Raw genomic sequence first — 117,639 nt, forward strand, 5'->3', positions numbered from 1 at the left:
TCATCCAGGCGCACACACACATACACACATGCACACAGGCTCCCATCCATTTCATACCAGAAATACTGTATCTCCGCAGACAGTATTTTACACCCGCTCTACAGATCCCCTCTTCCCAGTGGCTGTGCTGAGAAGGCCGGCCCAGAAGCTGCGCCTCTCCTCTCTGAGCCAAACTGAAGCCCCGGCCTGAGCCAAGAACAACTGACCTATCGAATCACACTGTCATCTAGAGAAAGAAGACAGTGCAGGGACTACAGGGATAGTAGCCTATCCATCCAAATTTAATTTGAAAAACTGTTAGTGGCGAAAGTTATTCAACAACTTTGTCTTTCTTTGGCTCCTAGACTAGTGTCTTGATTTTCCGCTAATTGAATCCTAATGCTCTTTCTTTTTTAACCATGCTTTGGTAAGTCAAGCTACTGTATTTAATAACTTACACTATATATACAAAAGTATGTGGACACCCCTTCAAATTAGCGGATTCAGCTATTTCAGCCACACCCGTTGCTGACAGGTGTATAAAGTCGAGCACACAGCCATGCAATCTCTATAGACAAACATTGGGCAGTACAATGGCCTTACTGAAGAGCTCAGGGACTTTCATTGTCATAGGATGCCACCTTTCCAACAAGTCAGTTCTTCAAATTTCTGCCCTGCTAGAGGAACCCGGTCAACTGTAAGTGCAGTTATTGTGAAGCGGAAAAGTCTAGGAGCAACAACAGCTCAGCCGTGAAGTGGTAGGCCACTCAAGCTCACAGAACGGTACCGCAGAGTGCTGAAGCATGTAAAAATTGACTGTCCTCGGTTGAAACACTCACTACCGAGTTCCAAACTGCCTCTGGAAGCAGTCAGCACAAGACCCGTTTGTCGGGAGCTTCATGAAATACATTTCCTGACATTTAATCCTAGTAAAAATTCCATGTCTTTGGTCAGTTAGGATCACCACTTTATTTTAAGAATGTGAAATGTCAGAATAATAGTAGAGAGAGTGATTTATTTCAGCTTTGATTTCTTTCATCACTTTCCCAGTGGGTCAGAAGTTTACATACACTCAATTAGTATTTGGTAGCATTGCCTTTAAATTGTTTAACTTGGGTCAAATGTGTCGGGTAGGCTTCCACTAGCTTCCCACAATAAGTTGGGTGCATTTTGGCCCATTCCTCCTGACAGTGCTGGTGTAACTGAGTCAGGTTTGTAGGCCTCCTTGCTCGCACATGCTTTTTCAGTTCTGACCACAAATGTTCTATAGGATTGAGGTCAGGGCTTTGTGATGGCCACTCCAATACCTTGACTTTGTTGTCCTTAAGCCATTTCGCCACAACTTTGGAAGTATGCTTGGGGTCATTGTCCATTTGGAAGACCCATTTGCGACCAAGCTTTAACTTTCTGACTGATGTCTTGAGATGTTGCTTCAATATATGCACTTACTTTACCTTCCTCGTGAAGCCATCTATTTTGTGAAGTGCACCAGACCTCCTGCAGCAAAGCACCTCCACAACATGATGCTGCCACCCCCATGCTTCATCGTTGGGATGGTGGTCTTCGGCTTGCAAGCCTCCCCCTTTTTCCTCCAAACATAACATTGGTCATTATGGCCAAACGGTTGTATTTTTGTTTCATCAGACCAGAGGACATTTTTCCAAAAACTACGATCTTTATCCCCATGTGCAGTTGCAAACCGTAGTCTGGCTTTTTTAAGGCGGTTTTGGAGCAGTGGCTTCTTTCTTGCTGAGCGGCCTTTCAGGTTATGTCGATATAGGACTTGTTTTACTGTGGATATATACACTTTTGTACCTGTTACCTCCAGCATCTTCACAAGGTCCTTTGCTGTTCTAGGATTGATTTGCACTTTTCGCACCAAGGTACGTTCATCTCTAGGAGACAGGACGCTTCTCCTTCCTGAACAGTATGATGGCTGTGTGGTCCCATGGTGTTCATACTTGCGTACTATTGTTTGTACAGATGAACGTGGTACCTTCAGGGATGAACCCGACTTGTGGAGGTCTACAACTTTTTTTTCTGAGGTCTTGGCTGATTTCTTTTGATTTTCCCATGATGTCAAGGAAAGCGGCACTGAGTTTGAAAGTAGGCCTTGAAATACATCCACAGGTACACCTCCAATTGACTCAAATGATGTCAACTAGCCTTCCCTGTAGCTCAGTTGGTAGAGCATGGTGTTTGCAACGCCAGGGTTGTGGGTTCGATTCCCACGGGGGGCCAGCACAGAAAAAATATGTATGAAATGTATGCATTCACTACTGTAAGTCGCTCTGGATAAGAGCGTCTGCTAAATGACTAAAATGTACATATACATACATACATACATACATACATACATACATACATACATACATACAATTAGCCTATCAGAAGCTTCTAAAGCCATGACATTTTCTGGAATTTTCCAAGCTGTTTAAAGGCACAGTCAACTTAGTGTATGTAAACCTCTGACCCACTGGAATTGTGATACAGTGAATTATAAGTGAAATAATCTGTAAACAATTGTTGGAAAAATTACTTGTCATGCACAAAGTAGATGTACTAAGAGACTTGCCAAAACTATAGTTTGGAAACAAGAAATTTGTGAGTGGTTGAAAAACGAGTTTTAATGACTCCAACCTAAGTGTATGTAAACTTCCGACTTCAACTGTAGGTTTCCATGGCCCAGCAGCTGCACACAAGACTAAGATCACCGTGCGCAATGCCAGGCATTGGCTGGAGTGGTGTGAAGCTTGCCGCCATTGGACTCTGGTTCAGTGGAAACGCGTTCTCTGGAGTGATGAATCACATTTCACCATCTGGCAGTCAAACGGACAAATCTGGGTTGGCGGATGCCAGGAGAACACTATCTTCCCAATGCGTAGTGCCAACTGTAAAGTTTGGTGGAGCAGGAATAATGGTCTGGGGCTGTTTTTCATGGTTCGGGTTAGGCCCCATAGTTCCAGTGAAGGGAAATCTTAACACTGCAGCATACAATGACATTCTAGACGATTCTGTGCTTTTAACTTTGTGGCAACAGTTTGGGGAAGGACCTTTCCTGTTTCAGCATGACAATGCCCCATGCACAAAGCGAGGTCCACACAGAAATGGTTTGTTGAGATTGGTGTGGAAGAACTTGACTGGCATGAAGAGAGCCCTGACCTCAACCCCATCAAACACCTTTGGGATGAATTGGAACGCCGACTGTGAGCCAGGCCTAATCGCCCAACATCAGTGGCCAACCTCACTAATGCTCTTGTGGCTTAATGGAAGCAACTCCCCACAGCAATGTTCCAACATCTAGTGGAAAGCCTTCCCAGAAGAGGGGACCAACTCCATATTAATGCCCATGATTTTGGAATGAGATGTTCAACGAGCAGGTGTCCACACGCTTTTGGTCATGTAGTGAGGCTTAGTGATCCCCCAACCTCCTCACTCCCACTCCATTAAAAAGTTCCCACCTGTCCAACATCTGGGAACCAAAATCAGATTTTCTCCCCCTCACTCACCATGCCCAAGTCAACGATGGAGCACCCAGCTAGCTCCTTCCTCACCTCTCTCTCTCTCTCTCATATCTCCCCGTTCTATCTTCATCATCAACACCTCACCCCTCAACCTCCCCTGTTTTCTGAGGAAAAGCCGGAACACATGTTAACAGTGAGCATCTGGACTGACCTCTCTGACAGATACACTGGAAAATGTTCTCCGGCATGTCCTTCCACTATTCCTCTCTCTCTCTACTGTGTACCTCCATAAATGTCCTTAACTGATTGCTACCCACTGTCACATACATAGCATATATAATATGCATGTAAAATGCGAACAAATTATCCCACTACAAACTTTATTTATCCATCTGTCTGTCTTGCTCTCTTTTGAATTGTTTGTCCTCTCACTCTCTTTCTCTGCCTCTCTCCAAGTGTAGCCTACTGTATCATTGTTGCTTGGCTGGCCTTTCTGTAAACTCCAAGCCCAGGAGCTCTGCTTACTCTCACCCCCAGCTTCCCTGTGTCTTGAAGGCTCCAGGAAGTTCTACTCACTTATAATGCTTATAATCAGGATCTCGTTAGTGTGCTTATGGACTTCTGACAAATTCCTTCCTCCTCGCTCACTCTCTTGTGTTGTAGACTTAACATGCCAGCATTCTACTGAATCTCTCTTTCCAGAGAAAGCAAGGGCTCTGCGATGAAGTAGTGTGGGCCCTGAGCTGAGGCTACCACGTGGTCTATGTGGTGGAGTAGTGAGAGCCCTGAGCTGGGGCTACCACATGGTCTATGTGGTGGAGTAGTGAGAGCCCTGTGGTGGGGCTGTGTGGTGGAGTTGCCCAGATTTGTGGATGATTGGCTGTGTGAACACTTAAACAACACAAACGTCAGTCTACAAACTCAAAATATTAATGGGAACCGTAAGATGAAGCCAGGAGCGCTCGTTTCCTGCATTCACTACAGGCAGACAGGGATGGCAGGTAGTGTCTTAATGAGACTAAGGAGAGAAAGTCTCCCTGTGGTTTCCTTTCCCACTGCCTGTTCCCAGAAGGATGAATCAGAGAGGGAAACCACAGAGTGGCCACGAGCCTTTCCATCCTCTGTTCTCAAGCCCAGAACAGCGAGGGGGGTCAGGGCCTAACCACAGCATCTCTCCTCCTCTCCCCAACCAACCTCCCAGGGGAGTCATGTGACTTACACTGCTGTCACTACAGGACTGGTCACTATTTCAACAGTTTTCATGGGAGTTTAAGGTTACTTCTGTCAACTGTGTTGGTTTGAGTATGACATGTAACCCCTTAAGGGGTCCACCAGTAAATAAGGACGTAAAAACACCTTCATAAGCAAAGCAGAATACGCCCTAACCCTAACCACTTAAACATCCACAAGGACGTCATGACTCACGCCTCATGTCAATTTGGCTTGTCGACGTAAGCTTATTAGGCTCTATGCTTTTTTTGTGAAGCACTAAATAAGCTGTTATAAAGCGCTAATAAATGTGTTGCACTGTTGTTATTTAGGACTGCAATGTTCATGTTGCCCAATCATTTATCACACAGGGAGTTGGGCTTATATGCTTTACATGCAGCCGTGCTGAGGGAAATGGAATTCTAGGAATAGAGCCAGAAGTTGAGGAATTACTGCCCCCTCAGACTTTCTTTGCCACTCTAGACCTCTGATGCATGCTCTGTCTGTACAGATCTCTCTGTTCCCGGAACTGTGAAAGAAGAGATAGAAGAGACAGAAAGAAGAGACACATTCCTTGTGCTTCTTCTCACTCAAGTCAGACATGGCTACACCAAACGAACCGATGAAGGGTCATTGCAAATGGAATGGAATGTGATAGGTGGTGTCTTGCTGGTATTTTCCTGGTGAAAATATGAATTTTTGGTAATGAAGGATCAAAGATTATATTCTCCGGGCCCAGAGGACATGTTTGCTGGCAAAGAATAATGTTTGGTTTCGATAATGGTGTTGGCGTCAAAGCCTCAGCTCAGAGGCTTTGTGATACTTGTGGGCTGAACCAAGTGTGCAGGGTCTGAACCGCCAACAGGAAATGACAGAAGTCTGTGCAGAAGCTAAAAATAATGCTTGTTGTTAAGGGAGAATAGGGGCGTGTTCAAGTGGATCACTTTTGTGAAGTTGATGGTCACCGCCTTTCATTATGTTTCATTATGGTTATAAAAATCATCCAACTTGCGACTTAATGAATTTGACAAAAATCATGTGATCAAAGTTAGTCGCCTCCAAGTCACTGCAGTTGCTTCTCACTAACTGCACCAAGCAGCCGTCACCTGCATTGTGTTTTTTCTTACCCATGCGAATGTGGCCAAAGACGTGACTGAAACAGGAAACAACTTTTCTCTGATTTTATAGCTACGGGGGATATAAATGAAAGTGATATTTGAGAACTCTCTCTAACCAATTATTTTCAGTTTGTGAGTGCGTAATATGGGGGTATAGAAAAGTTTATTTTGACATTTTTAAAGAAAGACATTTATAAACAATAGCAGCTGTGTTGATCTGAGCCTTGCTATTGGAAATAGGTGGCCCGCGGGCCGGGTGATTTTTACGTTTTCTGAGCAAAAAAATATTTATATATTTTTGTAATGTAGTTTTCGTTGCCATACGACTAAAATCACCAGAAAATCAGTTCAAAGTAATTTTTATTTAGGAAATCTGTTCCAAGTATTCCAATTCACAAAGAGCGAGGCACATGTGATCATATCCCAATGTAACCAAGGTTTGAAATGATTATTTTTGTCAAATACAATATCTGTTTGGCATTCATGAGGTCAATTTGCAATGATTTATAACTATGTTCCTGGCCACTCCCGTGACCATACGTTCAAGGAAAAATCGGTCCACGGCTGAATGTAATTGGGGACACCTGAAACAGTGTCCGACTTTCGGCTGTTGCAGATGCACCTCCCCCGACTTCACTCGCTGACTACATCTTAAGTCGGCTTCGTTAGGGTTACCGCTCGAACAGGACTGGGGAGGCTGCGAGTACAGCAAATTATTGCAATTAAACCACAGGCCTTATTTCAGAAATAAGCCTGTCTGGAAGGTTGGTGAAAAGGAAAAGAGCAGAGATAACAAGATACGAGATAGCTAGCAACAATGACAAGAAGCTTTCTGGCCATCCAGAATCACAACAACACAGGGACTTCTGCCCCATTGAAGCATGCAAATAGTTTTTTGTTATGTTGTCAGCTAACCCAGAACTAAAATCTCATGTAATTGCGTCAGATGCTCGATTAAGGTCTGGGTGGGAGACATGTTAAAAAATATGATTTGTCCAAATGATCAGTGACGAAAAATTTGCACACTGGAACAAGTTCCTTGTTAGTCACGGCATCCCAGTCTTTGATACCAGTTATGTTACATGTGTCTGTCCACGAGAGATTACCAAGAATCAAACAAAGAAAATGCTATCCGTCTTCTATCTTTGTTATTGTGACTGGCAATGTTTGTTTTGTTTAGCTCAATGGTTCAGCAGGCGTTCTCTCTGACTTCAGCATTGTTGGGAAAGAAAGAAAAATCCTCCCGAACTGTAATGTTGGCACCAATTTGTCACCACTGCCCCCCCCCCTCCCTCCACCCCCTTCTCTCCTGGCAAGCGAAGGCACCCTGGCACTCGACAGCATGGAGCTAAGAATGGCGTGCTCCTCCGGCTCACGCAATGTGGTGTACTAAAATTTCCTGCAATAAAAACTTGATTGGGAAGATCCCATTAAAAAGTGAAGAAAGAGCTGTGAGCATGCCAGCCAACTGCTCTCATAGGAGAGGGAGAGAAGGAGATGAAGGGTGGTTGATGAAGGAAGAATGGAGAAATTTTTTTTTAAAAGAGGAAGGAAATAGAGTGATACTCTCCCCGTTGACCAATGGTTACCCTGCCACTGCTCTTTAAAAAAAAAATCTAGTCCCCACAAGGACCTTTTCTCTGTGTTTTTTTTCTAATCCTGTTTTCATTTAGCATAGGGCAAAGCTCTCTCTTGCAGAGTTTCCCAAACCAAAAACTATTTCCTGAATCACTCCCTCTCTCATATACACTGAACAAAAATATAAACACAACATGCAACAAATTCAAAGATTTTACTGAGTTACAGTTCATAAGGAGATCAGTCAATTGAAATACATTAACTAGGCCCTAATCTACGGATTTCACATGACTGGGAATACAGATATGCATCTGTTAGTCACAGATACCTTAAAAAAAGTAGGGGCATGGATCAGAAAACCAGTCAGTATTTGGTGTGACCACCATTAGCACAACACATCTCCTTTGCATAGAGTTGATTGTGGCCTGTGAAATGCTGTCCCACTCCTCTTCAATGGCTGTGCAAAGTTTCTGGATATTGGTGGGAACTGGAACACGCTGTTGTACACGTCGATCCAGATCATCCCAAACGTGCTCAATGGGTGACATGTCTGATGAGTATACAGGCCATGGAAGGACTGGGACATTTTCAGCTTCCAGGAATTGTGTACAGATCCTTGCAACGTGGCCCGTGCATTATCATGCTGAGACATGAGGTGATGGGGCTGGAACATTGGGCCAGTAACCGAAAGATTGTTGGTTCGAATCCCCAAGCCGACTAGGTGAGAAAAAAAAAGTTATCTGATGACGGCGTATGAATGGCAAAAAAATGGTCCTCAGGACCTCGTCATGGTATCTCTGTAAATTCAAATTGCCATCGATAAAATGTAATTGTGTTCGTTGTCCGTAGCTTATGCCTGCCCATACCATAACCCAACCGCCACCAGGGGGCTCTCTGTTCACAACGTTGACATCAGCAAACCGCTCGGTCACACGACGCCATACACGCTGTCTGCCATCTGCCTGGCACAGTTGAAATCCATAGATTAGGGTCTAATGAATTTATTTCAATTGACAGATTTCCTTATATAACTCAGTAAAATCTTTGAAGTTGCTGCATTTATAGTTTCATTCAGAATACGTAGAAACTCTTTCCATGTTATTTTCTCTTCCCCGAAATGTCCTCTCTTCACACAATGAGAACAAGAGGGATAGTAATAGTGAAAAATGGGCTGAAATTAGAAAAAGAGGGCGAATTAAAAAAAGGGACAAAAATGAAAGGTGAGAGTGGCGTGTGGCGGCCTGCCGGTGCTGGGGTTTTGAGGCTCAGCTGTTAGCAGGACAGGGTTACAGGGCTGTTGTCTGGATGTCTCTCATGTCCAGACTCCCCTGGTGGTGTCCTCTTTCCTGCAGTCTGGTTTATTGGCTCCCAGGGCCACCTGCGTTCCTCCAAGTCACTCACTGAAAGCACTCTGATACCCCTCACTGAGGGAGACACCGGCCCCAGCCAGAAACAACCCTTAGCCCCTACACCCTTAAGCACTTGCGTAGATCTGAAAGGATTGGATACGAATAAGCAATGTGGTTGTAGGTTCACCTTACCTGGCTTCTGATAGGTTAGTTGGAATTGTTTCCATATTGCATATACCAATAATTTAAATGCCTAGGTGGTAGGGGATATGGGAGGTTTCTGGACCAGGCCATAGTGTAGGTCTGCATGTCTGCCTGCCTGCATGTCTACCTGTCTGTCCACATGGCCCCCGACTGAAAGTTATGTGGGAGTAATACGCCAGTACACCAGACAGCCCAATAATAGCAATATGTTCTGCACTGGGGGGGGCATTTTCACTGGGCAATGCGTATCACACTGCCACACAGTATATCAAATGTTCATGCAAACTTGACAGAAAGAGCACTATTTGTTGGAGTTCATAACCATGGTGTCTGCTGGTTAGGCCTAGTTTGTGTAAAGTAAACCACCCCTGGGGATCTGGGTTAAGAATGTCCCCTCAACAAAGTGACTTTGTGACCTGTGACCCACCAGAGAGCCCCAGCAGACTTTGAGTCCCCATTGACACCATGGGAGAGAAAAGAGAAAGAGGGCTTTATAAACAATTGAATGAATGTTCAAAACAGCACGAGTGACTGTTAAAACATGAATATCCATAACACTGTAGTGGAGTGTCCTCTCTCTTCCTTACTTCCTCACTCTTCTTCCTCACAAATACACACACACATACACACACACGTACAGGCAGGGTAGGGGGGAGTTGGGTCACATTCCTTCCATCGGGGCTGCAATTCTGCCTGCCAGGTCACTCCCAGTTCAGTCCAGGGAAACTGGGAGGGAAGAATTTCCTCTGTGAGTCCATACTGAACAGAGTATTACTGAATACTAAATCCATACTGAACAGAACTGCAACCGCAGAACAGCCTGGTTATGTATACTTGTGCATGTATGTGTGTGTGTCTGTAGTTCGAACAACTGTACCAGTGTAGATTTGTTTCAGCATGTGCACCAGCATGTGTATTCCTATCCCACTGGGCACATTGTCTTTGCAAAATGGATAATTGAGTAATATTTGGTTGAGACGTTGATCAATGAGATTACAACCTATATTCATCCACTCAGACAGCCCTGTTAGTTGAATTGGTAACACTGACACCTAGCGTCATAACATGATATGACACGTACATTAGCATGTCATAAATGTCTTTACAGCTGGCATAACCTTTCATAACATTGTCATGACATATTTAGACTGTTGTGACATATTGCAATATTTTATGGCTGGTTATGACACCTACATAAGAGGGTCAAAGCCCATAAATTCGACCACACAGGCAAACCATTCCATTATACTTGTAAATAGTATGGTATATAACATTTCCTAAAATTGGCAATTTTATTATCAATCAATCAAATGTATTTATAAAGCCCTTTTTACATCAGCCGATGTCACAAAGTGCTGTACAGAAACCCAGCCTAAAACACCAAACAGCAAGCAATGCAGATGTAGAAGCACAGTGGCTAGGAAAAACTCCCTAGAAAGGCAGGAACCTACAGAGAAACCTAGAGAGGAACCAGGCTCTGAAGGCTATGAGGGGTGGCCAGTCCTCTTGTGGCTGTGCTGGATGTAGATTATAACAGAACATGGCCAAGATGTTCAAAAGTTCATAGACCACCAGCAGGGTCAGATAATAATAATCACAGTGGTTGTAGAGGGTGCAACAGGTCAGCACCTCGAGTAAATGTCAGGTGGCTTTTCATAGCCGATCATTCAGAGTTAGAGACAGCAGGTGCGGTAGAGAGAGAGTCCAAAACAGCAGGTCCGGGACAAGGTAGCACGTCCAGTGAACATGTCAAGGTTCCATAGCCGCAGGCAGAACAGTTGAAACTGGAGCAGCAGCATGACCAGGTGGACTGGGGACAGCAGAGAGAGAATTAGAGGGAGTATACTTAAATTCACGCGGACACCGAATAAGACATGAGAAATACTCCAGATATAACAGCCCCCTAGTCCCATGACACATAAACTATTGCAGCATAAATACACACATTGATGTCAAACGTGCCTAGCCCAATGCTCTGTCGCTGATGACTGGGACAAATGCAGGAGCAGGACAAAACAGCCTCTTTTATGACTGACATACGGTCATGTACGTGGTAGGCCTATCTGGCTTATATTATTACAACAACAAAAAATGTCCTGTGATAAATTTCTTTAAATGTCCATATTTTGGAATTAAAGTTTGTTGTCACAACACTATTATTGTAGTCCTTCATGGTTTTGCTTTAATATTTTTGTATTTATTTTACCTTTATTTAACTAGGCAAGTCGGTTAAGAACAAATTCTTATTTTCAATGACGGCCTTGGAACAGTGGGTTAACTACCTTGTTCAGGGGCAGAACGACAGATTTTCACCTTGTCAGCTCGGAGATTCGATTGGTTAGTAGTCCAACGCTACCACTACATGGAGACATTCAAACCGTTAGCTGCAGGCGCACACCTCATATGTTAGAAGAAGAGAAGCAGGAAGAGAAGTCCAGAGGAAACATGTAAATTGTCCATGTCTCCTTATTCATTCTGTTTTCAGGTTTGTAACATTTATAATAATGGTTTCGTTTTTTGAAATCTAGAGATAACATGTTTATCTAAACTGTGATGAGTTCTCGTCATTTTTACGTGTAATTTAAGTGTTTTGACCGAGTGAAAAAACAAGTGAGATTTTCCCCTTCATTTGAGTGTAGCCAAACTAACGAATGCTAGCTAAATCAATGAGACAAGATAGCATCTAGGATTAAATGAATTTTCATTAAACATTTTGGCTCTTAAATGTTTTTATTTTATTTCTATTTGATTTTTTACAATCGATGAGTACATATGAACCATGCTAATGATATGTATTTTAGAAGGTAAGTTTTTTTATATAGGTGTATCCAACGGTCGCATGCTAACCAATAACATTAGCTAACTCAGCGCTAAGCGCTAGCTAGCCTACCATAGCTAGCTAGTTGTTATTAGCTGTCACTGGGTTTTTGTTACATTTAATACACAGGCCTCTTCAAATAATTTGTTTGTACAATTACCACTGTATACAATATAGTGAATAAAATGCACTGTTGTTGGGTGTGTTTCAGAGCTGCCAACTCTAACGCATTGGTCTTGAGATACGCGTTTGATCCTCTTCGCACACGCTTTACCTCATATCTCATGCATTGAAAAATACTACTTTTATTTTAAGTCCATTGTATAGTGCGTTAATGCTCCACATCTTTTGAAATCGGAACATTTGCGACTGCAATTTAACATCACACGTGGAACTTTTATCATTGGCCTGTCTGGCCACAGCACTGTGAACCGCGGCACATTGAATCATATGATTGGTGTAGTTACAGTATGTAAGGGATCAATGGATTCAGATGCACGTTTTAAAGAACAATGGATTCGGATGCACGTTTTAAAGAAATGCACCTCAAGATTAGAGTGGAGCTGAATGGAGAGAGAGAACGTTCTCCGCTGAGTTTATAAACCTGTAAAAAGAGCAGCGCAGTACAATGTTGTCAACAAAATGAGGTTGCTGTTACTCCCGTCCCTATCGCAGAATGCAGCCTTGTGACAGCATGTACTAAAATCTATTTAGTCCCCTCGTTTGGTAATTGGCATTTAGGCAGTGATAACAAAAAGGCAGCAGACAGACCCACGTCTGTTTTAGCAGGGAAGTTTGGTAGGGTGACCTGATTTGTAACTAAGAATAATTTTGTCAGACAGATTGTGAACCCAAAAGTGTAAGTTTGATTCTAGAGGGGGGACAATAAATTAACAATTATTTGGTTAGGGTGTAGGGGCAGATTTATTGAATCTTGTCTTCGGGAGATGTTATTATCAATTTCCTTTATTTAGTCTGATCAGTTGAACAATTCTCATTCTTAAAGGGCTTTTCAAACACCATTTTCAAACAACCAGCACTTGGGAAACATAGATCAGGTGTGACCAACCTTCCTGGAGAGCCAGCAGGATTTTCTTTAGCCCTATTTTAAAGAGAGCGTTCACCAAAATTGCAAAATATTTGTGTCCTTACCTTGAAAGCAGTCTATGGACAAGGAGACTGCAATCTATGGTTTGGTTACCCACTGCCATCAACCATTAATATTAGTATTTACTGTGCAGAGCATTCACACTGACCTTCCCACTTTCTCATATTTGCCTGTCTCCCCTTTTTAATTTCATTACTGTCTGAATAAAGTGTCAAAACACCTCAAGTATATGTTACATTTTTTGTCGTTGCATACTTTAATTTTCATCCCCACAAAATCTCAAAGTAACAAAGTCGTCAAATTTTGAGTGTTCATTTAATGTTCAAAGCATTCTGAATACACCTGACCTGTTTTTTCCCCCCACCCTGGTAATAGGCCTAAGCCACGTAAAAATATAGGAAGTGATCTTTAAAACAGTACAATTTCCCCAGATTCACATCTAGGCAAAATCTCACTCCAACCTTTCTTCAAAAGTTGGCCATCCTGGTATTTAGTTGTTTTGCATATCACCATATTCAGTGATAGTGTTTGTTTAGCTACCCTAACTATATGGTAGCTAGCAACATGAATAGTTGATAGCTAGCTTTAGCTACGTTATGAAAACATTGAGAAAATGCTTGTATTTGGGAATGTGTGATAGTGTTTTGCTATTGCCATAATATATTTTGTATATTTCTTTAGCGGTGTCACTGCATTGTAGCGTACTCTATTCTGATTTCTGTTCCTTACGTATATATTTCTCAGAGAAAGTAAAGCATCTGCTGACTGCTGCATCCAAGCGTGGAGGTGATGATATTGAGGGAGACTGCAGCTTTCAAATGAAAGGAAAGTTATTGCCAGGGAAAAAACACATTTGAATAAATAATACGATTTAAAGTGAAATCCTTTGTTGTTGTTGTAATTCATTCTTTACAGTCATGTTTTTTTTCATCGTATGTGGAATACATTTAAAAAATTTACTTTGACACTCATGAAGCATCATGACCATCCAGTCAATTTACTTGGACTAAGAAAATACATTATGACCATCATAAGAAGCATTATGACCATCATAATCATATAAGCCAGATAGGCCTATTACGTTTATTATGCCCTTATGTCAGTCATCACTCATCAGTCACAAAGAGGGCGTCTTGTCTTGCTCCTGAAATCTGCTCCTGCAGTCATCCCAGTCTGGTAGGTTTTGTGGGTTTTGACACTCTTATGCAGGTGTCATAACCAGCCATAAAATAATGTGATATATGTCACAATAGGTCTTAATATATGTGACAGTGTTATGACCAGTTATGAAAGGGGATACCTAACCAGTTGCCGCAACTGAATGGATTTAACCCATTCCCCTCTGAATCAAAGATGTGCGAGGGGCTGCCTTGATCGACATCCACGTCATCGACGCATGGGGAACAGTTATTATTGGGTGTTAACTGCCTTGCTCAAGGGCAGAACAACAGATTTGTACCTTGTAGGTTCAGGGATTCGATCCGGCAACCTTCCAGCTACTGGCCCAGCACTCCTACCCGCCAGGCAAGTTATGTCAGCTGTTATGACATATTATGATAGGGTTATGACCATGTCATAACATGTTGCTGTGGAAATTCTTAGACGAGAAACTCAAAGTCAATCTTAATATGTTTGTCAGCACGCTGGAGAGGTTCCAACCAACTCAATGCACCATAGTAAACACCACAGTAAACATGTCAATCAGGAGCTCTCCTTGGGCAGTCCCAGCATTTGTCTTAAATACACAGACAAGTCATATTTGCATGATTTAGCATAATTAATTAATCATTACCGTTTCATTCATGTGACCTACCAATACTGGTTCATAACATGTGACATACCAATACCTCAAGAGGCTTCTTCTCTCTAAGCTGACACATCTTTCATTCTCAAAACAAGGTCTGGGTGTACTGCCAAATTGCAGCAACTGATAAGTGAGGATTCTTTAAATCAGTCACTTGCATGAACACAGAAATTGGTTATTAGAACAGCACATGAATAGAACACATGAGTTACAAGAAAAGCACAAACATTTTTATTTTACTAGGCAAGTCGGTTAAGGACAAATTCTTAAACCCGGACGATGCTGGGCCAATTGTGCACCGCCCTATGGGACTCCCAATAACGGCCAAATGTGATTCAGCCTCGATTCGAACCAGAAACTGTAGTGATGCCTCTTGCAGTGCCTTAGACCACTGCGCCACTCAGGAGCCCAAACATTAAGATTCCCATTACGGTGTTATGACACTAGGTGTCAAATAAAGAGTTACCGTTGAATTTCCAATGTGTTATGATGACTATGCTTTCAACCATCTAAAAGCACAACCAAATTCCAATGGAAAAACAATGTCTGATTTTTGGTTTAGTTGTCATCCAAATGTCTATCACCGGGCTTTCAATCATTTAAAAGCACAGCAAAGTTCAAATGGGAATACAACGTGAGATATTTCGTTTATTTATACAACAGATTGTGGTATCACTGTGCTTCATCTAATAGCAGAACCAACCCACTGGGCACAAACTGGTTGAACAAGGTTTGGAACAGGTTCAGGGAACAGAACTAAAAACTGGAAAGATTTTTTTTCTTCTTCGAGGAACAGAACCAGAACTGAGAATGAAAGTGATCTGTACTGATCAGGAACAGAATCATTATTTTAATTAAAAGCATGGGAACCGCTTAATAACGTTCTTTTACGTTCTGGGCATTTTCTTCCAGTCCCACAAAAAAACGCAACAAAGCTCCTATGCAAAGCCCTCACTGTCACTCAGAAATGTATTCTAGTGCCTGCCTGCCAGCATGTGTGTAAGCTGCCTGCCCCTCTCCCGCCGTCCGAAGCGTGCAGTTTACTGTAGCTACTGATGTTACAGGCGTAATTCAGAATTAGAGAGAGATTTTTCATTAGAAAACAGTGGATTCACTTTTTCAATGCTAGTTAAGGATACATAGTTGTCACGTTTCACACTGAATTTATTAACTACAAAAAGGTAAGACGTGTATTTATTTTCAAATCTGGTGCTGCTCTGCACACACAAGCTTGTTAGCTAGTTCTGGTCTAGCTCTCAAACTTTAGGTGGCAAATTTGTGTAATGTAATGGAACAGAGTCATGATAAAGGGATAGCTCCGGTCCCAACATTAGTTAAGCCAACTCTCTGAACTTCAAAGACATTCAAAGGTTCCGTCATAGAAGCCGCTCTTCCGTACGTAGAATTCTGTGGGACTAATTCAGATAACGCATGTCATACGATGCCTAGCGCCTCAGGCCCAGTGTTCTCCTCACCCGCAAAATTTCAGTAGCATGTCGCACCCTACACTACACTTGTCTGTCCAATGCATGTACATTGCTGGCCCACTGCTCTACCCACTGGTGAAGTAATTTAATGTCGAGCTACATTTTGTATGCCGTTTTTTTGTATGTGTGTGTTTCACTCCAGCAGGTAGAGGTCTTATGGTTTGGCCCAGAGCTTCATCTCTTCGTCCCAGTGGTATCTGGGTCCAACTCAGGTTTACACAACTTATTGGAAATTCCCAGATTGCCTTGGGGTATTGGCCACTTTTCGCTGTGGGTGAACAACAGTTCAGCTGCCTAGACCCCGAGAGGCACCACGAGTAATCACATCACATCAGCTGATCTGTGCACCCAGTCACAACCAATGTCGTGAATATTTAGCACAACCCCCTCACAAACGTTAAATAGGCATCGCAAAGACAGAAAACAGAGTTACAATAATACTAGTACTTGCCTATAAAAGTTGTTTTGACGATATCTGTTTGACAGAAAGACACCACACACCTACTTTTCTATTCACTAATGGTTTTGCTCCTTTGCCCAACAGTGGAAGTGCAGGAAACGTGATTAAAAACCATGCCCAACATGGGGAAAACATACTGTATGTACAACAACAATCTCCACCAGTCTCTCCCCTCTCCTTTCTCTAATTCCCCCTTTATGTTACCTTCAGTGTGTTTAGTTTATCCACTGAGTCCTTCTCTAGCTGTAGGAGTCCAGATAGATCCAGCAGCTCTTTGGCGTGTTTGTCTCTCTGGGGACTCTACATCACCCAGCCTGGTTAGGTGAAGGACTCCCTGTCATCATGCCAATACAGAGAAAACTTTCCATCCACTGCCGCTATACTATTCTTAATGCTATATAGACAGACAGATGGATGGATGGACTGACAGCAGGTGGGAAAGCATTCGGTTAGCCTTTTAGCCATTACAAATATAGAAAAGCCCATAAATAAATTTGGCATTGGCCAAATGTCTGGCAGAAGAAAAATCCCATTGCGTAGTAATGCTTTTTACCCTATTCATTGATGGAAATACCAGTTGATGTAAATACATTTGACTGGTCATGCTAATCGGTCTATGGGTTCATTTGCATAGGTGTGTATATTCGTTATGTATCTTATTAATCACAACTGAACATCATACATATACAGCCTTTGAGCGGAAAATCTGTCAGACTGTGTTTTGATAAGCCCAATCATTGTGCATCAATTCTAAATACAATTGTCTGTTTAAAAATAGTTTTTGATTAAAGATTAAAAAGAGCTACTAGTTTTATTAACTGGTCATTTAAGCACACGTCCCATTTGCTATTCAAATGCATAGGCAACGGAAGGCAGGCTTCATCAGCCTGTCACACAACACTTTGCAATGAGCTGGAGGCAGTATGCATTTGGAAACATACACTGAACAAAAATATAAACGCAACATGCAACAATTTTAAAGATTTTAGTTAAATTGAAATCAATGAATTAGGCCCTAATCTATGGATTTCACATGACTGGGAATACAGTTATGCATCTGTTGGTCACAAATACCTTCTAGAAAAAGGATCAGAAAACCAGTCAGTATCTGGTGTGACCACCATTTGTCTCGTGCAGTGCGACACATCACCTTCGCATAGTGTAGATCAGGCTGTGGATTGTGGCCTGTGAAATGTTGTCCCACTCCTCTACAATGGCTGTGCGAAGTTGATGGATATTGGCGGGAACTGGAACACAGCGACGTACACGCTGATCCAGAGCATCCCAAACGTGCTCAGTGGGTGACGTCAGGTGAGTATGCAGGCCATGGAAGAACTGGGACATTTTCAACTTCCAGGAATTGTGTCCAGATCCATGCGACATGGGGCCGTGCATTATCATGCTGAAACATGAGGTGATGACGGCGGATGAATGGCACAACATCTCTGTGCATTCAAATTGCCATTGATAAAATGCAACCGTGTTGGTGGTCCGTAGCTTATGCCTTTCCATACCATAACCCCACCGCCACCACGGGGCACTCTGTTCACAACATTGACATCAGCTAACCGCTCATCCATACCACGCCATACACTCCGTCTGCCATCTGTCCAGTAGAGTTGAAACCATGATTCATCCTGGAAGAGCACACTTCTCCAGCATGCCAGTGGCCATCGAAGGTGAACATTTGTCCACTGAAGTCGGTTACAAACTACAGTCAGGTCAAGACCCTGGTAAGGACGACGAGCACACAGATGATCTTTCCTGAGTCGGTTTCTGACAGTGTGCAGAAATGTTTTGGTTGTGCAAACCCACAGTTTCATCAGCTGTCCGGGTGGCTGGTCTCAGATGTTCCTGCAGGTGAAAAAGCCGGATGTGGAGGTCCTGGGCTGGCGTGGTTACACGTGGTCTGCGGTTGTGAGGTTGGTTGGACGAACTGCCAAATTCTGCCAACAGCTCTGATAGGCATTCCTGTAGTCAGCATGCCAATTGCACAATCCCTCAACTTGAGACATATGTGGCACTGTTGTGTGACGAAACTGCACATTTTAGAGTGGCCTTTTATTGTCCCCAGCACAAGGTGCACCTGTGTAATGATCATGCTGTTTAATCATGATGGATGAATTATCTTGGCAAAAGAGAAATGCTCACTAAAAGGGATGTAAAAAAAATGTGCACACAATTTGAGAGAAAACAGCTTTATGGAAAATTTCTGGGATATTTTATTTCAGCTCATGAAACATGGGAATAACACTTTACATATTGCGTGTATATTTTTGTTCAGTGTAGCTACTTAATTGTTTGAAACCTGATCGTTTTACTACATATTATGAGACCATGTTTTACCTTGCTTCAAAGTAGCCTTGGCAAAAAGGCTATTTTTTTATAAAGACTTCCAAATGCCATTGAAACCACTAGCCTATTTCTCTCATGTTCTGTTGGTTTTCAACTTTCTTTCATTGTCTGGTAGCCAATGTTGTAGTACTCGAGACGACCGGTCTCGAGTACTGTCTCGAGACCACATACTGAGTGTCTTGACTGGGTGTGGGATATATTTATACTCGATCTCGGACAATGACGACCTGTCATTTCTTCAGGAGACCAGCAGAGTAAAAAACTCATAATTATCAGCTTCCATTCAGTCAGTGCATAAAACCGCTTCGCCAGAGCAAATATATACATATCTTAACAGGCTAATCTATTACAGACATGTTTCCGCAGTGGTGAACCTTCAGTGTGTGACAGGTTTGTGTTTCTGAAAGGACAGCAACCGTAATACTATCGCACTCATGTAGGAGAGTGCACTTTTTGTAAAACACAAAAGGTAAGTGGAGGGTATATGCAGGTATAAACCATATACCCACTTATGTTTCAGTGGGCATTGCGTATACTCACTTCTTACTCCCTTCTGATTCCTATTAAAGTAGTGTAGTGGAGGTATACGATTGATCAATTATGTAGTACAATAGAGAAATCATGCACGAAGTAGCCTACACAATCGCAAAGCACGTGACATATATTCACATGCGCGCTGCACACACAGCCTAGTTTCTGCAGAATATAATCTGCAGGCAGCAAGAGTGTGCAGCTCTCAACTGGTTTTGGCATGGAGCAGCTCACAGAAGAATGACATCGGTAGCCGGTAGGAAAGACGTTTCAACATATGAAATCTACCAGTAAATACTAAGGCAACAATGGGTATGCAAACCAGGTGTTGAAAAAGTTTAGTTCTAAGTGTTGGTTAGTAGGCTATTTGTGATGCCCAATTGTCATCATGTGCTGTTTGCATCAGGGGCGTAGACATGGATTAAAGGGGGGGGGGGGGGGGCTGTAGAGCACGAGTGGTTCTTACTAAACAACACTAAGTGTACTCCCGTCTCCTGCCTGGTCATTTTCTCCACAACACAAATATTACAAGAGACACATCCCCTACTTTATAAAATCCTCCTATGGAATTGATACATAGATGATGTCTTTGTGCTCTGGGAAGGAAGTCAACAGGAACTAAATGAATTCCAAACTCTACTAAACGAGAGCTCTGAATACCTCATCAAAGAGAACGATGCATTACACACAGACTTATACACAAAGCCCACAGACCGCAATACCCTGCTATGTGCGGATAGTATGCATCCCCTTCCCCTCAAGAATGGTCTACCATATAGCCAGTTATGCAGGGTTAAACAAATCTGTGGCAGACAGATTTTGACAGCAATGCTAAAAAAATGACAGATACATTTAAAATGAGAGGCTACAAGGACAAAACTCTTGATGCTTCTATGATGAAAATATCTCAAAAATCAAGAGAGGAATTGCAAAAAATTTTACCAAATAATAAAAACAACGAAATCGTCTTTTGCATTAAGTACACCAAGTGTTCGGAGAAAATGAAAGTCATCCTGAAAAAGCACTGGCATATTCTGCAATCAGACAAAAAAATAATAAATCGCACACCTCTTCAAGGAACCCCCACTGGTGGTCTATAAGCGTGGTCACAATAATGGAGATAGCTTGGTGAGATTTGACCTGCCTCCTGAGCCCACTCAGACACTCTTGACACCCATTCCAAATGGGAACTACAAATGTGGCTCATGCGCACATTGCAATAGCACTATAAAAACATCCTTCTTCAGACACCCACATACAGGACGAAAAATCCCTGTTAGGGGTATCATCTCATGCAAGACCAAGGGAGTAATCTATCTCATCACCTCTTCATGTGGGAAAGAGGTAGGACAAATGTAGGACAAACGAAAGAGCTGAACACTGCAGCTCAATCAGGTGTAAGAACATTGACTATCCAATACCAGGTCACTTTGTTGAAGCTTACCATCATATCTCCTCCCTCAAATACACAGGCATTGAGCATGTTGCTCTACCAAGGAGAGGAGGTAACATTGAAATTGTACTACTACAAAGGGAGGCTTACTGGATATCCTATCGAAAAACATTGACCCCTAGTGGTCTGAATATTGACTTTGACCTCAGGCCCTTATGAACAATTCTCTCTTTTATTAACAAGTCATATAAATTGGTATATTCTTTCTACAGCTTATCAGAGTACACCCAGTATGTTCCCCCTGTTGATGATGCTTATTATGCATTATGGTTGAACCAAAAGATTACATGTAACACATTTTTTGAATGAAATTGGAAACAATTAAATATATATGTGAAATTGAATTAAAAAAGAATGTTTTTAAATTTTTTATAATATGTTTATTATTTTCCAATAAAAAATACATTTACAAAAGACAGCGATACAAACATTGACATTCATTGTACTGTTGAATGGGATGGCCAATTTAGAGGACAAAACAAAACTTAACTCGCACATACACAAAATAAAACTAAATCCTATTAGGTGGTCATTGTATAAGAAGACAGCATATAGTCATTACAAGCAGTGTCATTAAGCCCAAAATAAATATTGAGTGGAGTAGAGCACAGAGTCGCAGCAGATCATCAACCCAGTTATGAAGTGAGACGAGACCCTTTATCCAGTATCGGCTGCCATATTTTGCAAAACATTGGACTTCTATTGGAGTTATTGTATCGAATCTTTTCCATATGTATTACATTCCCTAAATCCCGTAACCACATTTCAAAGGTAGGTTCAGACTGTAATTTCTAAAATTGCAATATGAGCCTTTTGGCTAATAGAGTACAAAGAGAGACAGCCTTCCCCTCCTGGTTATTCCCATCGACTGTACCAAACAGAGCGATCAATGGGTCTGGGGCTATAAACAATAATGTTGATGCTAATAGTATGTACAATATTCAATAGTTATTATTATTTTTTTTATTTTTTTTAATAGTGTTTCCATATGATAACAGCCTAATATATTCAATATGTCATAAACTTGTCACACCCTGATCTGTTTCACCTGTCTTTGTGCTTCTCTCCACCCCCCTTCAGGTGTCGCCCATCTTCCCCATTATCCCCTGGGCATTTATACTTGTGTTCTCAGTTTGTCTGTTGCCAGTTCATCTTGTCTCGTCAAGCCTATCAGCGTGTTTTTCTTACTCCTGTTTATTTGAGTCCGTTTTCTAGTATTCATATTTTTTTATCATTCTGCCTGCCCTGACCCTGCCTGCTGTTTTGTACCTTTGCCACTGCCCTGGATTACTGACCTCTGCCTGCCCCCGACCCTACCGGCCGGTCCGTACTTTACGGACTCTGCCCTGGACTACCGACCCCTGCCTGCCCTTGACCTGTCCTTTTCCTGCCCCGTTTATATAATAAACGTCCGTTATTGGAACTGTCTGCATCTTGGGTCTTTTGCATCGGAGCCGTGATAAAACTATTGTTTTAACAGTTTCACTCAATTCATTCTAATTAACTTAATAATTATGACACACCCTTCACTATTGTCATTGGTTGCACTAATTGTACTGTTTGTCTAAATAACCTGGTTCAAGCATTCATGAAATTACCCCGAAGAAGGCACAGTGGGAGTTATATATATATATATATATATATATATATATATGAGTGTGTGACTCTTTCTTTTTTATAGCTTAAAGTTTAATCGCCTAAGGCAGCATCTCCACATACAATAATTTTCTCTGAGTATGTGCCAGCTCATGTTTTTTTTATCCCACCCATGAAGTCAAAATGTAATTGGTTGATTCCACTGTCACTCCAAAATGTTGCCTTAATTCAGTTGAATGGCAGATGCCTTTATCTAGCTTCTGATGGCCTAGCCAATGGCTGATTTAGCAAGCTAGATTTATCTCCCCAGAGACCAGCAAAGAAAAATCCTGATTGGATATTGTTTTCTCTTCAGTGTAAACCCTTTCCTTTCCAACAAAAACTGAGGAGATTAAATCAGAACATCATTGAAAATAATATAATTATTTTATAAATAGCCTCTGAAGGCGTAGAAGGCCCATTGTTCCCAACTGTGTTTCGGTTAGTAATCATTTGTTGAGTGGCTCTATTTTACCTCAGCATGTTAATTGAAATTCACCACATACTTGTGAAAATAGTACCAAAGCGATTAAAACAAAATGTAAATCAAGACGAAAGAGGACATGATAGTGTGCTGGGGAGGGACTACTCTGTAAGGAGCACAGTCTCCCCAGCACACTATCATGGACAGACACTGTAGGTTGTGTCACCTCTTAGTGGACATAGGCACAATTGCAATTTCACTCAGCAAATGTTACTCAGTTTGTTTTATATGTTCTATTTGCACTATTTGTAACATTGTAAAGAAATTAATGCACACACCCTTTTTATATATATATGGACCTTGGATTTCAAAAAGGGTGGTATTAATAATATTGGTATTAATAAAGTTCTGTATTATCTGTAGTTTGATTTCATATGAAGAATGAACATGATAAATTATGATACAGGATAGACATTTTCCATTAATTTTTCATTAACAGTTTTCAATGACTTCAATTCCATAAATGAGCTTAATGCTTATGGTATTAATACAATCCTCTATTATCTGTAGTTGGATTTCATATCGAGAATAAATATGATAAATTAGGATACCGGATAGACATTTTCAATGAAGAGTTTTCAAAGGCTTCAATTCCATAGACGAGCTTAATGCTTGAATTCTTGTGATTCAGTGAGCATTTAGCCACTTTCCATCTGTGTTGAGTAAATTCTGTAGCCCTTCTGTGACCTTACGTAACCGGAAAGATACTTCAGTAAAGCCAGGTAAATGTAGAGGTGGGTGGGAATGGCATGTGATGACAGCTAGACTCGGTGGGGAAAAGCAACAGGTAGCTAGCTCAATGTATGCCTAACGCTCCTGACTGTAGCATCACAGACCACACCGGTGAAGATGGCCCTGGGAAAGTCACCCGCGGATGGTGTCGGGAGTAAGCAGGAGTGTGCAGAGATATCCTCTGATTTTACCGTTGTCAGCTCTAGCACAGGTCAGTCCAAAACAAATTAGCTGTCAAAATTGCATTGTATCAGTCAAAGTTGTATGATGATATTATAATATTAATAACAAACTATACATTGTCGTAGGCCTTTCATTTATATCTGCCTGAATTACATTTTAATATTATGAATTGATGCTGTAGTATTAGTTAATAAAATGTAGGTAGTTCATATTAAATTCCATTACATTTCTGGACTTTCATGAAAAAGATTGAGAAAGAACACCAACAAAAATGTTGCAAATAAAATACTATAAAATACTATTTTGTCCAGTTCCCTGTTAATTCTGTCTGTTCACCATTCAGTGTAACGTGAACAGCCAGTCAACTATGTCAAACAATTTGACAAATTAGTCACTGTCAACTTTTGTTAACTTAATCTTGTTCAAATTCCCACATCTCTGGTATCTCTTTCTCACAAGATTGAATTTGGTCAGCAAAGCCTTGTGGCTATTAGGTTGCCCGAGGTTGATGGGAAAGATAAGGTCAAGTAATCCCTCTTTTTTGAAGAACAGTCCTCAGTGAAATGTGTCCTTACAAATTTTGCCGACTTCCTATATGGTGAAAGTGAAACACAAGAAGGCCTATAGGCCTGGCCAGCCTACATCATGAAACCTGAACTAGAGAGTATAATAAAGAAACTCAGCCAGAATGTACAGTTTAATTAAAGTCAGACTGAATGACTTTGCAGCATCCATTCAAAGTCCTCACACATTCAACCTATCCTCATCCCGACTACAGATGTGGGCAGCCCAGTCAGAAAAGTCCCATTTGACAGTATGGCCCTAGGCCTCAGCAGGCGTGGGAGAGCCTACCCATCCCCAGCGTGCAGGAGCTATCGCACCACCTTCAGTCACAAGCAGCTGGACCAGCTGGAGATGGTGTTTGGACAGAACCACTACCCCGGCATCTACAGCCGTGAGGAACTAGCGTGGCTCACCAAACTCAATGAAGCACGCATACAGTTCATTGGGCCTAGGCCTATTTATCAGTCCACATGGATTGTATTAGTTTTTTATCCTGTGTGGGGGGGGTTGATAATACTTGCAATTACTAACTCAAACAGTTTTAATTTACAAAAGGTTTTAATTTACAAAAGACTGTGACATACTTATTATCAATTATCCTATAAAATTGTCAAATCTCAAATTCAACCTACTTAAGACTTATTTCTTACTGTATTTGACAGGTATGGTTCCAAAATCGGCGAACCAAATACCGCAGGCAGGAGCGTGCGTCTCAAAAGGTCTTGCCAATGGACATGATGACAGGGCACAATGCACTATTGGGCTGCATGTGTGTTCAGTCCACAGGGATGACCTGTGTGGTGGCTAATTTCCGCATTACCAAATGAGGAGTTACAAACACACACAGTCCGAGTTAAAGTACATCTTTAATACTTAAGATACTTTTGCAAAAGTACTTGATCTTCAATAATGCACTCTCGAATGAACCATTGAACAAGGTGATTACAGAATGGCTACAGGGATCTTTTATAGCAACGATACACCCCCTTCAACGTACATTGACAAACCACAGATACTTAGTAACAGTTCACAAAGGTTAAGTTTTGTATGACAGATATCAATAAAACACATCAGACAGTAACTGCTATGTCAACAGGGTTCATTGTATAGCCCAGTATCTGGTCTCCTTAGAACCGTCCCTCCCTGGTACGGTATTGAACATAACTATTTCATTCAATGGCATATATCAATTGTCAACTCTAGATACTCCCATCTCAAGCAAACCCCCTCTTGACCCCACTCCTGGACAGGCTCACTGGGGAGTGAGCCTCTAGGCCATATATTATCACAGGATAAGTGCGAGATCTAAGAGAGGACATACAAGGGTCCATTTACTGCCATAATCCTCCTCACAATAAAGAAAAGGAGGGAGTGACTTGCTCACAGACATTGTGGAGACAAGTCATTGGTTCCCCATTATTCACGCCATCCCTTCACATGGTTTAAGAAATAGGTAAAGACACATTCCCATGACGACAAGTCTGACCTCTCCCCTCTCTGGGCCCCAAGTGTCTGAGCCCCAGCTAAGGTAGACGTGCAACGGAAAAGACACAAGAGTCCAATGGACACTTTCTAATGACCTCAAATAAGCATATTATATTAATAAAACATCTTAATTATCTATGTTACCCAACTAATTCTGATTCGTCCACGACACCTGTCAGTACTAACCCTCACTCCCTGGCTCACCATATCCCCCGGTTCCCGTCTATGCTGCCCCCAGGTGGTTACTCCCACTCCCACCACACAGGCTCAACCAGACAGTGTCACTGTTCTACAGTCCCACTACAGCCACAGCCACAACCCCCCCCCCCCCCCCCCCCGCCAGCATGAGGAGTGGTACAACCCGCTAAGGAACATTGGAGCCCCACCCAGCAACCTGGCCACGCCTGTGTTCTCCCTGACCTCCATGACTGCTCTAGATCCTGCCTCTCACTGGAACTAACGAAAGGGCAACTTCTACATCAGGAGGTAGATAGGCTGTGTTTTAAGAAGAATTAACAGTTATTCATTGCACTGTAGATCTGATTTTTAAAAATACATATTTTTTTGTGTCTGTGCAGTGATAGGAACTAAGGAACATGAAGAATGTAGAGAATAGTGAAAATGACAACTCTTTCACCCCTTGAATACCTTCCATTGCATGTTACATGTTCTGTAACTTGCAGGTTGAAAGTTCAAGGTTGCCTAACAGAGAGACATTTGTCGGTAATTTAAATAGCATATATTTCAGGCAATCTATGCTCTTTCTCCTAACAATGTATTTTGTATTCTCACAGTAAATAAAGTGTGTATTGGGAGTGATTTGTTTGTTTATGTTAAAAGTGATGCTAGAAAAGGTTTTGTAGAATTTCAGCCAGTAGTTTTGAAAGTAGCGTTCATGAGTCAAAACTGGTCCCCGAAAATTGTGCAGAATTGTGTACAACGTCATCCATTTCGTATGATGTTACTTCCTGAAATAAAAAATAATTAGTTTTTCTGCAATTGGTTTGACATGTTATCAAGTTCAAATTAGTACAATATGTTACGAATGTATAAGTGCTTAAGATCCTGTTCAAACATAACCTACACCTCAGAGTGAACTGCACTAGCATACTCCAAAAGGCCACAGTGTGTGAATGCCACTTTGAAACATACTCAACATCAGAGAAAACTTTCATATGTTTATTAAAAGCATATTCCACAGACAACACAGTTGCATCTGTCTACTAATCTTTTAACATTTTATAGTGTTCAATTACACATTTGTATTCAAATAAACTGAATTCACTGAACAACCAACACCGAATGATGAAAATAGAACTCTTCTGTAACAAATACTTTTTCAGTATTGGAAATGTTATACATGGGTTGAATATAGATCTGGGCCTTATAACACAAAGACCTTGTAACCTTCTAATGATCTGTAGCTGTTTGAAAGCAATGCATCTCATGAGGGGAAAAAAAAAAATCAGGTGTGGTGTACCTACGCATAACATTGTCACTTCAATAGGCAGCTAACATTTATAGCAACACAACCATGCATTCTACTTATAGCACATCTGTCAAATTAAGTTATCCCTTCAGTAATGGCATCGCCCAGAGATCTCACAGTGCTGCAAGTCAAGTGAATCCAGTGACGAAGAAATCACAATGCGCAGTACAACACAGCTCCGGTATTACATTCAGATTCTGCTAATCTCAAGTATCAGCCCTGCTGTAAACTGTGGTTGAGCGTTCAGGTAGGTGGGTAACAGACCACGTTAGGGACGCATGTAGTGATCAGCAGAAAAAGTACTAATTTGTTATTGCCTGCGTTTGACCAGAACCAGGCCTGTACCGTGCGTGGCTTTTATTTTACCTGGGTCGCGTTCTGTACGAACAAATGGGAGAAAGTGTTTTGAAAACAAGAATTAGCATACTTATAGGACTAGCCGAGGTATTACTTCCTGTTTCGAAACACTGTCTTCCGTTTTGTTCCAACTGTACGCAACACTGTTCATAGCTTGTTTCTGTGATCAGACAAATCCTGCAAACCTGCTTTGCCATTCCCACACTCTCATATTTATTCTGTGGTACATTATGCTGCTTCTGAGCCGTATAATTGCCACTATGAGTAATAGTAAAGGCCACACTTAAAGTTAAGGACCACAGGCAGTTGTTGTTAATGGCCTAACTTAGATATTTTGGTCCATAATCTTACAGCAAAGCATCACTTAGGTAAATATTAAATTCCAACATGACTGAACTCATTTAGCTGCTACCATACAGCAGACAAATTTGGCAGTTTCTGTAATAATATAAATATATATATATATATATATATATATACAGTTGAAGTTGGACGTTTACATACACTTAGGTTGGAGTCATTAAAACTTGTTTTTCGACGACTCCACAAATGTCTTGTTAAACTATAGTTTTGGCAAGTCGGTTAGGACATCTACTTTGTGCATGACACAAGTAATTTTTCCAACAATTGTTTACAGACAGATTATTTCACTATATCACAATTCCAGTGGGTCAGAAGTTTACATACACTAAGTTGACTGTGCCTTTAAACAGCTTGGAAAATTCCAGAAAATTATGTCATGGCTTTAGAAGCTTCTGATAGGCTAATTGACATCATTTGAGTCAATTGGAGGTGTACCTGTGGATGCATTTCAAGGCCTACCGTCAAACTCAGTGCCTCTTTGCTTGACATCATGGGAAAATCTAAAGAAATCAGCCAAGACCTCCGAAAACAATTGTAGACCTCCACAAGCCTGGTTCATCCTTGGGAGCAATTTCCAAATGCCTGAAGGTACCACGTTCATCTGTACAAACAATAGTACCCAAGTATAAACACCATGGGACCATGCAGCCGTCATACCGCTCAGGAAGGAGACGCGTTCTGTCTCATAGAGATGAACGTACTTTGGTGCAAAAAGTGCAAATCAATCCCAGAACAACAGCAAAGGACCTTGTGAAGATGCTGGATGAAACAGGTACAAAAGTATGTATATCCACAGTTAAACGACTCCTATAGCGACAAACTGAAAGGCCGCTCAGCAAGGAAGAACCTACTGTTCCAAAACCGCCATAGAAAAGCCAGACTACGGTTTGCAACTGCACATGGGATAAAGATCGTTATTTTTGGAGAAATGTCCTCTGGTCTGATGAAACAAAAATAGAACTGTTTGGCCATAATAATCATCCTTATGTTTGGAGGAAAAAGGGGGAGGCTTGCAAGCAGAAGAACACCATCCCAACCGTGAAGCATGGGGGTGGCAGCATCATGTTATGGGGGTGCTTTGCTGCAGGAGGGACTGGTGCACTTCACAAAATAGATGGCAACATGAGGCAGGAAAATTATGTGGATATACTGAAGCAACATCTCAAGACATCAGTCAGAAAGTTAAAGCTTGGTCGCAAATGTGTCTTCCAAATGGACAATGACCCCAAGCATACTTCCAAAGTTGTGGCAAAATGGCTTAAGGACAACAAAGTCAAGGTATTGGAGTGGCCATCACAAAGTCCTGATCTCAATTCCATAGAAAATTTGTGGGCAGAACTGAAAGTGTGTGCAAGCAAGGAGGCCTATAAACCTGACTCAGTTACACCAGCTCTGTCAGGAGGAATGGGCCAAAATTCACCCAACTTATTGTAGGAAGCTTGTGGAAGGCTACCCGAAACGTTTGACCCAAGTTAAACAATTTAAAGGCAATGCTACCAAATACTAATTGAGTGTATGTAAACTTCTGACCCACTGGGAATGTGATGAAAGAAATAAAAGCTGAAATAAATCAATCATTCTCTCTACTATTATTCTGACATTTCGCATTCTTAAAATAAAGTGGTGATCATAACTGACATAAGACAGAGAATTTCTACTAGGATTAAATGTCAGGAATTGTGAAAAACTTAGTTTAAATGTATTTGGCTAAAGTGTATGTAAACTTCCGACTTCAACTATATCTATCTCAGGGGTGATCTCAAGGGGGGGTATTTTGGGTTAAAATTAGATAGAAATTATAGTGGTCCTATATATTTTCAAATTACTGCCCTTTTGCTGGCCCGAAAATAGACTTTGACAAACCAATCGGTCAAATAAAAGAGCTGTGCAGCCCTCCCTTGAATTTTAAACTCCCGATGTGGCCCTCGAGCCAAAAATGTTGTCCACCCCTGGTATGCTGTCTGGATGGATAAAGGATAGTGATAGCACCACAGAGAGCGTGAGACATGTACACTGGCTCAGGTAAATTAAACAAGAGAGTTTGCTTTGAGATGGAAAGTGGCGTGGTTATGTGCAGTGCACTGAGAGAGAGATCTCAGCAGTTAGGCAGCGTCTCTCCTCTACTCCAGGGACTTGGCAAACTCGGCGTAGTCTATGTATCCATCGTTGTTTTTGTCATCGTCCCTTAGAACGTCATCTATAAGGCTTATGAGGTCTTCCTCTTTCATAGGCTGGCTTTCCTCTCCTCTTTCCTGCAGAAAGGTGGAAAACGCATATCCTGTACATGAGTGTGTGTGTGTGTGTGTGTGTGTACACATAGGTGAATAAAATGCATTACAGTATGTGGCATCATTGGCTGTTGATATCATTTGTAATTACACATACCTCTTTGTGTACATGACTGATGGCTGTGGCTAACTCCAGCCCATCCAGTAAGTTGTTGCCATCATAGTCATGCATCTTAAAGTAGTGCAACTGCAGCTCCTGCGGCAACATATCCGACTCAGGCTTGTCAATCACACCTTCCAGATGCTCCATGATGTGTCTGTTCACAGACAGGACATAGAAGAGACACTGGTCAGTGCATTAACCAAGCATATACTGTCAGCCAAATGGTAGGTAAAGGTTTAATTCAAGCATCTGGGAGACTTAGGCTGAGAGACTGTTTGAGCTCAGGGGTTCGGTGCCGTAGTGAGATGTTTGGACAATATACACCAATTATGTGGACACCTGTTCGTCAAACATCACATTTCAAAATCATGGGCATTAATATGAAGTTGGTCCACCTGTTGCTGCTGCAACAGCCTCCACTTTTCTAGAAAGGCTTTCCGCTAGATGTTGGAACCTTACTGCGGGGATTTGCTTCCATTCAGCCACAAGAGCATTAGTGAAGTCGTGCACTGGATGTTGGGCGATTAGGCCTGGCTCACAGTTGGCGTTCCAATTCATCCCAAAGGTGTTCGATGGGGTTGAGGTCAGGGCTCTGTGGGGGCCAGTCAAGTTCTTCCACACTGATCTCGACAAACCGTTTCTGTATGGACCTTGCTTTGTGCACAGGGGCATTGTCATGCTGAAACAGGAAACACCAAACTGTTGCCACAAAGTTGGAAGCACAGAATCATGTAGAATGTCATTGTATGCTTGGCATTGTGATCTTGGGCTTCTGTGCAGCTGCTTGGCCATGGAAACCCATTTCATGAAGCTCCCAATGATTGTGCGGACGTTGCTTCCAGAGGAAGTTTGGAACTCGGTAGAGTTTTGCAACCGAGGACAGAGGATTTTTACGTGCTACGCGCTTCAGCACTCGGTGATCCCGTTCTGTGAGCTTGTGTGGCCTACCACTCGCCACTGAGCTGTTGTTGTTCCTAGACGTTTCTACTTCAGAATAACAGCACTTACAGTTGACCGGGGCAGCTCTAGCAGGGCAGAAATTTGACGAACTGACTTGTTGGAAAGGTGGCATTCTATGACGGTGCCACGTTGAAAGTCACTGAGCTCTTCAGTACGGGCCATTCTACTGTCAATGTTTGTCAATGGAGATTTCATGGCTGTGTGCTCGATTTTATACGCCTGTCAGGAATGGGTGTGACTGAAAAAGCCGAATCCACTAATTTGAAGGGTTGTCCAAAAACGTTTGGATAGATATAGATATAGATATATATATATATATATATATATACACATACATAATAAACGCAACTTGTAAAGTGTTGGTCACATGTTTCATGAGCTGAAATAAAAGATCCCAGAAATGTTCCATACGCACACAAAAAAACATTTCTCAAAAATGTTGGGCACAAATTTGTTTACATCCCTGTTAGTGAGTATTTCTCCTTTGCCAAGATAATCCATCCACCTGACCAGTGGAAGCTGATTAAACAGCATGATCATTACACAGATGCAACAATAAAAAGCCACTCTAAAAATGTGCAGTTTTGTCACACAACACAATGCACAGATGTCTCATGTTTTGAGGGAGCATGTAATTGGCTTTGTGACTGCAGGAATGTCCACTAAAGCTTTTGCCAGATAATTGTATGTTAATTTCTCTAGCATAAGCCGCCTCCAAAGTTGTTTTAGAGATTTTGGCAGTAACTCCAACCGGCCTCACAACCGCAGACCACGTGTATGGCTTCGTGTGGGCGAACGGTTTGATGATGTCAACATTGTGAACAGAGTGCACCATTGTGGCGGTGGGGTATTATATAATATATATATATATATATATATATATACACATACACACACAAACACACACACACACACATATATACACATATATACACTGCTCCAAAAAATAAAGGGAACACTAAAATAACACATCCTAGATCTGAATGAATGAAATAATCTTATTAAATAATTTTTTCTTTACATAGTTGAATGTGCTGACAACAAAATCACACAAAAATAATCAATGGAAATCCAATTTATCAACCCATGGAGGTCTGGATTTGGAGTCACACTCAAAATTAAAGTGGAAAACCACACTACAGGCTGATCCAACTTTGATGTAGTGTCCTTAAAACAAGTCAAAATGAGGCTCAGTAGTGTGTGTGGCCTCCACGTGCCTGTATGACCTCCCTACAACGCCTGGGCATGCTCCTGATGAGGTGGCGGATGGTCTCCTGAGGGATCTCCTCCCAGACCTGGACTAAAGCATCCGCCAACTCCTGGACAGTCTGTGGTGCAACGTGGCATTGGTGGATGGAGCGAGACATGATGTCCCAGATGTGCTTAATTGGATTCAGGTCTGGGGAACGGGCGGGCCAGTCCATAGCATCAATGCCTTCCTCTTGCAGGAACTGCTGACACACTCCAGCCACATGAGGTCTAGCATTGTCTTGCATTAGGAGGAACCCAGGGCCAACCGCACCAGCATATGGTCTCACAAGGGGTCTGAGGATCTCATCTCGGTACCTAATGGCAGTCAGGCTACCTCTGGCGAGCACATGGAGGGCTGTGCGGCCCCCCAAAGAAATGCCACCCCACACCATGACTGACCCACCGCCAAACCGGTCATGCTGGAGGATGTTGCAGGCAGCAGAACGTTCACCACGGCGTCTCCAGACTCTGTCACGTCTGTCACATGTGCTCAGTGTGAACCTGCTTTCATCTGTGAAGAGCACAGGGCACCAGTGGCGAATTTGCCAATCTTGGTGTTCTCTGGCAAATGCCAAACGTCCTGTACGGTGTTGGGCTGTAAGCACAACCCCCACCTGTGGACGTCGGGCCCTCATACCACCCTCATGGAGTCTGTGTCTGACCGTTTGAGCAGACACATGCACATTTGTGGCCTGCTGGAGGTCATTTTGCAGGGCTCTGGCAGTGCTCCTCCTGCTCCTCCTTGCACAAAGGCGGAGGTAGCGGTCCTGCTGCTGGGTTGTTGCCCTCCTACGGCCTCCTCCACGTCTCCTGATGTACTGGCCTGTCTCCTGGTAGCGCCTCCATGCTCTGGACACTACGCTGACAGACACAGCAAACCTTCTTGCCACAGCTCGCATTGATGTGCCATCCTGGATGAGCTGCACTACCTGAGCCACTTGTGTGGGTTGTAGACTCCGTCTCATGCTACCACTAGAGTGAAAGCACCGCCAGCATTCAAAAGTGACCAAAACATCAGCCAGGAAGCATAGGAACTGAGAAGTGGTCTGTGGTCCCCACCTGCAGAACCAGTCCTTTATTGGGGGTGTCTTGCTAATTGCCTATAATTTCCACCTGTTGTCTATTCCATTTGCACAACAGCATGTGACATTTATTGTCAATCAGTGTTGCTTCGTAAGTGGACAGTTTGATTTCACAGAAGTGTGATTGACTTGGAGTTACATTGTGTTGTTTAAGTGTTCCCTTTATTTTTTTGAGCAGTGTATATATACACATACATACACACACAGCACACAGAGTGAACAAAACATTAGAAACACCTTCCTAATATAGAGTTGCACACCCTTTTGCTCTCAGAATAGCCTCAATTCGTCAGGGCATGGAGTACAAAGTGTCGAAAGTGTTCCACAGGGACACTGGATGCTTAGTTGTGTCAAGTTTGGAAAGGGGATACATAGTCAGTTGTACAACTGAATGCATTCAACTGAAATGTGTCTTCCACATTTAACCCAACCCCTCTGAATCAAAGAGGTGCAAGGGCTGCCTTATTCGACATCGTCTGTGCCCGGTTAACTGCCTTGCTCAAGGGCAGATCGACAGTTTTTACCTCGTCAGCTCGGGGATTCAATCCAGCAACCTTTCGGTTACTGGCCCAACGCTCCTACCCACCAGGCTACCTGCCGCTGGATGTCCTTTGGGTGGTGGACCATTCTTGACACACACGGTAAACTGTTGAGTGTTAACCTGTCTCCTCCCCTTCATCTACACTGATTGAAGTGGATTTAACAAGTGACATCAATACGTGAGCAATCATAGACTGACTAGGTGAAAGCTATGTCATGGAAAGAGCAGGTGATCCTAATGTTTTGTTAACAGAATTTGGCTCCTAACGTTCTTTTGGCAGGCAATAGTAATGCACATTTTTCTACCCATTCATAATTATGTGGCCTGTTCTTTAGACACAGAATGGAAGAAAATGCTCAGAAACAGAGAGAAAAAGGAAGGTACTATCTGTCCAATAAGAAATGTTTGCTTTTGTTCTGTTGCAAAGCATTTTGGATCGGTGTACCCTAATGAACACGACCCAGTACTCACTCTCTGTCATGGACCATGTTCTTGTCCAGGTGCATGTTTGGATGGTGAATCTCCGGTGGGTGTTCTTGGGCTGCCTGCTCATGTGAACAGACAGACAGCAGAAAGCAGGAGACCAGGAGTAGCCAGCCCCACACAACGCTCCTCCTGACACTTACTCTTAACACCATTCTGGGCTGTACAGTAACTACACAGACAGCCAGAAAGAGCAGCTAGCTGAGAGAGAAAGAGAGCTCCATCTATGAACCCATATGTACATTTTTGGAAACACATAGATAGCAGAAGAATGAGAAGATTAATAAAATGGAATTGCATTATTTGCAGGCAATAGGCCTAATTGTTTTCAGTGATATGTTATTATATGTACTTATTATATGTACAGTTCGGGATGCAAACTAACTGGATGTTGTAGACACAGACACATTGCTGGCTACCGTTAATTATACTAGCAGAGTGCACCTTTAGACAAATCTATTAGGTTTTCAAGACCATCCGTTAGTTTAGCAAGATAATCAATACGGCGATAACAAGCCCACCATAATGAACTGGATCTTCAGCGATATTGATAATCAAAATGCATACTCACCAGCTGAAAAACTGACTTGGAACCGTTGGCTTTAGCTATTTGTATTTGAACTCTCTTCACCCTTTTTGGGCATTGCTGTGAGCCGTAGTCACCTTTCAACCCATGGACACGACAGCTAAATTCTGATTGGATGTCGGCATTTTGCGTCAGAGATTTGAAGGCGTGCAATAGTCTAACCAGACACCTGTCAGTGTCCAAAACACGAACACGAATGTAGTTGTTTCGTTGAATTTGAGAAATAAACACGTCTGACAAGCAAATGTCAACCTTTCATAGGGAAAATGAAGCCGCCAAATTTATTTTCCGAAGATTTGAGGTTGGATTAGATCTAGAAAACTGTCCTGTGATAGCTTGTAGTCGTAGGTAATGCACTTGACCTAAACATTAGTTTGCTGTGTTAGCTAGTCAAGTGCCTCGAGCTGTCGTTTTGTAATGTTTTTGTGAAAGACTATTTAGCAGCCGTCCTGTGAAACTATGGTTGCTAAAATGTGTTCTGCCACCATGTCAAGGTATATGAATTTATGTATTCTATTCTTGACAAATGGTCGATAAGATAATCATTCCCATATAGTGTATACATATATATTTGTCATTTTTTATTTTTATTCACAAATAGTGTATGTTGTAACATTCAATGAACTTTACTGTACGACCACCATTGGAATGCTTCATGTGTTCGTCCCGTCCCGTACTCACAAATAAGGCATGCGCCAATTAAATGTATACTTTTTTTTGGATCCAGTTTGTAAAGTGTTACATTCTTGCAGATGGATTTGCAACAGGTGTACGCCTTGATCACACCTACAGTGTCATTGGGCAAAATGGCACGCAGCATCATCTGGATATGTGTGCAACAAAGGTTCACCTTCTGCTATAATTTCTGTCAAGCCGTCTACGGATACAATTTGATGCATATATTCGATAGATCCAATGTATGTACCACTCAGAACGCACTGCAACTGGCTCTGCAACGCAATGCTTCAAAGCAAACGCAGCGTTCCACTGGAAATGAGCCACGCGCTACCGTGCAGTGCTGAATTGCCTGAGCAGACCATATGGCAGATGTACATTTACCTATAGTCCCAAATCCTGAAGTCGGTCAATGAAAATAGTTGATAACTGACATTTTAAATACAGTAGCCTACTTGGGATTTATTGAGGGATTGCACATACACTGCGGTAAAATCATGAATAATAATTTGCCACCTGTGTGTCTCAGATCCACAGTTTGAATGTTACTGTTTTATCTATACACTCTGAACTCTTGTAGGCTATTAGCGTTAATCCCAGTAGGCTAATTGATCTAGTTAGGGAAAGCTTTTGAAGGAAAATCTAGGACGGGTTATCTAGGACAAAATGCACTTCAATACAAACGCCTTACAGTGGCATATATGATAGCAAATGGTTTGTAGCGTAAATAGGCTAAAGAAAATAATAATAAAAAAAACAGAATACTTCGACAAGCATTATTGTTTCCTAAAATCTTTGCGCTGTGTTTGCCTATTGTATGCTAAATAAATACAAGCATAATAGGGTAGAGTCGACTACAAGGATTTATAATATATCGACTGGCTATATAATAAGCTAATTCATTGAATAGATAGTTATTATGAAATATAAACAAATCTGAGTCTACGAAAGTTTTGTAAAAAATCACACAATGGGTATACACACATCTTCCTATCACATCCTCAAACTGAAACACCTGTACAATATGTATCTTGAGTTTGTTTAAAACTCATTTTCTTTGTGTGTGCTATTTAAGAATACATTGTGGTTAAATATTATTTTGACATGTCCACCAATAATGTGTATAAGGGAAGGTAGGGCAGCAGCACATGCTCATAGATTACGTTACACTTTTTTCATGTTCTGTTTATCAGTCCGCAGTTACTCCCCGGGTATCAGGGGAGTACGGTCACCGAGACAGATCGGGATCTAGAGCGGGCATGGCAACCAGCAGAGTCTCCTTCTCGCAGTACCGCCTGGAAGCGGAGATCGACCGCTACAGAGCTGAGTGCCAGTGGGACAAGATACCCCCTATCGTAGAGCAACTCGTGGCCGCACGATTTCACGAAGACGGTGAGTGCTGGTGACTACCTGTTGGATTTTTGTATAGGTTTGTTTTTTCTCAGTAAGTTTTTGTCACATGTCCGGACAGGGATGGCAATAGTTCCGCATGTGTTGGAGTAAGCTCAATGTCATTCCCCTACTCTGCAAACAATGAACAACTTTACTGCAGTTTGGGCATATCTAAAGCTGTTCGTTGTCTACATCAATACCATACACTTCTCAATGGACAATGTTCAAAACACAGAACATATTGTAATGAACATGTATTAACTGATTGTCACTATCACTGTAATTCTTTGTCCTTTTTATTATTTTCAATGTATGTAAGCCTATATATTCAAACACACCACTCAAACACTCAGTAGGTAGGCTAATGTAGCTACTTACCTCACCTGGCTAAAGTAAACATGGGGTAAGGTGACATGGCTCATGACCTTGCTGCGTGCCACTGTTATTGTGTCAATAACCAAATATATTATTGGCTGGATGGAGTGCCCACTGCCCACCTGAAACTGTTTTCAACATGCTTGCAAGTGTACAGAACTCTTATTGTGTTATTCTAGACTAAAGTGTGTAGAATTCAAGTCATCCCAAGCTGGTCTGCTGTTAAGGTCTGTCTTGACAGTGACAGTTTGCCCACTGTCTTGACACTGTCCCTAGTTGTTGCAATTCAAGACAATGGTGAAATCACAATCAGTCTCTGACCAGGAAGTTTTGAGATTACAACAGTGTGTTGAAAATAATGTCACTTTATCCAAATGCCATGTAGAGGATTTGTTCCACTCCTGAATAATTCATAGAAGTTATGCACCACGTTAACACACCCCGTGAAAATGATTTGTAACACATTGCTGTTATACTGTAGTTAATGTTTTATAAAGCAGAATGATTTGTTTTATGTGTTTAGACACCATACTGTATGTCACATTATACATTCTGCAGCCCCGATCCTCCCTTTCAGTGATTAACCTTGACTGGGACAGTCTGATAAACATGATGGGCTACAGTATGTCAGAGATGCCAGAACATAAACACCAGTCACAGACTTGGCGTCAGAACACACCACCAGAGACGGGAGAGGAGTGAGAGAAGTGAGAGCTGGACCAAACAGGAAGCCCTAATCCAGAATGTGTATACAAGTGACTTTTATTGCCATCCAGTGACTATAGTTTTAGACACCACTGGTGCTTTTTCTCCCTTCTTTCTGGGGCTTGTGGGAAATTATGCTATGATGGACTGGGCTGGATTTATTTGTGGCTTCCAAAGTTGCTGACCCCTGACCTTGAACTTCCACTCTGCACTCAGTCCACTTAACCTTCCACTACTCTGAATTCTGTCCCAATTCCCTCTGCCCTTCTCCAGATGACTACGGCACGCTGCTGTTGGCCGAGGCCCTTCTGGAGGAGTGTCTACAGGACAACCTGAGTCTTTTACGCAACGCCACTCCTTTGACGGACATCAACCAGCCCAAACTGTCCCGGTCCAAGGGCTACCTCAACTCCATCCTGAGCAGGGGACGGCTGGTGGTCAGTCTAAGCATCTCCCCTCTGTGTCACCTCCTTCTACACCTCACTTCCTTCGAGCTATCTCGTTAACTTATCTCACCAAGTTTCCAATTAGTCTATTATTTTCACATTTACCTGTTATCTCTGTCACTCTTCACTTAGTCTCTTGAAACAGTCTTAACAATAAAATGAGGGTTCTGGCTGCCTTCCCTTGGTTTACTTACCTGTTTGTCATTGTTATGTCAAAAACTCACAGCCCTTGTGTCGTGTCTCTCTGTCTGTCTGTCCCCACACAGCCCAGGCACCTGAACGAGGCTCTTCTCCTGATGGCCAAAATACACTATGTCCAGGGCTGTTACCATGACGCCCAGGGCATGTGTGCAAGGGTGGGTATAGACGAGCTGACGGGGGATGAGCAGCCCCTCTACCACCTGCGTCTGCTCGCAGAGGCCTTTGTCATCAAAGGTACCAGTCCTTTCATAAGCAGATACTGGGTGATATGGAATATGGAAAACACGTGATGTTTGACCTGTCTGGTATTTGTTTAGTAGACAGACTAAACATTCTGTGTGACCTGAGATTTTTTACTTGATTATGGCCTATGCTAAATGGACATTCAATGCACAAAGTAAACACATGACCAGGGCCCGTTTTCATCAAGCATCTATTCATTATAATCCAAACATCGAAACTGATCCTAGATCAACACTCCTACTCTGAGACGCTATTTGAATACGAGCCCAGAGCTACAAATGATGATTTCTATCAGGTATCCTCTGGTTTTAGTCTCCATCTGTACAGTGTTATGATTACATAGAGCTCAGATATGATTTGCATACTGGCATTACTCCCTCTCCGATGAACTAGACAAAGACACAGCCAAAGCCTGTAGACTGGCACGTTTCCCTGAAAAATACTCAAGTTGAACAGCACTGTGCATAAATGTACTAATGATCTAGTTCCTAATCTCCCATGGCAGGAGTTATTATAGGCCTGTGAAGACTATAACCTTGTATGGGTTTAGAAATGGCCCGTTCTAGGCTGTATGAATACAATCATTAGAATGAAATGCGACTGGGAAACGTCTGCTTGATTGGAGAGATCAGTGTCTCCATACCCCAGGTATGTTTATATGAATATAGATCAGTATCTCCATACCCCAGGTATATTTATATGACTATAGATCAGTGTCTCCTTACCCCAGGTATGTTTATATGGATATAGATCAGTATCTCCATACCCCAGGTATGTTTATATGACTATAGATCAGTGTCTCCATAACCCAGGTATGTTTATATGAATATAGATCAGTGTCTCTATACCCCAGGTATGTTTATATGACTATGGATCAGTGTCTCCATACCCCAGGTATGTTTATATGAATATAGATCAGTATCTCCATACCCCAGGTATGTTTATATGAATATAGATCAGTATCTCCATACCCCAGGTATGTTTATATGACTATAGATCAGTGTCTCCATACCCCAGGTATGTTTATATGAATATAGATCAGTGTTTCCATACCCCAGGTATGTTTATATGAATGTAGATCAGTGTCTCCATACCCCAGGTATGTTTATATGAATATAGATCAGTGTCTCCATACCCCAGGAATGTTTATATGAATATAGATCAGTGTTTCCATACCCCAGGTATGTTTATATGAATGTAGATCAGTGTCTCCATACCCCAGGTATGTTTATATGAATATAGATCAGTGTCTCCATACCCCAGGTATGCTTATATGAATATAGATCAGTGTCTCCATACCCCAGGTATGTTTATATGAATGTAGATCAGTATCTCCATACCCCAGGTATGTTTATATGAATATAGATCAGTGTCTCCATACCCCAGGTATGTTTATATGAATGTAGATCAGTGTCTCCATACCCCAGGTATGTTTATATGACTATAGATCAGTGTCTCCATACCCCAGGTATGTTTATATGAATATAGATCAGTATCTCCATACCCCAGGTATGTTTATATGACTATAGATCAGTGTCTCCATACCCCAGGTATGTTTATATGAATATAGATCAGTGTCTCCATACCCCCGGTATGTTTATATGAATATAGATCAGTGTCTCCATACCCCAGGTATGTTTATATGAATATAGATCAGTGTCTCCATACCCCAGGTATGTTTATATGAATATAGATCAGTATCTCCATACCCCAGGTATGCTTATATGAATATAGATCAGTATCTCCATACCCCAGGTATGTTTATATGAATGTAGATCAGATCAGTCTTTACTCTAAAGGCACGAACAGACCGGTAGGATTGTCGAGTGTCTGCCTGCCGAGAGAAACTTAGCACCTCTGAGCAGAGTGCCGGCTGTAATTTGCGAACCGATTCTACATGTAGAATCGATGAAAATGATGGCCATCAGTCGCCCAACAGCGGTGGTCCCTATAACATACCACACCGTCGGCAAACGAACAGCCCCCTACTGTACAGACCGACAATCCGTCTGGTGAGATTTCTCCTTTAGGCTGTGAATGAAAGGAAAGGGGGACACCTAGTCAGTTGTACAACTGAATGCCTTCAACTGAAATGTGTCTTCCGCATTTAACCCAACCCCTCTGAATCAGAGAGGTGCGGGGGGCTGCATTAATCGACATCCACGTCTTCGGCGCCCGGGGAACAGTGGGTTAACTGCCTTGGAATATAACATAATGAGTAACAATAACTTGGCTATTTACATGGGGTACCAGTACCGAGTCGATGTGAAGGTATACGAGAAAATTGAGGCAAATATTTACAATACATATAGTTAGGGGTAAAGTGACTAGGCAACAGGATAAATGATGTTATGTGTGTGTCTTTGTGTCTGTTTGTTCCACAACCCAAATCAGTTCCTGGTTTCAGCAGTGGTTACAAATATAATGGGAGCCTATTCAGAATTTAGTCTAAGTAATTCAATAAAGCTGTCTCTAGGGCAGTGTTTACCATCTCCAGTCCTCGGGTACCCCCAACAGTATACTTTTTTTTTTTTGTAGCCCCAGACAAGCACACCAGATTTAACTTGTCAACTAATCATCAAGCCCTTGGCAGTGTTTCCCCAACTCGGTCTTCGCGACCCCAAAGGGTGAACTTTTAGTTTTTTGCCCTAACACTACACAGCTGATTCAAATAATCAAGTAATCGTTCATCTTTAATTAGTAGAATCAGCTGTGCAGTGTTAGTTAGGGAAATAACCAAAACTTGCACCCCTTTGGGTCCTGAGGACCGAATTTGCGAAATACTGTAAGATGAGTTGAATGAGGTGTGTTTGTCCGGGTATACAACAAAAATGTGTATGGTTGGGGGTACTTGAGGACCGGAGTTGGGAAACACTGCTCTAGGGAAACCTTTAAACATAGTTGGACTACTAGAACTAATCAGATTGTGTTCCTAGGGTAGCGAGTGTCTGTCATCAGAATTTGTGGTGAGGATGGTTTCCACATGCACACGCAACACGCACGCACACATTTAAACAGAGGGCATTATCCATTGTCACAGCACACTGCTGGTCCATGTCTGGGTAATTGTGTTTGATAAGCATCACTCATCATCATGAGATTCATTACATTCAAGGAGTCATTGCTTCCTGGCCATTGACACATTGACGTCATCACAGTGTCTGCTGCTTAAATTGAAGGGAAGAATTCATTAAGTAGCCTTGTTGAGGTCTATCATTTAATAAACCATAATGAACTATAAGTAATGTTAGTACAACAATACTAGAGTCAAGTCAATATGTTCAAAGTAGAGAGTGCTTAAGAGAGAGAAGACCTGATGGGAATCACTCAGCTATGTAAAATTGCATAGTTTCTCAGCATCTTTACAAAGTTTCCATGATTTTGTTTAGGGAATGTTATGCGATAGGAATATTTGTTAGATGAGATATTGTCTATTGGCAGCTGCTCCTTATTTGATTAAGGCTGGCGTCTGGTCTTGTCCTCCCTACCGCCCTGCAGTCCTGGAGGTCTCCTCTCACTCTATTTATTTATGCCAATAGCCGTATTCCCCCTCCAGCCGTCTACTGACGGTCTCGAAATGTCACATTATCCATACTAAACAAACTGGCGTCTTCCTACCAGCAACAGTATTATTTGTTTTCAGTGTCAAAAGCATCACCTGACTACAGAAAAAAACTCTGTCTGTCTGTCTCTCTCTCTGACTCTCTCTCTCTCTGACTCTCTCTCGCTCTCTCTCTCTCTCTCTGACTCGCTTTCACTCTCTCTCTATCTCTCCCTCTCTCGCTGTCTCTCTCTTTCTGTCTGACTCTTTCGCTCTATCTCTCCCTATCTCTCAGGTCTGTCCCTGGACCACCAGGCAGTGTCAGCTGCCTCCCGTGTCCGTCTGTCTGAGAGAGAGGAGGAATGTCTTTCCTGCTACCTGAGGGCCTGTGACACCTCTCTCGTTTACCTGCAAGAACTCGATAAGGTGTGTGTGTCTGTGTGTGTTTTTGTTGGGTATTTCTACCCCCATTGCAGATAGTGCATGTTATTTCATGGTGAAAAGCAGCACAAAAGTACTTGGTGTATGTGTTTACCAACTAAAGTTTTTACTGTTGTGTTAGCAGATGGTGGTCACCCTTAGTTCTAAAGCAGCTAAGACCAGTTTGGCCCCTCCACCACTGGACATTGACCTGGGCTTCTTCCAGCAGGCGGCTCTGCAGAGTGCGTACCTGTGCCTGCTGCATAGGGGGTGAGTCAATGGCCCAGTAGAGCAGTCAAAGATGGTGGAGGTTTCGCCTCTTCCGCTCTGGAACAGTGCATTGGGATTTCAGCAACAGCGAGTGGCACTTTTGTTTTTGACCAGTAGGTGTCAGTATTGTACCTCAGATAGGACAGAGTTATTGCTTGTAGTGGCACGATTGAGCTCCACTCATTTATACTTAGATGGAACAGCATGCTGTTCTGCTGGCACTGAATAACAAAGCCCTAAGCTCTGAATACCCCCCCCCCAGGTTTGAGAACAGGTGGACATGTGTGCAAAAACACTATTTATCCCTATCATACAGATTTGAAGGGATGTAGGATCATTAACAATAACAATGTAGGAACAGAATGGGACTGATGCTGTCTTAGATTTACCCATATGATATCTCACTCTCCTCTCATCCTCACCCATATAATACCCACGTGTTTAGTCCATCACTCTCACCTCGCTCACTGGTGTGTCTTTTGGGACTGTGTCATACTCACCTGTTTCTTTTCATGTTATGTTATCTGTGTTGTCCTAATCGTCTACATATTCTGTTAGCATACTGCAAAGTTGCCTAGGAGCTAGGAGCACGGCTACCCTATCTGTCGGCGCCATTTTCTTCAGAGAGAAGAAAAGGGCGTCAATCCGCTGACGTGTCTCAATCCCTGTTCGACATCATTCTCACTTTGCGAGGCCTTTGTCGCTGTCAGCTCAGCTGTTTGACTTGTTTCATTGACGTGGCTGTCTGCCTGTCTGTCCGTCTGTGTGTGTGTCTGTCTATCTGCCTGTCTGTGTTTCTGTCTGTCTGTCTGGCCGCATGTCTGTCCATCTGTCTGTCCATCTGTCCGTCCGTCTCTCCGTTTGTCAGGCACCTGGCCCAGGGAGCCCACCAGCTGCGCAGGGTCCTCAGGGTGGTGGAGTCTCGGGGCTCCCAGAGCTTCAGGAAGGTGAGGATATGTATTTTATGTTTACGACGACGCGACTTGACTAAGTCAGGAAAACGGTCCTGCCTCTAGTTAAATCCTAGTCGCGTTCTTTGGCGTTACGGTACGTTAATCGTGTCTCGTAGGCTGCAGCGCGGAAGCTGGCTGAGGTGTTGCTGAGCTCGGTGAGTGAGGACAGCTACTGGGCGCCCATGTCTCTCCCACCCTCTGCCTGGCTGCAGAGAGAAGGGAACGCCGGCCCAAAGGATGCCATGTACCCCTCTCCCAAACCACCCCAACGCTACAGTACTGACAGGTCGGTACCTCTTTCCTTCCTTCCGTCCCCTCTCTCTCTCTCTCTCTCTCTCTCTCTCTCTCCCTCCCTTTCTCTCCCCTCTCTTTCTTTTCTATTCATGTGGAGTCCCATTAATCCACTGGTATTACTCAATCCCCATTCAACATTAGCACTGGCTTGAGAGATTAGCTCACATTCCCCTACAGTGGGGTTGTGTGTACTCCTACTGAACCGTTGAGCTTAAATAGCCCCAGAGCATCAATAAGGTCTAAGACAGGCCTCCCTAGAGGCCCAGGCGTCCACTGTTCCAGTCATACAAAACCCACACATGGAACATAACTTGTTCTCGCCACTTTCTGACCTCGTATTGGCTAGGAGCTCTGCGGCCAAGGCATTTATACATGCTACTATAGGGCTCGGCGATCAATGGTATACTTCAGCCACCTCTCCTATAGAAGCACACGTACTGTACGTTGCGTTCACACTTCCATTGCCTTTTCCCCCCCCAAGGCTCCAAGATGTCGCACTGAGACCATTTCTATTCGGCTACATCTCCCATGCAAATTGTCGAACTTCAAAGGCTTTGTCAGGGACTTTCCTTTGGCCGTTCCGCCATCTCTACGATAGGATCTTAGGGGTCTGCGCTATCCTCAAGATGATATCAAACCCTACACCCCAGACAACATGCACGAGTGAGAATGCACTCAGGGAAATCAATTGCAGATTCGTTGTAATGGGTTAATTGTTTAGAAGTACCCTGATAGTATCTTGCAATTGTATCTTTAGTTGGTACATCATGGGCTCAGCCAGAGGGCAGTTAAGACGAGCACATGCACAAACGTGTACACGTGTACTATACACGTGCACGTGCGCATGAGAGACACCTGAGAGAGTGGCGTACTGTGATACTGTCAGGCTGGTCGGAGGGTTGTGTTATATCACCAGAGCAGGTGAAGTAGAAACAGGACGCTCCCGGCGATCTAGCCACTGCGCGGGGCAGTTGCGTGACGCGTCACTTCCGTTTCCTGTGTTTCCCCGCAGCGTCTTCTGTCCCCAGGACGTGGTTGAGGAGGCCGTGCTCCTGCTGCTCATCACAGAGTCTACGGTGAGACAGCCCTCCCTCCCTCTCTCGCCCTCTCTGTCTGTCTGTCTGTCTGTCTGTCTGTCTGTCTGTCTGTCTGTCTGTCTGTCTGTCTGTCTGTCTCTCACAAATGTGTGCGCGCACGTACGTACGTGTGTACACGTTTGGTACATGTGTATGTGCCTGCACGTGAGAGATACCTGAGAGAGCCACCTTCCTTGGTCCCTCTCCTTTTTCTCTGGCACTTTTCCCATTCCTCCCACCCATCACTTTGAAGTACAGTATCTCTCCCTCTCTCTCCCTCTCTCTTTCCCCCCTGAGTCTATATCTATTACTGAAATTGCTATGCTTACTTTGACATGTGTTGATTGGACATTCCTGTGGATATTCTTGTGCCCTCCCCTTCATCTACAATGTGCAGTACGTAGAGTCTACGTTGATCTCAAAACGTATTGACAGGAGTTAGGCTGGCTTTTGCTAGTCCTGTCTGTACAGGTGAAGGAAAGGACACCAGCAGATTAAGCCACTTCATAGGCCTTCTACCGCAACAGCCTTGGTATGAATCGGATCCTAGACAGCTATGTGATTCCCCCCCATAGGCCAGCGGAGACGCAGTCATCAGCCGAGCCCCCGACCATAAGGAGGAGCGGGAGACCAGTCTGCAGGACGCCACCTCTATCTACGACCTGCTGAGCATCGGCATGGCCAGGAGGGGGCAGTATGCCATGCTGTCTGAGGTAAACCTGCCTCGAAAACACTGGAGGCCAAAGTACTAAAACCTAACTAGCTACACAGTGTGAAGGGAAAACTTTGCCTCTGACAACTGTTTCATGCCCTTGTTGTGTTGTACACTTTCGAGCAGGGTTAGGGACTCTCTTGCTCTTTCTCTAAGAGAATCTCTGTTTCTCTCACCCTCTTTCTCTATTCCTCTCCTTATTCTCTCTCTCTCTCTCTCTCTCTCTCTCTCTCTCTCTCTCTCTCTCTCTCTCTCTCTCTCTCTCTCTCTCCCTAGCTTACCCAGGCTTCTCTCTCTTTACGTTCAGGTTGGCAGCGTTTTTTTCTCCAGTTGAATGAGAGTGAGCACTGCCTCACTAGGCCAGACAGGTGAACCCTCTCACGTGTTGGGGCCATGCAGGGTACCACTAGTCTTGCTAACAACAAGTCGCTGGTTATGTCTGTCTGCCTCTACTGACATCGTTCCTCTCATAGGTGTCATGGCGTGTCAAATGAACATCTAACCTTCAACCTCACTCTCCTTCAACAATGTGGATTGATATCTCAAGTGTGTGTGTGTGTGTGTGTGTGTGTGTCCAGTGTCTGGAGCGGGCCATGAAGTTCTCATTTAATGAGTTCCACCTCTGGCACCAGTTGGGCTTGTCACTCATGGCGTGTGGGAAGGTGAGCTCATCGTCATATCTTTTCACACACTCACCCCCGCACACACACACACACACACATACACACACTATCCTACTCTAATCTGGCACTACTACCTGCTCGCAAGCATATGTAATCACTCATCCTCTAAATGTTGCTGTGAGGTTGTGTGTGCGTAAGTCAGTAGAATGCATGAACCAGAAGGACTGAGTGATAACGAAAGATGAGCAGTGTGACAGATAGAAAGATCTAGAAGCCTCCCGAGTGAAACAGGAGAATTGATCTCCTCCCTGGCCTGGCTGCCTGCAGGATGAGTTGACACCGCAGATCAATGCAGAACTCTGGAAATAGGCTGCTCCCTATAAGGATGGGGGGGGACTCAGTGTCGTCTGGTCTGCTTCTATTTAGGGCCAGCTGTGGGTGTGAGGGAGCGAGAGAGAGTGTGTGTGTGTGTGTAGTGCATTGATGAATGACCTATATGACTCCCTTTCTGTGTTATTCTATACGGAAAGTAAATATGTGTGTGATCTATGCTCCTGTTATATCAGTAGACTAGTTCGTCTCTGTCACTACTGTAGGAGAGTGTGCGTAAGCATGAGTGTGTGAGTGACGACTTTTCTCGATGTGTCAGTGACCATGTGTGTGTGCCTGTGTTTTACAGGGTGTGGGCGCCGTGTCTGTGATCAAGGAGTGTGCCAGGATGAGACCCGAGGACCCCTCACTGCCCATGTTGGCCGCCAAAGTCTGCATCGGCCAACTACACTGGGTGAATGACACACGCAGTCTCTCTCTATTTCACGATACCTTTACACTTCATGCTATGCATACCATCCGTACGGGCAGTCGGTCACGATTCAGAATCGCTGCAACCATTATTACATAACAGCGCTCCACACGAACACCCACCTCCACCCCACCACTGTGATAATCAGCCTAGCAATGCCGGGCCTGTTGTTGATCCAGGAGGGGGGTAGTGTAGGATTAGGAGACGCATGGTGGCATGGCAACAGAGGGGCTAGAGATCAGAGGTGGCTAGGGAGACTAAGGAGCTTACAGCCTTAATCACAGTAGGATACTATGGGACCAAAGAGCAACAAATTACACACATCTTGACCCTTTCACCGACCTTGGAACTACACATTTGCACTGTATTGTCTGGGAGTCTGGGACTAGAGTCATTCGAGGGTCTTTAACCCCTAGTTGGTAGGAGTGGAGTGACCAATAGTCATTTGTGTCCGACTGGGGAACGTTATTTTTATAGTTGAAAGAAATATATATGATTTTTGTTGCATTATTTTATTGTAAAAATTACATTTAGGGAGTTTAATAAGGGAAAATATTTGTTTTCAGAATTTTCCAAATTCTTTGAATATTATTACGCTGAACAAAAATCTAAACGCAACATGCAACAATTTCTAAGATTTTACTGAGTTACAGTTCATATAAGGAAATCAATCAATTGAAATAAATAAATTAGGCCCTAATTAGGCCCTATTACATGACTGGGAATAGAGTGGCTGTGCGAAGTTGCTGGATATTGGCGGGAACTGGAACAAGTTGTCGTACACGTCAATCCAGAGCATCCCAAACATGCTCAATGCGCGACAAGTCTGGAGAGTATGCAGGCCATAGAAGAACTGGGACATTTTCAGCTTCCAGGAATTGTGTACAGATCCTTGCAACGTTGGGGCTGGACATTATCATGCTGAAGCATGAGGTGATTGCGGCTGATGAATGGCACGACAATGGGCCTCAGGATCTCGTCACGGTATCCCTGTGCATTCAAATTGCCATCGATAAAATGCAATTGTGTTCGTTGTACCATTACCCCACTGCCACCATGGGGTACTCCATTCACAACATTGACATCAGAAAACCACTCGCTCACACGATGCCATACACGCTGTCTGCCATCTGCCCGGTACAGTTGAAACTGAGATGTATCCGTGAAGAGCACACTTCTCCAGTGTGCCAGTGGCCATCGGTGAGCATTTTGCCCACTGAAGTCGGTTACGATGCCAAACTGCAGTCAGCTCAAGACCCTGTTGATGACAACGAGCACGCAGATGAGCTTCCTGAGACGGTTTCTGACAGTTTGTGCAGAAATTCCTCATTGTGCAAACCCACAGTTTCATCAAATCAAGTCAAATCAAGTGTATTTATGAAGCCCTTCTTACATCAGCTGATGTCACAAAGGGCTGTACAGAAACCCAGCCTAAAACCCTAAACAGCAAGCAATGCAGGTGTAGAAGCAAGCTGTGCAGGTGACTGGTCTCAGATGATACCGCAGGTGAAGAAGCCGCATGTGGAGGTCCTGGGTTGGCATGGTTACACGTGGTCTGCGGTTGTGAGGCCAGTTGGACGTACTGCCAAATTCTCTAAAACGATGTTGAAGGCGACTTATGGTAGAGAAATGAACATTAAGTTCATAGACACTCCGTGCTAAAAGTTCTATGAGAATAGATGTGTTTTTATTGGGGATGTTCAAATGAATCGTTTTCCATATCTTACAAATGTTTGTATTGAACTTTATTTTTAGAGGCAAAAATATGTCTGTTTTGAGTATCTGCTGTCAACTCTGTCATTGGCTTGTCAATTCCGTCACTGATGGCTAACCAACTTAAGGTATTTTTTTTTTGTAAATATTCAGAAAGAAAATGTATCACTGTTCTACAACATACAGTATGCTTAAACTTTTGAAGTATTTGCTTTGCTAGACCTAAAGCATGTTTGCATTTTAAATGTTGTTTTATGTTATAAATCTATAAAAACATGCTAACGAAATTACCCCTGGAGCATTTAATAATGCATATTTGAATAATCTTATTTTAGAATTAAACAATAAAAAAAAAAAATCTGGACTGGAAAATATAAACAGACTGTTGAGATTGACAGCACTTAAAAGCTTACTAGCAGGGTTGTCAAACTATTTTAAAATGTCTTGAAAAAAAAGTTAAAAAAACCAACAACATTTATGTCATTAAACGTTATCTAGAAACGTAGCTTAGATCCTAATTTTACATCATCTGAGTTGGGTCATTTGTGTTGTGCCCGCCATCGGTAGAGACACAACATGCTCTTGAATAAAGGAGCACCTTTATCTCCTAAATGTTTAGCCATTTCCAATGGCAAATATGTTTTGTTTAACTCAAAATGGACACTGTCAAAAAGGAACTCAATTCAAATGGATATATCCCATAATAACATAATGGCTCTCTTTCTTTCTGTTGTATGGAACTTTGTTGATAGTGTCCATATTCTGAGAAAGAGAGGGATAGAGGAGGAGGATGATGAGGGAGGGGAGAGATAGAAAGAGAGAGTAAAGGGCTTATGGTACAGGAGTAAGGCAGGGGAGGGGGGATAGCCAGGGAGAGTCTAAGCAGCTGTCCTGCTGGCACCGTGTCAATGGCAATTCACCGACCCCTCCCCATACCTCACACTGAGTGACACACTGTTACCTCGTCCCAGCTCAGCCACACTGACTGCAGTCTGGCACTGTTTGCCGGGGGACTCTAGTGCGCTGTTCTTCACCTGAATCTACAGTGTCCTTAAACTAACCACACACTGCCCACAATACAGCAGTTCAGACTATACAAACGCTCTATACTATACAAACACAAAAGCTCACTAAACAAGACAATCCGAAACCAACTGAACATGCCTTTAAACACTTGAGCTCACAGTTGATCTCACAAGGTTACATAGTAAGTACTTCAGCAGACTAGACACTGTACTTCTAGGGACCCATAGCACATCGGACTGTTATCTTTGCGTGTATCTGTGTGTGATAGCTGGAGGAGGCTGAGGCCCTGTCTCAGAGTGTGGTGTCCATGGGAGAGGAGGCTGCGGAGTTCCTGTCCCGTGCGTACCTGACCGTGGGGTTGTGCTGCAGTCTGCAGGCCTCTGACGGTAAGAGACACCACTATGAGCTGCTCTACGAGGCAGGATTGGTTTCCTCTAACAAACGGTGGCCTTTGTCCCGATTCACCGGGAATCCACCACTGAGAGAACCCACTGAACTCACTTGTCCTGATAATCCATACTTTCTTAATTGGCCTTCCCCCGTCACCTGTGCGGTATTTCATTCAGAGGTGAATTGTGTAGGAATGAATATGAGTTGGTACTCACAAAGGGCGAGTAATATTTTCAGGATTCAGAACTGTGCGATAAATACCGTAAACCTCATTATAATCCACCATGAAAATGTCCCTCAAAATGCCTTGTTTTCCACTGATGGATTTGTCCATCTCTACCTAATCTCTCTCCAGCCACTCTGAAAGCTGATCGGGATGGGTTCAACAGACGAGCACTGCAAAATCTGCATAAGTACGTACCAACATCTCTCTGTCAGCCTAAGTAAGTAGCCTTTGCCACAAGGCTTGGCTTGTGCAATTCAGAACGGCTCATAGGAGCAGGAGCCTATCTCCTGTTTCTGTAGCGTGAGGCAGCTTTATGTACAAGTACACCTCCTGGACAGGACGCTAGTCTATCGCAGGGCCTTACCCCGAATCTATCTCCTTAATGCTGAGTGCCAAGCAGAGACGCATCAGGTCCCATTTTTACAGTCTTTTGTATGACTCAGCCGGGGATCAAACTCCCAACCTTCCAATCTCAGGGCAGACAATCTAACCACAAGGCCACTCTGTCAATCTAGGTTGGTCTTAACCTGTGTGTTTGTTTTTATAGTTAGCGTACACTACAGTCTGTGTGTTATTCTGCATTGTCATTGAGTGTGACCTCTCTCCTCTGAAGAGCCCATGCACTGGATCCCCATGATGCTAAGATTGCTCTCTACCTGTCTCTCCAGCTGGCTCTTGTACGCCAGGTCAGTCAGCACTGCCACACACACATATACTGTAGTACACACACCATTACAGCTCCTCATAGTGGTTCTCCATCTTGGATCTTCTGCGTCTCTTGTCCTTCGGTTTCTCCTCTACCCATTCACTGTGGGTATGTGTGTGTGTGAGCAGGTGGCAGCTGCCATGGATCCCCTGCAGGTGGCTCTGTCTCTGCGTGGGGACGACCTGCACTCCCTCCACCTACTGACCCTTCTGCTTAGTGCCCAGAAACACCACCAGCACGCCCTCGAAACCCTCACACTAGCGCTCAGCCAACACCCTGAGAACTTCAAGTAGGTCGCCACTCTCCTGTATTATGGAACTGTGTGTATGCGTGTGTGTGTGTGTGTGTGAGTGTGAGTGTGAGTCAGTCAGTCAGTCAGTCAGTCAGTCAGTCAGTCAGTCAGTCAGTCAGCCAGCCAGCCAGCCAGCCACCCAGCCGGGTGCTCTGGAGGCCCAGGCCCAGACCTCTGTGTGGGGATAGGGTGTCTGAGCTCCTCACTAAAGCCACACACACTCGCTGAAGGCCTTATTTAGATGTGCCAGACCGGGCATCCGCACTGCGCTGAGGAGTCTACCCTCACACACCCTTACCCTTTTCACACTGCCGCACTAACCCCAACTCTTCCATGTAGGTTGGAGTTGCAGTACTCCCTCTCTCTCTGAGAAGCAGACAACATTATGCAGTAATGAAAAACCACAGACACACATCATTAGTCGACCATGCAATTGGCACGTTCCACAGAGTTGCCTTGCTATAAGAAGAATAAGCATATTTGAAAGCCACGTGCTATTTTGATTATTTCGCAGTGCCACCTCACCCTGGAGTCTGCAATAATGATCTAATACATGTTCTTCACAGCATGACCATTTGGGGTCAGTGTTGGTCTCTATGGTGTCAAGAAGAGAGGGGTACAGTGAAAATAGATAAGCAGTAAATGAATGTGATATAGAGATAAGATAAGTAAAGAGATATGGAGTCAGAGAAGGACAGAGCAAATCAAACATTGTTGCATTTATATCGTATTTGTAGCTATATATATATATATATGTGTGTGTATCTACAGTACCAGTCAAAAGGTTGGACACACCTACTCATTCCAGGGTTTTTCTTTATTTTTACTATTTTCTACATTGTAGAATAATAGTGAAGACATCAAAACTATTAAATAACACATGAAATCATGTAGTAACCAGAAAAGTGTTAAACAAATCAAAATATATTTTATATTTGAGATTCTTCAAAGTAGACACCCTTTGCCTTGATAACAGTTTTACACACTCTTGGCATTCTCTCAACCAGATTCATGAGGTAGTCACCTGGAATGCATTTCAATTAACAGGTGTGCCTTGTTAAAAGTTCATTTGTGGAATTTCTTTCCTTAATGCGTTTGAGCCATTCAGTTGTGTTGTGACAAGGTAGGGTTGGTATACAGAAGAATATTTGGTAAAAGTCCAAGTCCATATTATGGCAAGAACAACTCAAATAAGCAAAGAGAAACGACAGTCCATCATTACTTTAAGACATGAAAGTCAGTTAATCCGGAAAATGTCAAGAACTTTGAAGTTTAAACCATCAAGCACTATGATGAAACTGGCTCTCATGAGGACCGCCACAGAAAAGGAAGACCCCGAGTTACCTCTGCTGCAGAGGATAAGTTCATTAGAGTTACCAGCCTCAGAAATTGCAGCCCAAATAAATGCTTCACAGAGTTCAAGTAACAGACGCATCTCAACATCAACTGTTCAGAGGAGACTGCGCGAGTCAGGCCTTCATGGTCGAATTGCTGCAAAGAAACCACAACTATTTATTTTTTATTTTTTTATTTAACCTTGATTTAACTAGGCAAGTCAGTTAAGAACAAATTCTTATTTACAACGACGGCCTACCAGAAGGCAAAAGGCCTACTAAAGGACACCAATAATAAGAAGAGACTTGCTTGGGCTAAGAAACACGTGCAATGTACATTAGACCGGTGGAAATCTGTCCTTTGGTCTGAGTCCAAATTCGTGATTTTTGGTTCCAACCGCCTTGTCTTTGTGAGATGCAGAGTAGGTGAACGGATGATCTCTGCATGTGTGGTTCCCACCATGAAGCATGGAGGAGGAGGTGTGATGTGTCGGGGTGCTTTGCTGGTGACACTAGCGATACGCCATCTCATCTTGTTTGCGCATAGTGGGACTATTATTTGTTTCCAGCAGGACAATGACGCAAAACACACCTCCAGGCTGTGTAAGGGCTATTTGACCAGGAAGGAGAGTGATGGAGTGCTACATCAGATGACCTGGCCTCCACAATCACCCGAACCTTAACCCAATTGAGATGGTTTGGGATGAGTTGGACCGCAGAGTGAAGGAAAAGCAGCCAACAAGTGCTCAGCATATGTGGGAACTCCTTCAAGACTGTTGGAAAAGCATTCCTCATAAAACTGGTTGAGAGAATTCCAAGAGTGTGCAAAGCTATCATCAAGGCAAAGGGTGGCTACTTTGAAGAATCTAAAATATAAATATATTTTGATTTGTTGAACACTTTTTTGGTTACACCATAATTCCTTATGTGTTAATTCATAGTTTAGATGTCTTCACTATTCTACAATGTAGAAAATAGTAAAAATAAAAACCCTTGAATGAGTAGGTGTGTCCAAACTTTTGACTGGTATTGTAGATATATGTATCATCTAAAGCTCATATTCTAGTGATTTTTCTCCCTCATATGCATGTGCACACATTCCTTCTCCATAGAGACATTTGACTGCTTTGACCCATTTAAGAGCTCTTTGCCAGGCTCAGCCCATCACAGCCCTCCCTGCTCCAGGAATGCCCATCGCCCCGGTAACCATGAGGTCATATCGGCGGAGGGAGCAGTCAACATCAGTTGTTATGGAGAAAGAGGGAATGTGTGAAGAATTTATGCTGAAGAGGATTTGGTTTGAATAGCATACATACACGATGACATGCATGTACAGTATGTGCATGCGTGTGCATGTGTGTGTGTGACGCTAGTCATCGGATCTCTGCACCACAGCAGCACAGACTGTCAATTTGTTGTAGCACACACTGAATCCTTGTGCTTTCTCTCTCACTTTCTGTCTTTCTTGTTCTCCAAATAGAAAGCATTTCCTCTATGATAAAATTACAAGTTATCAAAAAAATACCCGTGTGTATACACGCGTTACTGTAGTGTAAAGACGCAAATCTCAATTCATGTCTCACGTCTCGTACGCCACCTCCATAGATAGCATAGGAGACCCCCCCCCTAAAGACAAACATCTCTTCGAGCCATATGACGCTACAGTAAATATCTTAATAGCAGACAGCATTTGGATGAAACAGTTGAAATGTGTAGACATTGTCCTTATATTTGGGATGTTTTTATTGAGCTTTTACCTTAAAATGCATTAATAGCCTGTTGCATTCTTAAATGGTCGGCGTGGCTTTATAAGTAAACGCTACTTGGAAACGCTACTGTCTTTTTATCTCTCTCTTTTTCCCAAATTTTTATCTCTGTCTGTTTGAAATTGTTATCAGCTAGTAAACAGGCGTGCATTTCCAATTGAAATGCGTTTTTAGCACAAAGCGAAAGAGCTGAGGAGGCTGTGGAAAGGGAGAGGGGAAGGGAGGCGAGAGAGACAGAGAGAGAGAGAGTGTACTCTCGCAGTTTGTTCTAAAGAAAATGATTAATCCCAGGCTTTGATTCTGCATTCATCTTGCGGCATGTCACAAGATGAGTGTGTGTGTGTGCCTGCTTGCATACACACACACACACAGTAGGAAGCCCACTAACACACGGCACACCACTCCTCTACTAAACGCTGCTCTGCACGGTAGCTAATAGGAAACCCTCAGCCCCCACTGGCCCAGCTGACAGGTGTATCCGTAACACCACGTCTGTCAGCAACAGTTTTCATCCTCATGTCAGATGACACTTCGTGCATATCTCTCTCCCCTCCTCTCGCCCCTCCATCCCCCATCCCTCCCTCCATCACCCCAGCCCTTTCACCCACCCGTTAACCGGTAACGAGCCACATTTCACCAGGAGTTTTTCCCCTGCCGCCGGCCGTCTGGCTGTGCTATTGATCACCAGTGCTATCTTTAGGCTTGGGCGATATATCCCGTATACCGGGATATTTAGAAATACTGACGGTATAATTTTGGGTTGGGGGCAACCCCGCCTCGCGGGTGCTGCGGGGGTGCGTGCTACGCCATTGCTTAAAACGAACTATGAGTTAAGTATAACTATAAGAAATCTAAGCTGTGTCAAATAAATGATTTCCAGCTCAGGACTCCAGCGATGCATTTGGTTTGCTAACTTGCTAGCTAAGTGGCTAGATGTCAAGATCAAGCTTCGTGGTTACAGCAGAGACATTCAATCCCTTCCTGAATCAAGACCCCTGTAGCCTAACTTGATTTGCGAGTCAAACAATAGCGCCCCCTGTGTGCACTTCCGGTGATACCGTATACCCTGGTATGGTACAGAAACGGTATGACGGTATGAAAATCTGGATAGTGCCCAACCCAAGCTCTCTGTTAGTAAGAGGTGAGCAGAGAGAGGAATAATTTGAAGAGGCTACAGTTGGGTGAGCAGGGAGACAGGAAGAGACAGACAGACAGCAGGCAGACACAGGCATCCGCTTTGGGGCTTTAAGTCCCTCTTTCTCTCTCTCTCTCTCTCTCTCACGGATGAGTAAGGGCTGACTCTTTCTCTCTCCCTCTTTCTGTCTTTTCCCTTCACATACTGTACCTCTCTCTTCCTTTCCCAGCTCAGCCTCCCACTGTAGCATATTGTAACCCTCCAGACTCACACAGTTCCCATCTGTTGAAAAACAGAACACCAAAGCTCTGTGAACATACAGTGATAAACATGCTTATCCTATATGATGGCAGCATCAGGTCCTGGTTGACGTGCCAACAGTATGTGCTGACCTAGCAAACGCAGCAATGTTGTGTCAACATTGAGCCAATGTTGTGTGTGTGTGTGGGGGGGGGGGGGGGGTTGTGTGTGTGTTTTTCCTGATGTGTCGAGTACATGGTACAGCACACCAATGTGTGTATCGATGTGTAAAGTGCTAATGGTGTACTAATTGATGCATGCTGTGTTGATGTGTTGCTGTCTGTGCTCCTTGTCACTCAGTCTGCTGTTCACTAAGGTGAAGCTGGAGGAGGTTCTGTATGGGCCGGGCGTAGCACTCCAGACCTGCCAAGACATGCTGCAGCTGTGGCAGAACCGCTATGACTTCACACGTACCAGGTGTGTGTATGAGTGTGTCTGTCTGTGTCTATAAGTCCACCTGCCTCTCTGTCTCTCTGTTTATGTGGTTAATGAGTGCGTTAGATGGGGGTGTCTGTCTCTTGTGTCTATAATGTGTTTGTGTTTCATGTGTGGTTGTGTGCTTGTGAGTGTGTTTGTCTACTGCACTGGGTGCGTGGCTATAATGGCTGCTGCTGAGTGGGAGCTGGGAAGGATTCTGCTGTTTATTGATTAGCTGCCATGTGGCGTTGCAGTGAGGGGGATGACAGCAGCAGTATCAACCCACCAGAGCCACTTCCACTCAACCGCAAACCCAGCGGCCTCCACCTCACCCTGCCAGATTTCCAGGACAGTGAGACTGGTTTGTACTGTCCACAGCCTCTTGGGTGTATTGATGTCCATGTAACCTTTGTTTAGACAGGTTTGTCTCATTGAGATAATACACAAATCTATTTAGCAAGAGAGACCAGTATTTGGATAGTGTATCTTTACAAAATATGATCTGCTGTTTGTAAATGAGGGGTTTTCGTGTATGTGTATTGATTCAGAATGAACTGTTCCAGGACCAGGGTCTGTATCCACAAAGCGTCTCAGAAAAAGAACCTAAGAATTTTGTTAAAACCTGGGGCCATATCCACAAAGCGTCTCCGAGTAGAAAATTGTAAGTGCTGAGAATAGAGACATTTTACTCCTACTCTTATGGGTAAAAATAAAAGCTATGCATGAAGCCTCTTTAGTCATGAGTCCACTATAGTCGACAGATTTTCTGGACACCACATGCAATGTCCTAGCCAGTTAAGAGTTACCAGCAGGGGTTCCTATGCCTTTTGCTGTGATCAAACCATAAATAATCTACACCCAATAATACACCCAATAATCTACATTCAACCATAAGCCTTATATCTTGCACTATTGACAGTTATTTCACAAGGGCTATTTCACATGACATGCCTAAATACTTATAACCACTAGGATAATAAATAAACACGGTCTTCTATCGACTATGTAATTACCAACATGATTTCAATGTATTACATTTACATTTACGTCATTTAGCAGACGCTCTTATCCAGAGCGACTTACAAATTGATGCATTCACCTTATGATATCCAGTGGAACAACCACTTTACAATAGTACATCTATATGTTTTTTTTGGGGGGGGGGGTTAGAGGGATTACTTAATCCTATCCCAGGTATTCCTTAAAGAGGTGGGGTTTCAGGTGTCTCCGGAAGGTGGTGATTGACTCCGCTGTCCTGGCGTTGCGAGGGAGCTTGTTCCACCATTGGGGTGCCAGAGCAGCGAACAATTTTGACTGGGCTGAGCGGGAACTGTGCTTCCGCAGAGGTAGGGAGGCGAGCAGGCCAGAGGTGGATGAACGCAGTGCCCTTCTTTGGGTGTAGGGACTGATCAGAGCCTGAAGGTACGGAGGTGCCGTTCCCCTCACAGCTCCGTAGGCAAACACCATGGTCTTGTAGCAGATGCGAGCTTCAACTGGAAGCCAGTGGAGTGTGCGGAGGAGCGGGGTGACGTGAGAGAACTTGGGAAGGTTGAACACCAGACGGGCTGCGGCGTTCTGGATGAGTTGTAGGGGTTTGATGGCACAGGCAGGGAGCCCCACCAACAGCGAGTTGCAGTAATCAAGACGGGAGATGACAAGTGCCTGGATTAGGACCTGCGCCGCTTCCTGTGTGAGGCAGGGTCGTACTCTGCGAATGTTGTAGAGCGTGAACCTACAGGATCAGGTCACCGCCTTGATGTTAGCAGAGAACGACAGGGTGTTGTCCAGGGTCACGCCAAGGCTCTTAGCACTCTGCGAGGAGGACACAATGGAGTTGTCAACCGTGATGGTGAGATCATGGAACGGGCAGTCCTTCCCCGGAAGGAAGAGCAGCTCCGTCTTGCCGAGGTTCAGCTTGAGGTGGTGATCCGTCATCCACACTGATATGTCTGCCAGACATGCAGAGATGCGATTCGCCACCTGGTTATCAGAAGGGGGAAAGGAGAAGATTAATTGTGTGTCGTCTGCGTAGCAATGATAGGAGAGACCATGTGAGGATATGACAGAGCCAAGTGACTTGGTGTATAGCGAGAATAGGAGAGGGCCTAGAACTGAGCCCTGGGGGACACCAGTGGTGAGAGCACGTGGTGCGGAGACGGATTCTCGCCATGCCACCTGGTAGGAGCGACCTGTCAGGTAGGACGCAATCCAAGAGTGAGTCGCGCCGGAGATGCCCAACTCGGAGAGGGTGGAGAGGAGGAGCTGATGGTTCACAGTATCAAAGGCAGCAGATAGGTCTAGAAGGATGAGAGCGCAACATCACGTTGTTTAAAAAAAGATGCCCGCATTGGGCATGACAATAAATTGGGCAATTGAAAGCATCTTGGGTTTATGTTAACTTTGATTGTGTTCAATGAAAATTATAGGCCTTTCAAACGTTGTATACAACTTTGTATGCAACGTCATTGTCAAGTGACTTGATTGATGAATACTGTGCCAATGCGATTTCGATATGTTGAATGGGGGTGTGACGAGTGTTTTGATATAATGGCAATGTTGTCAAAATTCGGCTTTCAACGACTATCAGAATTGGTAAAAAAAAACGGTTATGCATGCCAACATATTAGCACAGTGTTTTGTACAGTCTTTGATATTAGGCAATAATTAAGAGTAGGCAAAGTGACCGCGTCATGCGAAAATGATATCAAAACGTTTTATCATTGCAACATTTGATGTAGGCTACAGTCACTGTGGTTGTATGAAGCGTACTATCGAAGTGACAGCTGGCGATAGGTTATTCCCCATCATTACAACAAAGGCAATGAGTGTCATCACCATCTTTCCTTTGCGGTACCTCAGACTGTTTTAAGGAAAGATAGTGATGACACACATTAACGTTGACATTGTTGCAAATTATGGGGAATAACCAATCGCAACGACGCATCTCCAGCTGTGAACTCTGTCACGTTTCAGACAACCACAGTGACTGTACATAAAATGTTGCAGTGGTAAAATATTTGATATCATTTTTGCCTGACACGATCACTTTACCTACTCTTAATTATTGCCTAATATGTTGGCATGCATAATTTTTTATTTTATTTTTATTTTTAACCAATTCTGATGGTTGTTAAAAGCGTAATTTTGACAATATTACCGTTATATTGTAACAACTTCCGCCGAAGTCGGTCCCTCTACTTGTTCGGGCGGCGTTCGGCGGTCGACGTCACCAGTCTTCTAGCCATCACCGATCCACCTTTCATTTTCCATTTGTTTTGTCTTGTCTTCCCACACACCTGGTTTCAATTCCATCATTACATGGCGCCGGTAGTGTGGGAGCTGGACGCGGACATTGAGCAGGCATTACGTGCAGAGCCCGCTCCCGTTCAGTGTCCCACTGGGCGTCTGTACGTCCCGTCTGCTGTTCGTGACCGGTTGATCTATTGGGTCCACTCGTCACCCTCCTCTGGTCATCCTGGGATCGGTCGGACAGTGCGCTGTTTGAGCGGGAGGTACTGGTGGCCTACCTTGGCTAAGGACGTGAGGGTTTATGTTTCCTCCTGCTCGGTGTGCGCCCAGTGGAAGGCTCCTAGGCACCTGCCCAGAGGGAAGCTACACCCCTTACCCGTTCCCCAACGGCCTTGGTCGCACCTGTCGGTGGATTTTCTTACCGATCTTCCCCCCTCGCAGGTTAACACCGCGATCCTGGTCGTGTGGATCGGTTCTCTAAGTCCTGTCGTCTCCTCCCTCTGCCCGGTCTCCCTACGGCCCTACAGACTGCGGAGGCCTTGTTTACGCACGTCTTCCGGCACTACGGGATGCCTGGGGGTATAGTGTCTGATCGAGGTCCCCAGTTCACGTCTAGGGTCTGGAAGGCATTCATGGAACGTCTGGGGGTCTCGATCAGCCTTATTTCAGGGTTTCACCCCGAGAGTAATGGGCAGGTGGAGAGAGTGAACCAGGATGTGGGCAGGTTTCTGTGGTCCTATTTCCAGGACCGGCCGGGGGAGTGGGCGGCGTTCGTGCCCTGGGCTGAGATGGCACAGAACTCGCTTCGCCACTCCTCCACTAACCTCTCTCCCTTCCAGTGCGTACTGGGGTACCAGCCGGTTCTGGCACCTTGGCATCAGAGTCAGACCGAGGCTCCTGCGGTGGACGACAGGTTCAGGCGCGCGGAGGACACATGGGAAGCTGCCCGTGTTCACCTTCAGCGGGCCGTTTCTGCGCCAAAAAGAGAACGCAGACCGTCACTGCAGTGAGGCCCCGGTGTTTGCACCGGGGGACCGGGTCTGGCTCTCGACGCAAAACCTGCCCCTCCGCCTGCCCTGTCAGAAGCTGGGTCCGCGGTTTGTGGGGCCATTTAAAGTCCTGAGGAGAGTGAACGAGGTTTGTTATAGGTTACAGCTTCCCCCCGATTACCGTATTAACCCCTCGGTCCAAGTGTCTCTCCTCAGGCCGGTGGTGGCTGGCCCGCTATATATTTATATATGGATGCCAACATATTACTTATGAGTGGCAAGTAATAGTTTCAGGCAAAAATTATATCAAACATTTTACCTTTGAAATATTTGATGTACAGTCACATTCACGGTGGTTTTTTGAAACATGCAATTGAGTTCACAGCTGGCGATGTCTCATCGTGATTGGTTATTCCCCATTTGCAACAACGTCAATGACGGTAATTACTATATTTCCTTTGCAGTACCTCAAACTGTCATGATAACCAGCCGAGATAAAGTTTTATGAGTTGATTTTACTCTTGGCTCAGAGTTTGTGTAGGCAGTGTCTTAACATCATCCTCAAATCTACTCTGAGCGGGGAGTTGTTTTTGTCTTAAAACAGGTTTTAACAGGACTCCTAAGATCTTTTTTTGAGGTCTTGTCTAGACTTGACAGTTCATGCAGCTTTAGTATTCTGATCATAGAGTTATGTTGATGGAATTCCGTCCTACATTTAAATGTGTCCACAGTGTGTCTGGATTCCCTTTTCCCACACTATATTCAAATGCCGGTATGCGTTCTACAAACGGTGGAATAGGCAAAAAATATTATGATAATACACACAACAACCTTAATCGTCTCCGTGTAGGAGATTTGATTGACCGCTCTAACTTTTGCCACTTCAATCTCCTTCACCCTTAAAGGGCACTCCAGGAAGTTGGGGTCATGATCCCAGCACAATTACAGCACCATCGTCCTTCTACACACTGTTCTTCAATTATACTCTGTCTGTCCACACACACTTGAAATGTAGCCAAATCCTTTACAATTCTTACACTGCAATGGCTTGCGGACGAAAGCTCTTACAGCATATCTTACAAAACAAAGCTTCACATGCGTAGGTATTTGCTCTTTTATAAGAAAACAACAGGACAGACAGACTTTCTTATTTTTCTCCATTCACCCAGCGGGTCAGATGCCAGGCCCCATCCACACCAGGAATTCTCTTCAGGTATTCAACCTGAACGTCTGTCGTCACCCCTGAGATGACTCCTTTGACGGGTGCTCTACTCCAAAGTTCAAAACACAAAACTTCTGTTGTTTGGATTCTTTTGAGGCTCCTGGTCACTCTGACAGACTCCACTTTTCCCAGCGCATACTTCACCATTTTCAACACCTCAAACGGGTTTCCCACTTTTGCATCCTTACTAAAAAACAAACGCATCCCAACAACAAGCGATTAATTATCGTTCATACACGTATCCTCCACTCCAATTTTAGGCCATTTTCTTTTTGTTCCAGTTTTCGCTACTACTGTTGTCCATTCAAAACATTCGTCTTCACCAACTTTGCTAGACTCGCTGCTTGATTCAAACTCAGCATCCACTTCCGCCATCTTCTCTTTGTCCTCACTCTTCAGACTCTGACTCGACTTTTTATTTTGTGACTTCCTCTGCTTTTTTCTTCCTTTCTAGCTAGCTAGCCTGCGTTTATGAGGTCGGCAAACACGTTCCTCACACACTAGGTTCCTCGGTCCCAAGATACACGTTTTCTGGAGACTTGTGGGAGGCGGGCTGATGACGTTGACCACTGTATGCGCTTTCAGTAGCCTGATTGCGTCCAGACTGAGGAGATATCCGATATATTCTGACAGCAGAAGTCGCATGTAAGTGTCAAGTGTAGACTGAGATGCTTTGTGGATAGGGGCCTAGGCTCTGTGTGTATGTGTACTGACTAAGTATCAACTGTTCCTAGATCACGCTCTGTGTGTGTGATAGTGTATAATGCTGTATGTGTGCTGACTATGAACTGTCCCTGGGTCAGGTTCTCAGAGCGGTCCGTCCATTGCTCTATCTCGCCTGGAGCAGGCCATGTCAGAGGTGTCAGCCGTCAGCTCCGCCCACAAACAGGGCCCCACCTACATCTGGAACACCCTGGAGCGCATCTGGCTGCAAGCAGGTACAGGAGGGAGGGAGTGTACATAACTATCTAGTGTACACTGGAGTCAGCTAGACAAGCTTCTTACCCACTGAGGTTAGCTACAGGAGGGAGTGTAGACTCTACCACCGGAGTGTACACTACTGCTGCCAGCTATAGGAAGGGAGGGAGAGTTCATTCCACTGGAGCTAGAGGGCAGGGGTGTACATGCTACCCTATAATTGTGAACTGAGCAGAGAGAAAGGCCATCACTGTACCGATGGATGAGTTAGGGTCGAGGTCCCTGTGTTGGATTTTAAGCAAAGGTAGTTTTGGCTATTTGGCATTTGTCTTCTATTTGATCCTTGAGAGTAGTAATTTCACTGCAAAACCCACTGAACTTTACATCACATGTACAGTAGATACACATATACTGTACCTCAGTCAGTCGTTACAGGCATCTGTTATATCTCCCCCCCAGCACAGACCGAGCCAGTGTAGTGAATGTACCTGTGTGTGACCCGGGGTGTGTTCCCCTCTCCCAGACAGGCAGGGATGTGTGGCTGGGCAGTCAGTCTCTCTCCTCCCTTTCCAGTCACATTCCTCTGTCATGTGGGTCATCATTTCCTGCCTCAAATCTCACATCTTGATCGGCCCAATAGGCAGGCAGCACGAACACACACAGCACTTCTCCTCTCCTCAGGGCAGGACACAACCACCCAGCATGACCTGGCTCCACACACACACACACACACACACACACACACACACACACACACACACACTATGCATGATCTCACACACACTCACATGTAGGCACAGAGAAGGGACTATTGTAGGTGAATTTGTTAATATTATTCGTGTTCTCCATTATGATGTCAAGCCCAGGTGAGGAATATGAACAATTGTTTATAGAAAATGGGATCCGGAATAGTGGTTTTATATTTTTTCTGAGTAGCGTTATTTGAGGGCATAATAGCGTGCACAAATAGCTCCCATCTGTGACCACTTTGAAAAACAGATAAACAAACATTCACACACACTTTACTTGGCTACCGCATAAAGGCATATATGGTGTTGGCAAACACACACACACACACACACACACACACACACACACACACACACACACACACACACACACACACACACACACACACACACACACACACACACACACACACACGCGCAGGCTAAGTGAATGTGTTTTAGGCAAGCCTCCCCTCAAGAGTTTCTAATGGTTAAGCTGTCAGTCACTCTGGTGTCCACTCTCCCCCAGAGACAGCTCTATCCCAATGTCCTGCCCTCCATTGGTCAGTGGTGGCCTGAGGGAGGGGCCTGTGGACGGCCCACTATCCGGCCCACTATCCAGCCTGTAATTGGCCAGTGTGGTGCTTGCGGGTGTGTCTGTGCTGAGGGCAGTCTGGGGTTTGTCTTGAGCCACAGCAGCAGCATGCAATGCCCTTATTTAGGCATGAGCCTCATTACTTCCCAGGCACTGCATTCTGGTCTTGTTTGTGTGTCTGTCAGGGTAAATATGCGTCTGTATCTCTGTGCCTATGACTGAATCTTCTTTCAGTCCATTATGTGGGTATGTGTCCAATGTCATGTTGGTACAGTATGTGTCATTTCCTCTGTTGCGACATATTCCCCAAGTCAACCTTGTGAATGAGAATGAGTCCTGAATCAACATACCTGGTAAAACAAAGAGAAATGAAACAAGAATCATTGATGTCGAACGATGGTGGCCGTGCAGTTGGTGATGTGACGTTTTAGCCTGGCTCTATCAGCACATACTGTTGTCAGCTGTCTCAACCGATGCTCAAGCTCTCTCCCCCCCCCCTCTCTCTCTCTCTCTCGCCTCCCGCCATCTCTCTCCCATAGGAGAGTTGTTCATGGCAGAGGGGCGTGTGAAGGAGGCCCAGTTCTGTGTGCAGGAGGCAGCTGTGCTCTTCCCCAACTCCCACTCCGTGCTGCTGCTAAGGGGCCGTCTGGCCGAGTTCAAAGGGAACCAGGACGAGGCCAAGGGTTTGTACGATGAAGCCCTGGCCATCCACCCCAACGGACACCGCATACTGCTGCACCTGGTAAGAGAGAGAGAGAGACACACATACGGGTAACACAGTTTTGGTGAGACACATACATGCACACACACAGTCCTGGTAAGAGTCACACACACAAAGACCTGGGGCACATCAACAGGCCTATTATCCTCAGTAATGACAGATAACCATCTTGAAAATATTTCCTGTGAGCCACAGCACTCTGTAATAAATGGTCCAATCATAAAGAGTCCCAGATCTCCCTCTCCCCCCTCATCTCCTGGAGTGGTGTGTGTGTGTGTGTGTGTGTGTGTGTGTGTGTGTGTGTGTGTGTGTGGGGGGGGGTTGCTCGTGGCTTCCATATTTGGCCAGTGGGAGTACCAATCCCTGGGGTGAGGAGCTGAAACACAGCCAGCTGGCACTGGCCCACTGTCTCCTATGACAGATGTGTGTCTGTATCACTGTGAGTGCGTGTCACTGTGTGCGAGTGTGCGCCTGCATGTGTGTTTCTGTGCGTATGTGTACAGAACAGCATGTTATGTGGAGTATGGCCAATCCTGATCGCTCCAATCCAAGTATTACAATTCAGAACCACTACTGCAGTTTCTCCTCTGAGAGACAGTATCTCCAGTTAGGATGGGACCTTTTTAAATGTGTGTGGGTGCGGTAGGTTCCCCACAATGCCCATTCAATTCGCTGTCTCTGCCTGTCTCTCTGCCTGTACTAGTTTGCTGGATAAGAGCGTCTGCTAAATGACGTAAATGTAATGTAAATGTTTTGGTGTTCATCCTATCCCTTAACCTTGGCGGCCATTTTGACATGGTCCTGTTCTCGTTTTATGAGCTTTGTTTACAAGCAAGCTAATAATAACTTGGTTTAACGAGCTACGGTAATTAGAAATGCAGCTAGCTCAACACCGTTTAACGGATGTTCTCCAGACTTGCTCGCTCTTCCGCTCGCTGCCTAGCAACAGCTCGTTCCCTCCATCTTTCTGGGCGTTACCCCAAAATATCCTCCCCCAACTCCCCAACAAAACAGTGTTATACGGTGATGATGTAGTCTATATTCAACATAACCAGCGGGTTACACCAAGGGAGAGGCTTAACCAGACAATGCTATTTTTAGGTTCATTACAGTATTATTAGATTCACTCTGCCTTTACAGTATTATTAGATTCACTCTGCCTTTACAGTATTATTAGATTCACTCTGCCTTTACAGTATTATTAGATTCACTCTGCCTTTACAGTATTATTAGATTCACTCTGCCTTTACAGTATTATTAGATTCACTCTGCCTTTACAGTATTATTAGATTCACTCTGCCTTTACAGTATTATTAGATTCACTCGGCCTATACAGTAGTATTAGATTCACTAGGTCTTTATACTGTTTGTCAGTCCTATACTCTGTTCTCACACCACCAGCCACAGGAACATGAGGTGTTGGTGTGGGTGTGTGACTGACGTGTAAAGTATGTGTCTGTGTGTGTGTGGGTGTGACTGATGTGTAAAGTGTGTGTGACTGACTGATGTGTAAAGTATGTACAGTTGAAGTCAGAAGTTTACATACACCTTAGCCAAATACATTTAAACACAGTTTTTCACAATTCCTGACATTTAATCCAAGTAAAAATTCCTTGTCTTAGGTCAGTTAGGATCACCACTTTATTTTAAGAATATGAAATGTCAGAATAATATTAGAGAGAATGATTTATTTCAGCTTTTATTTCTTTCATCACATTCCCAGTGGGTCAAAAGTTTACATACACTCAATTAGTATTTGGTAGCATTGCCTTTAAATTGTTTAATTTGGGTCAAATGTTTCAGGGAGCCTTCCACAAGCTTCCCACAATAAGTTGGGTGAATTTTGGCCCATTCCTCCTGACAGAGCTGGTGTAACTGAGTCAGGTTTGTAGGCCTCCTTGCTCGCATATGCTTTTTCAGTTCTGCCGACACATTTTCTATAGGATGGAGGTCAGGGCTTTGTGATGGCCACTCTAATACCTTGACTTTGTTGTCCTTAAGCCATTTTGCCACAACTTTGGAAGTATGCTTGGGGTCATTGTCCATTTGGAAAACCCGTTTGCGACCAAGCTTTACTTCCTGACTGGTGTCTTGAGATGTTACTTCAATATATCCACATAATTTTCCTTCCTCATCATGCCATCTATTTTGTGAAGTGCACCAGTCCATCCTGCAGCAAAGCACCTCCACAACATGATGCTGCCACCCCCGTGCTTCATGGTTGGGATGGTGTTCTTCGGCTTGCAAGCCTCCCCCTTTTTCCTAAAACATAACAATGGTCATTATGGCCAAACAGTTCTATTTTTGTTTCATCAGACCAGAGGACATCTTTGTCCCCATGTCTTTGTCCCCATGTGCAGTTGCAAACCGTAGTCTGGCTTTTTTATGGCGGTTTTGGAGTAGTGGCTTCTTCCTTGCTGAGCGGCCTTTCAGGTTATGTCAATATAGGACTCGTTTTACTGTGGATATCGATACTTTTGTACCTGTTTCCTCCAGCATCTTCACAAGGTCCTTTGCTGTTGTTATGGACTTGATTTGGACTTTTCGCACCAAAGTACATTCATCTCTAGGAGACAAAACGCATCTCCTTCCTGAGTGGTATGACGGCTGCGTGGTCCCATGGTGTTTATACTTGCGTACTATTGTTTGTACAGATGAACGTGGTACCTTCAGGTGTTTGGAAATTGCTCCCAAGGATGAACCAGACTTGTGAAGGTCTACAATTTATTTTCTGAGGTCTTGGCTGATTTCTTTTGATTTTCCCATGATGTCAAGCAAAGAGGCACTGAGTTTGAAGGTAGGCCTTGAAATACATCCACAGGTACACCTCCAATTGACTCAAATTATGCCAATTAGCCTAACAGGAGCTTCTAAAGCCATGACATAATTTTCTGGAATTTTCCAAGCTGTTTAAAGGCACAGTCAACTTAGTGTATGTAAACTTCTGACCCACTGGAATTGTGATACAGTGAATTATAAGTGAAATAATCTGTCTATAAACAATTGTTGGAAAAATTACTTGTGTCATGCACAAAGTAGATGTCCTAACCGACTTGCCAAAACTATAGTTTGTTAACAAGAAATGTGTGGATTGGTTGAAGTTTTAATGACGCCAACATAAGTGTATGTAAACTTCCGAATTCAACTGTATGTGTGTGATACATTATGAAAGCCACTGTAGGTAGTGTGACTCATCCCCAGGGCCAATTGGTTGGGTGTATTTTAGGATGGGTAGTGATGCCTGGGTTGGGAAGCCAGTGGAGCTGATCTTCCCTGCCCTGCCTTCTTCCTGACTCTGCTGTTTAAATGATTCTCACCACAACTCTCAACGTCCTCCACATCCCAGCACCTCTGCTCCTCTCTCCTCTGTTCTGCTGGCTGCTTATCTGTGTGTCAGTTAGCTACACGCAGGCCTCTTCTCACTGAACCAGCTGCTCTCTTCATCTCTGTCTCTTTCTCCTTTCTTCTACTCACACAGACACACATATATTTTCACAGAAGGATGCAGACACACACACTGACGCATACAGATATACGGTCAAGGACAATCACTTCATCTCATAGAATGAATTGGGTTTTCAGTGATCCAATGCCCCCCCACCCCCCACTCTCTCTTTCTCTCGGTCTCTCTTCTCTCTGGATGGGGGTGGCTGGCAGCTCATTTGATAATGCAAATACATTATTTATAACACTTCGCTCCTTCTCGGGCTCTTTATGGGATTGCCTAGCAACCAGGGAAATATATTCTATTGAGCAATACCTCTGATGACCAGCTAGAGAGAAAGATAGGAGGAGGGGAGCTGGCTTGTGCCTGTTCGCCTATGTGGTGCATGTGTTCACCTCTTTTTCTCCGTCTGTCTTTTTCCCTCTCTCTCTCTCTCTCTCTCTCTCTGCGTTCTCCCTCCCTCTCGTTCTCTTTCTTTGTTTCGTTTTCTTTCATTCTTTCGCTTCTCTCTCCCCTCCCCCATCTCTCTCCCTCTTTCTCTCGTTAGCTGAATGGGCGTATACTTTAGTGATTGGATTAGCTGGTTCAGCTTGTGTAGTGTTGACATAAGGTGTCTCATATCGGTTGGCTCCCCTGGGTGTATGAGTCAGGTCAGGTCACGAGCAGGTTAGTCCTTTTCCGGAGCGCCCTGAATCTGGCAAGACTAGGGTCAAGCGGGCAGGCGGAGAGACAGGGAGGGGGAGATAAAGAGCGGTGACAGAGACAGAGCTACCAAAGGGCTACTAGCGATAACTAAGGCTTCCAGCGATATGGCTTTTTGGGAATAGGGCATTGCAAGGCCAGGGCCCAAGTAATCGTAGCTCACTCTCAGCCCAGCTCCGCCAGCTCAACCAGGCAGGCAGGGATTACATCGCCGCCACATCTCTGATAGGATTAGTGGGTTCAGGTGTGGGGCGCCACGCTGGGTCACGGCCCGGGCCATCAGGGCACCAAGGGGATGAGCCTCATATACATACTACTGGCACAGGGCCCTCTCTGCCTGTCTTTTACTCTCTCGCTCTGTCTAGTTGTCCCTCAATTTCTCTACTGCTGTCTCTTCCTCTCTCCTCTTTCTCAATCTTTCTCTGTTTCCCTCTCTCTCTACTGCTCTCTCCCCTCCTCTCTCTAAACACAGGGTTTGTTTTCCTCTGCCTTGTTTACGGCTCAGTATAGGGTGTTTATTTCATTGAACCATTGACCTAAGAGGATTAGACTTAGCAGCATCATGTAAACCCCGAGGAGAGGAAATACAGTGGTGAACCCTCACTGCCTCACTGTGTGTGCGTGCGTGCGCCAGAAACTTCAAAGAATGGAAGAATTGAAACTTGAGAACCGACTCTTAGGTGGTTATTTCCCATAAGTCCCAGAGTGTAAGTCCTGGTGACAGTAGGGTAGTGGAATGGCAACGATTTGATCAAAGACCCGCTGGCAGTGTGAGATGAGAACGCCAGTGCCTTAACAATGGCAACACACCCACCGTGTGATTATACTGCATCTTCCACTGTGTCTCTGCACCCCACCTAAGATCTCCTTCTTTCTTTTCTCCAGTTCTGGTCAGTAGCATTGAGAGAATACAGTAACAACTGTAGGAAAAGGAGTGAGAGAGTATGGAGTTACAGCAAAGAGGAACTTGAGAGACAGAGGGAGCAGAGCATCCTCATTGGAGGTTGCGTCAGAGCCCCTAGACAGCTCTCTGAGTTTCAGCCCAATTAATCTGGGGCTTGTGAGCAGAGCCTGCATAACAAGACTCGTCTGTTTGACCTCAGGCAAGCCCTGCACTGGAGGCTGTGTGTGTGTGTGTGTGTGTGTGTGTGTGTGTGTGTGTGTGTGTGTGTGTGTGTGTGTGTGTGTGTGTGTGTGTGTGTGTGTGTGTGTGTTCATGCCGTTGGTCGGTTGCGTGATACCCTGTTATGCTGCTGGGCTCCGGAGACACACAGAGAGAAGTTCTAAAGAGACATGTCACGCTGGGCTGACCACTACTGCCCTCTCACACAGCCACAAACACACACACCGACACAAAGACACACATAGGGAGTAGTCATCCTCATCACACGCACACCCCATCCTTTCTGGAAATGCCTCTGGCTGCAATCACCCGACACGCCAGTGCAAATGAAGAGTTGGGACAAACAGGAGCTTTAACTAGCAACATCTGATCCTTTTAGGCAGCTGGACATGGCTTCCCCTCCCCTGTTTTTGTGTGTCCCATTAAGACCCAAATGTCCCATAGTGCCCCTCTGACGCTGTCTAGTGTCAGAGGGTTCTCATGAGCTGTGTTCGAATACTCATACCTCCCACACTAACCGTACTATTTGCGACGTGAATTGAGTATATAGTATGCTTATTAGTCATAGTATGGATATAGTTAGTATGCCAAAATTTCCGGACACTATTTCCGTACTTTAGGGCCCATAATGCAGTTCTTCGGGAAATGGGCGTGGCTTCACATCGTTTTCAAATTTGAAGAAAATGGTGGAAAATATGCAGCTGAAGTCCAACGACAGCGAATACAAATTAATTGCTTTAACTAATTATGACAAATGTTAACAAAATGTTGAGCAATGTAATAAAGTAATTACTTTTCAAATAAGTTACCTTACACGTTACTGTGGCTGATAATTTGTTGTGCTACGATGTCCTTACGAATCACATAGCATATCGTTACAGCAGTATGTACCACTATATTAACTATAGGCTAACTAACTACCCAGCGTTTATTGACTTGATTATTCCCGTCATTCTTAGCTTAGCTAAATGGTAAAGTCGTTGTGCGTTCTCAATGATATTCGGGTGCTTTCGTAAATTCGCTCTGGCTATCTACTCCGATTTCAGAGCACTCTCGTCGGAGTGTACTAGAGGCAGAGCGCAGAATAATGAATTTACGAGCGCTCAACATAGGTTGAATATGGCCGGTGTCAGTTAACGTCGGCAAGAAAAGCGTAATTAAAACAGTTTTTGTGGATAAGATGAAAACTGCATAACCAGCTCTGCTAGGGCGAGTAAAATGGTCAGAGTGGTCACTCTCATTTGTGTCTGTAAGTAACTAGCAAGCTAACCAACGTTAGCTTGAGTGCTTGACTGCCGTTGTAAGGTCAGAACGCGTCCCACCTAGTCAACAGCCAGTGGAATCGCGTGGCGCGAAATACAAATACCTCATAAATGCAATAACTTCAATTTCTCAAACATATGACTATTTTACACCATTTTAAAGACAAGACTCTCGTTAATCTAACCACATTGTCCGATTTCAAAAAGGCTTTACAGCGAAAGCAAAACATTAGATTATGTCAGGAGAGTACCCTGCCAAAAATAATCACACAGCCATTTTCAAAGCAAGCATATAAAAGCCAAGACCACAGCTAAATGCAGCACTAACCTTTGATGATCTTCATCAGATGACACTCCTAGGACATTATGTTATACAATACATGCATGTTTTGCTCAATCAAGTTCATATTTATATCAAAAACCAGCTTTTTACATTAGCATGTGATGTTCAGAACTAGCATACCCACCGCAAACTTCCGGTGAATTTACTAAATTACTCACGATTAACGTTCACAAAATACATAACAATTATTTTAAGAATTATAGATACAGAACTCCTTTATGCAATCGCGGTGTCAGATTTTAAAATAGCTTTTCGGCGAAAGCACATTTTGCAATATTCTGAGTAGATAGCCCGGCCATCACGGCTAGCTAATTTGACACCCACCAAGTTTGGCCCTCACCAAACTCCGATTTACTATAAGAAAAATTGGATTACCTTTGCTGTTCTTCGTCAGAATGCACTCACTCCCAGGACTTCTACTTCAACAACAAATGTTGTTTTGGTTCCAAATAATCCATAGTTATATTGAAATGGCTCCGTTTTGTTCGTGCGTTCAGGTCACAATCCGAAGGGTGACGCGCGAGCGCATTTCGTGACAAAAAAATGCAAAATATTCCATTACCGTACTTCGAAGCATGTCAAACGCTGTTTAAAATCAATTTTTATGTGATTTTTCTCGTAAAATAGTGATAATATTCCAACCGGGCGGCGTTGTATTCATTCAAAGACTGAAAGAAAAACATGGAGTCGTCTCGTGGATGCGCATCTCCAGTGTCATTGTTCCCTGCCTGACCACTCACAAAAACTCCTGCTGTTTTTCAGAGACGTCATTCCACTTTTTGGCGCCTTCTGAGAGCCAATGGAAGCCTTAGAAAATGTCAATTTACAGCAGAGATGCTGTATTTTTGATAGAGATGCCACAGAAGGAGAACAAATTGTCAGACAGGGCACTTCCTGTATGGAATCTTCTCAGGTTTTGGCCTGCCATATGAGTTCTGTTATACTCACAGACACCATTCAAACAGTTTTAGAAACGTTAGAGTGTTTTCTATCCAAATCTACTAATTATATGCATATTCTCGTTTCTAGGCAAGAGTAGTAACCAGTTTAAATCGGGTACGTTTTTTATCCGGCCCTGCAAATACTGCCCCCTAGCCCCAACAGGTTAAATCAACCCTACTCTTCGGCCAGAGCGCTCTGAGAGCGAAACGTTCTGAATTTACAAACTGAAAATCTGACAACACTCGGAATTTACCAGTGCACTCTGGCACTCCAGATTGAATTTAAGAACACACCCGAAGTCCTAAAATGTCTAACTAGTAATTTGTTACGCTAACTAACTAGCAAGAGGTTGCATAGCAACAGCATCAACATCCGGTAGACCGGCGAAGTGCTAGTACGCTCAACTGAAAGGATACTGTTCCATTTACAGTACTAAAATGAACTAATAGTATGTAGTATATACTCATTAAGTATGTAGTATACAGTATGTTAGTATGGTATTCGAACACAGCTATGGTTTAGATATGGCCAAAGCTTGATCCAAAGTTACAGATGTAGGATCTTAATTTAAACCAGTTTGCTACTGCAGGAAAATAATCCTGCAGCAACAGGAAATGTGAATTATTATTATGTGGATTATAACTAATGGACATTTTTAGTAGGAGTTGATACATTTTTCATAAGAGCAAATCAAGTCTGACATTTTTAAAGTGGAAATTACACATTTTACAAACCTTTTTAAATCTTGACTACACCACAAGTTTGCATTTCCTGCAACAAAAGAGTGATCAAATTAAGATCTTACATCTGTAAATCTGTCTCTCTCTGTAATCTCTCAATTACTTATCCCCCATTCAAACTCACCTTTCATCACTTCACCTCCTCCTGTTTCCTGCCTTCCCCTCCTCAGGGCCAGTTGTTGGTGCGGTGTGGGCGTGTGGGTCTGGGGGAGAAGGTGCTGCGGGATGCGGTGCAGGCCCAGAGCACGTCCCACGAGGCGTGGAGCGGCCTGGGGGAGGCCCTGCAGTCACAGGGCAGCAGCCAGGCTCCAGACTGCTTCCTCACAGCCCTGGAGCTGGAGTCCTCCTGCCCCATCAGGCCCTTCACCATCATACCCCGCGAGCTGTGAGGAGCAGACAGAGGGTACTACTGTATTACACACTCACATACACATGCGTATGATCATTTACACGTGCAAATTGGTGCAATATATCTTCTTTTGCCCTTTTTCACTCGTTTTGCTCTCTCTCTCTCTCGCTCTCTCTCTCTCCCCCTCTCTCCTCCCTTCCCCATCTCCCTTTTATCTACTCTCCTCATCTTTATCTATGTCTATGCACTCATAATAATCGCTCACATGCATTCATAGGCAAGTCAAGTGTATGGTGACACTGTTATACAGACCGTATACATCCACTACACTGTTATACAGACCGTATACACCCACTACACTGTCATACAGACCGTATACACCCACTACACTGTCATACAGACCGTATACACCCACTACACTGTTATACAGACCGTATACACCCACTACACTGTTATACTGACCGTATACACCCACTACACTGTCATATAGACCGTATACACCCACTACACTGTTATACTGACCGTATACACCCACTACACTGTTATACAGACCGTATACACCCACTACACTGTCATACAGACCGTATACATCCACTACACTGTTATACAGACCGTATACACCCACTACACTGTCATACAGACCGTATACACCCACTACACTGTCATACAGACCGTATACACCCACTACACTGTCATACAGACCGTATACACCCACTACACTGTCATACAGAGCGTATACATCCACTACACTGTTATACAGACCGTATACACCCACTACACTGTCATACAGACCGTATACATCCACTACACTGTCATACAGACCGTATACACCCACTACACTGTCATACAGACCGTATACACCCACTACACTGTTATACAGACCGTATACACCCACTACACTGTTATACAGACCGTATACACCCACTACACTGTCATACAGACCGTATACATCCACTACAACACTGTCATACAGACCGTATACATCCACTACACTGTCATACTGACCGTATACACCCACTACACTGTTATACAGACCGTATACATCCACTCTCAGGGATCATTCCTATAGTATCATTCCATGTTCTTCTCATTGACTCAGACCCTTCAGCCTGTGTATGTAACTGACATAATCCATTATGTTCAAATCACTGGTTGTTTGTATTGTATATTTCTGTATTATTAATATTATGATTCATTGTGTGTGTGTGTGTTTTAAATTCATTTGTCCATCTTTGTCCTCATAAACAATGACTTAAATCACTGGGATTGTGCATCTTCATCTGTCTTGTCACTTGTGACTAATCTTCATCACTTCCCAGTGCCTAACCACATTAATATGGGCAGTGGGACTCGAGCTGCTATCTTATGTAATACTGCCAGCGCAGTTTCTGCCATGAAACTCACAACCCCCTCTCTTTCTGCTCTCTCACTACCCCCTCTCTCCTCTATCCTCTTTCTCTCTCTGTATCCTCTCTCTCCTTTCTCTCTGCTCTCCCTCGCCATTGCTGTGTCTCTCTCTATCTCTCACTCCCTACCCCTCCCTCTCTCTACTCTCTCTCCTCTTTCTCCGCCTGATGTGATGTGGCCTGGTTGCCTAGCAGCCATCCCGTGTTTGAGTAACGGGGGAAGCGGAGAGATATCTAGTCTGTTTGGCAACATAGGCTGCTGTAATCAATGGCTCTGTGTTCTACATTGATTTCTGTTTCAAGAAGAAGAATCCCAGTCCCCTCTCTGCAAGCACAATGTATTAACCCTTTCACACCCCACAATAGAGTTATGACTAAAACGTATCAAAGTCTTTCTGTTTCATATAGGCCTACTTTGCTCACACATGATCAAAAGCCACATGCAGGTCCGTATTTTATGTTGATGATAGATCACCCACCGTCACTATTTTCTTCCAATCCCTGTCTCTACTACTTCCATCACCCTCCACCACTCACTCCCCCTGTCCTTCCACTCATTAGCCCGTGTGTGACACCTGCGCCGGGCTGGTTTATGGGAGATGAATGGCCTAATCCAGGGGTTTTCAAATCTCTCCTCGGGGACCACCAGACATTTCACTATTTTGTAGCCCTGATCTAGTTCACCTGATTCACCAGTCAAGGGCTTGATAATTAGTTGACAAGTTTAATCATGTGCGCTAGCTTGAATAGATCAAATACATGGAATGGCTGGCGGACCCCAAGGAGAGGTATAAAAAGCACTGGCCTAATCCGAGCGGATGTGAAGTGATCTATAATGTAGCTCGGTCAGGACAAGGCTGGTAAAAGAAGACAGATTAAAGAATGGGCCAGCCTGCCGCAAAGCCTCTCAGGATGACATCAGCTGATGAAGGGCTCAGGGCAGTTCTGCTCATCACCCGGCCAGTCCAGACTGAATAATTAGCCTACGTGACATCTAAAACACTTTACAGTGCCTTCAGAAAGTATTCACTTTTTCCACGTGTTGTTGTGTTACAGCCTGGATGGATTCAATTGTCACTGACCTAGACACAATACCCCATAATGTCAAAGTGTAATTATGTTTTTTGAAATTTTACAAATTTTACAAATTAATAAAAAATGAAAAGCTGAAACGACTAGAGTCAATAAGTATTGGCAAGCCTAAATGCAAGCCTTCAGAAAGTATTCAGACCCCTTCACTTTTCCACATTTTGTTAGGTTACAGCCTTATTCTAAAATGTATTAAAAAAATATAAATCCCCTCATCAATCTACACACAATACCCCATAATGACAAAGAAAAACAGGTTTTTAGAAGTTTTTGCAAATGTATTAAAACAAAAAAACAGATCACATTTACATAAGTATTCAGACCCTTGACTCAGCGCTTTGTTGAAGCACCTTTGGCAATGATTACAGCCTCGAGTCTTCTTGGGTATGACGCTACAAGCTTGGCACACCTGTATTTGGGGAGGTTCTCTCATTCTTCTCTGCAGATCCTCTCAAGCACTGTCAGGTTGGATGGGGAGTGTTGCTGCACAGCTATTTTCAGGTCTCTCCAGAGATGTTCGATCAGGTTCAAGTCCGGGCTATGGCTAGGCCACTTAAGGACATTCAGAGACTCCTGCTTTGTCTTGGCTGTGTGCTTAGGGTCGTTGTCCTGTTGGAAGGTGAACCTTCGCCCCAGTCTAAGGCTGGTACCAGGTTTGTGGTATGAGGTTTCCTCCAGACGTGACGCTTGGCATTCAGGCCAAAGAGTTTGATCTTGGTTTCATCAGACCAGAGAATCTTGTTTCTCATGGTCTGAGAGTTTTTAGGTGCCTTTTTGGCAAACTCCAAGCGGGCTGTCATGTGCCTTTTACTGAGGAGTGGCTTCCGTCTGGCCACCCTAGCATAAAGGCCAGATTGGTGGAGTGCTGCAGAGATGGAAGGTTCTCCCATCTCCACAGAGGAACTCTAGAGGTATGTCAGAGTGACCATCGTGTTCTTGGTCACCTCCCTGACCTGGGCCCTTCTCCCCCGATTGCTCAGTTTGGCCAGGTGGCCAGTTCTAGGAGTCTTGGTGTGGTTCCAAACTTCTTCCGTTTAAGAATGATGGAGGCCACTGTGTTCTTGGGGACCTTCAATGCTGCAGAAATGTTTTGGTACCCTTCCCCAGATCTGTGCCTCGACACAATCCTGTCTTTGAGCTCTACGGACATTTTCTTCCACCTCATGGCTTGATTTTTGCTCTGACATGCACTGTCAACTGTGGGACCTTATATAGACAGGTGTGTGCCTTTCCAAATCATTTCCAATCAATTTAATTTACCACAGGTGGACTCCAATCAAGTTGTAGAAACATCTCAAGGATGACCAATGGAAGCAGGATGCACCTGAGCTCAATTTCGAGTCTCATAGCAAAGGGTCTGAATACTTATGTAAATAAGGTATTTCAGTTTTATATTTTTAATACATTTTTTATTTATTCTAAAAACCTGTTTTCACTTTGTCGTTAGGTGGCATTGTGTGTAGATTGCTGAGTATTTGTATTTATTTAATTGATTTTAGATTAGGGCTGTAAAATGTGGAAAAAGTAAAAAGGTCTGAATACTTTCCGAAGGCACTGTATGTTCAGGAGTAAAACTGTGCACAACAAATCACATAATAAGTTGCATGGACTCACTCTGTGTGCAATAATAGTGTTTAACATGATTTTTGAATGAGTACTGCATCTCTGAACCTCACACATACAATTATTTGTAAGGTCCCTCAGTCGAGCAGTGAATTTCATAGACAGATTCAACCACAAAGACCAGGGAGGTTTTCAAAGCCTTGCAAAGAAGGGTACCTATTGGTAGATGGGTAAAAATTAAAAAGTAGACATTGAATATCCCTTTGAACATGGTGACGTTATTAATTACACTTTGGATGGTGTATCAATACACCCAGTCACTACAAAGATACAGGCAACCTTCCTAACTCAGTTGCCGGAGAGGAAGGAAACAGCTCAGGCATTTCACCATGAGGCCAATGGTGACTTTAAAACAATTACAGAGTTTAATGGCTGTGATAGGAGAAAACTGAGGATGGATCAACAACATTATAGTTACTCCACAATACTGTACAGAACAAAAAATATTCAAAAACATGCATCCTGTTTGCAACAAGGCACTAAAGTAAAACAAATCAATTAACTTTTTGTCTTGAATGCAAAGTGTTATGTTTGGGGCAAATCTAATACAACACATTACTGAGTACCACTCTCCATATTTTCAAGCATAGTGGTGGCTGCATCATGTTATGGATATGCTTGTAATCTTTTAAGGACTGGTGAGTTTTTCAGGATAAAAAAATAAACAAAATGAAGCTGAGACCAGGCAAAATCCTAGAGGAAAACCTGTTCAGTCTGCTTTCCACCAGATGCTTCTACAAAGTATTGACTCAGGAGTGTGAATCACTTTGTAAATCATATATTTCTGCATTTCTTTTGAATAAATTTGCTAACATTTCAAAAAATATGTTTTCACATTGTCATTATGGGGTATTGTGTGTAGATGGGTGAGAAAAAATCTATTTAATCAATTTTGAATTCAACAAAATGTGGAATAAGTCAAGGGGCATGAATACTTTCTGAAGGCACTGTACACACGGCCAGTATATCCCTGTATAGTAGGCTATTCTGCGTTCTCCAGTTCAATATGATCAGGCACTTGTATTGGTGCTTCAGAGGTGGCTAAGGCTCAATTTATACTCAACTAGAAGTACTCCGTAACCGCTTTGTGATTTCACCACACAGAGGGCTCTGTTCAGAGATGTTGTGAATGCTGTAGGCTGTAACTTTATGCACGCTCCAGTAACGTTTTGCTATGGAGACCGTTTGGAGTATAATACCAGCCTTAGATCTGATTCCACGTGTGTTTTGTGTGTGATGTACCCATGTGTGTTGTAGACTTGTGCCCTATAATTCCCAGGAGAGACTTAATTGTCTCTTAATAGTTCTGATTGTCCCTAGCTCTTTATTCTCCCCTATGTATAGGTGGGTCCTAGTGACCGTGTCTGCTATGTGGCAGCATCATGGTGATGTCAGGTGGCCCTGGCAGGGTTCTCTCGTTACCCTCCGAGGTGGCTGGGCTGCCAGGTCCCAGGTCACTCAACCTGAGCACTTAGGGCTGAGAGGAGGAGGTCAGGTGTCTGGGCCCAGTTACACCCCTATGACAGCCTGCCTGCACCCCCCACATACACACTGACACATAGTGTGATGGATCTGGTTGTTGTCGCTGAGTGGGAAACAACTGGACTGACTGCAGGGGGAAACATAATAGTGCCCAAAGTACTATTGCACGGTATAGCGCTACCACGGTAACAACAAGGTAACAAAACGTTATAATGCTTGTGATACCAACATTTTAGAAAACTGTACTATCGTTTCATATAAAGCTTGACAAGAGTTTGGGCCCCATATAAATGGAATTACTAGAACAGGTAAAGAACCCCAGAACTGCAATTTGACTGTACCCTCAAGGGTACACTCAATGTGGCTGCGGGTCCACCGTTCATGGAAGAAATTGCCAGTTCTAGTCATTCTATTTCTATGATTAGCCCTGTACAGTACTGTATGTGAGGTGGTATTCCGGACAAAAAGGGAGCAACCATATGAGACTGCCAAACTCCAGGGGGTTATTGTAGGGCAGAGAGAAGTTAATATAGTGGACGATAACAACAGGTTGTGTGGCAACCTGAATTTCAGTACAAGGTGATAACTTTAGGCCAGGAGGGCAATAATGGCAGGTCATTGGTGTGGTTTTTCATATAAACCTACATTGTTATATCCCTTTAATGATCAGCAAAGGAACCGGCGACCTAACAATGCATTCTATAACGATGTTGACACACAAAGGCGGCAGCCATTGAAGAGGCAGATTTCCAATTGTAACTCATCCTTCTTGATAATGTTTGAGGTTAGCCAGTTAGCGTAAATGAGGTACAGCAGCAGAGCGATCACCAACCTTGCCCCCAGTTTGTTTTCACCAGTCCGACTCACCTGATCGCCCAGCCGTGGTCCTCGTCCATGTGCCAAACGTCATGCCAGCACCATTACAGGATAAACAATGACCCCTTGTTTCACTAAAACAGCCTATTCAAGCTTATTAAACTTTTATAGGTCATTTAATAGAGCTGTAATGTCGGCCTATCACAGCTGTTAATCATCGCCCGCCTTGGTGTCATGCTGCCTTCTGAATTCTTTAGCCATCTGTCAACACAGAGGTGTCGGGGTGATGGGAGTGGATATGACCCTGCCGGAGAGGACATAAGTGAACAGCAGTCCAAAGTTAAAGTAAAGTTAAACTAAGCAAAATCAACTTGCTTTTCTGTTAAAATCAAAAATTCTAATCAGGTCCCTACACAGGCGCAGAAGGATCCAATGAGGGCGGGACATTTTCTGGTGACCTTGCAGTGCCTCTACCGTTTTAGAGCCCCCAAAACATTTTGTCTGCAGACACAATGATGTCCAGCTTCTGTCCAGCTTATTGTACAGTGATGTCCAGCTTCTTGTACGATTAATAACTGTGGCAATAAATGCTACAAAATCCACATGATTGACGTAAAACATTTGCAGCAACATTTCCTCCACATAGGAGATCTGCTGTACAGCCCTGACCCTTGTCTCCTCAACCTCTTTCACCCTAAAAAAGCAAGTTTAGGTCGGGCGGCCATCTTGGTTCAATGCATTGTCAATAAACAAAGTTTGTTTTTGCTCGTTTGGCGCTATGGGGTCATCAACCTTGAGAGTGAGGTGGATTGGAGTGACTAATGACACTTGTTGTCTCTCCAGATCTGGTATAAGCCAATTCAGGACAAATGTCCTTACAGCAAATATTGGAAAACACAAATAGTCCAAAAATATTTAACCACTAGGTTTGATGCCGGACCACTTCCTGTTCAAAGCTGCCAATGATAAGGATAAGAGGACTTTCAAAACATCCACTATCATGGCTTGGTCCCTGCCAATATTCTCCTGAATTATTTGAGCTATTCCGGAAATCAAAAGGTCCCAGAAATGCAATAGGTAATGTTTGAGTTGCCTGTTCTGCCTAGATGGCCTTTTTGACACCAGATAATTTCTAATGAAAGTGAGTGATTTCATCCCACAATAAACCTGGGCTGCAGCTGACCCATCTGTCACCACCCTGAAGAGGATTTTACATGGAGTTTAGAAGGTGATCAATTAAACAAGCTTATCTCTTTCCCTTTGCTTTTCGATATCACAAAATGTCAAGTAATTAATAGACAATAGAACCACATTTTCTTGTAATAAAATGTAGCCCAGTGCCTTTTCTAAGATTCATTTATTTTGCTTTTTTGGAGAGAAGGTATAACCTGGGTCAATCAGATGTTATCCTTTTCTCACTAGACCCATTTATACCTGGTTCTAGCGTACATCCTTTGTCCTGATCTTGTCCACATTCTGATTGTTCCCACATTTTTAGACAGGTGTAGACAATCAAAAGACACATTGTGATCTGACTGTGATCAGATCTTCCTGATCACTTCAAGAGGTAGTCAGGAACCCATTGTGTCTGGATGTCTTACAAGTGTAGACATTTGTTTTGTACACTGCTGCTACTCACTGTTTATTATCTATGCATAGTCACTTCACCCCATGTGACAAATAAAGTTTGATTTGATTTTCATTTTAGCTGGACAGTGAAATAATTTAAATCGTCATTATATTGCCTTCTAAAATCATTAACGTGTGACATCATTGACTTGTGGCATCAATGTTTTTTAAAATAAATAATTAAATACTATTTTAAACGAATATCTGTCAAATAATGTGCAGGGGGGGACTAGGAATTCTGGTCACAATGCAGACACAGTGGACAGATAGGAGACACATTTTAACACCATTGTAGGGCATCCCAGCTCCCAAACTGTCTCTTCTTATCAACTGTATGCAAGAAGTTCCTCCGTGTTGTCTTAGGAAGTTGTTTCATTTCGTGATATTACGATCTTGTCTCATTGCTGCAAAACCCCGACGGGCTTTGAAACATGACCCGCCAAACCGCGCTTCCTAACACCCGCACCAATGTGTTGGAGGAAACACCGTTCAACTGATGACCGGAGTCAGCCTGCAGGTGCCTGGCCCGCCATAAGGAGTCGCTAGAGCGCGATGAGCCAAGTAAAGCCCCCCCCCCCCGGCCAAACCCTCCCCTAACCCGGACGACACTGGACCAATTGTGTGCTGCCCTATGGGACTCCCAGTCTCGGCCGGTTGAGACACAGCCTGGGATCGAACCCTAGGCTAAAGTGACGCCGCAACACTGTGATGCAGTGCCTTAGATCGCTGCGCCACTCGGAAGGCCCTGGAAGTGAGCATTCTTATCTCTCCAACCCTCATTGTCTTACTTCTGAGAAGCAGAGGTTACATCATGTAGGTCTGATATCTGATTGGAGGTTAACTTTACAAGAATACTGTTGATCAACAACTCAATTTTGGAATCCAGACAACTCAGATGCTTATAAGAGGGTCTTAGATTCATTGTTCTTTCTCTTATTTGTTTCTGACTTGCTGTGGTGAGATACCTACACTCTTTCTCTCCCTCTCACAGGAGTTATGGTCCATGGCACAAGTCATTGTCTCTTTGTCTCTCTCTCTCTCTCTCTCGCTCGCTCTCTCTCTCTCTCTCTCTCTCTCTCTCTCTCTCTCTCTCTCTCTCTCTCTCTCTCTCTCTCTCTCTCTCTCTCTCTCTCTCTCTCTCTCTCTCTCTCTCTCTCTCAGTAATGCTTTGTAACTTAAGCTTATGCACTGTATAATGTTATCATTCATTTTACAAAGTAATTAAATACACTTGTATTTAGAATTCCATTCTCAGACATTTCTTCATTGCATATTAATGTAACTCAACTATAGTCTCTTGCATATTGCTATTTATCTCACGGAGTCAGATAAACATTTTAATTGGCTAATTGCTTAGTCTTATTACCAGTATCGCATGTGAGGTATTTATAATGTCATATAGATTGTATATATACACATGTCAAATATTACTGCCCGCGCTACACAATGTGCATGTTTGAAAGTGTGGGCACAATCAGAATGTGGACAAGATCAAGGGGTGCATGTTAGAACCAGGTATAATTGGGGGCTAGATAGAAAGAGACAAGGAGCGAGAGGGAGAGAGTGTCAGCCTAGCCCACGTCTTTCACTGATGCAGGACGTGAGAGAAGGGCTGTGCTAAATTGTCACTATGGGGCCATATGTTACAGATCAGTGTTCTTATGGTGACCACTGACCATGAAGGATTATAAGATAAGATCTAGCCTACTTTATTGACAGAGATGGGAATGTGTCTTTATGCTCACACCCCAAGGGACTGGAAGCAATTGGTCAGCAACAGTGCAGCGCCCCTGGAGGAATTGTAGGGGGGTTAGGTGTCTTGCTCAAGGGCACAACAGCAGGCGAAGGTATCTGGGATAACGTCAGGAACCCTCCGGGTTGCTTGCCCGCTTCTCTACCCACTAGGTTACAAGTGGCTATAGTGTCCCCTGACCACAGCCTAGAGCAATGATGCACCCACCACAAATACTCAGATACCACATAGTACTTACGGTACCAGGCTTGTGGCCCATGTTAATAGGAATGTCTTTCTGTCAGCCTCACAGTGTGCTCCTTAGTCCCCTAAATAATGACAACGGAAATAAGAGCCCTGCTCTTGAACCACTTGAGCCACTTGTATGTGTCACTAGTTGGAGACAAGTAAGTGAGGTGTTGGGAGGTTTAAACTGATGTGCTGAGATAACGACATTAGGGATATATTTGCGATTATTGTGAGAATACAGACATTGTGAACTGACATCAATACAAGGAAATGGAACTAGTGAGACGCACAGAGGGCTGTCTCAAAAGATGCCCTCCCTGTTTTTTTCTCTCATAGCTCCACAGAGGAGAGTATTTTCTCTCTGCTTATTCACACAGTCAAGACTATAATGAAAATGTGGTTTCAGCCACTCAGCATCCAGGACCGAAAAAACGATCTGTTGTATAAACCCCCACAACTACTTGGCCTACTCTCCACGGGTCTGATTCTTATCAAGGTCTATGCCAGTGTAACTTGTGTCCACATTATCCCGTGTGTTTGTTTTGCTCATGGACAGTAAGAGTAGCCCTTTTAGTGTGTGACACTGGCTGCTCTTCTAATGTTGAATGTGCAGCAAGCCGCACTAAGCTACTGTATGTGCAGGTGATGGATGACTGAACTGCATTCCCCCCCTCACTCACTCACGAGTGCATAGCAGAGCAGATACTGTGGAAGCAAAACAGCCTGCAGGACAGGCTGCCAGCAGAGAGAGAGTGAGAGAGCGAGTGGGGTATGCAGAAAGACTTAGGGCTGGATTCAATCTGTAGCACTGAAGATCAGCGTTGTAGCGCAGTTGAAATTTGAAGGTGATTTTCGATTGAGCTGACGTACTCTCTGCGAACGCAATCAGGCTGTAACGCTGATCTTCGGCGCTACGGATTGAATCCAGCTGGGGCCGGCATTATGGGTGGGCCTTAAGGGGCCTGCCCGCCCTACCGTACCTCCTTGCCCGTCCAAATAAAATATTTAAATATTGATCATTTATTTGACCGAGACGCGTGCAGACAGAAAGACGCATAAATCTCAGATAAAGCATCTGAGCAAGCGAAACAGCGCCCCTCTGTCTCCGTAAGTGTAGCTCATGTATCTAATGCTGTCTGGCCAAAAAGAGTATGGCATATCATACTCTTTTTTTTGGCAAGACGGCATCAGATAGATGGGCTTCATATACTATGACAGAGGGGCACTGTTTCGCATGCTCAGAAGTTTTCTCGGGTGAGATAGCCTCAGCCACTTGCTAAAGGCGTCCACATACATAGGTTTGGTTTGCTCCTAGCAGAACTCGGCTAGGCAAGGCGAGCGTCTGTGCTTACATACTCTCTAAAGACCTTCACTTGAAACATGAGAAAAAAAAGCGGAAATGCTACTGTTTTGTCCCTCTTGAGCCACCGTAGCAACATCAAAAGCCAGAAACACTTCCTGAAAATCTGTGGTTTTTGCCGAGGTCCTAGTCATGCTAATCTAACTAACATGTTTGGTGCAGTATTTCTCAAGTGAAAAAAATGCGCATGAAACTAGTCGTCTCGTTGAATGACAACAAACGCTTAATGTTCCCACTCCTCCTTGGAGTACTACTGTAGATCAATCACCAAAGAAGGGGTGTAGACATCGGCTACCGAACTTCATATATGTTAAACTTTAGTGAATGAAAGTTGGTGGGTGTTCGGCTGCTGGGGTTATTTTGGACAAACGTTTGAAGGTAGCCTACTTTTTTAAGTGATTTGTTTGACTGTCAGATGAAAACACCATGACTCGTTGTATTCATGCCACATTAAAAGGTAATACATTTTTACAATTACATTTTACAATTAAATGAATGTCTTTACTATAAAACCCATAAAAAAATGTCAGAGGTCCCGTGAAAAAAAGATGGAAATCAAACGCCCATCCAACTGATTCGTTTTTGGGTTGGCCATGAATCCAGCCCTTAGTCAACCAGCATTGCAATGTAGATGAATATCCATTGGTTTCCCTGGTTAGTGTCTCTAAAATGTATTTAGGCAAAACAAAAGTATTTGATAATGGTATGGGGTGACCCGTCTGCCAGGAAGGCTCATAGGTCCCTGGTCCTGCGGTCCTCTGTCAAACAAGACACACACTCACTAGAACACAGCTAGCTAGATCGTCACTGATCATGACTGTGGGAGAGAGAATAGCTCACAACATAACAGCTGCAAAAATGAGGATTTCTGTTTAGATTTTTACAAGGGGCTCAATTAACCATCCGAAATAACATGATGTTTAGGAGTGTGTGTATGTGTGTGTATGTGTGCGTGCGTGTTTGTGTGTCCAGGATCAGGGCCTTCTCTCTGAACACAAACAGGAACCATTTGATTCATTACTTATAGTAGGCTAACTCACACACAAAGGCAAATAAACCTGCTCAGAGGGACTAAAGTTAAATGGTTGTCTTGAAGATTATTTACTGGCACGAATCAGGTTTATAATAAGCATTCAATGCCAAAACACGGTGAAGTTGGATCATTGAGGCAGTTCCAATTGTATGAGTATTTATACTTGAACCACTGCATATACAGTATATTAATTACACGAGGTTCAAAACATTTATTTTAATGGCTTCCAGCTATCCTTTTCCCCCGCTGCCCACACATACTGTTGACCATAAGCAGAAAATAGCACACAGCCTCTCCTACCCTTCCCGTTACTGGACATTTATATGTCTCTGACCAAGCTGAGCCAGTAATCCATCCATCCCTAGCCCTCCTGATAGGGTGATTCATAGCACAAGGAACGAGAGAAGAAAAGAAAAGGAGCTCCTAGGAGGAGCCTTTCTCTGTCCCTGAGCTGGGAGGCTCAGACTAGCTAGCTATAGCTATCATTACATGCCATTGGATTCACGCTGGGCAAATTCACTTGATATCCACCACCTGCCCATCAGCTCGCAGGGGAGCTGATCCGCGGTGGAGGTGTTAATGCAGGTGTATTTCACAGGAGATTTTAGAAAGGACACGGGGGACCGAAGCACTCTCGCCTTCCCGTGACGAGCTGTCCTGATGATCTGTCCTGATGATCTGCCTCTGTGTAAGGCGCCTGGCCTACTTTTCACTGCTGCTAGAGCGAGTGCCACATTCTCCCGGCATTGGCACAGATAACTGGCCCATGCCGCAAATGTCTGCTGAACCTTTGACCTTTGGTTAATCACGGGTGTGCTGCAGCGAAGGTCCTCGACCACCTCTATTTCCATGGATACACCGCGTGTACGTAGTGCAGATCCTCCAAGCTATTATCCTCAACCACAAAACTTCAGAGGCCATGGCCAAACAATAATGATTTGATTTGGATAATCCCAGATAGGCTATTGAGTCAATGTCGTGGAAATACAATAGAGTGGAAATAAAGGCTCCAAAAATGGTTTGTTCTGAGTTCGCAAATCTGGGGCACATTTTGGTCAGAGTACGAATAAATTAAGTAAAATCAGAATTTAAAAAAAACAATCGCCCTCTTTGTTGGATTTGCAACACTTTAAGCCCTGGGGATATTTCTCTGGGAATATGTGAAAATCTATTTCCCATTCTTAGCCTGCAAAGAGGAATCCAAGACAAATCCTCTGTTGCCTATTTGACTCTCTGGCTGACTATTCTCAGTGTAAAACATTAAGACTCTGTGACCCTTGACCCACTGATATATGGCGAACCTGCTTCAATTCATCAACTAGGCAGCTGTCTGAATGGCTGTGGCCACAAATACAATCGCCACGGGATTTGTTGAGCTCTTTAACCTTTGACAGTACACTTGGACTAGCCCTGACACGCCACTAACAGTGAAAAAATTCCCTACTACATAGTCATAACACCCTTGAGATTTCTTTACACATTTCCTTCTCTGTCAACACAAGACAGCTGCCAACACTGCTCAAATATCTATCAAGTACGGATGCACTTGCTGCAGCACACACAGTGCAACCGAATTTGAATCATCAATCAACACAGTGCCGTAGTATGAATCAAATGCGATCGGAGAACAGACTCTGTGATGGGTGTCATAACCAAACCAGCTGAAACACGTGAGCCTGCAGTCTTTGTTGGCAATGTAAGGGCCTTAGTCATAGCCAGTGGAGACTAGATATTCACAGGCAGATAATTGGCACTCTGCACTGCCGAACGAAACATCACGTGTCTGCAAGGAGAGGAGTGGTGAGAGAGGAGATGAGGTGCTGTAGAGAAGACGGGCATAGATCAGTAGAGGCTGGTGGGAGAAGCTATAGGAGGAAGGGTTCATTGTAATGGCTCGAATGGAATAAATGGAATGCTATCAAACACATCACACATGGAAACCACATGTTTGACTGTTCCACGTATTCCATTCAAACCATTACAATGAGCCTGTCCTGCTATAGCTCCTCCCACCAGCCTCCACTGGCATAGATAGAGACCAAGGGGCTAGGGTTACGGTCTGGAAGCACGCTTTTGACTGCACATGTAGTATTGTTTCGATACTGCAGTTTAACTAAATCCCAGCTGAGAAAGACAATTCCCATTGTTGGCCCCATAGATAACTCAAATTTGAACATTCCTAATAAAATACTTTATTTATTCACCTTTGTGCACAAAACATCCATTGAATTATTCAAATGAAAAAAATCTTCCATCACTGACAGCCGAAGAATTAACATTTTATATTCATGCTCTGAGGTCATGACCCAGCTAGCCAGGGGAAGTGATGGTTGGCTTGTTTAGCTGTCCAGGTGCTCTGCCAGAGTTCCCGGATCATGTTCACGCAATACTTTTGCCTAGTGCGCACTGAGCACTAACGCGCAGACATAGTAATCCCAGTAAGAAAAACGGCAGCAACCACAAAATGGCGCATGCAAACGTGAGTAGATTACGTTGAAAACAAAGGTTGGCCATCTTGGAGGCAGTCTCTAGTTCTTATTATACCTCAGTGGGCCAGACCTGTTGTGTGCCACTGAAATGGAGAGGTCAGGTTGTTGTTTGTACATGTTTTGAAGAAATGAAAGATCACAGGAAAAAGAAATCTTGGGATGATTCAAATATCAAGGAGATGAATCAGAGGCAGTCTGCTTGCGGTGACTCAGATTTGACAGTGTCAACATTTGAATGATAGATTATGCAAGTGTTTACTTGCAGGGTATCTTGGGCACTGGTTTCTCGGTCACATTGTAGTGGCATGGTGAAAGGCCAATTTCCTCTCAGGTTATAATTTCAAATAAAACTGTGTTATTAGAAGATAAATTACTGCTGATAACACCCCCTTCGCCTCACCTCCCTATCTCCTCTCCCCCCATGCCCCCTCCTTGTGTCCCCCTCCTCTTGACATTCTCTCCCCACCTTGTCGCGGACTGCCCAGGGTGAGTTGTTTGGCCGGGGGCAGTTCTTAAAGGAGTAGGAGGCCTGACGTTGGAGGGCCTCCTGGGTGGATTCAGTGAAGCCTAGTGGTTAGAGTGTTGGACCAGTAACCGAAAGGTTGCAAGTTCAAATCCCTGAGCTGACAAGGTACAAATCTGTTGTTCTGCCCCTGAACAGGCAGTTAACCCACTGTTCTTAGGCTGTCATTGAAAATAAGAATTTGTTCTTAACTGACTTGCCTAGTTAAATAAAGGTAAAATAAAAGCCGTAGGCTCCCAGTAGCAGCAGGTCCCCCTTCTGCATCTACATCTGGGCGACTCTCCTTGTACCCTTAAAGCCATATGTCCAACGGATGTGGTCACTCCCAGGTATGGGCGTTTCCTGGGGGAATGGCGATGAAAGGAAAAGGAGATATACAAATGTTTTAAAATTCTAGAAAGAAATGTTAGAACTCCCGCACACGATTTCCCGCATATACAGGAAACAGAGATTGAAAAGGCATTTTTGGACAGCATCACCTTTAACTGCCCTGGATAGAGAGTTTTATGTCATATCTTAAAGGTACTACTTGTAACAATTCAACAACAAACCGTCTCTTGTTGTCAAATTGACTGGGGCCAGCAAATATCTTGTTTTGTCCGTTGTTGAATTGACAACAAGAGATTTTCTGGCCCCAGACAATTTGACAACAAGAGCTGGTCCGTCTTGTTGACCAATTAGAAGGCTCCACCATTAGAATGCAATTTTGTGTGGGCCTCAATCATTTTTTGGGGGGGAGGGGAATATTGTGAAACACTATCATTCCACTATTACTGTAGATATACAGTATTAAGGACATTTTCTGAAATGACGGTGTGAAGATGTGTTACTGACACCAACTGCCAGTTGTCTTCCCCTCACTGAAAACACCTACTTTCAAGGTACCCATCCACCAGCCGCCCCTGTCACACCTCTCGTTTCTCATTGCCCTTCAGATGGAAGAAAGGACAAACAGAAGAACGGCGTGTTCATGGAGTAGATTTTGATGTCTATGTGACCAAATAATACAGACTTCATTTCATTTCTGCATTTTAGCACTTTAGTGACTGCATTTTAGCTAATGTATTTCTTTACCAAGAGACTGAATCTAACTTCAGTGTATTAACAGCCATAATATCCTATGACTACCAACTCCTCCTGAGGGAAAAGATGATCTCACTTCACAGCATATTTCTGCTCTCAACAAACCATTTTTTTAATCACCCAATACAGTATCTGTACAAAGATGGAAATAACACTGAATAGTCTTACGCTTACCCTCTCATCTGCCCTGCGTGAGGCATCATTGCGGGATATGTCACCAACTTTGTGTTTTCCCCATGCTGTGTGTACGCACTTCACCGTCTGCTGTTTGTCCAACAAAGATCCCGTTACAGCTTCTTCCTCTATCAGACTGACTCCACAAACAATCCCTTTTTCAACAAGCTGACGCTGTGTGACCCAGGTTGAAGTTTAGGATATTGATTATGACACAAATCAAAATTGCCATAGTCACTATGACATTGAATCCTTTGTGACGTCACACAGGCCTACTGCACGACCAGTTAATAATGTGTCATAACTGGTTGTCTAGCGGCATTATAGTGCGACAGTCATCTTTATAGGCTACTTTTTGGTAGGTTAGTTGTAGTCTCATCGGGATCTTTAAATAAGTGTGACTGATTATCCTTGAGAATGAGAATAGCTATTATATAGCTATTACTAGATGCATAACACACTTCTACCCAACACATTTGGGCGGTCACATAGACACGTATGAAAAGCCTTAATAAATCAAGTTAATAGTTATTAGACGTCTTCTCAGAGGGTTATGGCCCTGTTGAATAACTCATGTAAGACCCCTTTATTATAAGCACCTGTCTCTAGTGGCCTAGTCCAAACTCCCTTCTCAGATCACATACAGCTGAGTGATGCAGTGTACGTATGAACCAGAGCTAAAGATCATCGAGACAGCCTGCTAAGATTTCTGTGGGAGCAGGAGCAGAATATTCTACTCCTGCCTCATTGTTAGGCTACATGGAACATATGATTCAAAGGAGCCAGGAATTCATGTTTAAACTACTTGTCAAGGGAGTCTCATGTCATGTGACACTGAGGCTGTGTTTACACAGGCAGCCCAATTCTGATCTTTTCCCACTATTTTGACTAATCAGATCAGCTGTTTTTTTTCAATAACTGGGAAATTATCTGAATTGGGCTGTGTACACGCAGCCTAAGAGACATGCTAAAAAAGGGACCCACACAATCCAATGATTCATCTCAAATCCCAGAATCAAATGTCACGAGAAACAAGTTTAATCATATTCATACCCTAATCCCCCCCCCCCCACCCACACAAATTCTAACTGCATAATGGTAGTTACTTGACACTGAGGAAATAGCTGTGATAATGCCAAAGCTTGTGCTGCGCAGCATACTAGCCTCAAGGTGAAACAGAACTGATGAGTAACTCACAGGCAATGTAGTAGTACACATTGGCCATAAGGCTAAATGTTATTGCAATTCTATTACCCATGGCCTGAACAGTACTTGCAGATTGACTAGTAGCTAGCATGTCACTATGCAGGGTGACGGGGTAGAGAGGCTCAGGAAGCATGGGAGAGTTCCACAATGAGCTTTATTTCATCTTTAAAATAACACTTGGCATATCTGCAAACACAATATTAAACCTAAAAATAACTTTCAGTTCATTTTACTGCCTTGGCGTTTTGACATGAAGCATTATTCAGGCAAACTCGGCCAAATAAGATGAGGCAGTCAGCTTCTGCCTGGTACTGAGCCAACATCACATGATGCAGCTATTTAGCAACGGGTCTGGACATTAGTGTTAACCTAATGGAGTACTATTAAAAATACAAGCTTTTTATCCCATTCAGTCCTTTTATTTAAAGGACAATAGGAATTAGAGCTTAATGTTACAAGGCATTGGCTGATGCTCATTTTCACTGCTCAGGGACATTACATGGGAACATTAGTAAACAGCTTTTATGTCTGTCTCTTTGCAAAAGGAGAATCTTTCATAAACAAATTTATCTTAAACTATTACAGCTGAGAAAAGACAATTTTCAAATCTGGGTAAATTGTAAATTTTATTGGAAAACAAAAATATACAACTTGGAATGAATTAGTTGAAGCATGGCCAAAGGCCATAAAAGAAGAGTAAAACATTAAAAAGCATAGTAAGATTAAAAGTTGTTTTCTGGTATAGAACAGCAGATACAAAAAGAGTTTGTACGAGTATCTAGAAGATACACCAGTCATTTTTTGCAGTAGTGCAATGCTGAGAGATTTCATATACTTTGTCCGTAGTCCATGCAGTGTTGACTCCTCTACACTGTTTCCATTCCAACAGTGTTGCCAAGTGACAACCAGCTGACAGGTCTCCACCGTCACCACATCTGGAGCTGAGCAGACGTGACGGTTCTAAGCTCTGGCCAATCCCTGGGGCTGCGACGGGCATTCCTTATTACAACTGTGCCGTCACTCCAAAACATGATGACAGCAAAATAAAGGGACATGGGGACTCAGAGCCTATGCAGTTTACATGCAGTTCCTTTGGACAGCAGGGAGGGCTATTAAGATTTTACAGATAAATTACAAAGAAAAAAAGGCAAGTTATTTATATAAGAAATATCTGTACAAGGCCTTCACTTCGCCGTCATCATTTGTACGAACTCTGCAAATGATAAAAAGCCAATGTTAGTTTGACACCAGCCAAGAACAAAGAAAATCTAAATTGAGGAAATGTTAAATAATATTTTGTACCAACCTTCATAGTTGACCTGGCCATCACCATCAATGTCTGCTTCTCTAATCATCTCATCAACTTCTTCATCAGTCAGCTTCTCCCCAAGGTTTGTCATCACGTGGCGTAGCTCAGCAGCACTGATGTAACCGTTCCCATCCTAGAGCAGAGCACACGTCTGTTAGAGTACTGCCCCACACCCAAACACCTTGTCAGGATGAATGCAGATGTGTGTTACCTTGTCAAAGACACGGAATGCTTCTCTGATCTCCTCCTCACTGTCGGTGTCCTTCATCTTCCTCGCCATCATGGTTAGGAACTCTGGGAAGTCTATCGTTCCATTACCTGGGAGGGAGAAGAAACATGTCCTAAACATCTCTTCAGTGACTGCACACGTCTAGTCTTGACAGGAAGTTGTGAAAGAGCTAGCTTCTCACCATCAGCATCCACCTCGTTGATCATGTCCTGCAGCTCAGCCTCTGTGGGGTTTTGGCCAAGAGAGCGCATGACAGTGCCCAGCTCTTTGGTGGTGATGGTGCCATCGCCATCCTTGTCAAAGAGCGAGAAAGCCTCTTTGAACTCTGCAGAGAGATAAACAGAAACTGAGGCCTTCCTCTTGAACTGCCAAAAGGGGAAGTGACTCCTCAGATACAGGAAACCCAAAGGCTAGTCCAAAAAAAAGGTGTTGCACAATGAAATAACTATTGCCTGTGAAATTCTCTAGCAATATACCCCACACTAAACTCTAACCTGCTATAAAATTGTGATTTCAAGACATCTGGGAACAAGTCAGAGCTCTAGAAAGAGTTTCCGACTTGGAACAGAATGAATGACAAGCAGTCTACCGTGATAGCCAGGGGTCTTGCTGTGCAAAGTCTGCAATTAGTCATGGCTTGCAACAGCTTGTCAGCATAGTGAAAACCACAATTAGGCCTGCAGTTGAGGATCCTTTGCTATAAAGAGGAACTTCCTTTGTTGCAGGAGTACTGTGTAATAAATAGACCTGCCAGTGTCAGGAAACCCTCACAGGGGTCAAACAAAAATAACCATGACAACGCATCAATTGCCTCCACTTTACCAAAGCCCTAACAGATGGGCCCCCACAAAAAAAAAAAACACTAGTCTACAACTAGTGAAGACGCCCTTTAGAAAAAAATAAAAGGTTCCAGTTTGGAAGAACACTTTCAAATTCCCAGAGGACAGCGTCAGTATTGCAGTTTAACAAGAGTCCAGCCCAGAAAGACAATTCCCATAGAGAAGTCACATTTAAATTCCTAATAAGACACTAATCACCTTCATGCACAAAACTCCCATTGCATTAAATAAAACATCCCTGAGGCAGAGTCCCCCACCCAAGATTTTCCAGAGCATGTTCACAAGATATTGCGGTCTGTCCAGTGCGCAGGCGACCCAGTAAAACCCGAGTCTAGAAAGATGGCAACCACGAAATGCCATATGCAGTAGATTACGTTGAAAACATGGGTCAGCCATCTAGGCCACAGTCTAGCTCTTTTAGCGTAAAGTTTGAAATCCTCTGTACAAAACATTCAGGGGATATTTTCCTACAATATTCAAACCACACACACTAGATGAGATGCATGTTTTCAGACAGGGCTTGCTGACCTAGGCTTTACACATTGAAAGCTTACACCACTGAAAGAGCGCAACAGTCAGCATTGTGAAAAGGTAAAGCCAAATCTAAAAGATATGTTTCCCAGTCCCCTGTTGAAATACAAAACATGTTGGGAGTGTCATTAGTCAAGTTCTCCAGAAGCAAAGCGTCACTTTTTACATCATGATGCAAAACACATGGTGGCAAGTGACACTGCTTTTTGAAAATCTTACATCTCGAAAACTTGACTGCTGACATGCAAAACATGTTGGGACTAACAGTAGACTAATGAAAGAAAATACAAAAAGATGTCAAGTCAACTTGGGTTAACTGACCACTGTCCTGGAGGGGGAAAACCACCCATCGTGAACTTGCCAACTTCTCCATGAGTTAATGTTTTTTTTTACTGGAGAAAAGGTTTTGCATACACTGGGTCATGTTAGACTCAAGATCCCGATTGAACATAGTCTCACTTTGCTTGCCAGCCTTCCTGCCATGAACTAGCTAGCAGAATTCCATCCAACAAGGAGGACACACCCAGGTCAAAGGCTGCAACCAGCAGTTGAGCAAGAGGTGAGACCAGATGATCACGTTAAGATTTGATCATTTATGACATGGAAATAATAAAAATGCGTGTTGTGTTGCTTTCCATGAGGGAGTCCTTTAGACCAGAGATTAGAAAGCCTGCCCATTCATTATCGTTTTATGACCAACTTGTCCCGACGCAAGCCTTAAAAGGCAAAAAATATAAATCCAATGCCGAGTAGGTGGGGGGGGCATCCACAGTGGGCCACGTTCCAGGGTAGGGGACAGACGAGTGCAATGCTGTCTTACCGGCAATCTGCTCCTCTGTCAGCTGATCAGCCTGGGGGATAGAGGTTATAGTAATTATAACAGATGAGCCACCACTTACTATATGTCAAGTAACTAACCGACTAACGTTAGTGGTGATGGCAACTGGCTTGTATTACCATAAACGTCAAGCTCTCGGAATGCATCATCAACTGACCATCTACAGTAGAGTTAGCTAACGTTAACTACAGTAGCTAGTGAACCTACCCTAGCAGTCTTAGCTTTAACGTTAGAGAGTCAAATTAGCCAACACAAATACATAACGTCAACTAACGTTACACAGACAAGACAGCAAGTACCGGAAGCAAATTTCAGGAAACTCGAGAATGCTCTTTAAACTACTAGAGATCACAAATTTGATGGCTAGCTACTAGCCAATACATTACAGTAACGCTAAGCCATGTAGCTAGCTGGCTAACTTGACCTATTCTAACTTCAAGCTAGCTATTGAATGTTCCTAGCCAACCGCAAATTGGCGGTAACCTTAGCTACCCAACTTCGGCTACGTACAGTAACGTCTTGCTTATTAACGTTAGTCAGCTGCTTTCTATATGACGTTAACTAGTGTAACAAGACAACAACAATTTACAGTCACTAGCTAGCTAAGTTATTATATTAACTGTTACTGCAAGATATGAAATAATGCTAAAGTATCCGACTCAGGACGAGGGCCAGCAAAATTTCTGCGCCAGCACGCAGGTTCGCCTATTCAGACAGCATGGCTGTCAAGCCCCAGTAACGTCAAGCAACTAGCTACTTTTGTCGAGAGAAAAACTGAAGGATGACAACTTCTGAACCATAAAGCGAGGGGGAAAAATGAATTCGGTTCACTTACCATTGCGATATAGTAGCAGCAGGTTTATTACGACGCTTCGCAAGGAGATATAGACGCACCTTAAAGTTGCAACCTCACGGAATGCACTAGCAGACAGTTTGACGCGCCTTTAACCGTTGTACTTTAACTCCTCCTCCATTTGCGATCCCTCCGCCAACTTCCTTTCTCGTAATTTACTAAATTAGTACAAACACACATTTATTGAGATTAATTGTAAAATGAATTGTAAAATTACCTAAACTCTGTTAATATTTCATCGACATTAACTTATATGCCATGTTTAAACATAAAAGTGGCTTTAGAAGATGGACTGGCCAGCTGCGCATGTATACTTTCTGCTAGTCAGTGATATGCCTTGCGCGGCACAAGACGTAGAGGGATGAAATAGCGATCTCTGATTGGTGTGTTTGTACCTGCAATGCGTCACTCCCTTGGTCTTGCATTGCCGCTGCATTGTAGTCCACACATACATCGCATTTGCAATAAGCACATAATTGTACCTCTCTGTAGTGTAGGAATCATTTCGTAGATGGAATATCATACATAGCAGATGGAAATTACATGCATTCCGTTTCAGAGAGCTCAAAGTATACATAGCACAGACTCCATGATCCACTTTTCCTGGTGGGGACAGTTTTCAAAAAAAGGGAGTGCCACTGCCACAGCCTTCAACACATTGTCTTCAATCTTCATGTTGTGGCCACACCAAATTCTATTACTTAAAAAAATATATATATATTCTGGATGTTATTTTATGACAAGCTACAATGATGATCATGGAGTTGGGGGGAGGGGGGTTAATGTCATGAGCAGGGCCAGCTCTAGCATTTTGGGGGCCCTAAGTGAGATTTGGTTGGCCCTCTACACATTTTGCCATGACTTATGCCATGATACAGTATCTGAGTGAGAGTGACTAACAAAATCAATGGGAGACCCGTAGTGAACAGGACACCTGGGCATGTGCCCTGCGTGCCTAGTCGGTATTCGGCCATGATTATTGTTAGCTGACATGGTTTATTAAGTGACTGTCAGTGACTGACATAACAAGAGAAAAATTACTGATGCACAACCAAATTTCGAACTTGCACGTTGTGCATTCTACTATTCTAACTCTCAACAGTAAGTTGAGACCCTGACTAGTAAATTGAGGCCCTCTAGCGATCTGGGTCCCTAAGCGACTGCTTATGTCACTTATGCGGCTTACTAGATTCTCAGGTCTAATTGAGTTGGTAGTGAGGATGGTAGTATCTGATAGCCTGATTTCTTATGTTTGGCTGCTCTCCTTTCTCCCACTTGCCACCTGTCTCTGTCCCACTTGAGCCACAGGGCAAGGGGAGGATGGAAACTTAGGCTGAGGAGGATTTGAAGAACCATTGAAGATGTAACAGCATCTCTATCTCTCTACCCCAAGTCACCTCGCTCTGTCTCTTTGACTGACGGTCAAAGGTCTAGTGAAATTTCCTCTTCCTGGGGAGAACATGAGATAATTTCCTTGTGAACATAAACAGCCTGTTGTTTCTAATATTGTTCTGTTAGGCACGTTGTGTTGGTGACACACTATAAATGAAAGCAGAAGCATCAGAAAATATGGTATCACTATATTCCTTCATTCTGTTCTGTTCAGAGATGAATTGTGATCTTGTAAGAAGATTCAATGTCACCTCCCAGGTTTTTCTCTACCTAATATGGAACACACTGGAGTCTATTCAATGAAATATGTTTTTCTGCATCAGGATTTTACTCCCAGTGCAGATTATGTTAGTCTGAAGATGGCACAAATGCCTAAATCTGTCACAGGGACCAGATAAACTGGGATCTGTGTGTGTTTCCGTGGCAAAATCCACCATATATGAGGCGTGCCCCGTGTTATACAATGTTTATGTAGGAACCAACTTCGTGTTTTAAATGTTTGGGTCTCTGTATTTAAATACACTTGGTGTGACTGAAAGGATTTTCTGATTCTGATAATGCATTGTTTCATTTATAATCCTGCAATTATGTTATTGTAAACCAAAGATTTGTGATATGTCATAAAACGGCCACAATATGGGCCCACCATTACATATCTATCTATTATGGTGCTTTCCATACATTTGCAGAATCAGCTGGATGGTTGATGACATGCCCTCTCATTCTCCCTGGGTCCCTGGGGACTTGGTTAGGGTCAAATAAATAACCCTGGAGGAATGAGTTCATGGTCTATAAAACGTGAAAGCAATCTCTGTAATGTAAGTTGTGAGGGGTTTGTGGGAGGGGGGATGTGTGTACACAGAATACAGAATATGTATGGGTTTATGTTTTTTGGTTTCATTACATTTACATGGACTAGTTTACTCATTTTGTGTGCACACGTGCACATATATCCCTATGTGCTAGCCCAGTAATCTCCACATTTATGTCATGTCACTTCTACTCTGCATGGTATGAATGTGTGGAACGAGAGTCAGACCTTATCTGCAACAGGCAACCGATCCCAGAACACACTCCTCCAGATAGCCGCTCTTGGTCTCACACCATAAGGTCAAGGGTCATGTGTAGAGGAGGCAGGGCCGTAGTCAGGGACTCTGGCACTGTGTCCTCCACTCCATCTTCATTAGCGCCACTGTGACATCATGCCTAGATACGAGTTGGTATTGTTCTTCTATACAAGCTATACAGTTTCACTGGCACAAGTGGCATGTGAGGAGTTCCAGAGGTCAAAGCAGGTGACACATATGAGAGGATGCTGTCATCATTCATGTATGAGGGCTTTGTAATGCACCTGTTGGCTCCATGCCAGTAGGGAGGGTCACCTTTCATGATGGTGAATAGTTGTAGTGTGCGTAGTATGGATGTGAATAGGTATTATAATTTGTAGGTGTGTGTGTGTGTGTGTGTATGAGCGTGCATGTGTGGTTTTTTTTGTGTGTTTGTTTGTTGTATGAATGTAAAATGCATGTATTTTTTATGACTGGAGGCAATTTGGCTGTGTCTAAGAGAGACGTCTCCTTGGAGAGTTCCTAATTGCAATTGGTGATCCTGCCAGAAGGTCTCCATTGGTCAAAGGTGATGTGGAGGAGAAGTATACTCTCAGTGAGTATGAATGGTTACTTCAGAGATGCGGCTCTTTATGGTTTTATGGATGTGTGATAACAGCATTATCCATGTAACTAAGGTTCAACACAACAGGCTTATGACAGAAACCAGCCGACCAACACAGGCCTAAATAGCCACATGTTACAGAGCAATGACTTGTTGTGTTCACAATTACATAATCATGAGCCAAATATGATTAATGCCTTCCAATCTGATAAGAGGATTTAGTATTGCTGCTATTCCCAAGCTATTTCAATCATGCTCTGATGAAATGGATATGAACATACAGTACATGCTCAGTGTCGAATCCTTCTAATTCCGTCTACTCTGGACCTTTCTCGATCTGTGAGTGTCTTTTGTAGCTCAAGTCATCTGCTGGCCTTTTTATTTGAGGCGATCAGAAGGACACCACCACTTAGAAACTGTCAAACGGAATTCCTGCTGTTGATCTTGGGCGCTCAGCTCTTTCGATCTCTTGATCTCTCGTTCTCACTTTCTCTCTCCCCCCTCTCCCTCTTCCTGGCGTGGCTCCAGGTGTCTGCTGCAGTCTGAGTAGTATTCCTGTTCAAAGACTGCAGCCTTCAGTTCAGTACCAGATTATACTGTGCAGGATAAAAGTAGGCTATCAAGGTACTTGTCATATTTTCATCTTCAACGCTTAATTCCTTTATTACAAATACGAGTTTTTCTGGTATTTCTTTACTAGAACTGGATGATGTTTCTTCACTCAGGTGTCAGTAGTGTTGCTTGCCATGTAATATCTCAATAACTCTTTATAGCTCTTTCCTATAAATATTCTGAACAGGACTTCGACATTATCTGTGTTTGCTTCATCCAGAGGATGAAAACAAGAGGAACTGTGGCTGCGCAGAGGTTATGCAGGGGTAGTGTGGGGGGGTGGAAGGGGGATCCACATTCAGGAAGTAGGTAGGGGAGTGCAGTGGCAGGGCCCTGCCCTTGACCCTAGTGTAGCTGCCTCTGTGTGGGGCCAGGCCTCTCTGCAGTGCTGGGACCTGTGGGACAGAGGTGATCTCATCTTGCAGGGGGCAACACACTGCACGCTGCAGCCACTTCCTAAGGAGCCAGGGCTGCAGTCTGAGCAGGTGGCTGCTGTGCTATTCAGTTCAGCTCAGCCACCCACAAACAAATGTGATTGATCAGCCTCTCTGCTGCCCCTGTGTGGGTGACTCACTGCTGACACCTATTGATTGAAAAGGGTATAACACCTACACATGATGAGAATTTTTATTTATTTATTTCACCTTTATTTAACCAGGTTGGCAAGTTGAGAACAAGTTCTCATTTACAATTGCGACCTGGCCAAGATAAAGCAAGCAGTTCGACAACATACAACAACACAGAGTTACACATGGAGTAAAACAAACATACAGTCAATAATATAGTAGAAAAATAAGTCTATATACAAAATGAGAAAATGAGGGGAGATAAGGGAGGTAAAAGGCAATAAATAGGCCATGGTGGCGAAGTAAATACAATACAGCAAGTAAAACACTGGAATGGTAGATTTGCAGTGGAATAAAGTGCAAAGTAGAAATAGAAATAATGGGGCACAAAGGAGCAATATAAATAAATAAATAAATAAATACCGTAGGGGAAGAGGATAGTTGTTTGGGCTAAATTATAGATGGGCTATGTACAGGTGCAGTGATCTGTGAGCTGCTCTGACAGCTGGTGCTTAAAGCTAGAATGGTCAAAGTATGGTGGTACTGTAAATACTGATGGGTTTTAAAAACTATAGCCGAGCAGATATATATATATATGTTTCCACCATCTGTACCTCTCTGTAACATGGATGGCAATCGTGAAACATGCTTCCCCCTTTAAACATGCTACCCTCTTTGTTTTCTTATTGACTAGAGGGCAGGTCATTGTCTGGTTCATGACTTTAGTGATTAGAACGTCTCGGCCAAGGGATATCATTATGCATTTAGTTTATTTTGTAACACTGAGATGTATTATGATTACTGTTGTATGCATTCCATAGGTTTAAGGCAAAGGAGACTCCCCTGTATGACAAAGTTGGTATGCTACGTGTGTACTACTCTTACCGACCGGTCGTTAATAAAACCTTCAATTGGATTCAAGTGTTTGTCGTTTGTTCTCTGTATCTTCATAACCATCAAGACTCAGAGCCCGACAATACCCTCCACCACAAAGCTAAGTCCAACACGAAGCTGTGGACATTACACTCTGAAGTACAACAGTAGATGGACTGACGGTTAAATAGAGGATCCCACAACCTGCTGTCTGATAAATCAAATGATGAATCCATTGCTTTACATTGTATGTGCAAATATGTGACAATGCTCACTCTGTAATAATAATGCAATGTGCTTTACACATGAATATAATAACTATAATAAAAACAACGAACAGAAAGCATGAGGTTTCACAGGGGAAAGAGTTAAGGCACATGAACGGCTCTGTGTTTGTTTGTTCACCTGTTTATCAAGTTCCCGTCGCCCAGAGCCGTCTCGCCATTAATTCAGTGTACTTGCTAGGAGTGTTTGTCAGAATCACAGCACCAAGTATGCGCTGCTTCTCTCTAGAGTCCATATCCATTTCTGTGTCCAGTTTTTTATTTCTATGAAATACATTGGACTTCGCAAAAGACATCCAGCGTTTTGATGAAACTGGCTCTCATGAGGACCGCCACAGAAAAGGAAGACCCAGAGTTACCTCTGCTGCAGAGGATAAGTTCATTAGAGTTACTAGCCTCAGAAACCGCAGCCCAAATAAATGCTACAGAGTTCAAGTAACAGACACATCTCAACATCAACTGTTCAGAGGAGACTGCACGAATCAGGCCTTCATGGTCAAATTGCTGCAACAAAAAAATACTACTAAAGGACACCAATAATAAGAAGAGACTTGCTTGGGCCAAGAAACACGAGCAATAGACATTAGACCGGTGGAAATCTGTCCTTTGGTCTGATGAGTCCAAATTTGATTTTTGGTTCCAACCGCTGTGTCTTTGTGAGACGCATAGTAGGTGAACGGATGATCTCTGCATGTGTTTCCCACCATGAAGCATGGAGGAAGAGGTGTTATGGTGTGGGGGTGCTTTGCTGGTGACACTGTCTGTGATTTATTTAGAATTCAAGGCACACTTAACCAGCATGGCTACCACAGCATTCTGTAGCGATACGCCATCCCATCTGGTTTTGGCTTAGTGGGACTATTATTTGTTTTTCAACAGGACAATGACCTAACACACCTCCAGGCTGTGTAAGGGCTATTTGAGCAATAAGGATAGTGATGGAGTGCTGCATCAGATGACCTGGCCTCCACAATCACCCAACCTCAACCAAATTGAAAAGTTTGGGATGAGTCAGACCGCAGAGTGAAGAAAAAACACAGCCAACAAGTGCTCAGCATATGTGGAAACTCCTTCAAGACTGTTGGAAAAACATTCCAGGTGAAGCTGGTTGAGAGAATGCCAACAGGGTGCAAAGCTGTCATCAAGGCAAATGGTGGCTATTTGAAGAATCTCAAATATAAAATATATTTGTTTAACACTTTTTAATTTCTACATGATTCCATATGTGTTATTTCATATTTGTGATGTCTTCACTATTATTCTAAAATGTAGAAAATAGTAAAAATAAAGAAAAACCTTTTAATGAGTAGGTGTTCTAAAACTTTTGACCGGTAGTGTATGTCCCAAACACAAATATAGGCCTAAACGGTTTAAAACATTTTGAAAAAGTCCAAGTAGTCCCTCCCTTTTTCAATCTGTTTTCCTCCATTTGCTGCCTAATGAACATGACCCAGCAGCAAAACTCCTTCTGCCATTATCTAAATTTACACACCCATTCCCAGGAAAATCTGTAGACCCTATAGTTATAGCCTATAACTGCAAACTAAATCAAATCAAATGTTATTTGTCACATGCTACGTAAACGGCAGGTGTCGAATAACAGTGAAATGCTTATGGGCCCTTCCCAACAATGCAGAGAGAAAGAACTGGGGCGTTTCTGGACCTGAGTTTTTCCTCGTCAGGAAAAAACAAATGATCCTTCAGCTTGTTTTATGTCACACACACAAATATAGGCCTATGTAAAAATTGTTTGACTGGACAGGCTGCCCACACGCTCTCACCTGTCTCAGTCTCTCTCCTCCAGCACCCTGGTTGTTCCATCCCATGGAGACGTTGAAGACATTGAACCCTGCCAACAACAACAAGGCCATCAGATGACCTCATATTCTATGATGTGGTCATGATCACCATGGTAACACTGGCACAGCAGTGTCATGTGGGTAGTATTTGGGGATTCATTTGAGAATATAGAGTCCCCTGCAAAGGAACAAAATAAATGTTACCATCATTATACAAAAACAATCTGGTTAACACTTTACTTAAAGGCCCAATATATATGTATTTAAAAAATTGGGTAACAATTAAATGCTTTACTGTAATAGTTTTCATTAAAATGGTCAAAAATAAACAAAAATAGCTTTTTAGCAAAAAACTATTTCTCAATAAATAATTTTACTAGGACTGTCTGGGTGTGGTCTGAATGAGGAGTGGAAACTGAAAACTAGCTTTTATTGGCAGAGAGGTTTGGAACGCTCTTTGTTATTGGTCTATTCATTTATTTACCGCTTGGTGAGGTCACCAGGCAAGCCAAAATCCCACCCATGGAAAACCTGCTGATAGATGGTCCTGTGTAGATTGTATTTTCAGACAGCAACTATCAGGATATAACACTGATCAAATGTTTTCACACTTTTACAGTGTTCATTTATAATAATGATACAAAGCACAGGAATAATCGGCTATGAATGATCGGCTATGAAAAGCCAACTGACATTTACTCCTGAGGTGCTGACCTGTTGCACCCTCTACAACCACTGTGATTATTATAATCTGAACCTGCTGGTCATCTATGGACGTTTGAACATCTTGGCCATGTACTGTTATAATCTCCACCCGGCACAGCCAGAAGAGGACTGACCACCCCTCAGAGCTTGGTTCCTCTCTAGGTTTCTTCCTAGGTTCTGGCCTTTCTAGGGAGATTTTCCTAGCCACTGTGCTTCTACATCTGCATTGCTTGCTGTTTGGGGTTTTAGGCTGGGTTTCTGTCCATCGGCTGATGTAAAAAGGGCTTTATAAATACATTTGATTGATTGATTTAATAACATAATTTTGACTGCACTGGGCCTTTAATAAAGCATTTATATGCATGACAGGGTCATAATGCCCTACATAGATACTATTTCATGCAGTGCTAATGCTGGAACAGTTATAACAGGCTAATACTGTGTACGTACCACAGATATCGGTTTCCTCAGTACAGTAGCGACAGGAGCATCGGACGGACCTAACCCTAAAATTTGGCTTTGGGACAGGCCGAGTGGTCCAGGCACTCATCTATGTCTGCATTAGGAGGAAAATGACTATTATGTACAGTCATCTCTCCATAAATACAACTGTAACATATGGCCTATAGATTTATTACATTGTCTTTATTTGTGTATATACATAGTTTGGCAGCCATATTAGAAATTTGTCAGATTTCAGACAAAACTCCATCTAGGGGTCAAGGGTCAGTACCTGTACAGTGGCATCCGTCCCCAGTAAAGCCAGGCTTGCACCTGCAGGTGTAGTTGTACCCTGAGCTGATGCTGTCAGCCATCTTGTGATGTCGAAAGCTGAAGGGAGGGAGGCAGAAGTCTGAGAGGAAAAGAATGAGAGACATGAATGAGGACAGCTCAATGGTAATGAATAGGGCCAGGAGTTTATCTTCGCGAGTAATGAATCAATTCCTGAATCCAGGTGAGGGGTTGCTAGCTGAGTCTTGTTCATTAGGGCACGCAACGGAAACGTTTGAAAATGTTTCGCGACTGGAAATGAAAACGAGCTCCAGGCAGTCCCTCCCTGTTTTCTACCCCGTTTTGTGCCTAATGAACACAACCCTTGTTATCCTAAGCACACTAACCATCCTCAAAGCACTTGTATCCCTGCCTGTCCTCATAGACAGTGGGTAGGGGGCACTATCCACAGGTGAACTGGTCTGTCTCTCCCTGGGATTGAGACTGGGACTGGCACTGCACTCCTGGGAAGCTAGGCTTCCCTTTACACACTTCGGTGGTATTCCCACAGAATTAGGCCACAGACACCCTACCACCTGGGAGGACAAGGCACAAAGGAAGGGTGTGTGGGTTAATCGGCATGGGAATATCATCTCACACTCAAAACCCAGGACTATACTGCGCTCTGGGGAAAACACCCAAGTCCATATAGAAGTGCTCCCCATATTGTTTTGTGTCTGTCTGTCTATGTATGTCTGTATTTGTTTACCTGAAATCTCCCCTGCAGATGGTTGTCCACTATGCTGTCGCATTGGCAGGTGCCACGGTTGAGGCAGTTGCACACATGCAGGATGTGGGCGAACTGAGAGCTGAACAGCTGGTCATTAACTATGATGGTCAGGTAGACAGGCTGGATGTCGAGTGGTGTCCAGGTCAATATGCCATCACCTATAGGGAGAGATACAGGAGGGAATTATAGGTAACTTCGCTAAGAGGGGAGTTGCATGTGTGTGTGTGTGTGTTTGTAGCTCACTTTTCCCAACAGAGGCTTGTGGTGGTCTGGGGAAGAGCATTGAGAAGCTTATATTGTAGGCATCTTGAGTGCTGATCTGCACGTGAACAGTGGATTTGAACTTACAGCGGATCACTGTGGGCTCAGTCACGATGGGAGGCATGTTACCTACATAGGAGAGAAATTGGAGCATGTCAATGGCCTATAGAGAGGCATGCCAATTGACCTCAATCACCACTACACCGCATTTGATGAATTCTTACATAATGGGTGGTAGAATGCATTGGAGTAGGATGAAGTTGCACATAGAGGCTAATCTAAGGTCCATTTTGTGTTTATCCCGCTAAACCAGCCCAATTAGGGTAATAATTAAGATTAGAGTCTGTAATTGGGGAGAGTAAGCTGCTCCTAGATATTTGTCCAGGGGGCAACTTTTTCACAGCGCATGCAACAGTATGGGACTCAAAGAGGAAGGACCAACATGTAGAATAAAGATACAAATTCTTGGACCTTTGGCTAACGTAACAGTTGAGTCACCAAACACCATAGCCAGGTTGAGGTACAGCCCTTGGGACTCCAGACCTAGGCCAGTGTTGTTAGAAGACAGTATGTCATGAACACACTGCAAACTGACTGCATCATACACTGACTGAACAGATAGGACCGTATATGTAACCGAGGGGCTCTGTGTGTATTTTTACCCACTTGTCAGACCAAAGCTGATAGGGTGAAAGACCGCTCCTTTAAACACCTAGCAATATCTGTGAATGGCTACTAATACCTGGCACTCCATGTGTGACTCTGAGTGGAGTTAGGGGTAATTCATCTGTGTGATCCACTATATTAGGGGAGAGAGACCACACTAGAACGCTACTTAGAATAAAGCAATGTATTGGACATGCATTCTAAGTGGTATGTTAGTATGTACATTCAATATGCCTCCAACTCCTTCAATGTGATTTATTGACTTAAGCCTCACTCACAGGACAGGCCAAAGGGGTGCAGGCTCTCCTCCGGGGGAGGGTTGTTGTTGGGGAAGATCATCAGCTTCCCGTCAGACTGCAGGAAGTCATCGGTGTGGTTGGAGCTCCAGAGGCCCAGCAGGCTCACCGCGCGGTTGCAGGTCTGGGGGACCTCCACCAGAGCAGCCAGCTGCTGTCCACCATCACCTCCATGCACCCTCCACACCACCACGTGTAGCCCCCAGGCGTACACCGCCGCACAGCGACTGACTGAAGTACAGTGCACCTCATCTACAAGGACAGCAGAGGGCACTGTTATGTCACCTCAAGGTGATATGAGGATTGCGTTTGTTTGTTTTACTTCGCCCCCTTTTTTCTCCCCAATTTCAGTCTTGTCTCATCGCTGCAACTCCCCAAAGGTCTCGGGAGGCGAAGGTGGAGTCATGCATCCTCCAAAACATGACCCGCCTAACCACGCTTCTTAACACTCACCCGCTTAACCCGGAAGACAGCCGCACCAATGTGTCAGAGGAAACACAGTTCACCTGACAACCGAGGTCAGCCTGCAGGTGTCCGGCCCGCCACAAGGAGTCACTAGAGTAAAGCCCGCCCCCGGCAAAATCTTCCCCTAACCCGGATGATGCTGGGCCAATTGTGCGTTGCCCTATGGGACTCCCGATCACGGCCGGTTGTAATACAACAGTTTGCTGGAAACACTTAGTTTGTTATTTTTGATTAAAACATAACCAATATTCTTTAAATACGAATACCAAACTTGGTATTTAGGCATGGATTTCGCGACGCGGTTAGCTTTTAACAGCTAGGACTGCTATTTCTTGTCCCGGAATCCCGCTTAGCAGACAGGTTGAAGCCTGCTTGACAGAGATGCTAAGCTGCTAGCCATCAAGCTAACGAAGATGATACCAGATGAGCTTTGCAATGGAGCGCTCTTTGTCTGGAGAAATATATGAACTGTTCCAGCGCTGTAGGAGCTTAGTTTCGGGACAAACCAGATCACTCAGAGTTCCAATCCGGCAATTGTTTTCTTGTCAATGATTATTGGCTTGTGGTGGCTTCCTTGATCACGCAGGTCGGCAGCCTACGTAAGAAACTGGGGAAACCGCAGAGTGGAATGATTACCTTTTCTACGCCGGTGGCTGGACGGTGTTCGCGCTTGTTGGATGCATCTCTGCCTTGTCGTTTGTCATTATCAGGCTGGCCAGGCAATAGCGGAGTGGAAGGAGCACAGCAAGAGGAGCAAGGCAATCAACGATGGTCGCATCTCACGAGCCGTGGAAGCTGAAGACAGCGGCCACTGTCTATACTCCCAGCTAGAGGCCCGGAGTAGATACAAACAACAAATAGTTTTGTTGTCCTGGAGCCTGATCTTCCTGCACCTTTGTCGCTGGGGGTGTCTGCAGCCGCAGTGCCTACTCCTACGATTTCGAAGTCGACGTCGACGACCTTCCGTCCCTTTTCTGGATCAAGCAGGGCTTCTCCATCTGTCGGAGGCCTGTAACGGGCTCAAGTTCTCCTGCCTCTCGCCCATCCATAAAGGGTTCTCCTGGCTGCTCGCCAGCCAGGGTTTTGGCCAGCTCCATTGTAGAGGTCGACCGATTATGATTTTTCAACACCGATACCGATTACATACATACATACATACATACATACATACATACATACATACATACATGCATGCATACATACATACATACTGTAACGACCCGGTATTGTGTTCTGTGTTCGTGGGTGTGTTATGGTTCTCATGGCTACTAGCAGGGGTTGAATGTGTCAGGACAGAGGGAAAGGGTGGGGGGTATGATGGGTAATCCCGCGGGGTTTGGAAATGCATAAATAGGGATTGCTGTCTCATCTCTCTCTCTCTTTCTGTTCGGGCCTTGATCTGTTCTTATGGGGGTGACCCTCAACCCGACATGGTGTAATTGTGTACGTTCGGTATTTAGCGGCGTGGGCTGTGGCCACAACAATAGCCCAGTTTAGGAATAAACCTGTGTTCTAACCTGCACACCTGGAGTCCGTCTCTTTTCCTTTTATGACCCAGCCGGGTCATTACATTGGTGTCAGAAGTGCTTTCGAACTACGGGATCGAGACTAGGCGAGTTAGCTGTTCAGTATAGGCCGGGTTGGCTTTAGCGTAACTCGCATCTACGGTCATGATGCTTGGGGCGAGGCAGAAAATTAAGGAAGAGTCGGACAAAGTGTCCGTTGTGGGCTCGGGGGTACCCGGTCGGGAGGGTCGGGCGGCGACAGCCGTAGATGAGCTGGAGAGCCACATGGCGGGAGTTAAATTGTCAGTCAGCAAGTTGGCAGAACTGGCGGGTTTTCCTTCACTCCGCTCGAGAGCAGACGTCACGGCGACGGGGATATCAACGTCACCGGGTGCGGAAATGGCGGGGCCTGCGTATGTAAACAGAGATGGCGGCGGCCTATTGCCATTAGCCACGGTAGCGGCTAAACTACCAAAGTTCAATGGACAAGGTAAATGGGAAGTTTTTTTCACTCAATTCGAGTTGTTGGCTGCAGCCGGGAGGTGGTCTGACGAGACGAAAGCGTTACAGCTTGCCCTGAGCCTGGCAGAGGAGGCGTCGGAATGCCTGTTAACGCTAGCCCCGGACGAGAGGGGCGACTACGGTGCGCTAGTGGAGGCATTGGGGGGCCGTTTCGGCAGCGACGCGCAGCCCAACATGCTGCGGATTGAACTGAGTAACAAAAAGAGACTTCAAGGGGAATCATTAAAGGCGTTGGCAAGTGGTATTCTGAGCCTGACCAGGCGGGCTTATGCAACTATGCCGATTGGGGTGCAAGACGAGCTGGCACGGGACAGTTTTATTAGAGCGCTCTCTTCCACCGAACTGGGTAAGCATGTTCAGATGGCGGACCCACCATCTCTGCGGGCTGCAGTGGAGATAGCCAGGAAGAGGGAGCTGATCTGGGGTGAGGGAATGAGAGTGGAAGTCGCCAGTCAACCAGAGGTGAGAGCAGCGGTGGCTGGGGTGCCAGGGTGGGCCAGAGTGGGCCGACGAGTTGTGCGGGCTAGTCAAGACTGCTTCGCTTGTCATGGAGAGGGGCTCCAGGCAGCGTCGCAGTGTCAGCTCAACTCCTATTGTATGCTGGGGTTGTGGCCAGCCTGGCCACATTCAGCGGGAGTGTGGCAGATTACCCCGTCACCAGGGAAACGACGGCGGGTTCTCGCGCAGGGGGCAGCGCGGACCCACCCCCCCGCCCCCAAAGCCACTGTAAGCAAAAGAGGTACCCAGCAGCGCAGACAAGAGGGTGGGGACCTGCTCCCCCAGGGTGTAGCTGCCGCCGTGTTTCCTAGTCCGGTAGTTGTGGTGGGACGTACCACCGTTGGGGACTTCTGTAATGTCATCGTCAAGGTGGAGGGGGTGGAATGTTTGGCCCTGGTCGACACGGGCTCTACAGTAACCCTGGTGAGACCAGACATACTACCTGTTGGGGTGCGGGTGGAGCCGACCCTTGTCCAGCTACGGACTGTCACGGGGGAGCTAGCCCCCATGTTAGGGAAGTGTCAGCTATCTGTGACTGTGGGGGGGAGAACTGTGGGGTGTCCGGCATGGGTAGCAGCGGTGCAGGACCCCTGTATACTGGGAATGGACTTTTTGAAAAACTGTGGGGCTCAGTTGGACTTAGCGTCGGGCACTTTGAGGCTGTCGGGGGGGCCCACAGTGGGAATGTCGACTTCGGGAGGGCCAGCAGGGGGCAGGGCTGTCCCTCCGTCTTCCTCCAAGCTTGCAGAAACTCCACCGGTCATCCCGGCTGCTCCCTTGGTCGTTGTGCCATTCCAGCAGCTGTCTCCGGCGGCGACGGCCTTCACTCCCCATCATGGTGCAAGCACAGGCAGCTCAGTAGCCCAAAACACACTGGCTCCTTCACCCCATCAGCCCGACGGGGGGAAGGAGGAAGCTATAGACGCCGTTGAGGCTGTGTGGCTGAAGAACTGTCAGGGTCTGGATGAGGGACAACAGAGACAGTTAAAGCAGCTGCTGTTGGACTTTAAAGATAGCTTCGCTTGGGGGGAAGATGAGGTAGGACAAACGCACCTAGTTCAGCACGAAATAGACACTGGGGATGCCCGACCCATTAAAATTCGGCCCCGTCGTATTCCCCTTGCCAGGAGGGAAGCAGCAGACACAGCTATTGTTGACATGTTGCGGGCTGATTTCATTGAGCCATCAGATAGCCCATGGTCCGCGCCGGTCGTCATGGTGCCCAAGAAAGGGGGTAAACTTAGGTTTTGTGTTGACTACAGGGGCCTAAATTCTATCACCACTAAAGACTCTTATCCCCTACCGAGGATTGATGAGTCGCTAGACCACGTGAGAGGGTCCTCGTGGTTCTCCTCCCTTGATCTGCGTAGTGGCTACTGGCAGGTGCCCCTCTCGCCAGGGGCACGTGAAAAAACGGCCTTCTCCACAGATAGGGGCCATTGGCAGTTCAAGGTGCTGTGCTTCGGGCTCTGTAATGCTCCTGCCACCTTTGAGAGGCTCATGGACAGAGTGCTGGCGGGGGTTCCGAGAGACGAGTGTGTTGTGTACCTAGACGACATATTGGTGCACGGCACATCGTTTGAGGGGGCACTGGGGGCAATTAGGCGAGTGTTGGAGAGGATCTCGGGGGCAGGGCTAAAATTACATCCGGGAAAGTGCCATTTCATGCAAAGGGAGGTGGCGTTCCTGGGGCATCAGCTGGGTGGTGAGGGCATCAGCACGATGCCAGACAAAGTAGAGGCTGTGAGGGGGTGGCCAGTTCCAGGGGGAAAAAAAGAGGTTAAGAGCTTCCTGGGGCTGGCATCCTACTATCGTAGGTTTGTGAAGGGGTTTGCGGGGGTAGCGGCTCCTTTGAACCACCTTCTCAAGGAGGACACTGTTTTTCAGTGGACCGAAGAGCACCAGCGGGCGTTTGAGGCCCTCAAACGTGCCCTGATGGAGGCTCCTGTCCTGGCCTCACCAGACCCGAACCGTCCGTTCATCCTGGACACCGACGCAAGCAATGAGGGTTTGGGGGCTGTACTGGCTCAGCGTGGTCCTGATGGGGAACACGTAGTAGCTTATTACAGCAGAACTTTTGATAAGGCAGAGAAACGCTACTGCGTGACAAGGAGAGAGCTTTTGGCTGTCGTGGCAGCAGTACGCCATTTCAAGTACTACCTGGGGGGCTGCCGTTTGTGGTCCGGACGGATCACTCCGCCCTGCAGTGGCTTCTCTCCTTCAAGGAGCCAGAGGGTCAGATTGCCCGCTGGCTGGAGGAGCTGCAACCATACGACTTCCAGGTGGAGCACAGAGCCGGCCTTCGCCACAGCAATGCAGACGCCTTGTCCCGCCGCCCGTGTGCTGAGCATGGCTGTGGGTACTGCGCCAAACGGGTGGAGCGAGAGAGAGAACTGTGCAGGGAGGAGGGAGTCACCGCCACGGTGAGTCAGCTGAGGGTGACAGAGTGCCGGGAGCTTGAGGCTGTGGACGTTGGGGAGTGGAGGCGTCGCCAGGAGGAGGACGCAGAGCTGCGTCCTGTGCTGCGGTGGGTGGAAGAGAGAAGACGACCGCCGTGGGGGGAAGTAGCCCCTCTATCACCAGTCACCAAGGGGCTGTGGGCTAAATTCACAGTCCTTAGAGTGGCTGAGGGAGTGCTCCAGAGGGGGTGGAAAAAGCCAGCGACTGGAGAAATTACGTGGCAGGTAGTGGTGCCCAAAAGGCTGCAGGGGAGCGTGTTACAGCAGCTTCACGGGGGAGTTGGCGCAGGGCATTTTGGGGTCTCCAAAACGTTAAAGCGTGTGCGTAAAGGCTTCTATTGGGCCAGGCACAGGAGGGATGTTGAGGACTTTTGTAGGCAGTGCGACGAGTGTGCTGCTAAAAAAGGACCTCCAGGTCAGTCACACGCCCTCCTACAACAATTCCCAGTAGGGGAGCCCATGGAGAGACTGGGGGTAGACATAGTGGGGCCGTTTCCAACCACAGACAGCGGTAACAGGTGGATTCTAACCGCTATGGACTACTTCACCAAGTGGCCGGAGGCTTACGCTCTCCCAGACCAGGAGGCAGCGACAGTAGCTGATGCGTTGGTGGGGGGAATAATCAGTCGGTTTGGGGTGCCACAGTCTATTCACAGCGACCAGGGGAGAAACTTCGAGTCACGGGTGTTCTCAGAGTTGTGTAGACGGTTAGGCGCGGAGAAGACGCGCACTACGCCACTTCACCCCCAGAGTGATGGACTGGTGGAAAGATTTAACAGAACGTTAGCACAGCAGCTGGCCATCGTTACCTCAAAACACCAGAGAGATTGGGACACCCACTTACCGTTTATTCTTATGGCATGTAGGTCGGCTGTTCAAGAATCGACTGCGTGCTCCCCAGCGCTACTAATGTTAGGTCGTGAGTTGCGCACCCCAGCCGAACTGACGTTTGGTCACCCTCCTGATAATGACGACGGGGTTTTGCCTGGCCCGAACTATGTGTGTCGTCTGCAGAACCGGTTAGAAGCGGCTCACACCTTCGCAAGAGAGCAACTTGAGAACGCAGGGGTCCGCCAAAAGCGCCACTACGACTCGCGCGCTAGGGGGAGGCACTTTGGAGCGGGAGAATGTGTGTGGCTTCACAACCCCACGCGCAAGAAGGGGCGGTGCCCAAAGCTGGACAGTGCATGGGTGGGGCCGTGTCTGGTGATAGAGAGAGTGGGGGAGGTGACGTACCGGGTGGAGGTCCCCCCACGGAGCAGGAAGGTGGTGGTCCACCGGGACCGATTGGCACCCTACAGAGGGAGGAAAACGGTAGGAAATGGGAGTGAGGTCTCTGATGTGAGCCCACGGGAACAGTCTAACGAGGAGACTCTAGCGCAACCTGAGCCTGGGATGGGGGCTGCTTCTTCAGAGGGCGCTGGAAATGACATTGGGGCAGATGAGTGTTCTGGGGGTTCACCGGTGAGAGCCACGGGGAGGCCCAAGAGACTGATGCGACCTCCGGGTCGTTTTAAGGATTTTGTTGTGTAACCCTAGGGGCTAGGGTTTAGAAAGGGGGGGGCTATGTAACGACCCGGTATTGTGTTCTGTGTTCGTGGGTGTGTTATGGTTCTCATGGCTACTAGCAGGGGTTGAATGTGTCAGGACAGAGGGAAAGGGTGGGGGGTATGATGGGTAATCCCGCGGGGTTTGGAAATGCATAAATAGGGATTGCTGTCTCATCTCTCTCTCTCTTTCTGTTCGGGCCTTGATCTGTTCTTATGGGGGTGACCCTCAACCCGACATGGTGTAATTGTGTACGTTCGGTATTTAGCGGCGTGGGCTGTGGCCACAACAATAGCCCAGTTTAGGAATAAACCTGTGTTCTAACCTGCACACCTGGAGTCCGTCTCTTTTCCTTTTATGACCCAGCCGGGTCATTACAATACATACATACATACATACATACATACATACATACATACATACATACATACATACATACATACATACATACATACATACATACATACATACATACATACATACATACATACATACATACATACATAATAATGACAATTGCAACAATACTGAATGAACAATGAGCACTATTATTTGACCTTAGTATAATCCTTAAATAAAATCAATTTAGTCTCAAATAAATAATGAAACATGCTCAATTTGGTTTAAATAGTGCAAAAACACGGTGTTGGAGAAGAAAGTAAAAGTGCAATATGTGCCATGTAAAAAAGCGAATGTTTAAGTTCCTTGCTCAGAACATGAGAACATATGAAAGCTGGTGGTTCCTTTTAACATGAGTCTTCAATATTCCCAGTTAAGAACTTTTAGGTTGTAGTTATTATAGGAATTATGACGTGTCGACTATTTCTCTCTGTACCATTTGTATTTCTATACCTTTGACTATTGGATGTTCTTATAGGCACTTTAGTATTGCCAGCCTAATCTTGGGAGTTGATAGGCTTGACGTCATAAACAGAGCTGTGCATCAAGCATTGCTAAGAGCTGCTGGCAAACACAGTAAAGAGCTTTTTGAATGAATGCTTACAAGCTTGCTCCTGCTTACCACCCTGCAGTCAGACTGCTCTATCAAATATCAAATTATAGACTTAATTATAATAAACACACAGAATAGCCTTTGGTCATTAATAGGGTCTAATCCAGAAACTATAATTTCGAAAACAAAATGTTTATTCTTTCAGTGAAATACGGAACCTTTCCGTATTTTATTGAACGGGTGGCAACCCGAAGTCTAAATATTGCTGTTACATTGCACAACCTTCAATGTTATGTCATAATTATGTAAAATTCTGGCAAATGAATTACGGTCTTTGTTAGGAAGAAATGGTCTTCACAGTTCGCAACGAACCAGGCGGCCCAAACTGCTGCATATACCCTGACTCTGCTTGCACTGAACGCAAGAAGTGACACAATGTCCCTAGTTAATAATGCCTACAAAAAATTATTTCTTTTAACTAAATATGCAGGTTTAAAAAAATAGACTTGTGCTTTTTTTGCAAATGCGCTTTTGTTAAATCATCACCCTTTTGGCGAAGTTGAAGTAGGCTGTGATTTGATGATAAATTAACAGGCACCGCATTGATTATATGCAACGCAGGACAAGCTAGTTAACCTCGTAATATCATCAACCATGTGTAGTTAACTAGTGATTATGTGAAGATTGATTGTTTTTTATAAGATAAGTTTAATGCTAGCTAGCAACTTACCATACCTCCTTGCAGCCGCAAGGTCCTTTGATGCTGCACTCGTGTAACATGTGGTCAGCCTGCCACGCAGTCTCCTCGTGGATTGCAATGTAATCGGCCATAATCGGCGTCCAAAAAGGCCGATGACCGATTGTTATGAAAACTTGAAATCGGCCCTAATTAATCAACCATGGCGATGAATCTGTCGACCTCTACTCCATTGTAAGAAATGTGACCGTTCCTGGTGCAAAAACAATGTCTAAGCTGCTCCCGAATGTACTACATCAGGACATGGAAATTGATTCTATCATAGTTTATGTGGGTTTTAATGACATTATGAAGGGCAGCTCTGAACAGTTGAAACTGGATTTTAAAGAGCTGATTGACTCTCTGCTAAACATGAACAAAAGACCCATCATATCCGGCCCTGTGCCATCTCTGAATCGTGGCACTGAACGCTTTAGCAGGATTCTTTCTCTTCACAATCTCTCCTGGCTCAAAGTGGAGGAGAGATTGACTTCATCACTACTTGTATTTATGAGAGGTATTGACATGTTGAATGCACCGAGCTGTCTGTTTGAATTACTAGCGCACAGCTTAACACATATGCATACCCCACAAAACATGCCACAAGAGGTCTCTTCACAGTCCCAGAACAGACTATGGGAGGCGCACAGTGTTACATAGAGCCATGGAACTCTATTCCACATCAAGTAACTGAGGCAAGCACTAAAATTAGATAAAAAAAACTGATAAAAATACACTTTATGGAACAGCGGGGACTGTGAAGCAACACAAACATAGGCACAGACGAGGGCATACACACACATGATAACATACGCACTATACACACGGATTTTGTACTGTATATATGTGGTGGTAGTGGTGGAGTAGGGGCCTGAGGGCACACAGTGTGTTGTAAAATCTGTGAATGTATTTTAATGTTTTCTAAATTGTATAAACTGCCTTATTTTGCTGGATCCTTGGCAGCAGCTAAT

The 117,639-nt window shown here is 44.2% G+C and overlaps 5 protein-coding genes and 1 pseudogene across 8 annotated transcripts; 3 read left to right on the plus strand and 3 right to left on the minus strand.

The window, feature by feature from the left end:
- Positions 1 to 23,781: 23,781 nt before the first annotated feature.
- Positions 23,782 to 26,460, plus strand: LOC115152657 (homeobox protein prophet of Pit-1-like; annotated as a pseudogene).
- Positions 26,461 to 29,911: 3,451 nt separating this feature from the next.
- On the minus strand, positions 29,912 to 35,585 carry LOC115153071 (multiple coagulation factor deficiency protein 2-like). Of its 4 annotated transcripts, none has more exons than XM_029698117.1 (4): positions 35,489 to 35,585; positions 34,906 to 35,118; positions 30,595 to 30,754; positions 29,912 to 30,461 (listed from the first exon to the last, which is right to left on the minus strand). In XM_029698117.1, the coding sequence occupies exons 2-4, from the start codon at positions 35,070 to 35,072 to the stop codon at positions 30,330 to 30,332; spliced, it is 459 nt and encodes a 152-aa protein (XP_029553977.1). In that variant the 5' UTR covers positions 35,073 to 35,118; positions 35,489 to 35,585; the 3' UTR covers positions 29,912 to 30,329. The 4 variants fall into 4 exon arrangements, with proteins under 4 accessions (XP_029553977.1, XP_029553980.1, XP_029553979.1 ...); XM_029698120.1 differs by having other exon boundaries at positions 34,906 to 34,979; positions 35,489 to 35,565; XM_029698119.1 differs by having other exon boundaries at positions 34,906 to 35,114; positions 35,489 to 35,544.
- Positions 35,586 to 35,672: 87 nt separating this feature from the next.
- Positions 35,673 to 76,125, plus strand: LOC115153073 (tetratricopeptide repeat protein 7A). Its single transcript, XM_029698121.1, has 21 exons — positions 35,673 to 35,804; positions 37,372 to 37,570; positions 38,924 to 39,087; positions 39,363 to 39,531; positions 43,377 to 43,507; positions 43,647 to 43,771; positions 44,640 to 44,718; positions 44,841 to 45,010; positions 46,031 to 46,094; positions 46,670 to 46,807; positions 47,385 to 47,468; positions 48,109 to 48,213; positions 51,239 to 51,356; positions 51,716 to 51,773; positions 52,200 to 52,272; positions 52,421 to 52,581; positions 57,420 to 57,536; positions 57,791 to 57,897; positions 63,800 to 63,934; positions 65,777 to 65,979; positions 74,686 to 76,125. Exons 1-21 carry the CDS (start codon positions 35,748 to 35,750, stop codon positions 74,902 to 74,904), a joined length of 2,676 nt encoding a protein of 891 aa, XP_029553981.1. The 5' UTR covers positions 35,673 to 35,747; the 3' UTR covers positions 74,905 to 76,125.
- A 17,232-nt stretch (positions 76,126 to 93,357) lies between these two features.
- Positions 93,358 to 97,471, minus strand: LOC115153074 (calmodulin). Its single transcript, XM_029698122.1, has 6 exons — positions 97,340 to 97,471; positions 96,487 to 96,517; positions 94,478 to 94,621; positions 94,279 to 94,385; positions 94,065 to 94,200; positions 93,358 to 93,971 (listed from the first exon to the last, which is right to left on the minus strand). The coding sequence occupies exons 1-6, from the start codon at positions 97,340 to 97,342 to the stop codon at positions 93,943 to 93,945; spliced, it is 450 nt and encodes a 149-aa protein (XP_029553982.1). The 5' UTR covers positions 97,343 to 97,471; the 3' UTR covers positions 93,358 to 93,942.
- A 6,690-nt stretch (positions 97,472 to 104,161) lies between these two features.
- Positions 104,162 to 109,545, minus strand: LOC115152658 (uncharacterized). Its single transcript, XM_029697405.1, has 9 exons — positions 109,385 to 109,545; positions 109,048 to 109,055; positions 107,966 to 108,256; positions 107,004 to 107,150; positions 106,740 to 106,918; positions 106,378 to 106,566; positions 105,993 to 106,112; positions 105,710 to 105,815; positions 104,162 to 104,732 (listed from the first exon to the last, which is right to left on the minus strand). The coding sequence occupies exons 1-8, from the start codon at positions 109,543 to 109,545 to the stop codon at positions 105,810 to 105,812; spliced, it is 1,101 nt and encodes a 366-aa protein (XP_029553265.1). The 3' UTR covers positions 104,162 to 104,732; positions 105,710 to 105,809.
- A 573-nt stretch (positions 109,546 to 110,118) lies between these two features.
- On the plus strand, positions 110,119 to 114,965 carry LOC115152659 (uncharacterized). Its single transcript, XM_029697407.1, is given in 2 exon segments — positions 110,119 to 113,134; positions 113,137 to 114,965. Coding segments are annotated over 2 exon segments (4,845 nt in total).
- Positions 114,966 to 117,639: the final 2,674 nt, after the last annotated feature.

Source organism: Salmo trutta, chromosome 18 (genome assembly GCF_901001165.1).
Source record: "Salmo trutta chromosome 18, fSalTru1.1, whole genome shotgun sequence".
In the NCBI taxonomy this organism is placed as follows: Eukaryota; Metazoa; Chordata; class Actinopteri; order Salmoniformes; family Salmonidae; genus Salmo; species Salmo trutta.

Bases quoted from the DNA above. Each gene is read 5' to 3' on its own strand.
- LOC115153071 (XM_029698117.1), bottom strand. From the start codon at position 35,072: ATGGTGTTAAGAGTAAGTGTCAGGAGGAGCGTTGTGTGGGGCTGGCTA. The intron at 30,755-34,905 runs GTGAGTACTGGG...GTCTGTGAACAG, and splicing joins AACATGGTCCATGACAGAGA to ACACATCATGGAGCATCTGG. The intron at 30,462-30,594 runs GTATGTGTAATT...ACCTTTCTGCAG, and splicing joins TCAGTCATGTACACAAAGAG to GAAAGAGGAGAGGAAAGCCA.
- LOC115153073 (XM_029698121.1), top strand. From the start codon at position 35,748: ATGTCAACCTTTCATAGGGAAAATGAAGCCGCCAAATTTATTTTCCGA. The intron at 37,571-38,923 runs GTGAGTGCTGGT...GCCCTTCTCCAG, and splicing joins CGCACGATTTCACGAAGACG to ATGACTACGGCACGCTGCTG. The intron at 63,935-65,776 runs GTACAGGAGGGA...TCTCTCCCATAG, and splicing joins GCGCATCTGGCTGCAAGCAG to GAGAGTTGTTCATGGCAGAG.
- LOC115153074 (XM_029698122.1), bottom strand. The intron at 94,622-96,486 runs GTAAGACAGCAT...ATCTCTCTGCAG, and splicing joins GACAGAGGAGCAGATTGCCG to AGTTCAAAGAGGCTTTCTCG. The intron at 93,972-94,064 runs GTTGGTACAAAA...TATCATTTGCAG, and splicing joins TGGCCAGGTCAACTATGAAG to AGTTCGTACAAATGATGACG.
- LOC115152658 (XM_029697405.1), bottom strand. From the start codon at position 109,545: ATGGAGCTGGCCAAAACCCTGGCTGGCGAGCAGCCAGGAGAACCCTTT. The intron at 107,151-107,965 runs GTGAGTGAGGCT...TCTCCTATGTAG, and splicing joins GCACCCCTTTGGCCTGTCCT to GTAACATGCCTCCCATCGTG. The intron at 106,113-106,377 runs GTTAGTGTGCTT...TTTTCCTCTCAG, and splicing joins ATACAAGTGCTTTGAGGATG to ACTTCTGCCTCCCTCCCTTC.